General features: G+C 42.3%; 1 protein-coding gene across 1 annotated transcript; it reads left to right on the forward strand.

Annotated features, from left to right (window-relative positions):
• Positions 1–30,826: 30,826 nt before the first annotated feature.
• Positions 30,827–109,656, forward strand: PLPPR5 (phospholipid phosphatase related 5). Its single transcript, XM_044432249.1, has 5 exons — positions 30,827–31,054; positions 78,340–78,472; positions 80,972–81,222; positions 107,421–107,597; positions 109,501–109,656. The coding sequence occupies exons 1-5, from the start codon at positions 30,851–30,853 to the stop codon at positions 109,654–109,656; spliced, it is 921 nt and encodes a 306-aa protein (XP_044288184.1). The 5' UTR covers positions 30,827–30,850.
• Positions 109,657–144,179: the final 34,523 nt, after the last annotated feature.

The raw sequence follows: 144,179 nt of genomic DNA on the forward strand, positions 1-144,179 counted from the left end.
ACAGCAGACTAAGGCCAGACTAAAATTACAAGGGCCTTACTAAAAGCCTTCAATGATAGGACCTGATGGATCCCCACTGGAAACTTATTTCAGACATGTGAGGCCACTGAAGAAAAGGCCCCTTTTGTGTGGACACCCACCAAACTGCTCTTATGGGTGGGTAGATAAGAAGGACCTCTCTTAAACTGCAGGCAGACAGATATACAAAGCAAATACCTCTTCCAGTTGTTACATGTCATGCTATTATGATTGCCAGACAGAATGTGTTTCTGTGATTATCCTGGGAATCTATTTATTTATTCAAAGCAGCTTACATTGTTCTCCTCCTCCCACTCTCAATCTTATCCCCACAACAACCTTTGCGGTAGGTTGGGCTGAGAGTCTGTGACTGGCCCAAAATCACCCAGCTGACTCCATGGCTGAATGGGAACTAAAACCCAGATCGCCTGTATCTCTGGATGTCTTCTGTTCTCCCCTCTTTGCCAAAGGCCAAGCTAAACCATTGCTCTAGAAACCAAGAAATATTGCCACAAAGAAAGCTATAAAATTGTTCTTGAGCAAATTCCTCCTCCTGTTCCTCATGACTGACTGAGCCCCATCCAAACCAGCAGAATAAGTTAGGCACAATCATATCATTTCCTGTTGCTGAATTGTATGGATCCTTTGCCGTATCATGCCAGTATTATGGTATGATTTTGATCTAACATGCCAGAGCTTGATCCCACAGCAACAAGAAGAGCCCAAGCTTAGCAGAAGTACAACAAAAGCAAAAACAAAACCCTCTGGGTTTATTGACTTCAGTGGGTGTTTATTTAGTGAGATGAAAATTCTATAACTTTGCTGCCAGCAAGGAGTCAGGATCTATGCCTGAGGGAATTTACAATCTAGGCTAAGCTGGATCCCTCGTTGATTCACCCCAAATCTGAGCTCATTTCCACTCATTCCCCACCCCTTCTGCTGATTTATTATGGGCATCATCTCTTTGCCATTCCTAACTTCATCACTAACTTGGCTAACCTGGCACAAAGTAGAAATGCATCAACATAGGAAATAATTTAATAATCCAGGCCTTGTCCAACTGGCATAAATCAAGGCTAAAATTGCACTGTTAATTCTTCATGCTGAAAACTGTAGATTAAAGAAAACATTTCCTTTTTGTTATTAGAAAAGTGGAATTTTGGAAACTTGCAATAAATGTGTGTGCTTGTGTGCAAAATCTTATATCAACACACTTGTGATTTTCTGTCTAGTCTTGAATTGCATTCTCTCTTCTCCATGGCCAAACAGGAAGAGAAGGCTCAACCCATTTTTTTCTATCAGACATCATGAAATTCCAGCACCGTATCTTCCCCTGCCTCAGTCAAAGACAAGTGAAAATGGCTTTTCATTTCCAGTGCTGTCCAATTCCAGAAGAAAAATGATCCCGCAATGCCCACTTTGAAGAGCACAAAACTGCCTCTGATAATGTATCCCACAATTTGTCTTCCATGTAATTACCCTGAAGTTGGTTCTGGTGTGTTGTGTTGCACAGCCTGCTGATGTAGGAGTGGCTTTTGAGTTATTTATAAACTTACATTAGAATTTACTCATCCATTCCACATTTCAGTCTCTCAGAAATCTTCAGCACCTTCAGTTTCATACATCTATCAGCACAATCTTGAAATAAAAAATTTAAATGGTAGCCTATCAAGTTAATGGACATGATCTGGACCAATTTATATGTGCACAGTCAAGTCTTTGGAGCCTGGAGCAAAATATTTATGAATCATTCAGACATTTCCACATTCTGACCTATCACTTATTGCAAGATCTCTCCGAGGTAGCCTAGCCTCATAGTTTGCTTATGCGTGTGAGCAGAGGATGCTAAAGTTGTGAATGGTAATATAGGGGCAATATAAGGCGTTATTTTAATATTCCAGGGAAATGCATCAAAAAACTGAGCATTTGTCAGCTATTCACCTACATCGCTTGATGACTGAACATCAAGTGCTAACTTGCATGAGAGAGTAGGAGCAAATAAAAATTTTGTTTTGGCTCACAAAAAGGATAAGCCTGCTGTACTTAGAACCCCAAATGTGAGAATGTGTTCCCTGAAATGTTTGCAAATGACTGAACCCATCCTCATATTCTGTCTGAACTTTTCCTGTTCTGTTTTCACAGTTTTTCAAATATGAGCAAACTTCGACACCGTCTTGCTTTTGTATATGGGGAACATTTGTTCATCATTGAAAATGCGCACAAATCTGGGGATTTTTGCAAACTGTTTAAGGTCTTTTCCTGGGCAATTTGCACACTTTTTTTTTTCTATTTGCACAAAATAAGCTGTGACCGCAAATGCTGAACTAAATCTGGGGTAGCAGGAGGGGTGAGCCATTGTCTGGAGAAACTTGCTGGATTCAAACAGTCACCATCCACTTGGTAAGCGCCTATTCTGCCCTTCTCTACATACCCATGTAAAACTGAAATTCAGGCAGATACCTGTCCATGAACAATTGCGTGCTCAAAAGTGGAAATCACAAGGTTGTCTATTGGGTTCTCCTACACATTGCCCAGAAGACTGGCCACATGTTCCTTACCTTGATGCTCTAGGTATAGGCCACATTTTTGTCTGGACACACTTGTCTGGACAAGTGGGGATGGCAGAGTCAGATCAGGTGAACTGAGTAGATAAAGAGAACTTGCATGCAGCTGCTCCTAAGGTTGTCAGAGAAAGCCTTAATGGACTCAAATTGTTTGGATCTTCATGAGTTTGACCTGCAGAGGACTGGTTTTCCTGTGTAGCATGAATTCTGCAAAATGGTGGGTCTTTTTAAACTTTCCGTAATTTTATGCTAATGTTATCTTAGAAAAATACAAAATATTAAAATACTAATACTAATATACAGCAATGATATTAATAAAATACCTACTGACCAAAATGTGCCTCCGCCCCATAGACTAAATACCCACACACATGGGGCATTTATGCATGTTTGGGACTGCATATTTGGGCAAACCCATTTCAGCAAAATCCAATGCTGTCAGTGGACAACAGAATGAAAATCCTGAAATCCCAAAGCATCAGTGGAATACAGTTGATAACGTTAGTATAGCCTTACTTGCTACTTTCCATTCAGAGGGGAGACTGGGAGGGGCCCATAAACTCCAGTACTGAAGGATACGTTGGGCACTGGAGCTGGGCTAGGGCAGATCTGTTGGAACAGCTCTTCAAGTATTCTGTGATGCAACAGTGATTTTATTCATTTATTTATTAAAAAATTTCTATGCCGCCCCATTTGCCGAAGCCTTGGGGCGGCTTGCAAAACATCAGTTAAAATATAAAACACTAAAAATATAAAACACATTAACATTATAAAATAAGTCGCCCTGGCCGAAGAATTACATAATGTGATGTGACATAAACATATAAAGCTTCAGGTTGTCATCATGCAACACACAACCTGAGTCAAGAAAACTAATGAAACTACAATGCTATGTTCATGAAAAGGCATGAGATCTCCCAAAGGGTATAAGTTGCCAAGATGCAAGACCAATTGGAGTGATCTGTTGGACTGTTGTAGACAGGAAAGGCGCTTCCCATAAAAATTTCTAAAAAACTCATTTAGGAAAAAAAGTGAAGAAACTGTATAGAAAGGGAGTGGGTGCTGCATTTTAACTTCACCCTTCCAAAGACAATCTTTTTGGTGCACATGTTTGTATACTGTCATAGACATTTCATCCAAAGGAAGAGTAAACTGGACAGAAGGCCATTTGAGAGACCTACATCCCCAACCAGAAAACTTCTGTGAGGTTGCAGATTTTCATTGTCTGCCTGAGATTACCTGTGACTGCTAACAATAACAGGAGACCCCAGCACTGTTCCTTTAAACAGAGAAACCAGAATGCTGAAAGGATAGGAAGGTAAGGGAAAGGCTGAGAGAGCAGAATGTTCTAGACATACAGAAAATGGCAAATGAGCAGATAAACTGAGTGAGACAATCAGCCATGGTCCAGTACATTGAATTCATCCGTGCTCTTTCTATCTGTTGTGCAAGAGGTACACCAGTAGCCAGTGAGGTAGCTGCAGATAAAAATCACTGGTTGCTGCTACAAGGAATTCCAGCAGCAAAGAAAAGCCTGTTCTTATCAGTAATTATTCTGTAGTAGTAGAACAGGGGTTGTCAACTTGTGTTCCTGCAATGTTTGGCCAATGGTTCACATCATCTCTCAGCATTGACATTGCTGGCTGGGACTGATGGGGGTGGTAGGGTAGAATATCTGGAGGGCCACAAGTTCCCCTCCCCATCAGTAGGGAAGGGGATCTCAGCTGATTGGCTAACTGCTCCCAGAGGGGCATTGGCTGCTGATGTCTGGTGGTGCTCCCAGACAATTAGCAGCCAGCACTTGTTCCCTGCTGACTGAGTCTCTTGTATTTACACTGACACTGCAATGGCAGCTGCACCAGAACGAATGAATGAATGAATGAATGAATGAATATATATACACACACACACACACACACACACACACACACACACACACACACATACATACATATATGGGACCCAGAAGGTAGTTTGTAGCCCTGACGTTTGAGCGTGCTTCCCATTCCCTACATTTTTCATGCTTATGGTCCATAAAATAAAGTCAAATGCATATTACTTCATTTTAAAGCAATGCATCCATAAAATACGGTCTGACAGTTGGGAAGCCCTCCGGCAGCCTTTATGATGTATGTGCACCTGAACGTATAAATTCTTCTAAGTGACACGAGATTGAGAAGCTGAGCCTTCCAATGTCATTGCAGCAGGCTGCTCAGTCCAGTGCTCTCTGCCCATGTTCTGTATAAGCCTTTTTCACACCGAGATGTACCCAATGCATGGCCTGAAGCATTGCAGATGGGAGAAGCAAGGAGGCTGGGCCAGCACTTGCACAGGGCAGAAGCCATTAGGTCCAACCTGCTCTGTCTCCACCCTGCTTCTCATCCCATCAGTTTTTAGCTACCCAAGACCAATTTGTGACTTCAGAAGGGCAATTGTAACTTTCCTTGTTTAAAGTTTCTTGTTCAGACTTGAAACCACTTGATAATAAAGAAGCCATTCTTTATGTTTTCCTTCTTCTTTTGATTCTTGCCAAAGCTTGATTCATCCTTGTGGATCAATCAGGTCCCCAAATATTATAGGATCATTATTTTTCCTTAAGTATTTTGCATGGTATCCTTCTATTGGAGACATCAAAGAAGACACTGGAGGAGTGATTCTCCTTCTTATGGAATAACAATTTTTTAATTAAACCTTTTCTAAGTACTTGGCTATTGTTTGGTGTCAAAGTTTTTTTCAATTACAACAGTCTTTCTTTAAAATTAAAAATCCAATCTGTAATCCAAACCAAGCTGTCTGAACATTAATATAGCTTGAGGTTTGGAACTGTGAGACCACATCTCCCTTTTTTTCATCCTGTAGAACTTTAAATCCTATCTTGTTTTTTTTTTTTTCTGTTCCAAACAAAAACATTCAATTGCTGCTGCCAGTCTTGAAGAATTTTTCCCTGCATAGAAATTGGTAACATCTGGAATAAGAAATTCAATTTAGGTATTTTTTTTATAATTCAACTTAGGTAAACATTCTTATAATCATTTCTATAATGGAATTTTTTCCTAAGCATGACACATTTCACTTAGACCATTTTTTGTAAGTCATTTCATCCTGAATTTCAAGATCTTTCCAATCTTGTGTTTGGTTTACTTCAAACATTGAGATTTTTTTCAAGAATTCATATTCACATACATCCGTGTGCTTCATTTCTCATTTGTGTTCACTTTTGTATGTGATATTGTTGAATGTACATATTTCTGCAAGCAATTTTACTAAGATATTTACATAAAAATATTCAGTTTTCAGTGTGATTCTCCCCTAATGTATGGATTTTGTACACTTTTTAGATTTGAAGCACTCCCTTGCAAATTTGGAGTATGGAGAATTTGGTGGATAGTTGAATGCTTCAGTTGATGTACTGATTTCAGCTCAATCCATAAAACACTTCCACATTAAAAGATGAACATTAAAAGGCGAACTGAATGCATGTCTTTTCCATCTCTTCTAGAAAGAATTAGTAGCAAGTTTGAAAGAATAGCCTGGCTGTCTAATCTGTATTGCATCGCCATTTTTTATATGCGACATTTTGTCCAGGTAAATCTTGCTCTGCCAATCTCCATTGAACCTGTGCAAAAAGTGGTTCCGTAGACTGTTTAATGTCTAGAAACTACTGTATTCTTCTTTTCAATGTGTAGCAGTCTCCTGTAGGAATCCAAAGTGCAACCACTCTGTGCTTGCAATATGCCTACCAAATGTAGTAAGCAATTGCTGGATTGAGATATATTTTTGGTTAGTGTTCTTCAGGAAAAGCTGACAGGTCATCCATCTGCAAATTCACATACTTGCTGCAAAGTTTTTACAGCAACCATTTCCCATTGAATCTTGAAGTTTTCTCTCTCTCTCTGCCAAAAGCTAAATTAACTTGGACTACTTCAAGCTGATTCAACAGTATGAAGATAATGTAGTCCTTGCTTTAATTTTTAGGATTACTGGGTTTTCATTCTTGTGAAGTGTACTTGAAAATAATGTTCTACATTTACTTGGTTTCTGGTTCTGGCTTTCCTCAAGCCAGAACCAGACGTTGTAGGAGCTGCTGCTCTGTAACAGCAATTCCCTATCATCTCTTCCCTGCTATCAAAGTCTAACGTCTAGTCTAACGACAAAACCTCTTTCTTGGCTGTCACTTGCCTGTTCTATCTATTTGATCTAAACTCTTCCTTTCCACCAGAAAATAGTGTCCAAGGAAATTAAGAATAATAAAACATTAAAAAAGCTACACTGTAGATACTAATATTGATGATGATGATGATGATAGTAAATACATCAAAAACACACATATAAAAACACACCAAAAGTTATGAAAGAAAAACAGCAGCCAAACCAACAGGGCATTTTATGAAAACCTGCTTGAGTAAAAACACCTTTGCCTACCAGCAGAAATAATACACATTACTGAGGGAGGAAAGGACAAGAATAAAGTACATTGCTTGGCATTTGGCAGAAGCTAGATGGTCCTGGTACCATCTAATCTTGGCCCAAGATGGTTACAAGGGATGTGAAAATCAGCAATTCTCAATCTCTTTGAAGTTCTCTGAATTTTATCTTGGAGCTTGTTCCAACTTTAGTCTAGATCAAAATACAAAATTTGTTTTGTTTTCTTTTTGCACAAACATCCATGCATAATTATGGTGATTTTAATGCACACACACACACACACACACACACACACACAGATATGCAGATAATGTACACCTCTTTCTCCCATTGACTAAAGCTGGTGTGTGCACATTTTTTCAAAAGGGCCCATTTCTTCATTTTCAAATGTATACACGCTGTTGGACTCTTTCGATGTGTGTGCATGAATGAGAATCACACTGCGAGCTTGAAAATGACTAGATGATGTTTGAGTTGGTGTTTAGTGTAGTCGGCACAAACTTGGCAAATCCTGATCAAAAACCAGCTGAAACAAGTTCCTCTTACACTCCTTATGGATAATTGCATATTTAGATCACCTCCACTCTTAGGCTAAATGTGTGGAAAATCTGTGTGGGAATGGGACCCTTCTGATTGCTCTGCCTCAATGTTGCCTGCACAGCTGGTTGTGCTCCCTGATGTACAGATGTGCAGTGGAAATTCTGTAAAGGGGTACCAGGATGTATACAAGCACCTTATGTATTGAGGCGCTTAGGAACGCTACATGAACAAGAGTAAGGATTTCAGGGAGAAAAGTGGAGATGTGTGTGCAGAGATGCACATTTGTGGACGTCATGCCAAATGATGTATATTAAAGATGCAGGGTTAGTTGTATGGTTTTGCTCCCCCTTCTACCACAAATTTAGCCTCTCTGCAGAATGGAGTTGCTTTGCTGCTTTGCTATTCTACAACTTTAGGTCATGGTATAACCGCATTTTGAGCAGTATCCAATGGAATGCAGTACCAATGTTGTGAACTGCCCAGAGACCTTTATGGATAATGGGGTGGCAAACTAGTCCAAATGAATGAATGAATGAATGAAGCTAAGGGTGTTGCACTGGGATTAGTTTACGCTAGTGCAATGTCATTAGCAAAAGCACTGTGGCGTCATGGGATATCACCATATGTAGTTACGCAACAAGAAAGACAAAACCTGGTCAGAAGTGCCCCTTAAAAAACAATCTAAAAATATTGTATTGTGAACTGGTTTGGCTGTATAGATACATAAATAATTATAATAATGATGTACATCTTTTCAAGAAAGCAGGCACATTAATAAAATAACAATGATAGAACATTTAGAATTTTCGTTTTACTCATAATTTTAATAGCATTATTATAAAATCATTACAAGCATAAAACACATACAATCAATTTCCTACATGTATTAGATGCTAATCTTATAATAAGCCAAAAAGTAAACGCTTGTCTTCAATGGTGCAATTTTATGCATGTTTAGACAGGAAAACATCTTACAACTTCCAGCATTTGCCAGCCAGCCATGCTGGTTTGCGAATGTCCAGAGCTGTAGGACCTTTCTGTCTAAACGTGCATAGGATTGCACCCTAAATTTCCTTGGAGAGATATTTTATAATGCGGAATATAAGAAAATCCACACAGCAGTCCTAAAATCTGTGCAAGCAGAAGGGCTATATTACAGCTTGGTGGAAGCCCTACTATGCTGGTGGAATGTCAGACATGGCCACAGAGACAGTGTTCTTTGGAAAATTCCCCCATCAGTTTTTGGTCCTTCCTCTCAGGAACCTCTATCCACTGCCCCTTACAAGGGTTATAACAAGTGAGTAACTCTTTTGCATCTGTCCTGCCTATGGACAAATATCTCAGTTTTATGTTATGCATGGTCTGGGTAGCCCCTTTAAACTTGGGCGAGCTGGCCTTTGGAAGAGAAAAACAATGCTCTTTGAAGCAGATCCAGATCATCCTTTGGCTCTGGTGATGATTATGTGTATATGCCTAGTACTCCGAAGGAATCTGTTTTGATAAATTACATCCTTCCTTTCTCCTCAGCTTTTGTCAGGACCCCAGGCCTTTCCAGATCGCCATGTGCAGCTGATGTTGTGCTAATTAGCCCTAGTGGGCTGTGTCAGTTGAACTTATGGCTGGATGAATGCAAGGAAGGGAACATCTTCTGGATGAGTCATTTCTGACTTCACATTCATTTTGATACAGTTTACAGGCTAAAGTTATCTCCGGCAGCAGCTTTTCCTGTTCGGCACTGTTCGATGGAGCAAGACATCCTTAGAACATGAGAAGCTATACCTAATTGTGCCTGATATTGTAAGAGTGATGGCAAATTATTATTGCAGTGAACTACAACATTAAGCTTTGAAGCACATGGAATATGGCTATAAATATTTTAGAGGAATGTAGCAGTGGTGATAGTTTATTGAGAGTGGAGCAAGGAATGTTGGGGGTAGGGAAAGAGAGGGGAAACTCTGATAATAAGAATGAATTGACCTACCCTATCTTTCAAGGGTTTTCTGCTGACAAAGCCAGTAGTGAAAGATTCCTGTTATTTCAAAATGGAGAAAGAAAACAAGCTGCTCTCATCCCTGTGGTATCCCATAATCTGTCTCCTGCAAACTAGACTGAGCAAGATGGAGTCTGATAGTTGAGGGGAATACTTGAAAGTAATTAGCTGGCTAGGTGGCTCTAGAGAAGGCAGTCCTCTTTTTGAAGGGCAGTCAGAGCATAGCCCTATAGGTGGTACAAGGTGTCCTGTCACCCAGAGCAAGAGGATGTGACCAGCATTTTTCCCATTGGTACCACCACCTGTGCTCCCCTTTATTGTCCGCACCTGGATTGCTGACCCCACAAGCAAGAGATCAGGTGGCTAACCTCTCTGGAGCCTGGAACCTAAAGATCTGCCAGAGGAGCTCTCTGGAACGCCACAGTGGGTGACTGGGGCAGTTGGTGGCAGTGCCCCTGAGACCTCCAAGGAGGGGACAGAGTCCACTGACTCTCCTGATCCTCCACCTGATGGGAATGCTGGCCAGACAGTCACCTATTTGAAGAGCCACCCAGTCCAAGTCCAGTTTTAAGACCCAGCGTAGAAGGCTAAAGCCTTGATCTTGTCCTCCACCTGTTCATAACTGGTCAACAACTGATTGAGAAGGCACCCAAATCTTCTCCCTTTATGGTGAGAAGTAATGCATTTCTCCTTAAATTATATTTCTGTGTCCTCTTTCTTGGTGATGCATCTCCTCTTTTTCACTAATGTATATGCAGTTATCCTCATTGTCATCTGGCTCCGATGTAACTGGAAAATAAAGTGATGGACAGGACCTGATATAGTCACCAGCTAAGTACTAGCTGAGAATGAGAAGAAAGTGTTCTGTTTCACCTCTGATCAGAAAGAGCGAGTGTTGCTTAGGAACCAGCCAGTGCTTCTGCTTCCTGTATCACCCTTGTAGTATCTTCTTGAATTGTACATCCCAAATTAAATGATGAAGAATCAAATGATTAAATTATTATTGGCCCAAGGGTCAACCATGTTCAACGTTGTGTTCACACAGTGGCCAAGCATCGTCTAGAGAAAACCCACACTCAGGACATGGATGAAAGAGGACCCATGTTCTCCAGGACTGGGTGTGCGAGTACTTCAGCATACTGCTTCCAATACTGGAGGCAGTATGTAGTCCTCAGAACTAGTAGTCACTGATAGCCCCGCCCCCTTCCTTCTTTAGTTCTCATACTTACAAAGAAAGCTGACCCTGCAAAGAATACCAGGGTCTGTCTTCCAGGAAGGGGAGATCATCCTCAGAACAGTGACCGAGGCAAGCCAAGATAGGGCGCTGGAATTTCCTGCTGTCTGATGGCTGTGATTGCCATCTCCCCCTTTGCTGCAGCCCAGTCCGGTGGCTGTTGTCAGGACTGAGTGGCAAATATACCGCAATGGGGAGGGTGATGGTGTGGGGAGGGGCTCCATCGCTGTGGTGCGGACCCTGCCCATGGAGTCTGGTGGTGGCAAGCAGCCACTGAGGAGCAAGAGTGCTTCCACCTGTCTGGGCTCCGATTCTTAGTATTCCCAGAGGGTGACAATGGATCATTAAAAAGCCAAGTGGAATCTGCCTGTCTATCTGGATTCCTTGCTGAAGCTTTGATTGATTGGGGCAATATATATTAACTGCAAAATCAACTGAAAGCTATCTAAAATGCTTCTTTCTGCTGACAAAGAGGCCCTTTGTGTTAATGACAATCCATGTACGGAAAGGGCCAGTAAGTTCTGAGTGAATAGGATGTTAAATCATTTGGCAGGGAGCAGGGCTGAAGCGAAGTGCTCACTCTGTGGACTAGAGGTAAAACAAGGAAGGGCAAGATGTGTCCTCACAAAATCCACAGTAAGGCTGATGGCAGCTGCTGCTCTGGCTTCCTTATGCTCAGAGTTGCTGTGAGCTAAATAAAGCTAGAGAACTCCAAGACAAGGAAAGAAGGAGCACAAGGTAAATGTGACTTTATTGGAAGGGAGCACAGAAGATGACTGAATCTGTTCCATCCACAGGGCTGACTCTACCACTGGTCGGAAAGAGGTTGCCTCCTTGGAACAGAGTTGCACATATCATGTAGGTGCCCTCCAAACCAAAGATCTTGTGCCTCTCTCAGTCAAGGGTCCAGTTTCATTTCAGAGAAGCTCACTGAAACTCATTGCAATGGTGGGTGGAACCAAAGGCAAAAGGATAGGGCTAACATACCAACAGTAGCAGCATATTTTACTTTAAAGCTCTTGCTGCCAGAAACTAAGCATTGGAATGTCAGCCTTTTAGAATGACAGTGGCCAAGTGGGAGGAACCTGTGCAAAAGCTCCCCACAACCCCAACTAAATAATTGGTAGTTATAGAAATGTGGGTGCCAGTGAAGCTTATGTGGCCATCAAGGGAAACCTTGTAGGACAAGATTGGGACCCCAAGTGGGCCAAATGTGGCTTCTAGACGTGAGGTCCCCCAGCCCTGCTCTAAATGTGCATAGGAAAGTGTCCTTATTTTGATATTTAAGAAAGTAAGAAGAAGCTAGGAGAGGGACTGGCCAATGATGTAAATAGCCCTGGTGTTCTTGGGAAGAAAGCTTTACAATTCCTGGTGGAATGTTCCCTTCTTCCTTTCCTCCAAATGCATTTGCTGGACTTCCAGAAGAAACTTTAACATGGATGGTGGCCATTCGTTCCCCTGTACCTGGAATGCACTCCCCAGAGAGGTTTGCCTGGCTCCGACTTTATATTCTTTTCGGCGCCAGGTGAAAACCCTTTTATTTACCTGCTATATTAAGGATTAGGAATTTTAATTGGTTTTTAATAGTCGCAGTCACATTTTGTTTTTGTTGGTATTATGTTTTGTTGGTATTATGTACATTGTTAATTGTTGTTATTTGTTGCTTTATTAATTGTTGTGGTTCTTGTAAGCCGTCCTGGAACGATTTTCGTATAGGACGGGATACAAAAATTTTAAATAAATACATACCAGCTCTTATTCTCCACAGTTGTTATGGACTTCTACTTCCACTGTACTAATAGATACCATTGCATTTTATTTTAAATCTTAGGAAGGAGTGAGATAAAGAATTCTGACTAATGTTTCTGACTAATGTTTTTCCTATCAATGCCGTATATCATGAAGGCATTTTCTGTATGGTCTAGTGACATCTACACGGCTGAAAAGGATTTGGTAAGGATGTCAAGGCTAGCCTCTTCTACACTGATGTACATAAGAGTACAAATGGATAGCTTTGGCTTAGCATTTTAAAGAACTATTTAAATATCAACAGGCAGGCAAAGCAGTATTGGGCTTTTGGTGCTTGGATGTGCTTTCATTGTAGGCATCAAAGTGGCAAACCAAGAGATAGGTTGGTTTTGCATTTACCAGAGAAAATTCTAGCATTGTCAAGCAGCCTATATCTAAAAACATGAATCATGGCAGTGCTCAATTTGAAGAGCAGCAATAAATTAGATTGCAAATGTGTACAATTCATAGTCACCAAAGCTAACCATACAACTTTTATGCAAGTATATACATTTCTAAGAAATGCCATTCTGCACCATGTAGTATTCCAAAGAACTTGCTACATCAGTCGCTACAGTTTTGTCTCCAAGTGCTTTATTTACCTCTTTCTGCACAGTTACATTGGAAATGGGCCAAAACGGACTTCCTGTAGCATAGGCACATTTATTTATATATTTTGCTTTCAAATGTATAAGCTGCCCTATGAGAAGCGTTCTCTTTTATTTCTCTTAGAAATGCTGCTTTATTGGGTCTAATCTGTCTGAATGCCTCCTGTTTTCTGCTAAAGCAGTATGTAATGAATAGTGAAAATGAAGGGGCAGGTTTCAAGGCCCACGGTTGATGAGAAATGTCAACGTTAACATGATTGAAAAGTTTAAATGTACTCAGCAGAAATGAATATTGAAAATGGCCCATGCTTTAAGCAAAGTGGATGTGCTGCATAAGCAAAGTTAAACCAAACAGAGAAAGTGTGCCGAAAGTGTTCTAGGGGAAGATGACATCGCCTTGCCTCATGCACGGAAGTCTACGGGGCTTGAGATTACTTTGTCTCGTAACTTTCCTACGCTTTCCCAGCACTGCTTGGGCCTTTTGTTTTGCTCCAGACAATCCTTTAGGAAGAAAAGAGGCTGGAAGAGCCCTACAATATCTCTGGATTGTTAGCGCTATGAGCCCTTTTTTGAAAGCATGCTCCCTGGAAGCTTTGATCCAGGGCCTTCTTTGTCCCACAGAACAAAAACAAATGCACTTGCATGTGCTGATTGCATATACCCTGGTGTGTGTGTGTGTGCAGAGGCACACGTGTCTTTAAAGGATCTGTTTCTGCAGGACATTCCTATTTGTAAAAAAAAAAAAAGGACACCTGGACAAGGTTGAGGAGGAGAGGAGATTCAGAGGAGAGCAACAAGGCTGATCTGTAGACTGGAAACAAAGCCCTGTGAGGAGAGATTGAAAGAACTGAGCGTGTTTAGCCTTGAGAAGAGAAGAGGGGGGATATGATACTGCTCTTCAAGCACTTGAACGGTTGTCACAAAGAGGAAGGATCCCTTGTCGATCATCCCAGAGTGTAGGACACAGAATAATGGGCTCAAGTTACAGGAAGCCAGATTCTGGTGAGATATCAGGAAGAACCTCCTGACTGTTAGAGAAGTACAGCAATGTAAGATCTAGCTTTCCTCTTCCTCTCAATCTTAACCACACAACAGCAACCTTGTGAGGTAGCTTGAGAGTCCACGACCAGTCACTGGTCCATGACCAATCTAAGTCACACAGTTAGCTCCATGGTGGAACGGCCACTGGAACCCAGATTTCCTGAGTTCCAGTCCTACACTCTGAACCACTACTTTTCGTCCTCCATGTATTTGTGTAATCACTCTGCAGCCATCCAAGTTGGTGGCCAGAAGTTGGGAACCAGAAGCCCTGAGACCCTCAACTCAATTCCTGAACACTACCTGATTCACCTAGGAATCATATAAGATGTGGAAATATCATATAGATGATGTGCTGTGACACCAGCATTTCTTGAACAAAAGCCTATTATCGTGTCAAACATATTTTTCTAGTTATGATGGATAATATTTAGCATTTGAGTAAATCCAAACTTTTGGTTTTCTTCTAAAAAAGGAGATAAGACTACCAAGAGTCTAATAAAAGGGGTGGGAATTATTCTGAGTCTTGCAGTGCCTGCCTACCTTGGGAACAAAGAGTTCAAACACTACCAGTTGGAGTAAGAGAAGTCAATGGCTGAAGCAGTAGAGGAGACGGACTCATGTCATTAGGCAATAGAAGGTTTTCTATGAAGTGACAGAAGATGATTCTTGCACATCTTTCCAGAAATAATGAAACCAGTATCCTTAGTTACAGTTAGGTTGGACTCAGACATTTTTCTTCATTTTTTCTCATAATTGGTTAAGCCTTGCTATCAATTTGCAGGCCAAGGGCTGAAAGCCTCTGCAGAGGTGTCGGGGACTGAAATTTAATGTGTACCCATAGATGGCTAAATACCAAGAAAGAACATCAATCTTTACACATAAAGCTGACTGCTGGGACCACTTCTTTAGTTAGAAACTTCAGGGATTTTGAAGTTGATAAGGCACACTTTTCTGCAACCAGAACAGAAAGTCAGTTGCAGTCTTCATTAAACCCACAGAACTTAATTAAACTATGGGTTAAATTTATACCTGCTTCTGCATGGTTGCATTGGGTAAAACAAGTTTCTTTCAAAAAGGGCAACACATAGAAATAAGCCAATAACTACCAAATCCACCAAGCAACTTTGGTGATTTAAAAACTAACCCAGATCCATGATAGCCTTCAGAAATGCTGGCTGAGTTAGGATACAAAGGAGCATGTCCATACTTCTGAAAGCCCTGGGAACTACTGGTGCAGAGAAGGAGCATTCTAAAATGGAATTTTCATTCACTAAACAGCTAGGGTGTAGGTTCTGCCTACAAAAGAAGGACCTGCATTGTAAAAAGCAGATATTTGAAATAAAGCACCAAAGCACTGGCCAGACTTGCCCAAACCTCACTTATACCACCTTAGCTAGGAGCACATGGCAGCCACAAGTTCTCAGTCTGCCTGCCCGTCCCTCTTGGCCCAGGAAATGATTCAAGAACTGTTACTAAAGGCCACTGAAGTCAAGGTGTCAAGAGGAGAAAGGAGAGGCATTTCTCCAGGCACTAGCTATTTAACCCTAGGAAAGGGGAGGACAACCTGTGGCCTTCCAGATGTTCTACTCTCATCAGCCTCAGCCAACATGGTTAAGGGCGATGGGACTTGTAGTCCCATCAAACACAATGGTGGGGTATAACTTTCTCTAGCTTTTGGAATTATGTTCTGAGATGTTGCTTTCCTTATTAATTAATTTATTCATCTCCCAAGGTAATATAGTAGCTTTGAATCTGTTGAACTTCAACAACAATGCTCCAAATATATTTCATTAATTTCTCTGGGAATTTCTTTGGAATATCCTTCCAAAACATGGTGCCCTTCAGAGGGACTTCATCTCCTATCAGCCCCATATCTAATGGTCAAGGATTATGGGAGTCCACTATCATCCAGTGTAGTCCAATATACCTGGACGGCGCCAGCCTGGGGAAGGCTGCTCTAAACAGAACACGAGATGCCCATTTATTTATCAAGAGGCAATAGAACCTCGACTTAAGCAGATTGTCTTAACAGGTGAAGGGCAGAATCTTAACATAAGATTTCAAAGAAACGAGAGTATTGAATGAGCTGTACCGGAAGAATGGTGGAGAGGGTATTCAGGTTCAGCAGGTAATGCAGTGAATGTCCAGAAGCCAGTGTGGTTTTCTGGAGGCATGCCAAGGCTTTCTGTCCTTTAGGAAGAGCACCAGAGATAATTGCCTTGAAACTGCCTTTCTGAAATAAGCAGATAAGGGCTACTTTTGGCTGTGAGAACCAAAAGCATTCATATTCCCATCTCCCAGGAAGCAGGCGGTTTGAGTCTATGTGTCTTGACAGCCTATAAAACAATGGGAGAGAGGAACTTAATGCAGTCCATGGCAAGAGGTGCTGCCCTTTATTCTTGGCTTGGGGAAAGAATTTTGGAGGTCTACAGAGGACCCTTGGGCCTATTCCTGGAACCAACATGGCCAGAGATAAAGGGAGTACACTCCTTCTTTCATTTGTTCATATGCTATATCCGTATTTCATCATTACATTCAGTAACTGTATAGCATCTTTGACACATGCGGTTTCATTTCCTCAGACTTGAAGCGGGGTGCCTTGGCTGCACCAGTCTGCTGGGATTTATACAAGCAGTGAGATCACCAGCAGGGAGCTAGCAAGCAAAAGCTGCATTTGGTGGTTACTTTTTCATTCTTTTTTAATTACATCTGGCTGGTTTTGTCCTGTCTCTGTTACACTGTTGATGTTAACAAATAAGCAGAAATGGCTCTTTGAGCAGCAGATACAACCAATCTGTATGGAGTGGTCCTGTAGCGGAAGATAGGTTCAAATACCTTTACAGCTGGACATTTCGCGATTGAACAAGGGGAAAGTTCCACTTATGCCAACTTATTTCCAGCATGCTGCCTCATTGACCCAGGATAACAGTAACAATCACCAAGCTGTTTCTTATGTCCCCAGGGGAAATTATTGAAGTGAAATTACATCTACATTTATTTAAAGCCAATAAGACTGGGTCATTTCTTCTTAATTATACTGACTGCAAATATAATTTTTATCTTACCAGCAATGCAAAAAAGTGAGCCAGACATTGACAAATGCAATGCAATTTACAGTCTTATGTACAGTGCCAATTTATGAATGCAATTCTATATTGTAGTCACTCATTGTGGCAATTTAAATGGACAGTGGTTGTAATAATTTTCTAATTTATATGTCTTACATCTAGTGGAATATTGACGACATAAAGTTAGGATCGGCAGAAGACAGACTCCTAAAGATGGATGTTTTAGTGCAAGGGTACTGAAACATGGGCTTGTCTGCCTGGGATCTCAGTCTAGCCCTGTGAGATTTCTAAGATGATGAAACAAGAGGGGCTGAAAGATCAACCAATGGAAGGGAAATGAAAAGGAAGTCCGTTCCTTATTGCCCAGCACATTTGGGAAATACTAGCTTCCTTTGTCAAGAGTTGCTTATCCTCTTTTTGACGCAGCTCTTCATCGGCCTATGGGACTTGCTTTCCATTTCATTCCCATTGGTTCCTCAGATGGCCACACCCCCTTACCCTGGCTCCACCCCTTTGCATGACTGCAATGTTGTGTTCCAGCTGGAAAGATCTATGGGCTCAGAGTCTCTCCTGCCCTCCAACCTCATGTGTAGAAGATCTCCAGGCAGAGCTAGGAAAATGTTCCCCGGAAACATTGCAAAGCTGTGGTTGCTTAGTGATAAAACTATTGTGCTAGATGGAACAAGGGTCTGACTTGGTAGAAGGCTGCTCCCTATTTTTGTGAAGTCCCCCTCTAAGATTCTCCTCACGTCTTAGGACACTGCAGATTTCCATCTTATCAAATGACTGATCACACAGCATAGTAAGTCACCTTATAGTAAAGGGTCATTTGTATTCACGCTTACATACCAGAGCAGTGTGCAAGATTATCTCATTCCCCCAGGAAACAGTTAAATGCCTTTTATATTCTTTTTTAAAGGAGTAAAAGAGTGACAATCTCAACTCCCTGGATTGTTAGTTCTGCTCAAACAAATGAGCATGTTTTCCTGCTCTGCAGTTGCACATGAAGCTGCTCTTTGTGTCTCCATCCACATCAAAAGCATTAATTTGTTTAGTCATTTAATCAAGTGTTAAATGGCTGATGGGAAGTTGTTGTGCCTGCTACCTCATTCACCCTTCTTTTCTCATTCTCTCTTTCTCTTATTTGCTCTTCCTGAAGGTAGACTCAGACTGGATACAAGGCTTTGAAGATCTCAGGGGAAGGGGAAGGGGAAGGCTGGGGTTTCAGTGACAAGAACACTAGAGGTAGAAGCTGGTAATATTTTGCAGAAAAATTATGCTAACTAGGGCCCTGTGTCACCTCATCAGCAGCAGACAGGTACAGGTGTGGAAGGATCCCATGAGAAAGGCCTAGTTGGGTTTCTTCTAAGGACAGTAGGCACCACAAGAGGAGAAAGCCAAGAAGGCAAAGCCATCTTTACCAGATGAGGAAGCTTCCAGCCCTGTCCTTTGTCCAAGTCTTTCTTCCCTTGGCTCTGTGCCTTCTACAATAGGGATAGTGAACCTTTTTCATCCCTTGGGCTCAATGCCAATGTGGGAAGACTCTGAGTATGACATTCCAGCAATGGGTGCAGCTAAGGAAATGGGGCAGGTCAACAAACAGATGTTATTCTTACCAATCTGGACATTTGCCAGCAAAATGTCCAAAGCAGAGCTCAATTCTAAGCACGTATACTTCAAAGTGAGCCCAACCTCAATAGTTCTCATGCCTGCAAATTCATGCAGATTCAATTCCATGCATATCAGATCCAATGGACTTCAATGTCTTGCTTACCTCTGATCAGTAACTGGCAGCAAAAGCAGAAGCTGATAGGCTAGATAAGGAGTGTCTTACAGCCACATGCTGCCCATGGGCCAGAGCTTCCTCATCCCTGTTCTACAACGGTCTTTTATTCTTTTGGCTTCTTGCTTCTTCCACATCAGGGGTAGATTGGCCAACTCTTTCTAGTTAAAGGGAAGACCATTGGATCGATAGTGGATCATATCTGCTCTTTCAGCTTTTATGATCTGTGAAACAGATTGATCATAATTCATATGTATAAATTGGTAGAATAGGTGATGAAGGACACAACCTTGTATATGTTTAAGTATAAAACAGCTAGCTGGGGAATGCTGGGAATTGCGGGAATTTTTTATGCATCCTTTCTCTGCCTAAACATGCATTGTAGAATTGTGCCTTAAGCTATTTCTCTCTTTGCTGGTATGTGTGCTTGAAAGCCAACATTTTCACTACTAGACTTTTGTAAGTGTCACTTCATATCTCAATTAACTGATGATCAGCTTCAAACTTCCTAAGAACTGCCACTTCTTGTCACACTTTAAAAACTGCGGAAAGGCACTGCAGAAGCAGCACAACATGCCTGCCAGCCAGATGCTATTAAAAAGGGAAATAAATAAGTCCAGATCCTTGATTTTGGATGATTGGTAGCACTGCAACTGAAAATAGTTTGCTTTATAATTAGATCTTGAGAATATTAAAAGGCTTTGAATTTGTAGGTCCTTGGAAAGATGTGCCCAGAATAAAAGAGTAATGCACACTCAAGCTATACTGTTACTCTTAAATAAATGGAACATTATTTAATCATACTCATAATTCCACAGTTATAATATTGTATCAGAATTTACAGATACAAACGTATCTGCTTTGGGGAGCCCATTTCCAAAGAACTTTGATTTTATGTCTTCTGCATCCTAAATTTGGGTTAAAGTAGTAACTAAATCCTGTGTCATATGGAGCTCAGGGGTTGTGCATCAGGTACATGATAAACCAGGGATGTGGAGCTGCAGGCCTATGGCCATATTTGGCCTGTGGAGGCTCCACATCTGGCCTATGGAATCTCCTTGGTTTTTTCTAGAGGTGTGGCTTGGAGAAATCCTCCTTCTCTGACAGGAGAGATAAGATTCCCATAGTTATCTCCATAGTTATCGCCATAAGATTCCCATAGTTATCTCCAAGCTGGCACTGGAAGTAACAATGCATGTGGAGGTGTCAGGAAACTCAGCTGATCCTGGTGTAGAGCAGTGTTCTCAGTGATAGCTATGCCCTCTAATGTGGAGTCTCGCCCTTATGGGGATGGTGCCCACTGTGAGAATCCAGGAATTCCTCCAGCCCTGGGAGGAATAGGCTCTTTCTCTGTGCTGAAAGATATAGGGAAATACTTGCCTCTCCCATCATGGAGAAAGGCAAATTGGGCAGTGTGGCCAAGTCCACTGACTTCTTCTAGCCCATGACTGGAGGGAGGCAACTCAACCCCTCTTGAAAGACTGTTCTGAGCCTTCTGTTAAACACACAGGGGCTTGCTGGGTGCACTTCCGCCCATCCCACCTGCCTGCTTCTTGGGATAGTTTGCTGAAACTCACGTCTAGGTCCCCATTTGATGTAAGTGTGGTGCACTAACAAAGGAGAGGGCCTTCTTCATGGTAAGAGCCGTTGAAGAGGCCCATCTGGACTCTATAGTACAATTATTTTAGTGCCACATTCACCCACATGGGGATTTTTTGGGGATTCATCTTGTATAATGCATCCACCCAGCTTTCATGACTTCATGGCCTTCATGTGTATTGGACCAGGACATTCATCCAACAGCCATGCTGGCTGGGAGTTCTGGAGCTGCACTGTAACTCATCTTAGTGATATCAGGTTAAGAAAAGATGCTTTTGCCTGCTGTATATTTTAGCAGCTACCTCACGTTGATCTTAATGTATGAATTTGTGAGCCGCCCTGAGGCTTTGGCAAGGGGCGGCATAGAAATGTTTTAATAAAAAAATAAATAAATTTATTGTGCACTTTAATCTTATACTTGCTGCTCCCCAAGCTGGAATTCATTGGAAGAAGGATGGTATAATAAGGGTTTAACTCAGGGCTTTTTTGGTCATAGAACGGCGTTCCAGCACCGTTTTTTCCAATGGATTTTTTGAAGTGATTTTGAATCACCTGTCCAGCGTAGCAGATCAGTAGCAAACATCGTGCTCTGTTGCTCGGCTTGGGATTGGTGTGTGTGGTCGCGCGCTGAGTGCTTACTGCCGGCGGCGACATGAGTTCCGGCACCTTTTTTTTTTTTTACAAAAAAAGCACTGGTTTAGCTTATTATATTAACTTAACTTTAACTTATATCAAAACAATATATGTATACTGATACATTTGTGCCCCTTTTTGGGCCCATGAAGGATGCATGCAACCTGGAAAAAAAGACATAAACTAGTAAATATCAAAAATAAACATGACCGATTCAAAACTAAGCTACAGCAAAATATCCAACACTGACAACAATGTTATCAATTCTGGCAATCAGGCACATGTTTTGGCAGTCCCTGGGTTATGAACAAGTTCCATTCCTGAGAAAATGGAAATTTGTTTTTAAGTTGAATATGAATGCAAGTTGGATTGTATATAGTCAGCCCTCCACATTTGTGGGAGTTTGGGGTGCAGGAACATCATGGAAGTGGAAAAGCCATGAATCCCCCACAATCCCTAAGCGCCCCCCCCCCCAACCAAATTCACCAGTGCCTCCTCTTTGCAGCTAGGAAATGCCAGAGAGGTTTCCCTCTCTGGATGGGCAGGGCAGGAAGCCATGCTTTGGAGGCCTGCCTCTCTATTCTTTCACTTTCTCTCTCTCTGTGGTGATGCTTTGGAGGCCTGCCTCTCTATTCTTTCACTTTCTCTCTCTCTGTGGTGATGCTTTGGAGGCCTCCCTCTCTCCATTTTCACTTCCTCTCTCTGTATGGTAATGATTATATTCCAAAGTAATTTTTAAAAACGATAGACTTTATGGCAGTTCATTCATAAGTAAAGGTTGTTTGTAAGTCAGATGTTCATAACTTGGGGAATGGCTGTATGTTGGAAACCAGCCTACATTACATTTGAACTGTGTAAGTCAGCTTTCCCAAACTGGTGCTTTCCAAATGTTTGGTACTTCAACTCTCACCAGCTCCAGCCAGCATGGCTTGTGCTCAGGATACCAGGAGTTGTAAACCAAAACCTCTGTAGGGCTTCAAGTGTGAGAAGGCTTCAGTGACTAACATTTCATGACTATCATTCTCTTTATAGCTTGGTGGGTTATAGTTGGTGCATAGAAGGTGCAAGCATCATTTCATGAACTGAAAGTCTGAACCGCAATTTATTACTGCAGTGTGTGAGTGCGGAGTATGAACCATTCTAAGTCATTCTGAGCATGAAGAACTGAATATAAATAAGGTGTGATGATGGCATTTATGGACTCTAGAGGTATCAGGTTAGCATATATGCATGCTCATGCCCATATCATCAGTAGCAGCCTGGCCTGTAGATAGGAGTAAATGAGGAAGAGCCATGAATTGTCCTGCAAAACCACAATGTGAACTGCAGATTGCCTATTAAGAAAAGGGTCCTTTGCTATTGACATTGCCTCCCCAAGAAAGTTAACATTCCTGCTCCCCTACCGCCTGCCAACTTAACAGCTAATCAGTTCCAGGTGAGAAATGGTGGCCTCAGTGTCAAAGCAAAATAAATCTCTCAACGTTGAATGTGACTTCTTGTGTGTCTTCATCTTTGAAGGGATGGTTCAAAGGTTTTGCTGGCACACATACTAAGAGCCTTGGTGGATCAGGCCAATGGCCTAAAATGGTCCAATATTCTGTCCGCATTGCTGAACCAACTGTCCCTGGTAAGCTCACAAGTACAACAGCACTCTCTCACTCACGTTCCCCAGCAACTCATGAGTAGTACATGGGAATACTGCCTATGATACAGAAGCAGTGTACAGCCATCATGACAAGAATCACTGGCAGTCTTATCCTCCATGGATTTCTTTCATAGTTCCTTATAGCTATCCAAGCTGGTGGTCAATACTACATCTTATGTCAGTGAATCCCCATGAGCTGTGAGAAGAAATGCCTCTTTGTGGGTGTCCTGGATCTTCCACCAGTATGGAACATGCCCAAGAACCTTCTGCAACTTTTTTAGAGGAGTCTGTAGCACCCTTTCTGTCTACTGAGCTTACTACAAAGGAAGCTGTGCAGGAACCTAGATTCCCAGATGCTTCAGATAGGATTGTGTTGATCTACATATAGGTATTATGATTGATAATGATTATATTGCATGGATATTCCACCTTTTTCTGCTTGTGAAGAACCCAAGGCAGCTTACATAGACCTCCACTACTCCATTTTATCTTTCTAAAAATCCCATGAGAAAGCTTAGGCTGACAGTAAGTGAGCTCCATGGCCAAATGAAATACCTGTTCTTTGCTCTCATAGCCCAAACCAATGATATGAATCAGATTTTTCTCTGGGCCTAAGCAGTTGGTTAAGCTGCTGAGCCACCGGGCTACTGATCAGAAGGTTGGCCGTTTGAAACTGTGCCACGGGATGTCCCCCCACTGCCTAGTCCCCAGCTCCTGCCAACCTAGCAATCTGAACTCAGGTAATGTGAGTAGATGAATAGGGCCACTTTGGTGGGGAGGAAGCAGTGCCCAGTCGTCATGCTGACCACATGACCATGAGAATGTCTTCAGACAGTGCTGCCTCATGGCCATTGAAATGAAGATGAGCGCTGCCCCCTATAGCCATTTGGCTAGTGGAGTAAAAACTGCAGGGATCCCTTCCCTTCCCTTCCCTTCCCTTCCCTTCCCTTCCCTTCCCTTCCCTTCCCTTCCCTTCCCAAGGGCAAAGCAAATGACTTTCTTTGTACGAATATCGAAGTCAACTGAGGACAGATATGTGTTTGGAAATGTTTGCTGCACCTGTCTAGTTGCATTTTTCCCAATGAAAACTTTATTGCCTTTTCAGCATGCTGTCTTACTTAAGCAAGGTGCACAACAGCTGCTTGTCTGGTTCTTCTGCACTAAGCGCAACTCCATGTTCACTTCAGTGACCTGAATAGATTCAGGCTTGTCCTTTATGCTCTGAATCTGGGCTTGAAGGCTGCAAGGGAACACCTCTTGAACTGGAAAACATGGATTAAAGTGCAGAAAGGGGCAACTAAATTGATGGAGGGGTTGGAGCAACTCTCCCATGAGCAAAGGCTACAACAGCTGGGACTGTTTAGCTTAGGAAAAAGGCGAGTAAGGTGGGGACATCATCGAAGGATACAGAATTGGGTTTGGTTGGAGAAATTGAACAAGGAAGAAATTTTCTTCTTGTCTTGTAATACGAGTGTCCAGGGTTATCCCATGAAGTTGACTGGTGGGGGATTCAGAACAGATACAAGGAAGTGCATCATCATACAGCACATAGTTAAATTATGGGAATCACTTCCACAAGATGTTGTTATGAATAACAATTTAAAATGACTTTAAAAGGGGATTGGAAAAATTCATGGCGGGAAAGGCTGATATGCAACTTTGGGTATCAGGCTCAGTATGCTACTGTATACCACTTGCTGGGGAACTTGTGTGAAAGAAGATGTCGCACTCTTGTTCTGCTTGTGGAATCCCACGGACAGCTGGCAGGCCATGGCGTGAAGAGAATGCTGCATGAGATCGACCCTGGTCTGACGTTCTTAAGGATTGCCGCAACAGGAAAGCATTAGATAGTCAAGATGCTGCTGCTGCTGCTGCTGTGAACGTTTTACCTCAAAATGAAAGATTCATTCCTCCAGTGATGAATTCAGCTCATTAAGCTTACTAGCCTATGTAAGGTACAGAGCACCACTGCTTATCTGAATGGCTGGAGGAGAATACAAAATATGCCTCTTTAAATAAACAGCAGTGTTTCAAAAAGCACTGGGTACTCTCCATATAGGGACATACAGAAACATATTGAATAACTAGGCATTTCAGAAATTCAGGAGCTAGGCAATTTGGGGTTATTATTGGAATTCTGTAAATGATTTCTGCTCCCATGTTTTGGATTAGATCTTGGTTGATGCTGGATCAATTGCACTGATGTAACTTCTGTAAACACCTCTTCCTTTGGCAGCCCCTCCAGCTCCCTGAAAATGCTGTGACAGAGACCCTGCTGAGTGGCATGAGTTGTGTTGTGTGTGGCGGCAGAGGGGATCCCTCACAATTGAACAGAGTGACATTTTTTGTAAGGGAAGTTCCCTTTTCTTTTGCAGAAGGTCTTTTCTTGCTTTTGTTGGAGCCACTGAAATTGTTTCATCTGATATTGTTAGATCTGTTTAGACTTTCCTGTCAGGAAGAAAAAAGATCAAAGATACATTCTCTTTGGTTATTTTATTACTTCAGCAAGGAACAGACATTTTAAAAAGAGACAAGGAGTGACAATGTGACGTCAGACATTTATGGAGCGGCCCAGAGGAGGGGCAGCCCCAGATTCAGTCCCAGGTGCGTCCAGGACACAGTGTAAGGTGAGTGCTATCGAACCAGTTAAGAAGTCTCACCATGGAGCCATCAAATTTAATTTATATTTAAGTGGAAAATTACTAAGGAAGACTAACATGGTCACATTTGATCTCAAAAGAGGAAACTTCTAAAACTGAGAGGTTTGTAACAAGGAAGTTGAAAGGGAAAGCCAAGAAGGTCAAATCTCTCCAGAATACTTTTGAGGGTTATTCAGAACCACACCAGCAGAAGCTCAGTTAGAGCCCCTGCATATCAAGAAAATTAAATATAACTCATCCGTAGGCAACATTTTGGGACATTTGGAAATGTAAGTAGCTGGACACCACTACAAAATGGACACATTACAAATGAAAGCATTCACTGGAAGTCACCTCCATATGTGGCCAGAGGCATTCATGGAAAAAAGAAGTTGGGGGTAACCAGAGGCCCTCCCTTCGCCTGAAGCAATCCCAGCTGCCAGTAATATACTTAAAGTAGAGGGCAGCTTAGTGGACAGCAAGAAAGCTCTTCAAGTGCATGTGGTGCTCACAGCTGCAATGATGCTCTGAGCCCAAGACATCACCCACATCGTTAATGAACAGTGACATGGAATTTCTTAGGGAAAAGAAGGTTCCTTCAGAAAATGGAAGTCATGCACAAGTTGGGACATCAAGAAGGAACACAAAACATTTCTTCGCAAAAAAGAAATGCAGGCAGACAACAAGGGATCCAAAAAAGGACTTTGAGGTACACATCACTCACAACATTGAAGTTAAGAGAGAAATTGGGCAAACCAATCCTATTGTTGCTAGGTGGTATCTAGACAGTCAAAGATTTTTTTCAGATTCCCAACTCTGAAAATGATCAGAAAGTTGCTCCAGCCTTGTCACTGGGGATCCATGCTTGAAGGCCCTCTCCTCTTCAGAGCTGGTACAAAAACAGTCACGCCAGCTGCTTCTATGAGGCCATGAGGGAAACCTTGGAGAAGGTTTAGACGGTGTTCTGGGGGACAATGAGGGGAAAAGATTGGCACCACCAAGATACAATGAATCCTGGTGGTGCCTCAGCTTCCTTCCTTCCCACTCTGATGTGCCATTCTTAGATAACCAAATAAATGCTTTTCAGGGCAGGGGAGCAGGGGGGGCAATTCTGCCAAGGATGCCTGTAATCTCCAGGTTAAGAGGTTACAGGTATCCCCATTGGACTGCACCCTTATTAAAGGAGGATGGGGCTCTCCGGAGAAACTGGATGAACCTTTCCATCTGTATTTACTGTAGAGGATGCAGGGCAGATGCATATGCCTGGAATGACATTGAGGGCCTCAGGCAAATTGTGCAAAGAGATGTTCTAGACCAGGGGTCTCAAACTCGCGGCCCGCGGGCCAATTGCCAGGATAGGCAGGGCATGGGGGAGGGGCCCTGAGGCCTTCAAAGCACCGGTGGTGCCCAGGCCGGCCTCCGGGAGCCACGCGGGATGAGCGGCCCACCCCCACCGCGGTGGTGGAATACTTGATGCGGCCCAGCCACACCCAGACTGCCTAAGCTTAGGATGAGTAAAGGGGGACATGATAGAAACCAATAAAATATGCATGGGAAAGTGCATGGTGAAGAAAACATCTCCCCACCATGACTGGTGGGAGTGGTACCAAAGGGGGGGAAAAAAACTTTTTCACATAATACATAGTTAAACTATGGAATATGCTTCCACAAAGGTGTAGTGGTGACCTGGCCACCAACTTGGATGGGTATTAGGGAAATTCACGGGCCTTGTAAGGCTATCAATGGCTACTAGTCCTGATAATTAAACATATTGGGGAAAGTCCGCATGGTTCATAACTAGCTTGTCACTACTTTCCTTTAAACCTTCCAACGTGGGGGGGGGGGGGAATATGGGGTGTGCCAGTTCCTCAGCCTGTGCTTTCTCCACCTAAAATGACTTCCTCTCAGCTGCATCCCATAATTTTTCTGGGACCATAATGTTTGGGAAGAAACATTTCAAAGGGAAATGCAGCATTGGCAGAATTTCCCAACCTAGCAAGTTTGCACTTTCTAAATCAGTATGTGAACTGAAACTACCCTTATCCTGCAGTATTCCAATTTAGAATTTTGCATTAGGTCTCAGATGCAAAGATAGGTACAAACATGCACATTTTAGAGAAAAACATGTAGAAAAATATGCATTTTGGTGAAAAAATGCATATTTTTTCATGCATTTTGGTGAAAAAATGCATACAAAGCAGCATTATATTAAGGAAAGCTGCTTTAAAATGTGTACATTAGATAAAATCATACAAAATGAGCATATTAGAAAAATGCACTTTTTGTGTGGACTTTAAATTTTTTTGCAAAGCTGATGGTGAACCAAACAGGCACAAATTTAAATGGAAAAATGAGACACTGAACAAGAATGAAATTGACAGATGTGTTGATCAGTGACTGAGAAGACTCTTTCCTGAGGTCCTACCAATTTGCATTTGGCGTTAGTAGCACAGAGAGAAAACACTTTCCCAAAAAGCAGGTCTGGTCAAATGGGAGAATATGGTCTTACATTCAGGCAGTGTGGTCCCAGCTGTGGAAACTTCATACATCATAAGAGCCACGCTGGATCAGACCAAGAGTCCAGCCAGTCCAGCATTTTGTTCACACAGTGGCCAACCAGCTGCCCACAGGAAACCCACAAACAGGCTTTTTTGAGGCTGTGAATGCATCATCACCCTCAAAAGCACTTTGACTTGTGCTTGGAAATGAACTGGTAGGTGGTGAAGCTGTTGTTGACAAAGGAATCATCTGCTTCCTTTGACTGATCCAGATCAGTCATCCTTCTGTCGACTCAACAGGCTGGTTCTGAAGCATCCTTCAAAGAGGGCCACATAGTCCAAATGAGTTATAACTCAGACATGTCATGGTGATCAGAGCTGACCTCTGTAGGAAAAGATGTACCCAATGCACAGCCTCAACTGTGGAGAAGTGCTAATGTTTGGACTACTTCAAGAATTGTTTTAAGAAAACTTAGGTCAGGATTCTATTTTAGACTAGTAGAATAGAATGGTAGTAGAGCCGGAAGGGGCCTATAAGGCCGTTGAGTCCAACTCGCAACTCTTTCTTCCACACGTGGTCCCCATCCAGTAGCAGGTCTGCACCTCTCCAGCTTAGCAAAGGTGACTCAACATGCTAGCTTGATGTATAGCTATATATGTGACCATGCTATGACATGTCTATACTATGGCTTCTTCTTTGAACAGCTGGTTCCCATGCCATGTCTCAAACTATGTTTTAAAATCACTTGTTTCAAATATAGCTGAGGGGGTAATGATTACATCTTTAAAAAATAAGGTTTAAAATTCCTTTGGCCTCATGGAACTAGTTTTCTGTTCCAAATGATGAACAACGAATAACTTTGTTTTCAGTCTCAAAATTTGGGGAAATTCAGATGAAGATTTATACGTGATATTTAAATAAAAGGCCCTTGGCCAAAGTAAGGCCTACAACCTTATTCATTCCTACAGTTTGACACATTAGGGGCAATTCCAAGCCTCGTAAAAGCTGCAGGACAAGACCACCATTAATGTGCCTTCAAGGTGAGACTTCCGTAATAGTCAGTACTCTGGAAAAAGAACTATGGAACTAGTTCTTCAGAACCTATGGTGAAATGACTAGTGGGTGAAATTTTCTGCAAGTCACTTCTGCACAGAAAACGGGGAATCGCATGTTACATGCACTTCACTATTTCCTTGCAACGTTTGCGGCATTCCTGCATCCCTCCCCAGAGGGATAGCATCCTCGGGCTGCCGCTGTGACTGCAGCAGTCTCCACATACACCTTCGGGATATCTTCCAGCCTGATGCAGAGACACCCCCTCTTTTTTTGCAAGCAGATGAACAATCCTGAAACCTGTAGGATTGGTAGAAAAACTGCTACCAAGTAGCGGCGTTTCCTTCCGGGAGCGGATAACCCAGTTCTCGAGAAACATGCCTCTCATTCGCACCGGTCTGGGTGAATAAAACACGCTTATCAGCGCAGCTGGGTTCTGATAAGGGCTTTGCTGTGACTCGGGAACTAGTTCTAGTGCTGCGGCGTGGATCCAGCTGCAGCGCCAGCAAGCCGCGAGCTGTCGGAACTGGGAGGAGGAGGAGGAGAATTTTATATATATCTTCCACATGGAAAACTGATGCGCCGATTGACGAGCACGGGGGAGTTACTGCTTCCGCTGATTATGTTTTGGTTTTTTTTAAAGACAGAAACCAAAAACCCTCACGGGGGGGGAGAGGGAGAGAGAGAGAGAGAGGCAGGCAGGCAGGCAAGGGGGAAGTGGAAGCGAGAGATAGATACAGCGAGAAAGGAACGGATTTCAAACATCCACCCACCTTTCTCTCCACCCCTTCCAGCTCGCAGGCAGCCTTGGAAACGGCATTAGCGCTGCCTCCGCCACTGCGGGACTGGTTCCAGGCGAGGCGAGGAGATTAAGTGCGGCAAGAGCCGAGCCCGGCGGCCGGGGAGCTTCTGCGGGCGCGGAGCCGGGGCTGCGGCCACGCGCCGAGTGGCCCGCGCAGGGAGGAACTTTGACCGCGCCGCGGGCGAGCCGGATGGGGAAGCTGCACTCGCTCGCCTGACTTGCTCGCGCGGAGCGGAGCGGAGCGGAGCATCGCTGGATGCCAAAGCGGCGATCGAAGCAACGAGGGCGCTTTGCGCGGAGAAAAAGCGGGTCGCTTTTTGGCTCCGGGAAATGCGCAGCCACCGGGCGAGCCCCGGGAGCCCGCAAGGACGTGCGCGGACGCCCCTCACCTCCTGCGCGGGACGCTGACCGGGCGGAATCCGCGGAGCGGCTTTTCTCCCGCCCCTGAAGAGACAGGCTCGGATCCCGGCAGAGCCGCTTCCCCCAGGCCGGCGGCTTCGTGCCGTTCTCCGCGCGGGAGGCGCCGGCAGCCTTGCGCGCTGGGGCGCCTCCATCGGAAAGCCCCCGGAGCCCTCGCAGACGGGGCCAAACCCGCCCCCAGGCTGCGCAGGGGGTCTCCATTCGGGGGCCGCTGCCCGGCGGCGGCTCCCTCCCCCCTCGCCTCCCCGCCTCCTTCCTTCTCCACGTGCGCGACCCGGCGCCAGGGACCGAGCAGCCTCCGCCCCTGCCCATGGACTTGACGGTGCGCCCGGGCGCTCCTTCTCCTGGTGTCCCTTCTCTCGCCGCCGCTGCCCGGGACTAGCCGCCGCCTGCCTCGCCGGTGGATGCCGCCGGGGAGCGGGCGGAGCGTGCAGCCGCGGAGGGGGGCTGCCGCTGCTGGAGCACACGCCAGTGCCCTCTCCTCCTGCGCTCCTCACCAGAATGCTTTACTTCCAGATGGTGATCATGGCAGGGACCGTGATGCTGGCGTATTACTTCGAGTACACCGACACCTTCACGGTCAACGTGCAGGGCTTCTTCTGCTACGAGAGCGCCTACCGCAAGCCGTACCCGGGCCCGGAGGAGAGCAGCGCGGTGCCCCCCGTGCTCCTCTACTCGCTGGCGGCGGGGGTGCCCGTCCTGGTGGTAAGCACGCCGCGCCGCGGGCGGGATGGGCGGCCTGCCTTGCCCTCCCCGGTCCTTCCCTCTGGCACACCCGGGCAGCCCTTGGGCAGGGCGGGCTTTTCGCCTCCAAGTTGTCCCACTTGTTGACAAGGCGTCGGGGAGGGAGAGGGCGCAAGGCTGGCGCCGAGCGGTGCCTGGCCGCGGAGGAAGGAAGCGCTGCGGAGGCTTGTGGAGGCGGGCGGGCGGGCGGGCGAGATGATCCACGGTGGACCCTTTGGGCAAGAGATGCGCTTCGCATGCCCCCGTAGAGTCTTTTCTTTTGGCTCCCTTTCTTGGTGGCTGGCATATTATCGAGCATTTGCCATGACTCCCTCCTTCCCTCCCTCCCCGAGACCAGACCCATCGCTCCCTTTCCTTGCACTTGGATTTCCGATAGCTCCGGGGTTGTCCCATTTCTGGGTCACCGGTGCAGCCCTTAAACCATGTAGTGGGCTCGGGTGGTGGAAAGCCCTGTTCAGAGAACCATTTTGTCAAGATCGCGAATAGAGAGGGCGCTCAGCTTTTTCACGATTAGTATTTTTAAGCTCCACAGCACTGCTAATCTTGTCTGTGTGAGTGAAATGGAATGGTGACATTTTGTTTTTCTTTGGAAACAAAACCCTGACATGATAATCTCGTTGCATATAGATTGGTTCAAAGCTTGTGTTAGCCACTGATCAGTGGGCAGGATCCTGAAGGAGCCAATGGGTGATAATAGCCACACGCTAATCGTTCAAGCCAGAGAAAATGATGGGCTTGGGCATTTTGGACAGCAGATCGCATATTAAAATGGAGCAGTCATTGCCTGGTATTTTTGCTTAGGATGTTTCTCAAGACACTTGTCTAGAACTCCCACTTGATAAAAAATAAACCTGTTACTTTTATGGGGTTCCCCACATATCTATCTATTATCTGTATTAAAGGAAAAACCAGAAATCTGAATAGTACACACCAGAAAAGCAGTGGAACATCTGCCTTCAAACCACTGTGTAGAACTTGTAATGTCAGCTGACAAAAGCATTAGCATCATTTAATAATCCCTGACCATATTGAACAGATGAACAGAAAAGGGAGTGTGTGACCATTAGGGCTGGATTATATACAGACACAAAGACACAGGACACATAAACTCATACACAGAAATGCAAGACCCTGCATAGAATTTTCCTTCTAGTCAACCTGCTGTTCCCCCTTCCCCCAAAAGTCAATATGAAGGCAGCAGAGATGAAAAATAACAATTCAGAATTTGTGATTAGGCCAACCAAATCTCCTAGGAAATTTTGAATGAAAAATTAAATGCACGAAACACTTTCTGCCCTTCAGGAATCTCTTTATTCTGTTACACAGGCATTTGCAGCCCTGTGTGTGTCTTCACAGTGATTTAAAAGTGTGGAACCAACTTCTGCCCTAAAATAATCGAAACTGGTCTTCTCCCAACTTTTGAATGTTAAAATACAGTATGATTGATGACATGCTTTACTTGTTTCAGGCTTGAAATGAATTTTCATATACATACATGCACACAGACATGTGAGAATGGAAACATATACATACCAGTAAAGACTAGTTTTTACCTCTATTCTATGGAATAGAGTTTATTTATTTAGCAAATGACATTTTGTTGGCATTATGAGATGGCCCCCAAAGAAGTGTGTCTTTGACCATAAACATGTTTCCTGTTGATGCTTGTTAACTTAAGCAAAAGATGCTTAAAGCTGTAATCCTGTGCACACTTACTTGGAAATATGCCCTATTGAATGCCAAAGGATTTATGTCTGGGTTAACATGATTAGGACTGCAGTGTAAGTCACTTCTCTAAGTGTGTGAAGTACAGGTAAAACAAAAGAGAGATTGAGCCACTAATCACTGCAAAACATTTCATTATTTTTAAAACGTAGGTTTTAGATTGCATCCGACTTCATCAGATACATGGAATGGAATTTGTCACAGGCATGTAATAGGAGGTGGTAGACACCTTTTTTGACAGTGTCAGCAAAAAACTATAGACTTTCATACTGAAAACATCTTTTCTCTGATATTTGTGGGTTGTTATGGGAACCCTTTAGCAGGTCAGGATATTGGAAGTGTGCACTGCTATTTGCATAAAGATATATTTGATCCATCAGGAGTCCTCTATAGGCAATTTTGTTGGACTTAATGGCACCCATGTAAGTGAAGTACTACTAAACCAATGATAGATACGGATGGATGGATCGTGTGAATGTACCTCCTCTGTATTACTTTGTTAATTAGGCTTTGTGAAATAAGACATAGGTATGTGTATGTGCAAAGTCTCAGGAAGGAGATGACCTGAGGGTGATGCTGTCTTTGCTGTCTCACCAGAATCCATCCAAAGACTTCCATGCTTGATCATCACTACATGGTGTGTGTTTGCAACACTGCATGACTGCATTATCCCAATTTGATTTGAAATGGGAGGTTTGGAAAGAGCTATTTATATTTTGTTTTAGGAGGAAGTCAGAGATATCCTGTTCTGTTCCTCTTTGAATGCCAAGGTGGGATTATGCCTAGGCTGTGCTGAGATTTGGCTGAAACCTGACCTGAATCAGGCCCCTCCTCACTGGTTCTGGTGCTTCTCGTGGTGAAGCAGTTCCTTTCAAAGCAGCCAGGCCTTCCTGCCGGGTTCTTTCATGAAGACTTGTGCAAACCTTGGGATTCAGGAAGGGTGAGAGAGTGCTTCCAAAAACAGCACCTTCTTTTATTTAAAGCAGGGCAGGAAACCTCTCTTGGGTTTACAGGAGACATGACAAAGGACAAGCAACCTGCCCAAAAGATTGTGTACAAGATAGCAGTGTGTGTGTCTGTGTGTGTGTGTGTGTGTGTGTAAGAAAGAGAGAGAGGGAGGGAGGGAGAGAATATGCCAAATAATTCCATCAACTCCAAAGCTTTTGGCATCTGCAAAAAATGTTTCACAGCAATTCAGGCAAATGTGTTAACATCACAAATTAGGGCTGTAGGTCACGTGCGTGGGCGCCATTAAAGGTGCCCTTGGGAGCACCAGTGCTTATTGGCAGCAAGCTGCTTACACCTACTCTGAATGTTGATGGAGGATGGCTTGCTGTTGAACAACTGACAGGTCCACCTTCTAATCTTAGATCATGTTCTGTCAGAAGCTTGGGGATGGCAAGGATAGAATTGTGAAATGGCCATTCTTTCAATGCTGGCGGGCTTCAGTGTGAAAAGCAAACAAACAAACAAAAAACAGTTTTTATTTATCATAACTCTTCAGCCTCTGCATCTTTCCTTCTCACACTTTAAAAGTCTCTTGCCTGGAGACAACTCTGATGGGTGCCATCCCCCCTCCACAAATTCAGGTGAGATAAAGGGAAGTGAAGGACTCCCCGCTGCAAACTTGAGGATTCCCTTTCCATATAAACTGCTGTTCCTACCTTTCTGAAACCTTTCAGCCTGCTTACTTGGGCCCACATCTGTGCTGTCTGCTACATTCAGAATAATTACATCCTTTCTCAGATACCTGCATCTCTTTATCTGAAACATTTCAGCTTTGATCCCATCAGGAGGTGTAACTATTCCTGTAAATCTCATCTAATATTGCCAAGAAAAGAGGTATTGGCAGTTCCCTTCTAAAAGTAATTGTATCAATAAGTAAATAATCATAATATAAAGGCAAGCTGACACAGGAGGCCCCCATGTGGGGATTACAGCTGCCAAATTTCAGGAAACAGCCGCAATGTTTCTGTGGTCTCCAAACTGATCAAGAATAAGGCCATTTTCCAAAGCTGTCATCCAAGTGAAGGTCCAAGTCAAATCTTGCAGTTGGAGCACACCTCTAATTAACTCAACCCACACATCCTGATAGATAGCATCAAGTTGATCTAGTCATAATGGCTAGAATCCATTGATGGATTGAATACATAAAGGAAGCCACAAGGACAGGACCTTTGGAGGGCTTTCATTCATAAGGTTGCCGTAGGTCAGAGATGACTTGGTGGCCCATAACAACAACAACAACTACAGATTGGAGGAAGCATGCCTTGGTATGTCAATTGCTGGTACCCTGAGTAAAAGGGTGATACTGTTGTATTTGTGTCCTGCTTGTGGACTTCCCAGAGGCATTGGGTTGCCTGCTGTGTGAACAGAATGCTGGGATAGATGGGTCTCTGGTCTGAAAGTGATGGTGCTTCCTTTGCTCTTAATCTGTATCCACATGACATCTCCCTGGGGCAAGAATAAGATGGTTGGCCTGAAAGAAGGTCCTGAGTTCACCGTGATGGCAAAGCACTGCCTTAGGAGAGATGGTGCAGTGGTTGTTTCAACCACGGGGGTGTTATCCCATGTATTGGTACTTTGCATCTAAAGAGAGTTGACAGTACGAAAGAAGGAAGACATATAAGAAAAGACCTACTTTTAAATGTCACAAATGTTAGCTGGAAGGCTATTTCACAAGATACAAGATAAATATGTTTAAGGCAATTTGGGGTCAAGTTAAATTCTGGTAATCCATTTCTGTTTAGCAATATCTTTTTAAAAATTGCCATTGAAAACCTTTTCTTCTTTATTAACTCTCCAAGTGTTCTATTAGAAGTAGGAAGTTCCATTCTTAATTCCTAGTATATATTAAACAGAGTTCTGTCTGCAGCGTGAAGGCTATAAGAACTACAATGAGATAATTTTGGAAGCAATTCCATCATTAATCAGCAGCATCATGGAATTTGGGGACATAACTAATTACCTAATTTGGCATGTGTGTTTTCATTGTATTTCTTTTCATTGTTAGCTGAGTATTATATATTTACCAGCTAAAGTCCTGTGAAATTTGATGAAGGGAGGGAACGAGAATGCTTCCCCCACAAAATCAGCCATGACCAGCTCTACTTGCCACTCTCCTTTAAATTAGTCTAACCCTTCAGCCCACAAAGATGTTTTCTAAGAGAGCAATCCTGTTGCCCCCAGATGTCACTGGAAGAGGCAGAGAATATACTCACCTCTGAGGTCAGAGACAGGACTCCCACTTCGAAAGGGGATTGAAGATCTGCCTCTTTGCAACCAGCATGGAATGACCTAAACTGGCTGGCCCGCAAGGCTGCAAAATGGATATTGGAGAGGGAGGACAGGAGGGTGTTCCAGTGGTTGGAGAGGGAAGGAGAGCAGACAAGCCACTGGGTGAGCTATTCTGGGTCTTTTCCAGTGTCATTCCCTCCCTCTGCAAAGTGTCCTTGTTAGATAGGGACAGGGATAAAACCCATTTAGCAAAATGATTGGAGGACAGGGAGGATAAGATAACCCCCCCTCCTTCCAACCCACCAGCTTCAGTCCAGGTGGATACAGGATACGTGGAAGCTTCTAACCCATAGGATTGTGCCCTAAGGCTGTTAGAAAAGGCTGGCCAAATGCTTGTCATTATGAGGGGCAAGTGTGAGTGTACATTGAGATTCTGTACAGCACCGCTTCATACTATACAAAGCGGAGCCCCAAAAACCCAGGAATTTATTTTTAAAAAATTCTGTATTTTTGCATGTTCAAACTTCAGTCACCTTCAAAGTACTCTCTGATGCAATGCACCTATCAAGATGTTTTTTCCAGTGCTCAAAACAGGTTTTGAACTCATCGATTTTGGTGCCTTTTAGTATTTCTGCCATTTTTTGTTTCACCTCTTCCACATTGGCAAAATGTTTCCCTTTGAGGACTATGTTTCATCTGGGAAACAAACAAACAAACAAACAAAAATCTCACCGGGTGAGATTGGGTGACAAATGCCAGTTTTGGTCAGCAACTGCTGAATACTCCACTGAACAAAATTTCACCGCTGCATGTTGTTTGTGTAAATCAGCCATCATGAAATTGGCAAATATGCTGAAAGAGTCTCTTTAAAACCTCTTCACTGAACCCGAATGCAGCCTCTCACAACAACCCAGCTGGGTACACTGGTGCAGGTGGATTCCTACAACACTCACCTAACTGGGGAAGCCTGCACTACAAGGGGCCCACCCGCCCAAAGATAATTCCTTTTGGGGTAGGGGGTCCCTGCTTTTATATCAAAGGCCAGGTCAGTATTAATGGCCCGCTTGGCAAATTCCATGTCAGCAATGGAATAAGCAACACCCCTTTACTTACAGAGCAGGAGTAAAAGAACACACTGGGGCAGTATTTTTACTGCACACTTCAAGGGCTGCTGGCCTCTTTTTACCCCTCTCCTTTTCTCACTCTTTCACTATCTCTGTTTCTCTCTTTGCACTAACTGCTTTCTCCCATTAGGGGCACTTTAGCTCAGTCTTGTCTGCTTAGTGGTGGGCCAGAGGGGCTATCAGAGCAGCTGCAAGGTGGCATGGGGATTTAGTTTCACTGGAGTCAGAACAAGCCAAAGTTCCCCTAGGCTCTACCTAAACAGGAAACTGTGCCTAAGCCAGAACTGAACATTGGAAGCCCTTACTTTTCTCCTTTCACATGCAATGATGGAGTGAAGCACTCAAGCCTGGTGCTTGCTGTGAGTCACTCCCAGTCATCAAAGCCAAAAGTACACCTCCCATAAACCTGATGTTGTTCACCTTCGTTGAGAATTGAGAGAATTAAAGCCCAAATACATCTGGAGGTATTTCAGATGTATTTCCCTGATAAAAACTGTTGTTTCTTTTAATCATCCACTGAACTTGGTGTGTATATTTGTGCAATAAAGAAGGCCAGAGAAGAAGATGTGGTTGAATGCATATCCTGCTGTGACCTACAATTTAACAGGGCAAAGGCATATTTGAAAATAAAAACGTAACAGCTGAAAATGACTGACTAAGCTGCCTCCTTGATTGCACTTTGTATGTGGATGCTATCATCAAGACCGTACTCTCCACCAACTGTTGAGTTAGTGCCAGGATGTAAGAGAGAAATAAGTTTCTTAGACATGTGAAGTTGAAATGCTGCACTGCTTTTTCTGGAAGAAAATGTGTGCCCTGAGAGGTATGAAGAAGATGAACAGAAGTCCATTCCAACTGTGCAGAAGAAGTAGCTGAGAATTTTATTTTCTTTACTGATTGAAATACTTAATATCCAGAGGTCATAGTTATGTCAAGATATTTTTAGTATCCCTATTATGTCTTGAAATCTATTTTGGAGATAAGAGAAGTATATCCTTGTTCTACTCTTTCTTTCTCTCTCCTTTAAATGAGAACAGTGGGACAGGAATGGGATTCCCTATTATGACCTATTCACAACCTCCTATTTCTAGTAGCTCTAGTTCCTTTTTTAAATTCTTCCTTTTTTGACAGCTAAGGAATACATGTTACCCTAATCTATCCTTCCCCAACCTGTTATGTAGTCCAGTTATGTTAGACTCCCATGATTCCTGGCCAACACGGTCATTTCAGAGCTCTCTGTTTATTGAGTAGCAATTTCCTAGAGCTCCACCCTGAAAGGCAAATGTCTTAATCTGATGCAAAATAATGGTTTGAGTTCACTGTCATTGTGAAATATTTTGTTACTTGTATCAAACAAGTTAACTGTGTACTCTAGCAAGCTCAAACTAGGTAGCTTCCAACTGTAAAGGGGTCAGCAAACTTTTTCTTGTTCAAGTCTGCATTACCTCAGTTGAAACTTGCCATGGTCCACAGTCCAGCGATGAGCATAGTCCAAATCAAAAGCTTGAGTGACTGGAGCCAAAGGTGGACAGACTTATAGATGTGACTTCAATCATCGTTCAGTACTTGATGGGGGAAAGGACATCTGGATTCTGCTTTCCTAAGTTTTTCAAGGGCCTGCCCATAAGCTTTGTAGTTGGGTGTCAGAGTAGGAAAAGATCATATCTATAGTTTGGACCTTGGCTGGCAAAGAAGTGAGGCTTTGGGAAATGGAACATGATCTGCAACAAGTTTTCACTGAGAGGTCTGGAAGTCTCCAAGCATCCCACAGGGCAAAAGTTCTTCAACCCTACGTTCATGGCATCTGCAGCCATGGCTGATGTGCAAGGTGTCCCCCCGCCTGCATTTCTCCTGCTTATTATTATTATTTTTTGCTTCTGAAGCTACTTAGAGCCATGATGGGGAAAACCAGGCATATCCCAGTATCTTTTCCCTAATGGGAGAATAGTGCTTCAGTGGGGGCAATTTAGACTGGAAAAACGGCATGACGAACTGTTAAATCCACCTTTTCCTACCATGCTGCAGCCCCAAATCCCTCTCTTTTCCACAAAGTCCTTTGAAAAGAAATCAAAAGAAGTTTAAATAAATGGAAGATCTGATCGTGGATTTCAAATCATTTCCTCTATTCCTGATGTGCAGGCATGAGTACTGTCGCTTATTAGCTGAGAACAGCCTCAGGCATGCCCAAGAGAGAGTTATCAACAGGTTAAGGGGAATCACTAGTTTTGCAGAAGTGCTAAACTTGAAGAAAAGAAGCTCCTAAGATGACAGGGAGGGACTCTAACGAACCCCATGAAAATGGAGGGCAATGGCATAGAATATCTTGAAAGAAAACAGAAGAGTGGAACTCCACATGGAACCATTTTTTCTTTCAGACCCTATTTGTGTCTTAGCTAGTTCTGAGCTTTTAAAGGGAGCACTAAGAACTGCTGTATTGATATCTGTTGATAAAGATCAAGACGGAGGAATCATATTCTTAATAGCTAGTTGCAAGACTATCATTATTTCCCTATTTATTGCATGGATAACCCACTTTTATAGAGCAGAACTCCAGGCATTCACCTTCAGGCAGTGGAGAAACCCAACTTGCTTAGCTTAACCAAGGCGGCTGCATGATACCTTCACCCTGTTAAGACAAATTACATTAAAATTGCTTTAAAAACTCTCTTGATTATGTTTTCTTTTCTTCCCATCAAAGTAATCAACAGATGATTACAGTTGCAGTAAATAGCATCCACAGTTCTGTTTGCCTTGGAGGATTCCCTGCATGGAAAGGTTTCCTGTAAATCAAGTGGTGTTGTTAATTTACACCTTAGCACAATTCAGATGTTATGAACAACAAGAGAGCAACTGAGCCCAGTTTATTGTTTTGCTTTAAAATGGTAAAATCTTTTATGAATGTGAAGCACATTTGCTATAAGTCCCTGTGTTCATTTGCATTAATGTAGATCCCTTAAAATGTGAGGTCCGCATTCTTTTCAGGGACTTATAGCAAATCTCAAAGATACAAAGGGAGATTTGATGATGATGATGATGATGATGAGATTCCTGAAGAAAACATTTTGTTTGGGTTAATAGGTGCAAGTTTACAAGCTACCTAACTTGTTTTAGGTAGCAAACAAGTACCTGGATATGAAATCAGTAATAGAACTGAATTTCTTGCATGGTGGACAGGACTGGTCTGCTGACCACATTAAATGCAGTGAATGTCATACACACATGAGCATGCCTGTGGCAAATGGTGATAGGTTTTGCATAATAAGATTAATATTAAGATTATTCTTTCGGGCATAATTGTATGCATGGTTAGATATCAAAAAGTCCCACACATGCCAGCATTCTCTGGAAATTCTTGCATATGGTCTTGTGGTGAGTAAAATTTTCCTTGGCTTCATTTGGAACTGCCTGCTTGAACTTTTTTGGTCGAACATTTGGAAATAATTTTACCTGTTTCCTTAGTATTTTCTTTCAGCTTGTAATGTTGGTGCATGCATGTTCTTATTTTATTTTATTTATTTATTTAGAATATTTATATGCTGTCCTGTCGTGAAGGACTCAGGCTGGCTTACATAAATAAATAAAAAATTATATAAAACATAATACAAATGAATTTCAGATCCACCCTGGCTGCAGATTAAAACATATTAAACCAATATTAAAAGTTATTAAAATATTGTTGGAATAAAAAGGTCTTAACCTGGCGCCGAAAAACAAATAACGATGGCGCCAGGCAGACCTCTCTGGGGAGTGCATGCCATAGGTGCCCCAGGACAATGTAACTGGGCTTTAACTTCAGAAAGGGCTGCTTGGAAACTAAATCGCTCCCTCACCCCTATATCGATATTTCCAGGAAAAAATTAAGGTTTTGGAATGTGTGTCCATGTGTGCGTGTACATGTTTGCATGCATGTGCAATGGACAACACTGCATAAGGTATGATTTTGTTTAGCTGCTCTTCATTTTTTGTTTAAGATCTTTGCATTTTTGATGAGATTTGATGGGACCTTATTGTATTTTATTGAATTATTTTAATGAACTGTTGAAAATCATCACCATCATCCTCACCACCCACCACCATAATCTACTTATTTATTTCATTATTTATCAGCCACCTTTTTGGACCAAGTCTGTCCATGGCAAGAAATCAGATCTAAACATATTATGGTTCCTTTATTATATTTATATCACGTCTTTTTTCCTTACAAGGAACTCAAGGCAGTTGACCCAATATCTCCCCCTAGTCTTCTATTCTCGAGCCTTAGCACGCCCATTTCTTTCAATCTCTCTGGCTAGAGTGCTGTAGAAAGAGAATGCTGACTAGATAGAACTTTGGTCTCATCCAGCATCTTATGAGATCAACCAAGCTGTGACTGAAAAAAGTCAAACTATAGTTGGAAAACTGTCAAATTGGGTGGTTAAATCCATTTGGAGCCTCATATGTTTAGTTAACACCAACAATGTGTCTTTCGAAAAACATAAAGCACCCAGCAACATAAGCATCATAGAAGTAGTTGCATTGTCTGAAAAATTAATTCTGTTTTCGTCCACCCCCAAATATGAAGAAGTTTCCATACAGTTGCACTACCCACCATATTATATTTTCATATATTTGCAATTATTTGAAAGCCAGTGTGGTGCATTGGTTAAGTGTGTGGGTCTGGAACTCAGGCAACCTGGGTTCTAGTCCCCTCTCAGCCACGGAGCCAACTGGGTGACTTTGGGCTCATCACAGACTCCCAGCTCAGCCTACTTCTCAAGGTGGTTGTTGTGAGGATAAGACTGAGGGCAGAAAGACGTGTGAGCTGTTTTGAATTTTTAAAAAGAAAACAGATGGAATATAAATCTAATAAATAAATAAAAATAATTTAGACATTTAGATAAAAACAAAGAGGTTACTAAACATCACTGTCCCTCAGAAATGTGTTCTTTTCTTAACATGGGAAAAAGAGATTATATTTTTTGTTCTTAGGTTTCAGAATTCATACTATTCCTTTGTCGTAGTGATCATATGGGTAATGTATTATAAACATATATGTATTATAATCAAAGGGTGGAAGAAAGAACCAAAGAACTTTTCTGACATTTTAAAAAATGTCAGAAAAGTTCTTTGGTTAAAAGTTCTTTAAAAGTTTTTTTTTTAAATGTCAGAAAAGTTCTTTGGTTCTTTCTTCCACCCTTTGATTATAATACATATATGTTTATAACACATTACCCATCAATCCCTCAAAATATACTGAAACATTTTTCTCCGTGATTTGCTCCAATTTTTTCTTTGCAACTAAAATGCAGTGGTTTATGGGTAATTTGCAGGGGTGGGGAGCTGTGTTTATCTCTTGTGGCACCTGAAAAAGTTCAGGTTGGATCCAGACTTGACATGTGGAGGTCTCCTTATGGGATACTCTGCTAGAATTTTGCCAGTTCCTCCTTCCTCTGTAATCCCCACCCTTTCTGTAAAAAAAAGCTTATTTAGAGGTTGGGAGGCCCTCTGGAGCAGCATTGAAAATGGTGCTGGAACCTGCATGGAGAATTGGCAGCCAGTATCTTCCATATAATTCAAAAATACAGTTTTGCAAACAGGAGTCCTTCCAGGACATGCCTGGATCCTGCCATAATAAATTGATTATAGCCTAATCTTTCATGGACTGGAGTCCCCAGAAGCCTAAACTATCATCAATCCAATTGTCTTTTAAGGTGCATCAAAAGCTTATCGCTTCAAGGACGGTAACACAGACTTCAAAACTTGAGGGATCTGTCAACTTCTCACAACCTGAGACTTCCTTCCTAAGTGAGGGTAGCTGCCGATTGGCCCTGCCAGCTGTCACCCTGTCCTTGATGTCCTTTGAGATACTACACATTGCTGTGAACAGTTTTTCACCACACCGTTTGGATGGACAGAAAGAAAAGGAGGACACAATCCTCAGTGCTGAACAGTGCAAGGCTGTTTATAAGATCATAGCATAGATCTGTAAATGACCATGCTCAACATATTTAGCATGGAGGTGGGGATTTTAAGCCTACAGCTTGGGGTTAAGTTTAGACTTGCCTTTTGCTGCCCTCTCCAAAGAGGATTGAGCTGGTGGTTATCAAACCTGTAATGTCTGCTTCTGGGGGAAAGGACAACTTGTGGTCCTCCAGATGTTTTGGCTTATAACATCTGTCACTCTTTGCCATTGGCTATGCTGGCTAGGGCTGATGGGAGTGTTAGGCCAAAATATCTGGAGGGCCAGAAGTTGCCCATCCCTGTTGTAAACTATGTTTGTTTTGGAAATCACAAGCCCATGGCTGGGTTGGATGTAGAGATATGCAAATAAAGGAAAAGCTGCTCAATGGGTGGTATTTGGGTTTTGGGGTGACTATCGCACCACCATCTGCTGATCTGCAGCAAATTTGCAAAAATGCACAAATTGACCAGAAAATACACTGTCAGCCTAACCTATCTCACAGGGGTGTTGTGTGGGTATAATGGAGAAAAATAGTCTCATGTAAGCCATCTTTTAGCAAGAGCTAAAAGAGCAGGATAGAAATGTCATAGTAATAGCAGTAGGATTAATATGGTAATTTGTACATTGGACATTTCCTGTATAAGACATGGAATATTCATGAATTAAATCTACTTGAAATCAACAGATTTCAATTAGCAGTGCACCTGTTCTTACATGTCTACTCAGATAATACCACTGGGCTCAACTGAATCTACTCCCTTAGGATTGTAGCCTTACTTTCATGCAATTTATTCAATGCTTTTGTTGTTGTTGTTGTTAGTTTTGAAGTTGTGCCTGACCCATCGCAACACCATGGACAACATTCCGCCAGGCCTTCCTGTCCTCCAGCATCCCCTGGAGTCCACTTAAGCTCACACTGACTGCTTAGAGTCACATTGGGTCTGATTACAGCACACAGGTATTATATATATAAGTGAAAAAGTGATCATGGAGACAGATTTCGGAACTCCCCACACCTCTTTAACCACAACACTTTTCAGTGGGAGCAGTTGCTGCAAATTGAGGGAGGATCAAGAATGAGTTGATCAGTTTCCATGTTTGTGCGCAGTTCAGTGCTGTTTCTGTGTCATGTCAAGTTTTAGTTGGACTTACTATTTCACAGATGTGGTTAGGATCAGGATGCCAGTCATCAATATCTATGCCCAGTGGGCACCCTAGATGATGACAACAGTGATTGGGATGCAGGTTTTGTTAACAGCCCATTTCTGAGGCCCTTGGGGTCAGCCTGTAATTTGAGGGTGCAGTTAAGCGACAGACATTATATTGGCGTTGTGGGTGCCTAAGTCACAAGCGTGTGTGTGCAGACTCCTGGAAGAGGTGGCTCCTGTGTAACACCAATGTTAGAACCTCAAGCTTATGGGCCAAAGATGGCATGGGGTGTGAAGCAAACCCTCCAGCCTTCCTTAGATGGCAGCGTCCAATCCATTTTTTGCATGTTGGTGGCTCCCTGGCTTGTGCTTGTCCCCTTCCCCATTCTAGAAGTCTTAGCTACTGGTAATAGTTTCCTACTAAAATGTGCCAATATTCTGGTTCTGCCTCCTTTGCTTTTGGCCTTATCTACTGCTAGGATGCTGTCCCTGAGAGGTTATCTGAAACTGAATTTGGCCCTGAGGCTGAGATGCAGCATCTTTACACTAGAAGAGGAAAGTGTGTGACTTCCTTAGCATGCAATGAACTTAGTACTGTCTATAATGGATAACCAAGCTGGGGCCCCTGGGATATGTTGGCCTGCAGCTCATATAGTCCTTGTCCACTGGTTGTACTGACTGGAGCTGATGGAAGTTGTAATCTAAAAGCTCTCAAGAGCACTAGACTGCCTCTTCTGGAGTCTAACCTCATCCAGTTCAGTAATAGATAAAATAATCTTGCAAGCCAGGCATCAACAAGGGCTCTTGTTTATCTCTCTGCTAGACAAAAACTATTTTGCTGTCTCTTAAACAGAGGTAGGTCAGAAAACAGAATGTCAAAATCTTTCCTTCAGAGAAAATTATAAACTAGGTGCTACCAGCAGAGAGCAAAGGATGGTCGGGGATTCATAAGCATAGTATATTTCTTGGGCACAGGGTTTAGCAAATAACAAACAATCATTTAAAGCTAGATGGTTTTGATATGTGTACACAGCTTTTGTTTAATTTCTTCAGGTGTCTTATTTAAGGCTGCATTCCTACACACACTTACCTGGAAATAAGTCCCATTGAACTTGCGGGGTTCCTTTAGAGAATTGTATTTTAGAGCTCTTTTGCTAAGTTACTGCCTTTGCATCTGGCCATTGAGAATATACAAGATAGATCAGAAGTGCATCAGATCAGAAGTGTATCCAACATCCTGTTTGCACAGTGGCAAAACAGATGCTGTGGGAAATCTATAAGTAGGGCGTGAGTGCGCACTAGCAGCTGGTATACTGCCTCTGATACTGGAGATAATATATGCCCATTATCACAAATAGCCATGCATAGCCTTACCCTCCATGGATCTCCCTAATCCCCCTTTAAAGGCAAGACTCTTAACCACTACATCACACTGGCTTTCTCAGGACTACCATTGCCTTTTTTCTAAGCTAAAGAACCTAAAACGTTCCAACCTTTCCTCATAGCAGAGTTGTTCCAGCCCCTTGATCAGGTTTTGTTGTCTTTGCCTGCACATTCACCAGCTCTACAATAGCATGTTTGAGCCACGGAGACCAAAACTGTACAATATTCCAAGTATGGGTCACCTTGCTGAGGTTGGCAGCTTTATTTTTTATTCTCTTCTTAATGATCTCCAAAGTTTGTTTGTTTGTTTATTTATTTAATTTATTTATTTAAAACATTTCTATGCCGCCCCATTCGCCAAAGCCTCGGGGCGGCTCACAACATAACTTGTGTTTGCCTTTTTCACAACAGCTTTGCACTGTGCCAATGTCTTCATCAAACTATCCAGGATGGCTTCCAAGAGCCTTCTTCTGGTCAATTACCACCAGCCCAGGTCCCATCAGGCACATATATATATAACAAGAATGGGTTTTGTCCCAGTGTACATCACTTTACATTTGCTTACATTGAAGCACATTTATAATTTTATAATTTATAAGTATAATTTATCATTTTAATGTCCATTCCCCTGGAGAGAACCTTTATAGTTCCTTACTGTCCTGGTTCTCCCTGTTCCAGTTCCTTTGCAAACTGGGGTTATATTTGCCACTTTTCAGTCCTCTGGTACAGCAGCTGATTGTAAGGAAATTTTACATGTTTTGACTAGAAAAATTCACATTTGAGTTCTTTAAGAACTCTTAGATGGATACTCTCTGTACCTGGGGATTGCTTTGTTTTGTTTTCAATTCGACAGCAAGGTCTTGAACTCCATTTTTGTCACAAGTATTTGCCTCACTTTCTCAGATGCCCTTCCAGAAAATGTGCGTTCAAGAGTATCAGGACTTGAACTTCTCCAGTGAAAACAAACTGATAATTTCATTCAGCTTCTTTGTAATCTTTCTGCTTCTTCAGAATTCCTTATTTGTTTTGATATCAAGCAAACCATCTACCTGCCTAAGTTTTTTTCCTGGTGCTTACATATTTAAAGCACTTTGAAATTACCCTCTTCTCCAAACTCTTGCTTAACCACTGGCTGTTGGGATGGAGAGATGATTGTATTCTAATATAGTAGAAACAGAAACATAGAAACAGAGTGAGTCAGAAGGGGCCTCCCGGGCCATCTAGTATGAGCCCCGGCTCCAGCCGGCTCCACTCACGACATGCCCACCATGTGCATGTCCACCCTATCTTTGAACACCCTCACCGATGGGGCCTCAACGACCTCTCGTGGAAGCCCATTCCACACTCTCGGGGTCCTGACTGTCAGGAAGTGCCTCCTGGCATCCAAATGGAACCTTGGCTCCCTGAGCTTTGCTCCACTGGAGCGCGTCCTGCCTTCCTCTGCAGGGGAGAACAGGTCTCTACCCATCTCCGTGTGACATCTCCTCACATACCTATATGTTGCCAACATATCCCCTCTGAGTCTCCTCTTCTCCAGGCTGAAGAGACCCAGTTCCCTTTGTCTTGCCTCACATGGCATCCCTTGCAAACCGGTCACCAACCTTGTGACCCTACGCTGCACTGACTCTAACCTGGCTATACCTTTCTGTAATGAGGGGTCAAAACTGAGCACAATACTCCAGTTGCGGGCACACCAGAGTCATATAGAGTGGTAGTAATACCTCTCTCGATCTAGAAGCCACACTTCTGGCTATGCAACCAAGGGTGGCATTTGCCCTCTTGACCACCACATCACACTGCTGACTCATGTTTAGCCTGCAGTCAACCAGTACCCCGAGGTCCCTTTCACAAGTGCTGCTCTCCAGCCACTTGTCACCTAACCTGTACTTATGACACCTATTCCTACGCCCCAAGTGCAAGACCTTGCACTTATCCACATTGAACACCATCCTGTTGTCTCCTGCCCACTTCCATAGCCTGTCCAGATCCTTTTGGATCTGGAGCACCTGCTCCTCAGTTGTGGCCACTGCTCCAGTTTTAGTATCATCTGCGAATTTGAGCAGCAGACTGTTCACCCCTTCTTCCATGTCATTTATGAAAAGATTAAGCAGGATTGGCCCCAGGACAGAGCCCTGGGGGACCCCGCTTGTCACTGGCCGCCATCCCGATGATTCCCCACTAATGGTTACCCTCTGCTTTTGGTCAGTCAACTAGGTGATTGTCTGTATTCTGCCGAATATACCAACAACCTTGGTTGACTTTTCAGGCTTCTACTAGGAAATTGGGTGGTTCTTTATTTTGCTTTAGATATGAAGGAAAGGCTCTTCCATTCTGTTGGGTTCTGTGCAATGTTTTATATTGCTCTTCAGTTTTAATGTTAATGCCTCTCACACATTTTATTATATGGTATTTTTGCTCCTGTGCTTTTTGTTTGGTGATTTTAATTATATTTTTCTATTGTACATTGCTGCAGGCTCCTGGTAGACAGAGGATGCAATTCATAAATTTAATGAATGAATGAATGAATAAATACATACATACATAAAATAAACTAGTCTGTTTGTAAAATAATTGGTGGCAACAAAAAATGTTTGGCTTGGTTCATATTACTAAGAGCTTCACATGCTACACTGAACTGTATGCACAGAATACTGCATATGCTAAAAAACTGATTGGTTGTGGTTTCTCAGCACATGTCCTTGATGACTTGTGGGAGATGCACCACCAAAGGTCAGCATTCCTCCAGGCTATGGAGACCAGCTGATGTACTGGTTTGCACTTCCAGAAAATGTGTTGGCGTCAAAATGCAATTTGCATTAAAATGGCAAATGTGGTTCAGAATAAGAAACTCTAAAGTGATGCACACTGGAGGAAAACATTGCAGCTAAGTAAAAGGTGATGGGATCTGGGCTAGTGGGGACCAACCACCCAAAAGATCTTGGGGTTACAATAGACAGCTCAGTGAAAATATCAATCCAGTGTGGGGCTGATGTGAAAAAGGCCGACTTCTTGTTCGGTATAATTAGGAAAGGAATTGATAATGAAACTGCCGAAATTGCCTTACCCTGGTGCACACCTGTGTAACCACACTTAGAATATTTTGCACAGTTCTGGTCAGCACATCTAGGAAAGAATTGGAAAAGGCAGCTAAAATAGTCATGGGACAAGAGTAGCTCCCTATGGCAGGAAGTTGCTTCTGTGATTGCTTAGTTTAGAAAAAAAGGCAGGTCAGGGAGACATGATAGAGGTGTACATAATTATGATAGGGAGGCATCTCTCTCTCTCTCTCTCTCTCTCTCTCTCTCTCTCTCTCTCAGAACACCCAAGCATGGGGTCATCCCATGAAGATTTCAGACAGATAAAGGAAGTGGCACTTCATGCATGCATAGCTGAATGATGGAGCTTATTTCCATCATTCATGTAGAGGGGTAGAGATGGCTGCCAATTTTGACAGCTTTAAAGGGGGCTTAGACAAATTTATGGAAGAAAAGGATAACAGTGGCTCTTAGTCCTCACGGCTATATGCTGCCTACAGTATCAGAGGCGGTATGTCTACGTGCACCAGTTGCAGGGGAACATGGGCAGGAATGCATGGTTGCAGTGATGCCCTACTTGTATACATCCTGTGGGTACCTGGTAGGCACCTGTGTGTGAACTAGCCTGGGTGGACCCTTGGCCTGATCCAGCAGGGCGCATATGTATTCAAGAGTGACCTTCCTTCCAAATTTATCTGATTTAAAAGTGTTCTCTACTTCATAGTTAACAATCTACAGCAGTGATTTAGTGATTTAATGTCCCAGGAATGTTTGGATTCCTCAGAAGTTTATAGGGAGTCTTTAATGGGCAGATGAGCAACAGGGGGCAACAAAGGTTAGCCTGCCATTATGACTGAGCTTCCTTGGCAATGTCTGGCCATGGGGGAATGTTTCCTGCAATCTCTGATTGTTCAGAGTGACAGAGGCCAGCGTTTCTTTTGAACTGAGTGCATGATCTTAGGTGTATCCCAGAATCCTCTGGCATGTGCAGGGGCTCTACAGCAGACTTACAGGAGCTTCCCAGTAGACTTGCTGGTGTGGAAAGGGTTTTCTTACAATTGAAAATCTGTATGCTACTAACTGATGGTTTCCATCATGATTGTATAGACCAAATGTCTGGCACTTAATCCCGCAAAGTGCAGATCAAGGTTTGAACAACCAACCATGTGAAATGGAAAAGGATTCCCTCTTTGCAAAAGCTGAATGTTACTCTTATCCTTCAAATGCTGTGTTTCTGGTTAAGAGAGATGGTTAATCCAGCTAAACTGATGCATAAATCCCCAAATCCCACGGTACATTGTTTTTAATCTGCAATCAAGCGAAAATGATTTGTAACACCAAGTGCTTTTATTTGTTGCACTTCATATGTGACTGAGGATTTGGGTACCAGCATTCATATGTAAACAGTTTGCCTCTGAAGCTGGGTTGTTTTTTAGCTGTGAGATGTTGGGATTTACAAATGGATGTGATTTCTGTAGATGGGAAACTGATAAAGCGGTATGTTGTCATGATGCACAAACAGTTAAAGAGCAGTTGCACTGGTAAAAGTCTTCTAGCACCTTAGAGAACACGAACTATTTCATGCCTTTCAAAGACATAGTGAACCATGACACATGCACTCTTCTGCTTGTTCATTAGGGAGACTTGTGTCTACATAAAGTTTGCCACTGCAAGGTGGGCAGGGTGCATTCTGATGGAGCGAAGCTCAGGGAACCAAGGTTCAATTTGGATGCCAGGAGGCACTTCCTGACAGTTAGGACTCCAAGGGTGTGGAATGGGCTTCCATGGGAGGTGGCTGCCCCATTGGTGAGGGTGTTCAAGGATAGGCTAGACATGCACATGGTAGGCATGTCATGAGCGGAGCTGGCTGGAGCTGGGGGTCAGACTAGATGGCCCAAGTAGCCCTTTCTGACTCGCTCTGTTTCTGTGTCTCTAGTACACCTTCCATCCTCACATCAGAGCACACACATCCTCTTTCACTGAAATCCTGTATTGTTAGGAAGGACCATCAACTGCTTTCTCAGTCCAAGAATCCAGTGTAAAGCATCCCTGATACATGGGCTTTGCTTGAATACCTCCAGCAATGCAAGCCCATTACCTCCTTGGAGAATTGGCAATTGCCTGACTGCTCTGACCATGGGAAAGTTTATTCTTGATGTTCAGCTGAAATCTGCCTTCGTGGAACTGAAGCCCATTCCTTGATGCCCTATAGCAGGGGTGGCCAAGCTGAGACTCAGGAGCCGCGTGCAGTTCTTTGAGTTTATATTGTTGCTGGTCATGCTGCTTGCTGCCTGCTGTTCCTGGCCATGGGCACCTGCCTGCAGCTCTCAAATGTCTGACATTGACCCTACGTGGCTCTTCCATGGAGCAAGTCTGCCCATCCCTGTCCTATAGCCTTGCAGTACAGAGAACAGATTGCAGCCTTACTCTTAGTGAAAACGCTTTAGGTATTTCAAAAATACTATCATATATTGACAGCCTGTGTAGTATAGTGTTTGACTGGGATGTAGGAGAGTTGGGATCTGGTCCCCACTGAGTCACAGAACTCGCTGGGTGACTTTGAGCCAGTCACTGACTCTTGTTTGAAACTACTTCACAGAGTTGTTGTGAGGATAAGATTGAGAAAAAGAGGATTGTGTAAACTGCTTTGAGTTCCCTGAAGGAAAACAGGTGGAATATAAATAAATATCTATCCTCAGTCTTCTGTTTTCAAGGCTAAATCTGCCCAGTTCCTTCAGTCTTTCATAGGACTTAGTCCCCTGGTCTTTTTGCCCTTCTTTGTGGGAAGGAAGTGTTAGTGAGTTGCAATTCTTCTTTTCTTTATTTGTTTTATTTCCAGAGTACAGGGGAAAGTATTTTTACAGTACTTCTAGAGTACAGCTGTCTGGGCTGTTCACAAAACAAAATGCAAAACCATAATGTACAATAACATAGTAACAAAGCATATGGAAACCTTACATTTAAAACAATCTCATGAAAGAGGAACCAAGATAAAATCTAGCTGTGGTACAAAGATATAAAAATGTAGTATCACAGATTTTAAAACTGAAGAACTAGGAAACTGGGGCAGTGGTGGTGGGGAGTCTCCATGTCGCACCAGAAAGATAACAGTGTGGGCAGTAGGTAATCTCTGAGGAGGTCATTCCTTCACTGAGGTACAACCACTAAACAGTCTCTGTCCTTAGTAGCCACCTTCTTCCCTCCTTCGGTGGGGCAACCAGAGCAGGGCCTCTGAGAATGATCTTGAGGTCTGGGTTGGTATATATAGAAGGAGATGATCTTGGTCCCAGGCCATTTGTATCTGCACTTTGAATTTGGCCTGGCAATGGCCCGACAGAAGCAGTGCTGCGCTTAGAACATGTGAAGTAGCTTCAGAATCAAGAACTAGAGACCCAGTTTCGCATAACAACCCAGCTACTCTCTCCCCACTCCCACATACCAGGAGACAAGTATTCTTCTTCACCTGCAGAGGCTCTTGCACAGCTAATTGTGCACATCATTCTGAGTGTGGGCTTCTGGAACTGCATGGCCATTATATTTTCTCCCACTCATGGCTCTCTGAGTCCTCACGTAAATGATGTATTGTAGCATGGGGTTTTCTAGGCAACAGCATATGAAAGTTTATGCTGCAATAAACCAGCTAGTCTCTATGGTGCTACAGCACTTTAACACTTACTGTAAATAGAAATGATGCTGAATTCTGAATATTACAGGCAAATCCTTTTGAATTCTGCCAGGCACTTAGTTACACGTCTATCATTTAAGTTATAAGGATGCTCATTGTATGAGTCGTGTCTGATTTGGCTCCAGTGTAACACAGCCTTAAATACTTTTCAGGTTGAGGGCTGACTAAATAGATTGAACTTGTACTCACATGAACAGTAGTCCAATAGGCCATCTTGTCCTCACAGAAAAGAATGTATCCAGTAGGCCAAATGCAACTCTTCACAGGGGCAAATAAAGACTGTTTCCATGGTCTTGTCTAAGTCTGTTGGCGAGGGAAAAGTATGGAGAGAACTGCCCTCAACATTCTTCCCTTCTTCCTCTGGGTAGTTTCACACTGACCCCTTGTTTCTTAAGTAAATAGCGAGATGAACACATTGCTTGGACAACAGGAATAAAGCAAACAATGATGGGCCTGTTGCTAGGGAGCTGAGGGCACCAGAGATCAAACGCTAGAGGCAGTCACATGTATGGCCATTCTTGCTAGGGGCCTCTATGATGTTTCCATACCTACAATGCTAAAATGGCAATCCAGGGTTCAGAGGACCAGAGAAGCTGCAGTGAAGCATGGAGATCTTAGAACAGACTGGTGATTCTCTCTGTGGGTTCAGAAAAACTAATCCTATCATGTAGGAACTCAGACCAGATGACACAACAGACTCACAATGATGAGCTTTCACCATGGGTTCTTGTGTCATGACAACGTGGCCATTGTGGGTTCATTAACCTGCAAATGGTAGGGATATGTATAAACTGCTTCTGTTTCTATTAACAGTCCTTGAGCAACTCATTCTAGGGTTGCTTCTGTTGCTTCTAGGAGCACTCAGGGTTATTTGTGGGTATATAAACAAGCCATTGGTTCATTTAACCTGTGGTTGTTTAGCCCATGATCAACCTGAGATGTTTAGATGTCCTGGAAACAACCCTTAAATGTGGCCAGTGTGGTGTAGTGGTTAAGAGCGTGGGACTGGAACTCAGAGGATCTGGGTTCTAGTCCCCGCTCAGCCATGGAGCCAGCTGGGTGACTTTGGGCCAGTCACAGACTCTCAGCCCAACCTACCTCACAGGGTTGTTGCTGTGGCGATAAGATGGAGGAGGAGAATGATGTAAGCTGCTTTGAGCCCCTTGTAGGAAAAAGGCAGGATATAAATCAAAAAATAAAATAAAGTAAAAATAAAAATAAATGTGGTATCTGAGTTCTTAGCAGAAACAAGAAGTGGCTTTGGTGTGGCACATGTCTCTGCAGTTAGTGGATTAAGTGACCCATGATTTACCACCAGATGCCAGTAATTTCTTTGAAAAGGGGCAATCTCTGAAATTCTAGGACTTGAAGAGAATCCGTCAGTCAGTGCATATTATGTGCCTATAATCTGATATTTATTTCACTATGAACCCCTAAATATAAGGACTTCATTGGCGTCCAAAGGAACAACAAAAGTATTGGTTTCTTGATGTCCAGGCAAACTTGCAGTACTTAAAATCAGTCTTCTAAAGGCTCCTTTCTAAGCAGTTAGTTGGAATCATGCCAACACAAGTAAGAAGTGACTCATGCTATTCTATTGTTGCTTGGTGGTTCAGAACAAAGTTTTGTGTATTTTAGTACATTTCCTTCAGGAAAGCAACACTTTATCTTATCTAAGTCAAGAATTCAGCACTGGGATCTAGAAGTAACACTCAAGTGCCATACAGGCCAGGTTTGTCTTATGTAATACAGATTCATAGCACTTAATCGTAAAGTGGGCAATTTTTACAGTTTATGGTGAAGGGTGTTTCTAGTTGCTATGTGTACCCATGTCAGGGACCAATATTCATTGCTTGGAAAATGCGAAAGTGTGTTGATGTTTGCAGCTCAGATCCCATGCCGAGCTTGTATTCATCTTGTGACCCTGAACAGAACACTTGCTGTTCCTTCTGTAAAATGGCTATTGAAGCAGGGACGAGAAGTCAAAGAAGTTTGTGTGTGACTCAAATCTCATCTCTAATTTGAGTTGTTTGCAAGTAGTTTTTGTTTTTTAGCTTTGCTGTACATTCCTTCACTTGCACAGGTGTTGTCTACTGAAAAGGATGGGGCAGATCGACTTAAATACCAAAAAAAAAAAAAATCACTCTGGTCCATATTTAACTCACAAACTCTCACCCTAACCTACCTCACATTGTTGCTTTGTGAGGCTAAAACAGAGTGGAGGAGAACTACATAAACCACCTCTATTCCTTGCAAGAGAGAAAAAGGCAGGATATAAAAATAAAGGATATGAATAAAGTGCAATATAATTAAGTATTTTGTCAAACCTTCTCATATACACTGTCAGTGCAGCTGTTTCTTCTGTGATTTCCCAAAAGACCAGTTAATAGAGAGGAGCTGCCCAATAACCTCCTGTAAATAGACGATTGTACAATTAGGACCAAACTGCAAATGTGTAAATTTGCACCCATGTAAAATATTTTTAAAATACAAATTGTATCAGCTGGAGGGTTGCAGTGCACAGAGTGAGATAATATAATCCTTTCATTTTCATCTGCAGACCAGAAGAAAGTTCTTCCTCTAAATCCAGTAGGTTCCTTGTGGGAAATCCTCCATTGGTTGTGCTGATTATCGGCCTTCCCGCTAGGCATTGCCTTATTTAAACAATTTCATGTTAAATTTAAAGGCATGTGCACCTCACATCCAGTTTGGTCCTTAGACAAGTAGTTAATATGGATCTTTCTGCTAATTCAGTTCACCTGTACAGTAAATTGGAATTCATATTTAACTTGGTGATTGTGGGTGCTTAATTAGAGAGGGCAGAAATTTTAGTAAATGAATGTAGAAATGCAGTAAATAAATGTAATCTTATATGAGTGATGAGCAGAATTGACCAGCCAAGCATGTAATACTTTGCCTGATACATGTTAAGAATTGGTCCAGTCACAGCCTTGCCATTTCCATGATAACAAGGCACAGACATAGTTTAATCTCACGGGGTTTCAGAGGACATGAAAGAGGGCATAAATAAAGGATGCTACAGTCTATCCTGAGTGCTTGACATAGGCTAAGTGCACAATCCTATAAGCCACTTGGGAAAGACTAGTAAAGTTTTGTTGCCTTGAGGCTGAAGGCTTCCCAGCATGTTAAACTTAGGAAACGCCCGTAGCACTTGGGCCTGGGCACGCAGTATTAAAGGTTCAGGCAGTGCATGGGGCAGAAGGCTGCATGATCTGTGACTGCCAGTGGTGTCACATTTGCTTTCAGAATACTTCATTTTGGAAATATTTTTGATTTAAAAGCATGTGATAAATCGCCTCAACCAACAAAGACCCAGAATTATGTGACATAATTGCAACAGAGCGAATGAAACCAAGGGCTGTTAAATGGAAGAATAACAAAGATTCATTATAATATCACAATGAAGGATGGACATTCAGGTTTAAATTTTATGCATTCACTGGGAAAGAGATAAGACAACAAAGGTAATGCATCTTGCTTAGAGACTGTTTACATTCAAACTAGAGTCCAAACCAGAAATTGTCATTGAAGCAATAATATGAACCACTTTGCAGGAAGCATTTAAATAACCCTGTTTTAATATTAGCAATAATATAGCAAAGGATATTTTTGCCTCCATCATCTGGATTTAAGCAGTTGTACAATCAATGCTGAACAGTGGACTGAACGTGAACATGAGTGCTTTCTTAGGTTCAAGCCTTCATCATGTTGACATAACAAATAAATATGTGAACATTAAGGGATCCTAAATTCCATTTCTCCATGTTTAAATACCAAAGCTTTAGAGTGACTGATTGCCTCTCTAAGCAATCAGAGGAATATTCACAAGTGATTGCGTCGTCTTGGAAGGAAAACAGCATAGGCTGTAAGGCAAAGCCTTGCACTGGAAATTCAGAGCTTTTGGGATTCTGGCATTTTTGCTGTATGAGTTGTCTTCATTTTATTCTCTACTTCTATCCAATGGTTGAATTTTTTTCATGGGCCATTTCATCTATCCAATCAAATATCTTTTTATAGGTGAAATATAAAGGGCTATGTTCCCTGAAAATGGAGTACCACATGTGTATTATTTTTATGAAGTGGAATGATGGGTAAGCAAATGCCAAGGGAAAAGAAAAGTAATGAGCTTCCATCTGTTCTCTTTGGCATATAGCTTTGCAGAATTTAATGATAATTTTGCCTGTTTAAGGGGAGCTGATGGATGTTCCAATCTGTTCACAGTGACACACAAACTATAGATACTTCTTTTCTCCTAGGCTCTGCCCAAGCAATGAAAGGCTTATTAAAAACTTCAGCTTTTCTTACAATGAATGTGATTCCATTCACTATTATCTGCACTAACCTAGTATAAGACCTGGTTCTCATGGAACAGGGTGTTTTAAAACCCTGAACAAGCCAACATGCTAATTCATCAGCTGACTCTTTCTATCAGCAGTTGTGGCAGAACAAGCCAGTAAGCTCCATCCTTGGTTTGGTCAGTGGTGCATCAGAATCTGGAACTTTGGCTTGTCTCATCCCCAAGAAGCAAGAGTTGGAGCACAAAATTTGTCCTTGAGTTCAGTGCTTTTGCTAAGTTTGTTTCTTCAGGTCTTAAGACATTAATGGAGAAAGCAGTTAACATCACCAAGAAATCATACCAAAAGCAACCAACCAACCCCTCCCCACCTTTGCAACTCCAACAGGTAATGGTGGTAATGATGGCACACTCTGGGTTGGATCCAGATTCAGTCTTGATCAGGTAGTTGCACAGGCAGAAGTGGACTTCTCTAGCCATACTTCCCATGGCAGCCAAATAATAATTTAAAGTCCTTTCCTTTGGATTAGTTGAAAGCTGATGGCTTCCTTTTTTAAACTTTATTCTCTTTCCCTCATTTTCTCTTCTGGCAAAAACTTTTGGTTGGATTCAGATTTAGGCACATGCAGCTGAGTTGGACAAGGTAGACTTGTCATCCTGAATATCACAGCATGTCTAAGAATGGAAATTGGGTGGAGGCACCTTCTGAGAGCAGAGCCCTACTTTTAAAGGGAAGGCAGATCCTGAATCGAGCCCAATATATTTTTGATATTTCAAGGTGGAACAGCTTGTGCATGCGCTCTCTCTCTCTCTCTCTCTCTCTCTCTCTCATCATCATCATCATCGAAGCATAGCAAATAATCTTAGGTGTATTTTATAATTAATGTTTGAAAAATATGAGGGCATTTATATTTTTTACATTTGATAAATACATAAAATGGCACAACTTTATGTGCTACATTTAAAAATTCCTATGATCTTAAAGTAGTTAAGCATGTTAAAAAACTGGCGAGAAAATAAGTAGTGCATATAATTCAATTTTGCCCCAAATGAATTCCATTTATTTTCAGATGTGTGGTGGTCTTTCCCTCCACCAAGCCATGATTTCAAACTTGCTAGAAATTTTACATTTACCGAAGAGCTACGTAGATCTGCAGCGTTGTGTTCGAGTGAAAGCTTCATGGAGAGGGGCAGGCAGATAACTCTCTTTCTAGTCTCTTCCATCACACATGTGCTCATTCATAAGTCCAGTCTGTTCTGCCACATTTGTGTTAGAAATGTGTGTATGTTAAAATCCGTATGAATTCTCATATTTAAATGCATGTTAAGCATATTTACTTCTCAAATTCCGATTTATGAATGCATTTCAAAATCTATTGGTGCCTTCCAGGAACTCTGTTGGGCACACACAGCCAAGGGAGAGGCTGGGGTCTGGAAGGACATTTGACCCAATGGATTCATGACTCCTTCTCCTCTGCCTACACCACGCCTCTGTCCCTCGACTGCCTTCCTTTCACTGAGAGTGCAGGAGCTGGGAATGTCTTGTGGTGGTGGTGGTGCGGGGGGGTGGGGGAGGGGAGAAACCCACATTTAGCTCTTTCCTCCTCAGTCAGAGCTGTGAATCTGGCCATACTGGAGGGGATCTTCACCATTGCATGGCACTGAAAACATGTTCTGGGGTCAACATGATGACTCTTGAAGTGCATTCCATCCTGAAATATATATGTATTTATTATATCCTGCCTTTTTTCCTACCAAGGAACTCAATGTGGCTTACCTAATTCACGTATTTCTTATAAAAGGCATTTGGTATGCTGTTTGAGCTGAAAACTGATTTGTGGAATTTAAGTGCAAAATCCAAAGGATAATTATACTCCTATCCTTTGGAATAGTATGGATCGGGTCAGTTCATATCAAGAGCAGATTATTCAGGTGCCTGGTTGGTTTTCTGCAGACAGAAAACCAACATGAGTAGACATGAGTAGACATGAGATTTTCTCTGTTTTATTTAATCTTGTCTTTCAGATGTCATTTGAGTTTGTATATCTTCCCCTTGACATTTTGAAATTCAGAAGGATATTTAATGAAAATAATTCATAGAGATATACAAGGCGAAAACCAGTGGCAGATATTTTCAGTATTTGTCCATCTCATAATCAACCTTTATTATTCTCTTGGAATTAATTCTTAATCTTCCCCTGTCCACTTAATGAAACTTTTCTTATGATCTGGAACTCTGATGAAATTGTAGCCTCCCTTAGCACTGAAAATATTTGACAGTGATTAAATAAAAACATAAGCAAATGCATGAGAGATTTTAAATTTACACTATAGCCTTGAACTGCATACAAAGAGAAAGTCATGCTTTGAAAATGTTTATAATTAGAAGGTTGCTGAATGTGAACTCTTAAAGAAAGCAATTACATTGTTCTAAAGCTAACAAACAAGTATTACAAAGTGCTGACAATATAATTAAACACTTTCATGATTGAAATACTAATTTACAAGGGAAAACAGGAACAAAGAGTCACTGTCCATTTGTACTTTACTGACGAATTTGTCTAGCAGTTTCTTTGTATGATCAAGTAGCGCTAAAATGAAGTCATTATTGAACTAAACAATAATGATGTTTTGTCTTCATTTGTTAAATATTTATCTCTATAGAAAATAAGTAAATCAAGGCAGCTTTATTAAGAATACCGCATTGGTATTACTTCCAAGCAATTGTGGATACAGTTTTTAGAGGCACGACTGCTAATTTGCTATGTGCATAATGCTATTTCTTTGGCACTGGTCACAAAAACAGTTTTAAGTAGTACTGATTTCTACTGTCATGACTGATTTTTTAAACTATTCCATTTTTTTAAATTGCTAACTTGAGGCCTGGGATGGTGATGCAAACTGAAATTCCAAACACAGCTTGCTGATAATAGTATTAATTATTTTAATTTGTACACTGCACAACACATTTTTTTACCATTCAAACCATTACGTTATCAATAAAATAAAGCCAGAATCTATTTTTTAAAAGGATCAATACAAAAAAAGACCAGCATTCAAGCATTCTAAACACCTCCATTATTACCTGTTTTCCCTTTTATGTTGTGTGCTATAAATGTGGAAAACCAAAGCTTTGATCTATTACACGATCTTTAATGCTGTGCATTCCCAATCCAGTATTTATTTCCTTACACTTGATTAGGGTTGCAATCCTATATAAACTTGTCTGAGAGATTTTCCATCAAGCTCAATGAGATTGGCTTTTAGACATGTATAGGACTGCACAGCAAGAAATATATTATGTGCTCTGCCTATAAAAGGCAGCTGAATTAAGGCAGTGTAATCATGAAGGAAATATCATCCAAAGTCTTTACAGAAAGCAGAAATGAGAACTCTTGCAGTCCCACCAACTTGCTTAGGACACAAGTACCAGATGATGGCAAGTGCCGAAGGGTATCCCATAAACTATGAATACAGTGAAGCGGTGCTGCTGCTTTGTGTGTAGGATGACATCTACAGAGCTTGTTTAAAATGAACTAGTTTATTATTCATCTTTTAACATTTTCAGTATAGTTCTTTCTTGTCAATCAAGCATCCATTTCATACATTCTTACATATGTGTTCGGTGGGAACATGCTAAAAATAAGATGAATTTGGAAGAAAAAAGTCTCTTTAAAAAGCACATTTGGAAGGCTGATGCTGGCGGGACGAAATGGAGTTATTTTAATGAATGCGACAAAAGCTGTTTTACAGGCATATTAGGCAAATGTACAGCAGTGATGTTTGGCTACGACTATTTGTGAGGTTAGTTTACACAGAAAGCAATCTAACCAACACAGCCTTCCTTAAGTTGATGCTCTCAAGATGTTTTAGGCTACAAATCTCAGCATTCCTGACACTTGGCCATGCTGGCTGAAATGAGTTGATGTCCAAACCATTTGTGGGGTACCAGGTTGGGGAAGGCTGAGATAGAAGGATATGGGGAGATGCTGACAACAGAGGGCATTGTGACTGAAGGCAAAAGAGGACATTCATTCATGGGGCCACTATAAGGCAGAGATAACTTGACGGCATGTAGCAACAAAAAGTTGCATCTTATGGCTGGTATCCCAAACTAGCATGGCGGGTACTAGTAGAATAAAGCCAGAAATGAGTGGAAACACTTCTTCTTGGAGCAGGCACACCAACTGGGTTCCTTTTTGGGATTAAACACTTCCATTCACTTCCATGTTTATTTAACGAACCACTAGTTCCTGTATCATTGACACAACAGAACTCATAGAGGTGTAGCAGTAGAAGATACTACTCTGTGTAAAACAAGTGGAACCCGTAACAACATGCTGCAGTATTATTTTCACCTCTCCAGTTCAGAGCTCCAGCCAACCAGCAATCTTTCAGGAGGCCATTCCAACCTCTATCTTCCAGTTCTCCATGTTTCTTTTCTAGGTGACTGTTAATATTTCTTGGTTCACAAGCATGGTTAGTCTTCACTGGGCTTGGTTTCCTCCCTACCACCTTTTGTTCTGTTTTTAGAAATTCTCCTTCCCTGAGCCATAGAATCATAGAACATTAGCATTGGAAGAGGCCTAGAAAGTCACTGGATTCAGCCCTCTGATTAATGTAGGACTCTGAGTTAAAGCATCCATAACAGATGGCTATCCAGCTGCATCCTGAATGCCTTCCCTGTTGGAGAATTGGTTAACCCTTAAATATAATCCTACCTCCTCCTTGTTGCTCAGTGGTCCTGGTTCTAATCCTGGCTGTAATCCGGTGAGCACTGACCATTTGTGAGAAGAAATGACTGAACATTTGTATCATGTTTCACTTCAGAGGTTGCGATCCTTACAACAGCTGTAAAACTCAACATTCAATTTAAAAGTTAATCAACACACCATTTGTGCCTTTCTGTGGTATCTATTGGTGTAATGGCTGCAGTGAAGTAACCAGTTTACAATTCGTTGTTGTTTGGTTTTGTAAGGCAAAGAAAGTTGATATTGAATGCCCAGCTAGAATACATCTGTACCATCTATCATTGGGTGTGTTTGCATATCACAGAATCAATGCCGCAATGTTTCTGCAGTGTACAGGTTTTTGTCTTGATCTACTCATCAAACATGAACATGGTTCCCACAGCAATAAAGTTTCCATGCTCCGCACTCCATCTTCCTTCTCTTGCCACATATCCTAGCAGCCCCCGCCAGCAAAATTTCTTCTGTACTGCATTGTTTCCTATAAACCTCAGCAGCCTTTTCTTGATTGGTTTGCTGAGGTTTTGAGGCATGTTCTCCCTCTGACCCTTTTGGATTATACCTTTATCTCTTCAATGCTTTCAAGCCAATTCAACCTCCAAAAGGGTTTTTATTAAAATATATAAACACTTTTGGCATGATGCCCCCCTGCTCTCTCTTTGCATTCATCTGCTTTTTCCCTGTTTCAGCAAGTAAATGGGATAATGGGCATATCACTTAGCCAAGAGGAACAAAGGGAGTTATGATGTTTGTGTTGCTAGGGAGATGTGAGTAGTAGAGATTGGATGCCTAGAGTGACTTCTTCTGTTTGTTTATTTATCATTTATTTAAAACATCTCTATGCTGCCCCCATTGCAACAAAGCCTCGGGGCGGCTCACAACCAAAACAAACAAAATCATATAAAAATGTATACACTAAAAATATTAAAACCTGGTGCATCTCGTTTTAATTTTTTTAAATAATCCTCCATAATAAATTAACACTTAAAATAAGTTTTAAATAAAAAGGTCTAGCCTGGCGCCGAAAAACAAATAACGACGGTGCCAGGCGGACCTCTCTGGGGAGCGCATTCCACAGATGGGGCGCCACCGCAGAGAAAGCCCTCCTCCGGTTACTCACCCTCCTAATATCCTTCACGGAGGGTTCCCGGAGAAGGGCCTCTGCCGCTGATCTCAGGGGGCAGGAGGGCATATATGGACACAAGCGTTCCTGTTGCCATTCTTTACACGGGACTCTATGGTGTTTCCTCACATCGAAGAGTAAAAACAGAGTTCCTCAGTCTGGACATCATGAGAAGCTGTGGTGCAGTGTAGGAACCATAGAACAAATTGATGAATCCCTCAGGGGTTTCAGGAAACCAAATGTACCATGCAGTTAGGCTCCAGCAACACAACAGACCGAAATTGGCAAAAATTCACCATGGCTTCTCATGATGTATGAACCCAGCCATTCTATGAACAGCTGACCATGGGCAGGAAACAGGTGCTTTGGATTACAATGGCCATAATACCTGATCATTTGTTATCTTGACTGGAGTTGGTAAGTATTGTCCAAAACATCTGGAGGCCCCAGATTGTTGACTGCTGTCATGGACTGTCTGGCTTACAAAAATGTCCATTTGATAGTTTTGACACAATGGTCAAAGGATACTCAATGCTGTAACTTGTGGAGGTCTACAGTGATGCTTCAGCGTTATAGGCTTAAGTAGGTGAATAACATAGAGAAATACCATGAATGTTGGATGTGATAAAACTCAGGTTATGTCTTCATGCGTGGGTTGCCTGAGGAACTTAATGGACTCTACTAATGCTTGTTTGCACAGGAAGCAGAGGTACAGGAAAGAAGGGCCTGAGGCTGCTACTTCGTTCATACCTTCTGTACTTTTTGGCCAATTAATTAGTGAATATATTCCTGTATATTCTCAGTAGAGAGGCGGCAATCTATTTATTCATGAACTCCCTCTACAGAAGAAGATTATTCTGTTTTTCCTTGCCTGGGCAGCAATAGAGCCAGATATAAACTTTAAGTACTGCTACTGCTTTAAAAGGTCAGTGGCTCTTCAAGGGAGTGAGAATGGGAGAGACAAATACCTGCTTTAATGTGTGTACATTAAAGTGGCATTATGCTACATTTCAGGGATGGAAAGTGAAAGAATTTTTGATTTAGTTTGTTCTCTACAGCTGAGGTAGGTTCATGGACTTTTGTTGCAATTACAGTATCTCATGGCAGTAGGGCAAGAACAGAAAGGCTGAATGGAACAGGGAGGAGGTGATCACTCGCAAATTATTACCTCTAAGGTGGAATGTTTGTCATATGAAGAACTAGTTTACTAGCTGCCTAATCACTGCTCATAAAGGGAATGTTATGGTTGTTTTATAATGCCAGTGACAATTTTATCACAACAAATGCTGCTGATGTGCAACCCATTTTTGACCTTTTGAAAAACAGCTGCATTGTGCCGGTTTATATACATCCAATGCCAAAATTTACCAGAATGCTGGGGTAAATTTTAGTAATTTTATTTATTTTGGTAAATAAATGCCAGGGGGGAGCCTCATAGCTAGATAAGGCTATGGCAAGATAAGGAAATGCAGATCTGTGGCCATGCTCCTTGTGCAAAGCTGTGCAGTAGCTTTCTAATTTCCTTTGGGTGACATCCACTGCAGTGCGAACTGATGTGCCTTCCCATTCCTTCTTCCTTGTAGCTGCACATACTTTCCCTCAGACTTGCTTTGGGGGCCTCCCCAATTCTTGAGAGAAGTTTGGAGGTGGGGTAAGGAAAGGTGAATGGACGCTACTGAAAACAATGATTTGTGTATTCCAGGGGTTTTTTTTTTATGTTGCCTTTCAGAGCAATAGCCCTATCACAGCAGTTTGCAATCAGTATCATAAAATTCAAAAGTACAACACAACATATGACATTTTAAACTAAGCAGCAGCCTAAGCCCACCCTAGTCCAGCTCAGCAGCCCAGGTGAACAGGACGAAACAATTTAACCTGATTTAACCTAGGAAAACAGGATTCAAGGCCATAACAACAGAAGCAGTGCTTAATTTACATGAGATATCAATTTGTCCCTATATATTCAGTTCCACTTTAATCCCATTATTTATTCTAATCAGCAGAATAACCAACTGAATTCACACACAAATTGTTTTACTTTTCCCTCAAAAGGGTAGGTTATTTTTCCCAGTAGGGGGGGGAACTGCTTATGAGGGAATTACGCAGGGCAGACTGTGTCTGATCAAACAAGCAAGGAGCAATAAGAACAGGGAAATACAACAAAAATGCCCTCCAGGGAAGGCTCAGCATAATGAACTAGAAATTGCTACTGCTAGTTGTTTTGTTATTGCTCTTCCTGTCAGGGATTTCACCTCACGAGTCCATTTTCCTTTACAGAAAATTGTGGTTTTCATGTACAAAATCACAAAGGGCCATGGTTTACATGGGAGCATTTTTCTTTAAGTCATGAGTTGGAAAGTGTTGTGGGGTTGGTTGAAACAGCGATAGTTGCCAAAGTAACACAAACCTCTTCCCTTACTGCCTTTAATCAGCCTGGGAAAAAGATCTTCCATATACTGTTACCTGCTCTGAATCTGTGCAATGCCAAAAACTTGTGTTGGCTGAGCTAGCAAACAGATTTCTGACATAAAATAAGTCCTTGGAACATAGTGCTGTACTTCCTCCACTTTTTTGTTATTTATTATTTGGTGAAATGTGTTTGGAGATTTTTAATAGCAAAACCCTTTCATTTCCCATGAATGCTGATATGATCATTACTCCTGAAGAGGGTGGATGCATCTTAGTCTCGTGTTTCCACTTTGACCAGTCCACCTTGGGTGATCTTGCCGGGAGACTGCGTCTGAGAGTCCGGTCTCTTGGTGGCATTACTTTTGGTTTCTCTGGCATTCTCAAATCACTTCATCACATTAAGGTATGCAGCCAAGAGGGAGTTTCCATGAATTACAGGGGCCGAATTAAATGTGGTACTAGATAGGATTGTTATCTCTATTCTTCTGGTTCTTGTTTTGATTGTAACTATGTGCTTTGGAATAAGAAGGTTTAAGCTTTCTCCCACACCCCCTCCTGCAAAATAAACATAGAAACAGAGTGAGTCAGAAGGGCCCCCCCCAGGGCCATCTAGTAAATAAATAAATAAATAAATAAATAATCATCACAGGTAGTTAAAAAAGATGAAATCAATTGAATCCACTGAAACCAACAGAGGTATTCTCCTCTGTATAAAGAGGAGGAGAGGGGGTGAGAAAGAGAGATGGAAGAGAGGAAAGAAAGTTGGTGACTGCACCATCCTACTGGTGTTGTTCTTCATGGAAAATCAAGGAAGAGGCAGCTTTAGCCAGCACCCCTCTCCTGACACAGTCACACCCAGGCTTCTTTTCTCCCCCAGCTACCCAAGGGCTGTCTTTACACCCTCTCTGAGGTCACTTTCCCTAGCTCAGAAAGCAGCTAGGGCAGTTCTTTCCAAGTGGGAAAAGAGCTTCCCTGCTCTAAGGCTGGAATGCCTTAGGGCCCATCGGGTCCTTTCCTTAGTTTGTCTGTAATGCATTAAGCTCTGTTTTACTTATTAAGCCACTACTGAGTTGCAAACCCTGAAGTCTTGAACCCTCTTTTGTGGGGGGGGGGCAACAGCTGATCAAAGCTGGGGAACATATGATTTGGGGTGGCTTGTCCTTGCTGAATGGGTAAATGTTTCAGGTCTTCAGAGTAGAGATTGAGCTCAGTGATGAGAATACGGACAAATGGCATCCGCTTAAAGTGAGCACAGATTCACCAGAAAATTGCCACCCCCCAAAAAAAAGAGGGGAGTTAAAGGTAAGTTGAAAGGGAGAGTCAGGAAGGTCTAAATCTGCATGACTGCATGGGTAGTTGAAACAACTATAAGAGAATCTTGGCTACAATATGCAGTGCAGATTAGTAAATTAAAAGCATTCAAGAAGATGCCAGCATGGCTTAAGAAGCAAGGTCAATACAGCTATAAAAAAGCAGGAAGGTTTCTTTTAAGTAGTCCAAGAACACAAAAAAGCACAAATTACAGCAATCATCTAAGATAAAAATATGAGGAGCATATGAAAATACAAGAGAGCCCAAATGTGGACTAATGTAGCAGCACTTGAATTGAAATAAATAAATTAAATAAATATATTTACAAGCATAGAACTAATCTCTTTAAAGGTAGGAAGCAGCCATGGAAGTGCTTAGACTATTATACAACAGCTGTATAGAAGGATTATTGAAGATTTCTGCAGCAGATATACATTCCTAAATAACTTTTTTTCAGGAAATGCATTTCAGAAACTAAGAGTCAATGGGGGATGAAGTTCTAAGATTGACTAATTAATTAACAAGACAATGATCTGCATTGCATTTATCTGAGATTTCCTGAAGTGTGAAATTGTTGATCCTGGAAGAAAAATATGCGATCTGTAAGGCTGGATTTTTTTTTTCTTTAAGGGAGGGATGGGTCCTGGCAAAATAGAGCCCTTCAGCTTAGGTTCTGACAGGTAAATGGTTTGAAACAACCCTATTATTATTATTATTATTATTATTATTATTATTATTATTATTATTATTAAAACATGGATCAGATCAGGGATGGGAACCACATGGCCCACTGGCTGGATGCACTGCTCCTGGTCTTTTGGAGATTCCCAGTGCCCTCTGCTGCCGCCCACCCCCGCTGCCCTTTGCATGGAAGAATGTTTCATAGATCCTTATGGTGCTGAGATGCTCTTCTCTTTTCTCTACTGCTTTTTAATATACCATTTGGTTTCCCATCAAGGTTTTATTTGCTTTATTCCTGTGCCATTAAGAGCAGTCTGACTTGTATATATTATTTGAGTGAATCTTTTCATCATATTAAAATTAAATTCATAGGAAAAGCTCCCCCTGCTTAATTTTTGTGTGTTGAAGCCTAAGTAGATTTTAGGCAGGATGTGTGGAATTGCTGTATCTTCCCCCATAATGAAAAAGAGTAACATTTCATATATTTCTTTGCTCCAGTTTTAGATCATTGGCAGTTGCTGGCTGAGGGAGCCAATATGCTGGATACAGGGACTTAGATGTGGAAGCTGCCTAATATGGAATCAGAGTCATGTGCTCTGATGGCAGAAAAGCCCCCTGAGGCCTTGATTGATTGATTTAAACCACTTATATGCTGTCCTTTATGACAATGTCTCAGGACGGCTTACAAGATTAAAACCAAGAACAATAAAAACAGTCGAGAAACAATAACAATAATAGTTAGCAAAAATACAATCAGATATAATTAAATAAGAGAGAATGTGACGGTTAACCTCTCAAATCACCAATTCTAAAATGGCGTTTGAATAAAAAGGTTTTCACCTGGTGCCAAAAAGAATATAAGCTCGGCGCCAGGTGAAACTAGGGAGCGCATTGCACAGTCTGGGCACCACCTTTCAGAGGCCCTTCTTGTTACCGGGTATCTTTTAATTGGAAATTCTGGGAATTGAATCCAGGATGTTTTATATTCAAAATATGGGCTTAGCTGTGGAGCAAGAATATCGCATTACCATACTGGGTTTTGCAAAACAGTGTGACATGGCAAAACCCACCCACCCCAGGTCTCTCCTGCAGGTGCATTAGAACAAGCAACCAAGCAAGCAAACTGGGCAAATCTTCAAATTTGGAGGTCCTGAGGAAGGTTTGGCACTTGGAACAGCAAAATGGTTTTGTTTTAATGCAAGAGGTGTCTTAGCTGTAGGGCAGATGCAGGCAATTCTTGGCCCATGATCCACATGCAGCCCTTGGAGGCCTACTTTGCAGCTTACTACAGCTGCTTCCACCAAATCCTTCCCTCCATTTCATTAACCGCTCTTGCTGTGATTGCTTTCAAGTACACAAGAATCTGGGGCAGCACACACCTGACCCAATGCTTCAGTACCTCTCAGAATTTTTCTAGTGGAAAACAATAAAAAGATGAACGATCACAACTTAGTTTCCAGTGTACAATTTGTTTTACAACTGAATGTGCTACAAAAGAGTCTGCATGAAGCGAATCCGTCTTCCCCAACACAATCACCCGCCCAGCAGGCCATGAAATAGCTGCTTGCTGGTTTGTCACAAAAGCAATTTAATCGGGGAAGACAGTCCATGAGAATCCTCCCCATGTGCAGCCTTCTTCAGTTAAATCTTGCACCACCTCTCTGATGGGCAGGTGCAGAGGTGCACTTTACACTGAGATGGGGTTGCATTTCAAGATTGTGTATGTATGCATGAGTGTATATACATGACAGTCCATGCAAAGGGTGGCCTCAGCCCAGCTCCCATCACCTCAAGTACTCCTGGAGCAGACAGGTTGCTACTGAAGTATAATAACCTTCAGTGACAGATAGCCTAGGTACAAAATGTCTCCAAAGAATTTTGAGATGCAACACAATTTTTTTTCCCAGCGATGTGAGATCAGTACTTAGAACAGACTTCTAAGATCTTCAAATAAAGATAAATTGCCTTTCTAAAAACAAACTTTGTACTAAATGTAAAATAAAGGAGAGCCACTGTGTGGAGCTATATATGTTCCGCACGTATCATCTGTTCAGCTGCACATGCCAATTATTGGAGGCAATTCTGAATCAGAACCCTGTCAGATGCGGTGCCCCTTTCAGACCTCAGAATTTATTGCAAGGATACTAGACCTATTCCTGGGTATTTAACAAGAGCATCGTTGGAGCACTGAAGCCACATGATATTTCACCTTGATCCTGTCATTTCCATAGATTTTAAATTCTGTATTGCAGCCTCTTTCCCGTGCTTCGAATCATCAGCATTTCTGCTGGACAGGGTAAGTGCAGTTGTCCACAGGGCAGCCTGAGAAGTGGCAGGACAGCTCACAGACAAGACAGGGTTGCAGGGCTGGATGCAAGAAAAGGGGATGTGAGTCATAGTTCTAGGCAAGATATGGTGGTGGGGAGGAAGAAAAGAGAATGTCGAATGCCCAAGGAAGATCTATTTTTAGATCCAGGACATTTCAGAAACCTTCCTCGGGGACTTGCTTTCAGCCATGCTTTACCAAAGCAAAAGACACTTCAGGGTCTCTGCTGGAGCGTCCCTTTCATTGGTGGATCATGGTTGAAATGTGCTTCTTCTCATGTCCACACTGAAAGACTTCTGCTTGGAAGTGTTGGGTGATCAGGAGCTTCCTTCCACCAATGGTGGCCAGGATCATCTGCCAGTAACATTTCTGAAACTTGTTCAGACTACATAGATTTTGGCAGCTGGAGTTCGTTCTCTCTCTCTCTCTCTCTCTCTCTCTCTCTCTCTCACTCACTCCATTTTTTGTTATTGGTTTTTCCAAGATAGGATCAAATATTGAATAAGGGTGGAATCAAGAGTAGAAAAGATGTAGGCCATTAGCATTTTGGTTTGGTTTGTTTGTTGGAAATAGAATGAAGGAAAGACTAGACCTTGGTCTGTTTGAACAATGGAATGATTGTGCTTTTATACTTTGTATTATTTTTGTTTCAAGATAAAAACTGCCTCTAAATGTATACTTGACAGCAAAATGAATAATTCTCAACACATAAAATTTCAGTTTGTTATCACACAGCAGTATATTTTTCCTGTATGTAGGAATCCAATATATTTTGAGTGTAGTGTAGAGCCTCCGTAGTGTAGTGGCTAGAGTGTTGGACTGGGATCTGAAAGAACTGGGTTCAAATCCCTGTTCAGCCACACAAGTTTGCTGAGTGACTTTGTGCCAGTCACTGACCCTCGGTTGTTGTGAGGGTAAGACTGAGAGGAGAAAGGGGATTATGTAAGCCACCTTGAGTTCCTTGAATGTGTACATTCTTTTTGCTTTCTGTGTACTACCAGCAAATGTTGAATTCCCTGTAACTCAGCATACACATGATTTCGCCTCTGATGCAGACATCTGACACAGGTCATTGGCTTCAAATCCAACAGGAATGATCTTTTAACACTTTAGATACACATTCCTTGACATAATATCTGGACCAGATGATTGCAAGAGCATTACAAGTCTGCTATTTAGAACTAAGTTCAACTGTGTTCATGTAGTAGTAAAAATTGCATCTACAGACTTTTCACTATTTCCATCCCTCCCTCCCTCCTTCCCTAATGTTAATATTTGTTCAAAATTATTATTTAAGCATTCTTCAAAAGGTTGTTAGCCACCTGGGACTCAGACAGACTGAACCATCAGGCCAGAAACATGGTGAGCTTTGCCTCCTTGCCCTCTCAACACTGACTTTTTTCTCTAGACAGACTGTTCAGCCCCTTCAGAACACCGCCTAGCAAGGGAGTTTTGGAGTGGGTGGAGGAGGCTCTGGCTAAGTGGCATCCTGGCCTCTCCTGTCTCATCTCACCCACTTGGAGTTCCATTCTTGGAGAGGCAGCTGGCTGTAATCGGGTATGGGAGGGTGCGGGAATCTCCAACTCCCCCTTCTGAGCTCAGGGGTCTCTCTCTGGACTATCTTGGACTCCAGAATCTGAGCTCTCTTAAGAAGTTTTTGGCCAAAGTAGGGTAGAAAAATATTACTAAATAATTTTGAAAAGCTTGTATCAGATTAGTTCTAACCCTATCAGCATGAACACTGACACAACTGAAGGAAGATTTTATAACTTTTCAGCTGTGCTTCATTCTGTTGTTGACCAAAATATTTTGATGTGAACACTGAAATTTACTGTACATTTCATAATAAATCAGAAGACTAATGAGAAATAATATATCTGAAATGTGGATCATTAAGTGCATGTATCAGCTGGTGCTTCAAAATCTGAGACAAGAAGGATGGGGAGTCTAAGCATTAGTCAAACTAACTGGAACTCTTTTGAGTTAAATCTATAAGGCAAAGAAATAAAAACAGCAAGGCCGCTTCTAATGGGCAGTAAAGAAGATTTCAGAATAAAACAATAAACATTGTGTGACCTTACCTGCGGGTGAAATGGTAATAAAATCAAGATACCAGCTACTGCTGGAGTACAATTCAAAGCTGGGTTATCTGTGTTATCTAGCTGGGTTATTGAATACAGAGTATACCAAATAGCAAGGCACTACCAAAACCTAGTTTTCTGCATCCAGTCCACATCAAAGGATGGCCCAAGCTCAATTCAGAAAGGAAAAACCAGCAATGGTTCGAGACAATAGGTATCAAATTGTTCAAGACAAGGAAGAGTTCAGGGAACAGAGGCATTTTAAATGCTTCATCACACTTTGAATTGGTAGGAAAACCTAAGTAGTGCCTCATAACCTATATATAGTGAACAAAGCAAACAGTTTATGAAGAGGGGAAAGATCAGTGCTATAGACCAACTTTCCCCAACATGGTGTCCTCAGATGATTTTAACTATAACTTCCATCAGGCCAGCTATCATGGGCCAATGGCCAGGAATGCTGGGGGATGTTGTCCAAAATATCTGGAGGGCACCAGGATGAAGGAATTTGTGTGTATCGGTTTCATAGACGCATATGGAATGTGAGTGTACACACACACACACACACACATGTGCACACCTCTGAAGACAGACTTATCAGAAGAGAAATCAGTTATACACAAACTTCAACAGAGGCAGACCAATTATCCATATATTTATCCATTTGCAGATGGTATCTACCTCCCATTCAAGTGCTGAAAGTGTTGTTAGGCCCTCGGTCCACTGCATGATAGAGGATGGATATTTGTCCTTCCAGTAGTGTAATATAATTCCTTTCATTGTCATGAGTACATGGAAAATTCATTATATCAACTTTACATTAACTTCCAAGAAATGTACATAATTTAAAAATATGTACACTATTGAATATTAAGAATGTTTCAATACAAAATGTATCCATATTATAACCTCCTCCCAAAAGGGGGCAATTACTGGCCATTACTGGTTATTGCCAAAACATATTTTCAAATTTAGGGCCAACCTTCCATTTTGACCTTCATTATGTCCTCTTTCCCTTTCCTTTCTTTCCCCTTTTTTTCTGGTTCTTTGTATTCATTTGATCCATTTCTTGCTCTTAATTCTCTCTTTGCCCTTTAAAACAGCTTTAAAAAGCAAACATAGAAAACAGTGATGCTGCCAAAGACCTCAATCTTAGTTTTGGGAATTACTCAGCTGAGGTCGAAACACATGAGCTGAAAAACAATGTTAACCTACCCATTAATGGCAAACTCATTCTTAGTATGTGGGTTCTTAGGTAGCCTAAGCAGCACTATCAGTGCAGAAGGCAGAGGTATCCTAAGATTTCTAGACATACAAAAACGCTTTAGGGAAAAAATTGGAGGAAAAACATTATGAAACAACCCAATGAGACCTGAACATGTTCAGTGGCCCTAGAATGCAGACTGACAGCTGAGTAAGGGTTGGGAGAGGAAATAGAGTATTTCACAAAAGTGTGTGGCTGGCTGGCTGGAATCTTTAACAAGGGCCCTCCACACTAAAGCATGTTATTGGCTCCTCTTGTAAACTAGTGCTTTCCAGATTGGAGAACTTTTTCGTTCTTTGAAGTCTATCAGGTGCTCACCACTGAGGAAATTAGTACTGGATGACCAACCTCTGTGAAAGACAGGTCAGCCGCCAGTCTTCAATTTGTGGGGTTCCATGTGGTATTTTCACTTACAACACATCACAACACTAAGGCCCAGTAAGCCTGGCCTGGGTGCTGTGTGCATTGGGTCTGTGCCTGAATGAATGGCCCTCCAGATCTTGTTGGACCCTAGGTACCATCATTCTGAGCCACCATTTCCAGTGGACAGATACGATGGGAAACTGAAGCCAACAACATCTGAGAGGCTATCTGCTTCCCTCTGTGCTGCTCCTCTTCCGAGGGCTTTGGAATTATCTGTAGTGATTGGATGTGATGTTATGGAAAGATTCCAGTGTTGGAGTTAATCAGGTTATAGAATGCCATACTCTAGTCTGATGATTATAACCTACAGTTGTGCTCATCGCAGGTGGTTCCCTTTTTGCCTCTTACCCAGACCAGCAAATTAGGAATGCCTTTGCATGAAGCATCTTGGAAGAAGCAAATAATGTCCTCTTTATTTTTCCTCTTTATTAAAGATAGCAAGTGAAAGCCAGTGGGCTCATCTTTCTAAAATAAGAAAGTGCAGCTTAATTAGTAAACACAAGTTCTCTGATTTGGAAAAGTCACTGGTGGGTTTTCCAGTATTAGTCTTACTATATTTTTCACATGACATGGTTGGATCTAAATTGGGAATTCATGGTTCTTTGGTTCAAATTAGCAAACATCTGCATTGGTTGGAATTTGCTGGACATATCCTTAGTCAAGAAGCACAGTCTAGACAGAAAAAAACAACTTTTTCCTGCTACATGCTGTAGGCCTAGCGGCTCTATTTCTTTTTTACTTTTTCACTTCAGATTAGGCCTTGTGGTCCAAATGTGGAACTTAAAAGCTCTGCTACCCCATGCTATTGTGCTACGCCAGATCAGGTTTCTTGCACCTACGTGCTAGGTACATTCAAGGGCACCTTCAATGGTTGAAGGGGTTCCCAACATGGTATGTGCAGGCAGCAGAGTCTTTTATTTATTTATTATTTATTTTTTGATTTATATCCTGCCTTTTTCCTACAAAGGGCTCAAGGCAGCTTACATCATCTCTCCTCCTTCAACTTATCCCCACAACAACAGCCCTGTGAAATAAGTCAGGCTGAGAGTCTGTGACTGGCCCAAAGTCACCCAGTTGGCTCCATGGCTGAGCGGGGACTAGAACCCAGGTCGTCTGAGTCCCAGTCCCATGCTCTTAACCACTACACCACACTGGCTCTCTTTTCCACATTTGTTGTAATACACATACATCAATTTGTAGGAAATGCATGCTCACCTCTAGCAAATATACATAGGCCTCAGTAAAAGTGGATGAAACAACTAGATAAGTAGCAATTTAAAGATGACATCTTCAAATGGCATAACATGGTGTCCTGCAACAGCAGGGAGTTGGACTCGATGGCCTTCATGACCCCTTCCAACTCTTCTATGATTTGATGAACTTCAGAATACTGCAGAATTATTCATCCCCACCCCTTTGATGGTCCCACATTTTGTTAACAATCTGGAGCTGAAATGGATTTCACTGGCATTGCTGCCGCTTGAGGTACACAAGACATTCAACACTGAGATGAAGCAAAATATGTTTGTTGTTGCACTAAAGTAAACAAAGCAAACTGGCACTTATTGGTTGCATAAGTATCCCCCTCCCCTGCCACATCCATCCCTGATAGGCACACTTTTGGCAGCAATTGCAGCTGTGAATCTTCTTGAGTGCGTTTTAAACATTTGGTTTCTGCAAGGTTTGTCCATTCTTCCTGGCAAAATGGCTCCAGCCCTGTCAGGTTGGATGGTGATTCTTGATCAACAGCTGTTTTCAAGTTTTGTCTTAGATTCTCAATATCTGGAAGTCTGTGCTTTGACCAAGCCATTCTAAGACAGTTAGAGTGTCTTTAAACTACTCGTGTTCCTTTAGCTGTGTATTTCAGTCATCATCCTGCTGGAAGGTGGCTCTCCTCTCAGTCCCAGCTATCTTGCACAACATGATTTGGCCCCATGCATCTAACCTTCAATGCTGACCAGTTTCCCAGTTTCTTCCAAGGAAAAACGTCCCCACAACGGGATGCTGCCACCACCATGCTTCATTGTGAGGTGATATTCTCAGGGCAATGCGTACTGTTGGCTTTGCACAACACATAGCATTTGTAACAAGGCCAAACATTAAGTTCTGGTCTCCTCGGAACAGAGCACTTCTTTCCATTTGTTTACTGTGTCTCACACATGCCTTTCTGCAAACTCCAAATGGGCTTCAATATAGATTTGTTTCATCAATGGCTTTCCTCCACCCCTTTTCCATAAAACTGAACTCTGAGGAGCAATGGGGGAGTAGTTGTCCCATGGACAATTTCTCCTATCTTGCAACTCTTCCCAAATTCTTCACAGTTACCACTGACCTTTTGGTTGCTTCTCTGACTTATGCCCTCCTTACTTGGTCACGGTTTTGGTGGATGGCTGTATTGTCTCGTCTCGTCTTCTTTCCATTGGTAAAAATAAATTCAATGTTCCTCAGATGATTGTTCATAGTATAGGTTATTTTTAGAACCCAACCCTGACTGGCGCTCTTGCAAAACTTTATCCTGGAGTTGTTTGGATAGCTTCTTGATCTTCATGATGTTTCTTGCTTAGATAGGCTCTTCCACTCTGGGGCTTGCCAGCAACAGGTATATTTCATTGGAGATCATGTAGCAATAGGACTCCATTCACTACTTACAGTATGCTAGAGGCACTGGGTTGTACCATGCATGCCACAGCAAAGGAGTAAATATTTATGCAACCAACAAATGCCAGGTTTTTTGTTTGTTTGTTTGCTTAACTTTTGTACCATGATAGACCTTCAGTGTTGAGTACCTTGCATACATCAAGTGGTAATAATTCCAGCTTGTAATGCAACAAAATGTGGAAAAATCAAATTGGGTGAGTGTGTAAGTATTTCAACAAGGCATTCTATATGTCTCCATTCATATATTGAAGCATTGTAAGGTACTAAATTCATTGCATTATAGGAAGTGGGTGTTTAGCCTTCCAATTTTGTACTATCAGCCTTCTAGCTGTTAAAAGTGTACAGATAATCCATTTCCCCTTCAATTTCTCAATTTCATAGATCTAGTATAGAATGTAATACATTACAGCATTTATCCATGGAATAACCTCCTCCCACAAATCGGCAACTGCTGGGCATTGCCAAAATATATATTTTAAAAAAGCATTTATTGTATTGCACTGCAGCAATTAGCTGCATTAGATGACTCCTCATTAAAGTGACATTTTGGTGTCTAACAAGTCTCAAACAGAGATTTTTGATGAATAAAACACAGCCCAAGGTCCTTAGATATGACAGGCGGACGCCAAAGCGGTGATTCACTGATTAGGTTTTTTGCTATGGTGCCCACAGCAGTTCTTAAATCCTGGATGTGCTCATGGGTCCAAAAAGGACGCCCTCTGTCCTACCTGGTTTTGTGCAGGAACAGTTTATCAATGAGTGGCCTCCATGTCACTGGGAGAAAGATTAAATGACCAATGACATGGCTCTGGGGTAGGAGACCTCCAGTTCCATTGGAATGATCCATGCCTTTACTTTTCATAAACAGACTCACACCTTCCCTGTGGTTGTGTTAATTAAGTGGGTAAGTTCATAGGTAAGCTAATGTGGTTGGGAGAACAATTAGTGAACACATGTTTCTCATTAAGAAATTATTAAAATTTGAGCATTGGGGAAGATGTGATCCTAGGAGGGAATGGCAGTAATCTCCAAAGACAAAAACTGCAACCTACATATAGTTCAAAAATGAAAAAGAGAAGGTCAAACACAAGCATCCAGAAATGGACTTGGATAAAAATGCAAGATGTAAACAATTTGATTGCAATAATATACTAAAAATATGCAGCAACCTACAATCTTCTGTCCTAAGAGTAATTTCCTTTATAAATCTCCATAGGCTATTGGTTTTTAAAGCGCGTTCACTTTTTAGATATAGTGTAGCACATATTTTATTTCTCTTAATAGCCAACCTGTTTCACAGTGTCCAGATTTATTGCAGTGTTCTTCGATTTTAATCATGTTCAGTGTTGCATTATTCCCATTATGCTGATGTGCTATAAAACTCCTTAACCAATGTTCTCAAATTGTTCTGCAAATATCTGAGGGGTGCATGTGTGTGTGTGTGTGTGTGTGTTTGTACATGCCACATATTCACAAACAAGAACTGTGGGTGGGTTATTGCCTTTGGGTCACCCACTGAGCAAACATTGTCCAACTGTGCACCAAATTGAGCCTTGGTCTTTGCTTGTGTTCCCACTCCCCTGGACCACAGCTCTCTTCCCTGTTGATGCTCTTTTAAATCTCATGAATGCACATGTAAGAGAAGCATATTTCTCTAATGTTTTGCTGTTATTTAGTCACAGAAAAGTTTTGGATGCTCAGCAAGCTGGGGGAAAAGGAAGGCTTTATTGAGGCTTTCCCATTGGGTTGTCAACTCCTTCTGTATCTCTTGTCTTTGCCTGTGTGAAGATACTTCAACCAGCTGTGGATGACAGGGCCTCTCTCTGATCCTCTAACAACATTCTCCCTGAGTGATCTTTGTGCAGTAGTTCATAAATCTGAGGTGCCTTGATCCCAAATAGCCTCCAAGGAGAAGTCTAATATCACAGCTGCATACTTTGTGATGCTTTGCAGCAGTTGTGTATTTTAAATTTGCTTTTAAGAAAACAAAATCCTTCCAGGCAACAATCCATTTCTAAACAATCCATTTTTCTGCTAGAATAGTGCCATTTTAGTTTCAGCAGGATGAACAGAATTGCCAGCATTGGCAAATCAAAGTTGCTCATGATGCAAGTTGCTGGCATTTCTGTTACTCCACATACTTGCAGGATTACTTATTTCCTCCTTTTTCTAAAATGGCTTAGGGCCTTGGCTGTACAGCTTTGGGCATATATTATATTTTATCTCCTTGCTGCTGCACCATACGTTAATAGTTGTATTTACCTCTAGTTAATGCAAGACTGACTCTGAAAAAAAAGCTTTAAGTAATTCTCAAGTGTAGCCACATAATAAAGGGACAGATGGCAATTGTAGTCTAATTTTTTCAACATCAGTACACTAAGCACCACACCGGGTTATATACTGGCCTCTTTATGGACCATATGCACGCTCTTTTTGAGGATATGTGAGACTTTGTTCTTGCTTGCAAGTTTCTCCTGGAAAATGTTATGCAAGTGAATATCATTTTATTTAAATAGAGTCATTTTGTGTCTCTCCTTCACAATGAGACATACATGTCTTGACATTTCGGGCTTTCTTGTGCTTATCAAAATCTAATGTACCCATTTCTTTTTCATTTTCTCCCTTCAAGATCATTGTTGGAGAGACAGCAGTGTTTTGCTTGCAGATGGCCACTCGGGATTTTGAAAACCAAGAAAAGACAATATTAACTGGTGACTGTTGCTATATAAACCCACTGGTGCGCAGGACTGTCAGATTCCTTGGTAAGAATATGGCATGTTACTCCCAAATTGTCCTGCATTGCAGAGTTTGATTCAGTTGTCCGACTTTTCTGTTCAATTGAATAGATTGTGTGTTTTTGTGGATCCCATACACTTGAAGAGCAATCTCTCATCATAGTGAACTCAGCCGATAAGCCCCGGCAGGAGTGCAGATGAGACGGGCCTTGAAAGCACTCTTAGCAGAACCTCAGATTTGCAGAAATAAAAAGGAGAAAAACATAAAGTTTAGGAACCTCCCACGAACACCCTACAGTAAGGTCAAAGAAAATTCACGCTTTGCTGCAAGTTACGCATTCAATATGTTGTCCACTTTTGCTCCCATTTGTACACAAGAGGTACCTGGACTCCAGTCCCTTCCTCCTCTTGGCTTGTCACTAATCTTGCCACCATTTCTCAGAGATCCTAAGGGATCCTAACATATTCTTAGGCTTGCAGGATCCAGTCCTATTGCTAAATCCCTACTGAACTATTTAAATATTGTTTGCTCTGTGGGTTCGAGTTCATCCCATTTTCAGATGATTATTTGTGAGGCTCAAGTGCAACCACACACTGATTTCCTTACTTCTGGAATGAAGACAAAGCCAGGGCCATTCTTTATCCCTAAATGTATAACTTCCATAGGAGTACTTTCCACCTCTCATTATCCTGAGAACCACTGGGAGCAATAGAATAAGATAAAATGCAAATTGGATGCCATACAAGATAGCTCCAGCAATCCCAAATAAAAAGATGGCATTAGTGAAAATGACTGTCTGTATCATGTGGCTTTTAAGCATCTAAGAAAACATTTGCTAGTTCTTAAAACTCTTTGCAAAATGTCTTGAAAGGAGAAGCACTGACTTTCAATTGAAACAGAAGCTTGGTATTCCCAGAAAGATTTCTAAAGAACTTGTTCACATTCCTCTCAGAAGAATTTGTAGATGATAGCACATCTGCTTTTTCTTTTCAATAATCTGAAGAATACATCTGTACTTAACAAACAATGAATACCCAAGGACCTAATACATGCAACTTTGATAATAAATCCTGTGAGATAAATAGCAAGTTGTGTTGCTGTTTTGTTGAATATGCAATGCAGGATGGTGTAATCTGTGGGAGTCCAATTATGGCAGTTGGAGTCTAAAAATAAGACATATTCAGCACTTCAGCTAAGTAACTTAGGCTGGAAGAGGAAGAGAAGAACATTAGGTGAAGATGGTGCTGAAGATAACCAGTTGCTTCATGCTGGCCAAACTTAGGTGGACTTGCGAATCTCCAAGGTGTTGTTGCCTGCTAAGTTTATATACATATACCTACAATTCCTGGCATCCTCACCACAATTAATGCAGTAAGAACTAGGCTGTCATCTTCATAAAGACTGTTAAGTCTGAATGTTCTGATTAAAAATCTTGGCTGACTTTAACGCATCATGATAAACCAGGATTCCAGGCTTATCCTAGGATGATAAACTAGAATTTCTGGTTTATCCTACATTACAGCAAAACAAGTCAGGATTGTAAACTGGATTTTTTTTTCCCGAAGATCCCTGGGAAGTATTGGAAAAACTGAAGAAGCAGAGGATGTTACTCCTCTTGCTTGTGCTGCTGGTCCTCATCAGCCATCCCCAAACATACTTTCCCTTACCCTACCTTGCCAGCAGGAGCAACAGCATAGGAGGAGAAAGAAGAACCATCCCCACCCCGCTACCCCACTTGTGAACCCTTGCATTCTACTCATCACATTATTATTTAGGGATCCATTGTCTGCTCAGAATTTAACTGGGTCTTCAAATGTTGGTTTTGGCCCCTCTTTGGAGAGCATCACTAGCATCTCTGTTCAGAGTCTCATTGATTTTGACAGGATGCATTTACTAACAAATGTGGGCTTGGGATTGCTTCCACCTCTCTCTCTCGTAAACACACTCTCTCTCTATCTCTCTCTTACACACACACACACACACACACGCACACTCTCTCTCTCTCTCTCTCTCTCTCACAGGCACCATCTTTCCAAAAAGATCTTTTGCAGTGGTGGACTTTTGTCCCTGACCCCAGTTTTTTGCAAAAAAGCAGCCTCATAGGCCTATCACCAGAAAGCAAATTGGCTGGTTTGAAGGTTCTGCCCTTCAATATTTCTTGAAACTTTCTCTTGGGAAGCAAAAGCCTACCCAGATATAATCCAAAAAGTCTGGGAACCAACAGTCATATTTTTCTAATCCTACTACATGGCATGTGTCACCTCTCCAAGCAGAAAGAAAGCAGAATTTATGTGAAGCAGACTTTCTGAGAAAACAGTATGTTGTTCTCTGATCACTATGCTAGCTGGGACTGTGCAATTATTCAGCACTTCTGGGAATTCCAAGACTCTATATTGGTTTTATTAATGCTTACTTGACTGGGAAAATATGCTTTATAGGTCATGCATGGAGAAATTGACATTGCTCTTGGGTATAACGTTGAGTCAACAATGCAGCAGACTAACCTTTCCTTTCCTTTTCTCTAGGCATTTATGCATTTGGACTTTTTGCAACAGATATCTTTGTAAATGCTGGACAAGTAGTAACTGGGAATCTTGCGCCACACTTCCTAGCACTTTGCAAGCCAAACTACACTGCTCTTGGATGCCAGCAGTTTACACAGTTCATAAGTGGTGCCGAGGCTTGCTCTGGCAACCCGGATCTTATCATGAAAGCCAGAAAAACATTTCCATCCAAAGAAGCAGCTCTGAGTGTATATGCAGCAACATACCTGGCCGTAAGTAAATCAGATAATCTCTATTCATGAGGTTATGAGCATCAACTGATTTTTCTTCCCAATTAGTTTAGCGCATTGTATCATCACACATAGGATGGTTCTGATGGTTTGGTTAACGCAGTGCCCAGGCAACCTGAGGACCTTTCCTTCCATCCTTGCAGCTACAGAGAGGGTGATTGCTGAGATCCTGGCCATCCACCACTTTTGAGAAGGAGGCAAATGAGCACCTGTCAGGTGGCCACAGTGGTTGGTGGGTTGCATTTGACTCGTTGCAGGGCAGGGGCAGGCGCACCATCTGTGCAGCATGCTCGGGATGCTTTACTGACACCTTCTTTCAGAGGTTGGGGTGGTAGGTCTTGGTTAGGGCCCTGGGCATGGTTTGAATGCCCCTTGCCACTGCCAAGAATTTCTGATCTGGTCACTGTTTAGCTGTGAGACCACTGGGGACTCCTATGTACACAACATCATGGAGAGTATCTGAATCTTCTTCTACGTCTCTGGTTGATTTCCAGTTGATTGGCAAAGATTGTTGCTCCCACTTTTTAAAAAGTGATAAAGATGAAATTCTCAACCTTATTTTTAAAATTATTTTTAATAGATAAAAGGAAAAAAGCAAAGAAAAAGAAAGAAAAGGATACTAAGGGACCTTACACAAAAATTGCATTATAGCACTAAAGTGCAAGAAATTACACAAAAAGTCAATAATTATTATTACTTCTATCAATTTAACAACTACAATTTTGACTCAACAATACATGGTTATTACAGAAGAAGCTTTAATATGGATAATTTATTTTCCCAATCTTCACTAGTTAGGCATTTTTTGCTTTTTATTTTGTTGCAGTTATAACTCTAGTTGTTGTTATCATATATTTAAATAATTTTTCTATATTTCTTGGAAGAGTTTCTGGAACAATATTCAATAGCATATTCTTAGCATTCATAGGAAAGTTAATTTTCCAAATTCTCTGCATTTCAGCACATATTTCTGAGTTTTTGGCCTTACTGTACCTCCACCATATACGATAAAAAGTCCCATCCACTTGATTGCATTTCCAGCACTTTCCATCATCATTTTTGTGTATTTTCTCAATATCTTTTGGAGTGATACACTAATGAAAGGACACATATCAATTTTCTCGTAATGCTTGACTAGGTGTAAATTTTATCTTTTGTCCATAAGCTTTTCCACTGATGGAAATCTATTTCTTCCTCAAAGTTCGGCATCCCATCTTCTCATAAATATTTTAACTTGTTCAGTTTCAGTATCATATTGCAGTAATTACTTGTAAATTCATCCCAATAAGTGATCTTTTTGCTGCAAAATCAACTTTTCAAACTCTGTTGGGTTTCTTGTGGGAGGAGTTAAGTCTTGGCAGAAACTAAAAGATGATGGCAAAAAGATAGAATGGCCTTTCTATTTTCAACTGGTTTCAAGACTTAAAAGGGAAACTCAAACAGGAACAGAAATTCTCAACCTTATTGATAAACTCAAAGTCAGCAAATTACCTGGTTCATATGGTATTCATCCTAAAATTCTCAAAGAAATCAAACATGAAATTGCTGACCTTCTATCAAAATATTTAGGGCCTTGTATCGGGGATTGGACAATGACCAATATAATACCAATGTTTTTAAAGGGATCTTTGGAGATCCAGAAAATTACAGGCCAGTTAGATTTATATCTGTTTTGGGTAAAATGCTTGAAAGCATTATTATAGAATCACTAATACACAGAAGGACAAGCCTGCTTTAAAAAATCGGCATGGTTTCTGCAAGGGGAAGTCTTATCTCACTAACCTGTGGGAGTTCTTTGAGAGTGTCAGTAAGCACAGGAACAGGGGCAATATGGTAGATGTTGCTTACTTGGACTTCCAAGAGGCTTTTGACAAAGTCCCTTACCAAAGGCTCCTAAGCAGTCATGGGATAAAAAGAGTGGGTCTTCTAATAGATCACTAAAGAACAAAGAACAGAGAGTGGGAATAAATGGCAGTTTCTCCCAGTGGAGAGATGTCACCAAGGGAATTATACAGGTTCTGTATTAGAACCGATGCTTTTCAACCTGTTCATTAATGATCAGAATTAGGAGTAAGTAGTGAAGTGGCCAAGTTTGCTGATGACTGTAATGGTCTGGGGCATGAGCTCCAGGACCCAGGCAACAAGGCAAGGCAGTACAGTGGTACCTTGGCTCATGAACTTAATCCGTTTCAGGACTTGGTTGTGACCCAAGTCAAATTTCCCCATAAGGTTCAATGTAAATAAGGTTAATCATTCTGTAACCATTTTTTAAATCACAAAAATTTGAAACAAAGTGACAAAGATCAACAAAGTAACAAAGTACAGTACAGTAGAGAACACTAACCTGGTGGTGGGGGGGAAGGTTATTGTTTGGAGAGAGAGTCCAAACAATAATCATGCAATAGTGATTGTGCTGGGGGGGGGGTGTTGGGGGAGATGGCCACGATCATGCTTGTGCAGGGAAGACTGGGACGACCGCGGCCATCCCCCCCCACCCAGCACAATCGTGCAGGAATGATGGGCGCGATTGCTCTCGTACTCTTGCAGGGAAGATGGGCGCGATCGTGATCGTCACCCAATGCAGAGTTTGCGGCCTGAGGCAAAATTTTGCCAAAATTTCTGTCCACAACCTGATTTGGTCATAAACTGAGGCATTCATGAGCCAAGGTGCTACTGTACAAGGCCAGAGTCCAGTCACCACTCCAAATCACAACTCCAAATCACAACTCCAAGTTACAGTATCAAACAGTTCAGGATCAAAAACCAGGGTCAGTCATAGTGCAGTCCAGTAAACAAGAGCATGGTCAAACATGAGTTGGAGGTCAGGAGCCATGAAGACAGCCCAAAAGAATGGGGACTTTGGAGCAGGAACATTAAGAGGGCCCAGGAGTAGGCACGTTCCAGCCCACAGAGAAGAGCTTCAGAAACTGGAGACTGCTATTGCTAAGGCAGATTCTGGAGGGAAGAGCCTGTTCTTAAATAACTCTTCCCTCAGGGCTCCCAGGTGGTGCTCAGGAAGTCCTGGCAGCTGTGGTAGAGCCTGGGAATAATCCTGCATCTACCACAGCTGTCCTTCTGGTGCTTGGCCAGCTGGAGGAGCCCTGAAGCTGCCCAGATCCTGACGATGACACTAAACTATTTAGGAGGCACTCCAAAGGAATCTCTCTGAGCTGAGAGAGTGGGCATCAAAATGGCAGGTGCAGTTCACTGTAAGCAAGTGTGAAGTGATTCATGTTGGGGCAACAAATCTCAGATCCAAGTATGAGCTGATGGGATCTAAGCTAGCAGTGATGGAGCAAGAAAGGGATCTTGGGGTCGTGGCGGACTGCCTGATGAAAATGTCAGCCCAGTGCTCAGCTGCTGTGAAAAAGTCAAATTCCACGCTAGGCATAATTAGGAACAGAATAGAAAATAGAACTGCCAAAATCTTACTCTCCTTGTACAGATCTTCTGTACAACTGCACTTAGAATATTGTGCTCAGTTCTGGTCACCATACCTGAAAAAGGACATTCTTGATTTGAACCAAGTGCAGACAAGGGCAACAAAAAGCATTAGGGGGCTGGAGCCATTTCCCTATGAGGAGCAGCTACAACTACTGGGTCTGTTTAACGTAGAAAAAAGATGAGTAAGGGGAGACATGGCAGAGGTGTTTAAAATAATGCATGGTGTGGAGAGGGAGACATTTTTCTCTTTCTCCCATAACTTTTGAACCCAGGGTCATCCCATGAAGCTGACTAGTAGAAGGTTTGGTACAGATTTCTTCACACCATGTATAAATTATGGAATTTGCAGCCATGAGAAGTATCGATGGCTCCCAACCCAGATGGTTTTAAAAAAGGATTGGACATCTTCATGAGGGAGGAGGCTATCAGTGGCTACTAGCCTTGCTGGCTGTGTGCCACCCCCTTCACCAGAGGTGGCCTGCCTGCATACAGCAATGGCTGAGGAGCTTAAGCAGGAAGAGGCCTTGCACCCATCCTGCTTGAGGAATCTTGGTGGGCAGCTGGTTTGCCTTCACGCATACAGAGAGCTGGACTAGATGGACCTTTGGTCTGATCCTGCATGGCTATTACAGTAGAAGTAATACAGTGACGCCCCCCGCCATGCCGCCCCCGTATACTGCACAGATGAAGAAAGCTTGGGGGATAATGAGGAGTGAAAGATCATAATAAATACCCGAGAGCAGCATTTTCCAGTCTGATGCCCTCCACATGCTAAAGAACAGTTCTTGACCATGCTGGATGAGGATGGTGAGAGTTATAGTCTGACTGTGACCAGTTGCTGGAGAAGTATAATTCATTTGTCCCATTTCTCCCCAGAATGTATATGTATGGGCCACTACCAGTGCAAGCTGCCCCCAAAACTCCCAGTCAGTCTCTGGAAAGGAAAAAGTAAAAGTGGGAAGAGAAATCTTCAGTGAGTGAAAAATGTCTTGTAATTGCAGTGTGGGAGCAACCCGGTCAGTCCTGCTGGGGAGCCCATTGAGATACCTGGGGGAGAGGGGACCGAAGGGGAGAGGGCGAATGGCCCACACTGAGCCCAGTCGTTTGTTGGGTGCACAACCAATCCACTGTGCTGGGGTGGATTTGTGTGACATACAAATGCTCCCTTTTTCAATGCTGCTTTTTTTCCTAGCATTGCTTGCAGGGAGAAAGAAATACTTTGAAAGCTCTCTGTCTTTATAGAGTTCCCTTGCATCAGGGTGCCTAGTTGGGGAAGGCTGATCTTAAGCTATGTCTATAATTATACCCATAATTATCTACACACTTTGTCAATTTTCTGTTGAGATTATAATCAAATTTAATTTAAAGTCTGCCCCACCAGGTTTGTGGCAGGAAGCTAAATTAAAGCAGCATCTAATGCTCCATTAAAGTCAGTGGAAATTAAATGTAATAGCTAGCAACATAATAAAGGAGAAATTTCCCAGCTCTTAGAATTGACTTTTTAGATCTGAAAAAGGCAACTCGAATTATTTTAGATAGTTAAAGATGGAAGCTTAGTTAAAATGTTAACAGCCATTCCAAGTGAACCTGCAAAATGGACAGTGTTATGTTTGCCTGCTCACATTACAAGACAGCTGGGAGGATACATCTTCAGTTGCAATGTCCCATGCTGATTGGCTAGCTTATAGTCCCATTCATATTTTGATGCAGCTGGGAAATCTCTCAGGCCATCGTTTTACCCAAGTGCTATAGCATTCAGCTGAATTACATGGAAGCCAAATTTCCAGATGATTCCTTTCTTCCTGTATCACACTGTATTTTTTTTCTTTGCGCATGAAAATTCATGCATATATTTGTGGTGTTTTTCCAAATATGTGCATCAGTTGTGAGCACCTTTGAAATAGATGCCTTCTTTTCTCATAGATTAAAGTACATTGGTATACATTTTTTTTGCATATTCCTGAAATATATGGCCACTGTCAAACACTTTCTGGGTGTACAGACTGTATTGCAAGCTCAGAAATATAGGGATGTTGTATGTACATTTCATTTGAGTTCAAACTCTGTTTGTAAAGTGCATATTGAGTAAATCCAGATTAAGAACAAACTGAAACAAAACTTATCATAGGTCCCTAATGATAAGCTTGGTGATACTAGAGAATATCCAGTATAACATTCTTAAGATAGCCGTATGTGTTTGTACATCTATTTTTCTTCCTTGGAGTGCTTCCAGATGGATGGATGGATGGCCCTACGAGGCAAAAGACAGCTCCACAAGACAAAAGAAGAGCTGTGCTGCGCCATTTTAAAGGCCTTATCTAGTTCAGCAGCCTGTTCCCACAGGGCCATATGCCTATGGGAATCCCCCATGCAGGAGACGAATGCAAGAGTCGGTCATGTTTTCCAGGGACGACTGCTTATGGCTAGCCTTTGCCTAATCCCTTTTTAAAGCTCTCCCAAGCTGGGCTCTCATATGAGAGAGGAAGAGAAAACACCCCTTACTCACCACATCCTGTGCAGCACTGAAAGGTGTGCATCTCTGATAAATTGGTTGCCTGTCTCTCCTGAATAAGTTCTTGTGGGAAGAAAAGAGATGGAAGCAGCAGTGAGAAAACACGGGAGGGAATAGCACGCTACAGCACTCTGTAAAAATCTGTAGATGAGGTAGTGTGATTGCACAACAAAGACCTCATCTGAACAAACCTCTCTTCTTTGTTGTTTTAGCATCCTTCACCCAAATCAAGTTCTGTTAGGCTTCATGATAGCTCTTGTGTGACACAGAATATAGCACTCTGCTGCATTAGAACTGTCAAATGCCCACGATTTCCTACCTGACTGTGTAGGGTTCAAAATGTCATGTCACACACCTCTAGGCAATAAAGAGCACACACCATGAAAATGCACAGTTATGCTGTATGCACATGAAGTAGAACTGTACAGCTCCCAAACTCTGCTTACTTCACATGGACAACCATGATTCCAGTGTAGTGATCAGCCAGTCAATATAATTTTGAATCTTGTTTTTGTCTTCTGTGTAGTTAATTACCCCTCGCCTTTCGTTATGTGCGAGATTTCCTCCCTTCACACATTCAAAGCCACAGACTTTTTTTTTTTTAGCAAAGAGTTCTTCATTGACCAAAGAATTTTCCAGGAGCACCATCACTCAGAATGAATTTTAGTGAGCATGCAGAGTGGTTCATTGAACCTAAGCTAGCATTTACTTCTAGGAACTCTCCTTATGTTTGGGTCCCACCTTCAGGAGGGGCCTTTTGGAAATGAGCATGCTTCCTCTTTGCAACCCGGTCCTCTAATTGGGTAGCCCTCCTGGGGTTGAGAGCTATTCATGCTTTGTCTGTCTCTGAGAAACTCCCCTGTTCCACCCCTTCTCCCAGCATACATTTTGGTTTTTCCCAAAGGCTGATGGAGCCCCTGGGGAGTCTGGCCTTGAGATAAACACCTCTGCTTGTCTCATCTCAACATCTGGAATTGGCCCACCTTCTGAGCTCCCCGCTTCTCCTCCTCCTCCAAGCCCAGAGCAGTGTGCCCTGGAATGCACACCAAGAGCAACTGCCACTCTTAGTCCCAACACTGCTATGTTGACAGATTTGATATGCATCCCCTTTAGTCTGTAGTGCAAACTATGTATAAAAATGGAGCACCTCGGACACAACATTGTGCAGTCCCCTTCCTTGCAGGCTGAAGAAGAACCATGAAAGAGAATGTGTTGGGTATGGTTGTTCACTTACCTGTGAATCCCCTGGCAGTATCAGCCAACCCACATTGCCAGCCTGGTCTTGTCAATATGGAAGACTTTTCTAAATGAAATCAAGATGCGGCTATGGTGTCTCCATGATCTACTAGACCAACATCTCTATCAAAAAAGGAGATAAGTTTGGTTTGCCATGACTTATTCTAGATAATCATATGCTGGATATGAAGCTGGCAATTTCTGGTACAGATATTGTATCCTAAGCTACTATTGCAAACAAATCATGTTTTGTTAACCAGCTACAAACCAGAAATAAAAGCTATAGTTTATTGTTGGCTTACAAAGTCTGGCTTGTTTGAACTATGGTTGTCATAATTTCTAAAACCAGAACTGTGGCTTATCTTTGGCTTCTTTGTACAACTGTCCATTTTGAAATGGAGGTACCAAGCAAGAACAGGCTAACACTGAAACTGGAAGCTGGCAAAAATTGATAGGGAAGAAACAAATCAGAAACAGGGAAAGCAAGCTGTGGGTTGTTTATTCATCAGAAAGACAGCTCATGGTGAAGGCAACAAAGCATGGTTAGCATCAACCATGGATTAGTGTTATATGTGAACACAGCCAGTGGAAAGTATATATAAGCTACCATAGCAGCTTCAAAGATACCCCATTCCTTTTGCTTAAGTGTCAAACACTGTAGTCATGATTAAGCTGTTTTTATTCTTCTCTGGCCTAGTCCCCGGAACACAGCACTGCTAATCTAACTGTGCTACAACTGCTTTTATCTTGTCAAACCATTTTCCTCACAGCGAACAGCATTTTGCTGCTACTTATTTAAGGAAGAATTCTACAGCGGAAACATTTTCTTTCCCCTGCGATTAAATACAAATTAGAATTAAAAGTGAGTCAGATCTAACAAAGCAGGCTTTGTCGTGTATTCTTTTGTGGCCAAAACCTTTTCACAAATTCTCAGATGTATGCCAACTGGAAGTATTAAGATGGGGAGAGAGTAGAAACTCTGTTCAGGTTTCCCCATAATGTGTCCTCTGATTTTTAAGATTAAAAACATATTGAAAAGTAACCTTAGAGGGTTTTGTGGTTTCAGAACTGTCTTAGCACCCATTTGTAATAAAGTGACACTTCTACTTTATGCCATTGCTATTGTTACATACTAATCATGCAACCTCCCCACAAAAAAAAACCCCAATATCTGCAGCATCTAAAGTCTTGTTCAGAGAGCCTTTATGGCTTATCATCAGCCCAGCTAAGTAGCCCATTAGGGGCTTGATGGACTTACTGTTTTTGTTTCTTACCTCCAGCCCCCCCCCGAAAAAGAAAATATGGGTGATCAAACATGTAACAAGCTACACAATATGGCGGATGGTCACCTTTGACTTAACGGCTCAGCAGGCTACATTTCTTGTAGCCTTGCATTCCAAAACATATGGAGGGCCACAGCTCCCATAATCCCTCACTCCTGGCTATGTTGACTGGGGATGATGGGAGTGGTGGCCCTCAAGATGTTTTAGCCTGCAACCTGCCCACTTTTGCTTTATAAGTTTAGAACAAGCAAGTGGGTGGATTGACTGATAGATTTGTGGAAAGGGAGGAAATCCATTGGTCATCAATTAGCCAAAGCCATTGCACCAGCCCAGAAGACACAGTTGGAGGTGAACTGGAGAAATGAGGAACTCGAAGACCAATAGAACTTGCAGTCTCTTGCAGGCATTAACTGTGGACAGTGCATCTGATCTCCTACATAAGCACAATGTAGGCGTAGCTTCTGGGACTGGTGGAATCTGGTCCTGAACAAAATGGAATAGAATACTTGATAGCCAGTATAGTGGGCTTCGGCTTAAGAAATCTTAGCTCAGTTTCTCACTCAGTCATGACATCGCTAGGCTTTGATCCACAAGCTTTCACTCTAATTCACCACATGGTAGTTTCAAGGTAACTCACATGAAGCTTCTTAGAAGATACTGTAGATGGCATAGGATTATAAATCAGGTGGGCTCCAAGTAGGTCTGAATGTTCTTGTTGATCTCTGGGTGAGCTATTAACTTGTCATTGTACAAAACAGCACCAGGGAAAGAACCCTTCCCCAACACACACACACCTCTAAAGTAAATCTGCCGAAATGATGGAAGTTTGAAGTAACTAAGCAGAGAAGTGTGAGGCATCCTATGGGGAGATGACAATCTGCCACCTGGTTTCTAGATTGCCAGCCTTGCACAAGTGCAGAGTTGTTGCAGTGAGAGTCTAGCCAGTTGTAGACTTCCAAGACAGACTGTGGTTTGCATATTTTTTTAAAAGCCTGCTGCAGTAATTTGTGCAAATCATTTTGGAAATTATAAATCAAAAACAACATCATTCCAGTCCAATTTGCACAAAATGTGTCATTTCTGCACATTTCTTTTGTATAATGTGTAAATCGTGGTCCAACATAGAGGTGGAAGTCTGTGAAAAGTGCTTGACTGGACTCATTCATCAAGCCCAAACAAGCCAAATTTCCCAGCACAGTTCTATGGAGTGGAAGTTTATACAACAGAGCTGTGAGCTTCATTCAGTTCTGGTACTGAAAGCAAGTCTCTGAACTCAGAATTCTTGAATTCTGTGACATGTCTTTTACATTATTTTCACTCTGTTCTAATAAAAACTCCATAGATTCTGCAGGTTTGACATCTGTCTAGCTCTGATGTAAATAAATACTTGATTGTTTTCCCCCTACATTGTGCAGTCTAAATTGGGAGGGGTAACCCAATTGTGTTTCATGCAGTTTGTCTGTTAATTGTCTCCAGGGTCTTTTCTAGCTTTTGAAATTTAGCATATTGTTTTATTAACAATAGGATCCCTTTTGCCACTTTTCAGTGTGGGTGCCTGCTGCTATGGTAACTTGACTCTCTCTTGTGCTGGATATTCAGCCTTGTGCCAACAGCATTCACGTTCCCTATTTGTAAACACTTCATGGTTAGTTTGCCCTGTCGCTTTTTTTGTCAAGCATTTCTCAGGTAAGATGGAAGTGCTGAAGGATTCAGGAGATCATCCTGCCCCACATACAAAACTGTCTCTCCTTTCCTGGAGCTGGCACACTAACAACCTTAAATCAGCAGTACTACCCCCAAATCTGAATGTGAGCAATTTCTGATTCTTTCCCACCTTTAAACCACAGCTGTGTGTGACTTGAAGATCTTTATCCCTTCTCATTTGGCATGTTTTAATGGGGATTATCTGATGTATTCAGTTAGGGAAGCTGGATTTGAATGCTCTTTTCTCTCTGCGCAAGGTTTTGGAGTAGAATACCCAGATGCGCATTTACAAAACACTGTTTCTGTAATACTGTGTTTTATAGGCTCAGGGTCTCGGCTTATGTGGGTGCCCCGGTTGGTGCCATGGGGTGGGTACTGTAGCTGGAAAGGGGACTGCTGGTACAGCAAGGAGGCTGCCTGGGGGCACTAAGCATGGGTGCTAGGCTCAGGCAGGAATGCATGGCTCCCGGCAACACATCCTCCAGCCAAATCCGTGGTGCTGTTCAGGCTTGTAGCGGCAGGGCCTCTGGGGCAGGCTGGCAGGGAAGACTTTCCTCCAGTTGAAGTTGTGACTGCGTATATGAAGCTGCAGCCCAGCCTCCTCTTCCCTGCATGCTTGCCCTTGCCCACCCTTCCCATCGGTCATGTTGCTTATTGGTGTAGGCATCACTGGTGGATGGGGCTGGGAAGACGTTTCCCTGGAAAGTCTGATTGACCATCTCACAGGGTTTTTGTCTTTCTCACAACAATACCAGTAGCTAGCAATGTTATTTGCTGAGCAGCAGCACTGGGGGTGGGAATCTGTTGGATTCCCTGGACTCAGCTCCCCAGATGCCAGCTGGGTTTCCGATGGCTACAAGCCCGATTGCTTGGTGAGAGCACTGAGAGTTCATGCAGGCACCCTCCGGGAAGCGAGCCCATGCAGACACTGCACGAGCCATGTCCTTCCTCCACACATGTGATCTGCAGCCTTTGTGCCGTATGTGCTGTGGAAGAAGGCCACTGGTTGTGCAACTGGAGTGCCACGAGCTTTTGCAACTTCTTCCCAGCTTGGCGTGCTTCCTTAGTAATGGCTAAGCACAAAAAGTCCAATGAACAGCAGAGGACCAGATTCTGGGAAGGATCATTGCAAAACTTCACAACTTCCAAGTGAAAGGAATTCAGCTGGATCTGGGTCAAAGGGAAAGGGGCACATTACTCCTGGTAGGAATGGAGGACCTTTTGGGCTGCAGCTTCGTTCAGGGACAGGTGTTCCAGCACCACTTCCACAGGAGCGGACAAATATGCAACAGCATGTGCCATGGCATGATCAACCCCTGATCCTTTGGGGGAACTCAGCATGTGGGGTGAGGTATGCATGGGCCAACAGGTAGGTGGGCCAGTTAGAGTATCCACTCCCACAACATAACAAATATTAAGCTGTGACCGTTCACACTGTGGCCATCTTATAATGCCGCACCAGCTCGTGTAACTATTGGCTGACTTTCCTGAATGGCAGCCCAATGCGGTCATAAGACTTCACTGTGGCTAGTGCTAATCATGGTTGAGCCTTAATCTTGTCTAAGAGCCCAAACGTAAATTAAACCATGGTTTAACTTGCTGGGTTAGGTTTTGCTTCGGAAGGGTGTGAATAGTGATGCATTAGCAAGAATTGCTTATTTAATTTGCAAGCTAAGTTTTGGGGAAAGTGTCTTAACCATAGTTTGTTGGATTGTATAGGTAACCTTTAAACATAATTTACATAAACCATGGCTTGCTTACTCACTTTAAATCATCCTTCCATGCTGATTGGTGATGATTTACACAAACATTTACATAGGACCAAGATGGTTACCTCCTGATCAACCTGTGATACAATTCAGGTGAGAGCTGTTTGACCATGTATTGAAATTTTCTAGCCATCTTTCACTTAGCAAGCAAGCAAGGGAAAAAATCAAGTGTGTGGTTGTAAAGAAGGAGAAAGGATGGGAGAACTTTCCACAGTAGGACTGATGGTAGCGGTATGATCGTCACGTGAATCTCTCTTTGATTCTAATGTAAGTCTCTCCTAGCAGGTTAATGCTTGAAGTGGACAAAATTAAACTAAAGTTTAGAATCTTGCCACTGAAGGCACTGAAATAGTACATTCATTCAGCTTCTGCAATTTGTGATGTTCCTAGACAATTGCTGCTCATCAGGTATATCTTTTTGGCCCAGCAAGTCAAACTCCCCTTGTAAGCAATGCAGCAGCTTTCTAGAGACTGCTAGGCAAGTGTCGAAGGGTTGGTGGAATGTGTTGTGTTCAGTGGGCCGGAGGTTCAGTTGATACATTGCCTGCAAATATGGCTGCAAGCTACCCTCTTGGGAACCAGAGTGCCCCCTTTAAAGCAGATGGACCACATATGGCCCTTGGCTTCCTTGCATGCAGGTGGGGGCAGCCCAGAGGGAGAGAAGTGGAGTGGAGACAGAAGTAATGGAGAGGAAAGGCAAAACAGAAGGAGTGATGGAAGTGCCAGGGAGAAAGCCTTCTGCAAGCCGTCAAGGAGGGGATAGAAATGTGTTGGGGTTGAGGGGCCAAGTGGAAGGAAGCCCATTGTGAGTGATTGATCAAGGTAAGCCCCTGGGCAAGACCAATCTCTCCCTTTCCCAGCAGCCAGCTTTCCCAGCCAGTCACCCCTTGATGTCCCAGCTGCTTGCTTGGGAGAGGGAGAGGGAGAGAGAAGGGGGTAGGTGAGAAGGAGAGAAGGAAGGTGAGCCCCACTCACTTTTGGCTGTGCTCCCTCCCACCAGGGGCATGCAGTCCTCACGAGATGGCACCCAAGGGAATGTGGCCCTTGGAGAAAGAAAAGGATCAGCTCTGCTTTAGAAGTTCTTAAGAAGTGAGAGGAGATTCCACCACTGCACTTCTGCAGGGATACTTTGCTCCTCTTCTTCCCTGCCTGTTTCATGGTGGTAGGACTAGCTCAGCGGCGCCATGGAGGCAGCACCCTCTCCTTCTGCTTAGGAGCATTCTGAGGGGGAGGCCAGGAAGTCCTGCTGGGCCAGCGCTGAATTTCCTGCTTGCAATCTGCCGGGGCTTTAATAAAAGAAGAGAAAGGGAATGGTGCACACAGAGCACCACCCGTTCTCTCCTTCGCTGCCAGTTTTGTTTATTGCTCCAACTCCTTGGCCAAAGAGCAGGCCTCGACCTCTCAGCTGACTCTCTGACTACGACATATTGCCACGGCCATGATTCTAGACGAGAGCAGAAGGTACCGTGCTAATTGGCCAACACCGCTGAGCAATTGCTCATTTGCCCTTTGAGCACGGTTGTATGAAGGCCTTCTGCATCCTCCCCCTTGTCATGCGCATGCGGCGACACCCTGGGGCAATCTGGGCCGCAGTTTAATCAACCTGATGGTGATGCTGTCTTCTTCCTCCGGTCCAGATGGCGCAGCCGTTCATTCGGTGCCCTCCCTCCCAGCTACTGAGCAGCTGGATGACAGATAGCTGCTGTCCGAGTCTCATTACAAAGATGACGGAAGTGGTCCTGCAGAAAGCAGCTAGGAAAAACGATCATGGGTGCCACTTTTAACAAGGATGGTGCATTTAAGTAAGATATGTCTTAGATTGTTAGTTGTTCATTGGTGTTTTTTAAGTCCATGGCTGTTTCCATTTAAAGCAGGGAGCAGGCAAAATGTACATGGCTTTCTTGATCAGTGCACAAGGATGTAAGCATTTCCCCCCAAGAGCTTTGAGAGAGGCCCCTGCCACAGATAACCCCTGTTTCCGGGAAGCCCCTGTCAGGATCGTGCTGGCACCTGAATGGCCCATTCCAGAGACATGCATGTCTCAAGGCCCATCCAGATCTGTGCATCTGCTCCTTTATGCCGGGGCACCAGAGTTTGTCAGCTGGACATAACACCTGGGAAAGAGAGATTTGTACCTCTAGCAGAACCTTGTACTGCTGGAGGGTCTCATTTCCTCAGGGGGGATTTGGTGGGAAGCTGCATACTGGGCATACTGGGCCATGGCCAAAGCTAAAAGTAGGCAGGGACATTCCCTTTTTCTATATATCAGGGATGAGGAACCTGTGATACTTCAGTTTTTGCTGGGTTTCAGCTTCCATTAACCCTGACCATAGTGGTAGCCCAGAGATTTCTGGGGCACTGTGCATTCCTGAGTGAGAGGCAAGCAGGCAGTGACAGCAAGAGAAACTGAAAGGGGCTATTTCAATGTGTGACTGGCCAGAGATGCCCCAGGGAAGAAGGTCCAGCTCGGAGGAAAAGGAGAAAGGCAGCAGCAAGCAAGGGCATCCAGGTCACAACCCCCCATCACCACCTTCCTTGGCCTCCTTCTGTTAGATGCAAAGTGGCAACTGCCCTCCCTTCTTGCTTCCCCCAATTTCTTGGCTTTACTACAGTGGCAGCGTATGTGTGCTCCAGTGGTTCTCATTCTGCTTGCTTTCATCCTCCTGCTCCTCTCCCACTGTCCATAAAAGAGTCTCCCTTTGCAGTCTGGCAAAGAAACCAAGTGAGCCGGTGGAGAAGGGACAGAGTGACCCACCCCTCTTTTGCCAGCCTGGGCTTAATAGTGTGAAGGAGGATGGCTGGGCAATTTTCCTTAGGATTCTGGGCAGGAATTGAACCTCCTTTCCTTCGCAGTCCCCTCACATTTGTTCCTCCTGCTGAAAGCACCTGAGCGGCAGGGGGGGAAGGGCCTGCAGTGTCCCAGAGCTTGAAGTTGGTTTGTTCTCTAAACCAAAGTTAAAAGTGTGTCTTGGTTCAGGTCAGGGATGGACAAATGAATGATGTTCAAGCTTTTCAGGATTCTCTGAGCATCAGTTTGATGCTCACCTCTCCTCAATTTGCAGTCGTGGTTTCCTTGCTGTTTGCTTTGTGCAGCTAGGGAGACTGCAAAATTACCTGCTACTGAAAATTTTGCAGACATTTCCTAAATTACATGGCTATCCCCCGTAGATAAAAGTGTGGGTGGTTTAAAATGTGCATTTTGGGAAAGTTGTGTGTTTTGCAAGTACACAGTTTGCAAATGTGCAATTAAGTTTGGGAATGTGCAAATATTTTCAATAGAAATGTACTTGCCTTCCCATTCTGGATTGAGAACAGGGCATTTCTGAGTCATGTTGATTACTGATATGAAATTCTCATACTTTCTTTATTTAGACAAAATGTGTAACCATGGTAAACTGAAAAGAGGAGAGCAGTTAGGAAGCACATGCGCCTGAGATCTGCTGCAAGTCATGCTCTTAGCCCTAAACTAGTCTTGCCCATGAACACATCAATTCCTGGTTATTATTTGACTTACAGTAGTGTGGCTTGTACAGTAGCCACAGAAAAGATTTGGCTTTACACATTTCACGATTACATTATTAACTGAAAGACTAAATCAGTAATGAATAATTTTAAGTAAATACTGAGACTTAAAGTGTGGCCATGTTAATTCATCACTAGCATCTTTCACTTACCTTGGTGCAGATTGTATTTTGCATAGGAAAGTACACCTCATTCTGTATGAAAAAACAAAACAAAACCTAAAACCTCAAATACAAGTGGGCTTGGTCAGTTTCATTTAGAGGCATTGTTTACATTCTAATAGATCTTTTTTAGAATAGAACTGAAACATTCTAAATCTGTATGAAGAAATTAGGGCTGCATATTTGGGGACCAATGTAGATGCACAGTGGAAATTTGGGCCTGGAACTTGGGTGTCTGAAGGGGAAATGCAATTTGAAGGGGGTGTTATGCCCTGTACGGCTTCTTCAGAACGTCGTCTCTCTTAACTCCTTTTCCCCATCTGTCCTTTTCCTCTGCAAGGCTTGTTCTCAGCTTTCTGCATCATACCTCATTGGCTGTTCTGCACCTTTTCTGTAGCTGCCTAGTTTCTTGGCTCCCTGCCTCTTTGCTTTCCGGCCTGCTGGGATCTCTTTCCAAACTTAGCCATGTCTGTTCCATCCCCATAGTCTTGCAAAGTGATAATCTCAGCCCAGAACCAACTTCTTGATTGTTCAGTTCTGTTGCTTGAGCAGCTGAGAAGTTGGAAACCTGCTGTTCATCACATCAACTCAGCCAGCTGGTTTTAGAGGCTTCACTGCTGCAAGCACAATCTAATATCAGCCAGAAACCTGCAGTTTAATAATTGGATTGTTAGTTCAAATCAATATATGAAATCTATCTCTGTCCTGATTCCTGCCCACCACCACCCTGTCACTTTGGCTACTGCTTCTTGGCTTTTATTGGACCCTTTAGGGCTGCCAGGTCATTTTGCAATGACAGTAGACATAGCATATAACTTTTTAAATCTTAAGCGCTGTCAGATTTCCTCAGAGGCTCTGCTCTCAATAACCCTTTTGTGTCTCATCTCCTTATGCCCCTGCTCATTTTCCCAGCCTGCTCCTCCTTCACCTCCCCTCCCAGCAGGTTTATTTTGCTTGGTCCATTGTATCTTTCCTTCCTCAGCTGGGCCTCTGAGGTTCATTGCCTCCTATCTTCCTTTTCCCAGTCTCCCAGCCTGCTCCACAAAGTCACACCCAGTTCCAGGACCTGGGAGAGACTTTAATTCCAGCCATCCTGGCAACCTCCTCTTTCCTCAGAAGGCAAGAGATTTGGTGCTGTTCTAGACATTGGAATATGTATGAGTTCAGCCAGTTAATGCCAGAGCCTTCTTCTCTACATGCACAAGTAGTTTGGGCAACCGTGAGGGTGAAGATTCAAATGTCTCTCTGTGCACGTGATCACTGGTTGCTTATGTTTCGTAGCAGCAATCCCTAATACCTAATGGTTTGCCAATCATGCGAGGTGCCCATATTTCAGAAACCTTATTTCAGAGGTTATGGTGCCTTTCCACTCAAAGGCGGAGGTTGCACAAAGGTGACCATGTTGTGTACTGTGGATCCTAGCCACAGTATTTTGGGTCACTTTAATAAAACGTTTATGTCAAATTAACAACAAAATGTTGGAACACTATTTCAGTGTCTTCCCTGCAGTCTTTTTTTATATAACTTCCAAAGTCTTTGTGATTTCAAATTTTCAGCTAGAGAACTTTTCCGTGTGCAAGCATGTATGAGATGGAAATGCAGGTAAAGAATCATCCACACGTGAAAATATAGTCAGCAGGGGTACAAAGTTAAGAAACGAGCTTATTTATATTTATCAAATATTAACTATAGTGTAAGGGCATTATTTTAAGTTAAAATGGGTAAAGATAGGCACAGAAATGTCTGGGATTAATGGAAATACTTTTTATTTTGTAATGGACTTAAAATTTCTCCATGATGTTAATTTTTTAAAAGAATCTATAAAGTACTATACTGCCAGTGTAGTACCATAAAAACTGGCAAAAGATATCTAGTATTAGTAATGCTTATACAAAATGTGGGGAATAGATTTCCTATAACTTCTTTACATGTGTTGGGCCTGTGAACATGAATAAAAATCAGAAGTTTCTGATGAAGGGTTATAGCCTATTTGAAAAGGCTGCTTGGATTTGACACATTATGAACCTTGTTTGGATATCTTACAGTACAAGCCTATGCATGTCCACTTGGAAGTAAATCCCTTTATGGTCTATGGACTTACTCCCAAGTAAGCATGTTTAGGATTGCAGCCTTGCAAGAAATGAGCGCATGAAATTGGTAGGAAATCTTTTAGCAGCTGTCAAATTAGTCACGGCTGCCTGGTGGAAATGAGCCGACAATCTTCGGGAGGAGTGCAATGCTAAAGCATGGGGCATGGTCTCAGGCTTAAATGAACAGAATTTGTTTGTCAGTGCAAGAAGTGTAGAATCTCATTTTGCCTGAAGGATCAATGCCATTTCAAAGGTGCTCTCACAGGACATCTTGCAGGGCCAAAAGCAAAAGGTCCAGGCTGGTTGGTTTGGTTTGCATATTTTAGGTTAAAGCTCTTGCTTCCAGTGGCCATACCTTAAGAGAGTCATTTCAACCTTTTTTGGGAGTGTGGGCTGCATAAATGCAGGAAACCATCCAGTGATCAGCTGGGGGAGAGGAGGCACTGGAAGAAGGCCTGCCCTTCTTGAGAACCCTGGTGGGCTGGGCTGGAACCCAAGGAAGGCACAGGCTTAGAGTTGAGGGCCAGTGTAGTTTAGTGGCTAAGACTGTTGGGCTGGGACTCGGGGGATCTGGGTTCTGGTCCCCTCTTAGACAAGGAGCTCATTGGTGACTTTGGACCAGTCAGAGACCCTCAGCACCATCTACCTCACAGGCTTGTTCTAGTGAGGATCAGACAGAGAGGAAGAGGAGACTGATGTAAGCTACCTTGCCTTTCTTGGAAGGAAAAGAGGCAGGATAGAAACATAATTAATACTTAAATGTCCAGTGTAACCCTCCTTCAGCATAACCTTTAAAGATGTGTAACTTTTAATGTTCAGGGGTGGCTTACAGTATACTGTATGCACAATTGCTGTCTTTTTGGTTTATTAATAACATGTACTTCTGTATTAAAAATTGGAAAACAATAATGATTATTTTTAAAGAGCAGATGGTTTTTAAAATGTGAAACAGATTGTTACTTTTATTTTAAATTAAGAGATTGTAAGGGCACAATCCAGTGCATGCTTAGACAGAAAAAGGTCCTAGAACTGCCAGAATTTCCTAGCCAGACATACTTTGTTAAAATCTGAGTGCTAGTATGTTATACAAGCATATTAATCTCTTAAATCAAATCACTTTCCCTCCATCAAGCACATTTAGATAATAACTGCTTTCCTGTGTAAGTAAAGAAACACAGGAAGCATACTTTGGAAAGCAAGATTTATAAATATGGCACAATAGGTTGTAGACTATATTTTTGCTACATGCCTGGTACTGCAGAACGCCGAATGGCTCCAGGAGATGTCATTGTACATTATTGCTAGAAGGATCATTCTCTCCACCTCAGTGAATCTTGTCTACGTCTATTTTTATCAGAGTATTAGATCAGAGTATAACCCAGAGATCTTGTATGATTCTGTTTTTATGCCACATGACCTCTTACATTTGGTCAGTTTTCAACTATGGGTATTTACTTTCTATAAACAAAGACTTTTCCTTTGCATCATTTGAAAGTTCTACCCAGAAATACCAGCCCTTCCTTCTGACAAGGATAATGAGCAAAGATGTGGTCCATGAAAAAAGCAATGGCATTTTCTAAAATTAATACAAAATAGCGAGTGATATAAATGATTCGTGATACACCTTCCTAGGGATGCAGGTGCGCACTAGATGATGCTAAAGCCGGGGTGGAGGACCTCTTCAGTCCAAGGGCCAGATTTCATTTAGAAGAAGCTCTCAAAGCCACATTCTAGTGTTGGGAGGGGCAGAGGAGAAAGGGATGGTGCCTAAAATACAAACATATGTTATCTTAAAGCTCTTATGGTTACTAATTAAGTTAGGAGAGGTGTTTTTACCTTTTAGAAGGGGAAAAACTGTGCCAAAGCTGGGAAGCCACCAAATGCTTGGTGGTCAGGGTAAAGTGGGTTGGGCCAAAGAAAGGAAATCCAGACGAAATCCAGAACGCTACATTTGGCTCCTAGAGTGCCAGATGTGCCTCCCAGGGCCCCCTGTGTCAAAGCTCTATTTAGTTAGTGGTTAGATTGTTTTTAGTTTTAGTGGTTAGTTTTTAGTGATTAGATTGACAAAAGTATAAGCACCATTGCTTCACTTATTTATTCACATGTATTTTTCTCTGAGATTCTGGGAACGATGGATGGCAAAAGGAGCAGGGGTCGGCAGAGGACGAGGTGGCTAGAAGGAGTCACTGGGGCAGTGGGTGTGGGCTTGGGTGGACTTCAAGGGATGGTGGAGGACAGGAAGGTCTGGAGGAATGTTGTCCATGGGGTCGCGATGGGTCGGGCATGACTTCTCAACTAACAACAGCCGCAATTTTTCTCTGAAGAAATCAAGGCTGCATACACGGTTCTTTCTGTCTCCCTGTCATCCCCACAGTCACTCTGTGAGCTGGTTTAGGCAGAGAGAGAATTCCTCACTGTCTTGGCCAAATACAGCTTTGAACCTGGTTCTTTCACTCCTACTGCAACAGTCCTCTATATAGAAAGTACAAGTGGGAAACATGATTTAGTTGAACAAGTTATTTTAGCCCAGTGTCTTTTTTTTCTTGCTTATTATATTTTTTCTTGTTGATTTAAGTTGCCTTGATTTTAAAACCAAAGTTTTAATTTTACTTTTCTGATGTTATTTATATAAAACATTTTAGCTGATTTTTTCCCTGCTTTCTTTCAATATTCTAATGTATATAACAGTGCAGAAGATTTTTCTGACCTCTAGTGGTATTTACTAAAATTACCATATTATTAAGACAGCTATTTATTGTTTGGCTAACTTTACTATAAGGGTGTTAGCATGTTTGGAAGGAAATAGTGCATTAATCTATTCTGGATGAAAGAAAGAATCACTTTGTGTGTATTTATACTCATAATGCATCAAATATGCTACAGTAGAATATAGGGTTTCCCTCCCATTTAATAACTGCTAAATTGGAATGCTGGTCCCATAATACACAATATTTTGGCTTGTTTCCCTGATTTAAGAATCTTTACATTATTTTAAGAATTAATTATACAATTTCTATTTTTTTTTAAATCTCATTTTATTTTCTATATTTTTATTAAAAATTTCAGAACAATTTCACAACATGCTTAGCAAAAACAAAGGTATTATTATTATTATTATTATTATTATTATTATTATTATTATTATTTGCCCTATTACCTTCTTCCATCTCTTCCTCTTCCTTCCCTTTGCCTCTGGCAACCATCCAAATATGCAAAAGACAGCTAGGTAAACTCCCTGAAAGTGGAAGTAAAGGGTTTGGATGGAAAGATAAACAAAGGTTACCTGCTCCTTTTCTCAGTTAACAAACAGCTCTGACATTGCAATTATGTGTGTCCAATCAGAAGTAAGCCTTGCTGAGTTCATTGGCACTGACTTCCAGGTACAGTTGCATATGAATGCAGTATCAGTAAGTATTCCACACTTCTGTAAATTTAGCACAGTTCTTCCAATTCATCCATGTAGTCTCCTCATATGCTGCTCACATCACTATGTTTTAGTGCAGGCAGTTTAACTTCCACTTTTTTAACATGAGCACCATAGCACCAAGGTGGTTTTGTTTAGTTACATGGTATGTGAATTACTTAATCTTTCTTGTTTATGTGTAGGAAGGGCTTTAAAATGGACGTACTTCAGTTTGCCTTTTCATGGAATAAGTGGCAGCTGAAATAGAAAAAAAAGGAGTGCAAAGGAGTCCTTTGTGATGCAGTATGTATAGGTCAGAGATACGCTCCATTCCCACCCCATTGCTTCAAATGCATGATCTTGCAGTTAAGTTTCATGCCTTAGTTTCCCTTTCTTTGCAATGGATTACTGCTGTAGCAGACAAATGAGATGAAAAGAATGCTTTTGAGTTGCTGCTGCTGTTTGGGTCATCACCCAGTCCAACCTTTCCTTTTCCCTCTTAATCTTCAAGATAACTTGCTTGTTTTGCCTTTTCTTTGGAACAGAGAAATGTGGGTTCCACAGACTGCTTTTCTGTACGAGTCAGTACGAGTTAGTGACATCTCTCCAGCCTCTGTATGGATAGGGAACCCCTACAAAACCTCCGGTTTGCACTCATGATCTTCTAGTGAACTTTTTGTGCTATGTCTTGCTGGTGGAACAGAGGAAAGACCAAGTTCTACTGGTTCTGCCTAGTCTGTCTACCATTAGTGGCACCGTCCTCAACCACAATGGACACCAAGTTTGCACGATCAGCAAGCAAGTGGTATATATTGTTTGTACATTTGCATTGCTATGAGTGGATTGCAGCTTGTAAACGTCTTTTATGGAAGCAGGAGTGCAGAAGCAGTGAGCGTTAGGTTTAACCAGGCTGGAAAGCAGTTGACATGGTGGGGATGGTGCGGAAGACGGCATGTTAAGCAAGACAGCCACGTCTGCGATAGCTCAGGCTGGGAGAAATAGGACTGTTAAGCATAATTTGGCAAAATAATGCTTGCATGTAGTGCCTACGGAGGAATAGAAATGGCTTTGTCAATTTCTTCTAGGTCACTGCATCACTGTATCAATGGCAACCTCACGAGTCTATTGAATTGGAGCTTGAAGACCAGATTGATTCTTTTCCGTAGTAGTTAGGTGTCCTGCTCTGCACCATGTATTTGATGTAATAGTAATGGTTTCCCACCACACACACAATGTCTTAGATATTTCTGCTGAGTTTGAAGGATATATTTACTAGGTGACTTGAATCTGAATTCCATGGTTAAAACTACTTGCCTTTTTCCAAATGCTCTGTTAATGTTACACCCTTATAAATGTGAAACATCTCAGTGTTGTTTCTTTCCTTGCTAGCAACTCAAACCTCTGTAGCCTTGCATGATCCGAATGAATAAAATATTTAAAATAGCAACAAGGCTGGAAGGAACAATTTAACCAGAATATGGTCCTGTAGGACAGTGTTTAGTTTCTACTGGTTTGAATCCGGTTTTCTCCCCATTGCACCCCTACCCCATAGCTCTGTGATTGTAGAAATGGTGATAACTTATTTATTTAAAATATTTATACCCTGCTCTATACACAAAAGCATTTCAGGGCGGCTTACAAAAGACTTACAGACTTAGACCTGCACTGGAGGTAAAGTCCGTGCTTTATACCACAAGTGTGTTTGCCAAGGGGGCACATCATAAGGCAGACTTTGCCAACCTTGTGCTTTCCTGACACGTTTGGTCTGCAATACCCAGAATTCCTAGTCAATGGCCCTGCTGGTTGGGCATTTGGGAAGTTGCGGTCCAAATGCCTCTGAAGGCTGCCAGGCTGGGGAAGGCTGCCATAAGGTATGAATAACTGTCAGAATTTCCAGGCAAGAACCGACATCTTATGTCACACTTCAGGGTTTGCTGCAGGGGGCATCAAATCTCAGCATGGTGGCTGCAAAACACACGTGTTGCAGTGCAGGCCTGGGGAAGTCCATCTCAAAAGCCCGGAGCATTTCTAGTTATCTGAATGTGTGGAAGGGCACATCAAGTAGAACCAGGACTGTTTCTCAGCTCGTCAGTTTTCCATCCTAATGTGGCAACATGTGCTACAGAAAAGAGGGTTTGTGGCTTGCAGATAAAAGGAGAGCTGTGAAGTAAAAATCACGTAACCTCCCAGATGAGGGGAAGAAGACAGGAGATGCAGGCTTTTATTTAGCACTGATTTATTCTGTCTTTGGTGGAATTATTTTTGGTTGCTTGCCATTCATAAAGCAGATGATGAGCTTTAGCATTTTGCTGCAAGATAAACCTAATTTTCCTGCTACTTTTTCCTCTCTCTTATGGAAATGTATGTTAAGCAAAATGATTAAATTTCATATTTTGTAAGGACTGGAATTTAGTATGAACTAAAGGGATTTCAGCATGTATTATGCATACATGCATGCGCACATGTACATATTTTAGTTTAAAACAGCCTTGGAAATTAGGTGTTATGAGGACTAGCCTCTTCTTAAGCTCCCTTCAAGACCATGGCACTGGGAAAAAGCAGGTGTGTGGGAAGGGAGTACTATTACACCACATAGATCTGTGCTTTGTGTAGTCCGCATGGAGCTAACAATGGCAAGCACTACATTTTGAATAGCATTGATCATGGATCTGGGAGACATGGATTCAAATTCTACTGTAGGTGTTGGACGTATTTTGAGTAAGATTCTTTTGGATTTGAGACAGATTAAAAGAGGTAGATCAGGTATACTAGGGACATTGTTGTACATCCACATTGTATACCAGAGACATTGTTGTGCATCCACATTGTATACCAGGGACATTGTTGTGCATCCACATTGTATACGAGGGACATTGTTGTGCATCCACATTGCATACCAGGGACATTGTTGTGCATCCACATTGTATACCAGGGACATTGTTGTGCATCCGCATTGCATACCAGGGACATTGTTGTGCATCCATATTGTATAGTAGGGACATTGTTGTGCATCCACATTGATTTTGTCCCACTGTTATGTCTGTTCAAGCAGGTTTTACACTTTCAAACACCACAAAAATTATGAAAACTTTTTAGCAGAAGAGAGCTGTCCTCAAGACTCAAAGAAAGCCCTTGTTTGTCCCCAGTCTTGGTGTTAGGTCCTCATGTATAAAACTGGATTGTTGAATCATAGGTGTATTATTAGGAGAAATAAGACAATTGACCCTTAATTCTAAAAACCTGTATCTATATATCTATATCATATGCAAGAATAGATTGTGAACACTATCACAAAGAGTTTCTTAGCACATTCCATGAGGTGACAGTGGAGAGTCACCAGGGATAAATTTGTGGGTTTTCACTGTTTCATTTTAATTCTTCCATCCACTGAATACATTTGATTAGACCGTGAAGAAAGGCGTAAGTCACGGTTTGATACAGAACAATGTGCAGCCAGTTTCACTCAAAAGTGTGCCAGTGTTGGATGGCAGCCATAGCCTGCGACACAATTGCTTGGTAGGGCTGTGAGATACAGGAAATGTAAACATCAGACGTAAAAAAAATCACTGCAGAAAAGCATCAGCTGCTATTCTCTGTACACAATCAGGTTGATTTGCATTAATTGCCCTCTGTCTGTGTATGTGAAAACGAGGGTAGTAGAGGTGCTTTCATTAGCTGTTCTTCCAATATTGCTGAAATGTGGCGATGCGAGTTCGAACTGCAAGTGCTGGAATATCTTTTCCCTCTTCTTATCAAGACCCTTTGTTGGGTTTTTCAACCAGACATTGCAAAATGCTTTGGCTGTGTGAATGTTCCCCTTATGGCTCTGTAAATAAATGAGAGAAACAAAGAGGAGGACAAGCCTGGGCACCTGTTTCAGTGGGTGGGGAAGGGCAGGTCCCCCTCCCCAGCCCATCTACCACCAAGTGCCCTCGAGGAAGGAGAGGAGGACTGAGAGGAACAGGCGGAGAACACCAGTGGTCTGCAGCTGTTCTGGCGAGCCTCTCCCCAGTCTCCACCACAGGGCTAGCTACACCCACTGTCTGTGGAAAGCATTCCAGGAGAGAGGGGAAAGCAGCCATCTGTAGGGATATCTGTCCACGCATCTGTCCACCTCATTCTTGGTGAGTGCCCAGTTTTTGAGGTCAGGCTTGTGCTCATGCTTTGGTGGTTTTTCTATGAGAACATAAAGAGAGCCAGCAGGGTTTGGACCAAGGCCCTGCCTAGTGCAGTGTGCTGGTTGCACAGGGGCCAAATGACTGCTTGTGGGAAGCCCACATACAGGACGCGACGGCAGTGGTACCTCCCACTCCCCTTCTTATGAAAATTGTACACACAGGCATAATGCCCACAATCCTAGAGGGAGCATAAAAGCTGTTAGAGGTACTGGGAATAGCCTTTATCCTCAGATAAAGATTTATTCAGAAATGTATACTTTCGTGCTATTTTTCCCAATGCACAAATTTTGTCAATGTGCATATTATTTCAAGATTTTCAATTGCTATCATGTAGTTTTGTGCACAGTTTCTGTAATATGTACTTTTTTGTGCACTGCGGGCAAACTCAGGCAAGTGCACACTTGGGTCTTAGCTCTGGCTCAGCTTGTGTGTTGCTTCAGGAGGTGCGGATTTGCGAAACTCACATTGAAAAAGCATAATGTAACAAATTTCCTGCCCATCCCATCACATCTGCAATTGCTGTGGCTGAGGTCTTCCCTCCTCTAGCATGCATCCTTTTATCACCCACTTCCCACTGGGAAGGAACAGGAAAAAGAGAAGTGAAGGTAACACCAGATATCAACTTCTTTTAACTGGACTATTTTGTTTCGTCTCAAGTGCATGGTTTGTGATGTTGCTATTGCAAATTATAAATGGTTAATGCATAAATTACTACTTCAACCCTGGCTTAAAGGTGTGCTTTCCACATTTGATTTTTTTCCTCCTCCTTTTAAAAAAAAGGAAATGCTGCATGTTTCAATCTGCATACTAATGCTTTTCTTATAAACTGGATGAACACTGATACTGCTGTAAAAATTCTTCCTGATCTTTTCCCCTAGATGTACATCACCAACACGATAAAAGCCAGGGGAACGAGGCTGGCGAAACCAGTCCTTTGCTTGAGCTTAATGTGCATGGCATTCCTTACTGGTATTAACAGAGTAGCAGAATATCGAAATCATTGGTCAGACGTGATAGCAGGATTTCTAGTTGGTGTATCTATAGCCGTGTTTTTGGTAAGTGCAGCTAAACATGAACGTTTGTGCTATGTGTGGAATTGGCTACAAAGGAGTCCTCGTTTTATTAATGAATCAGCATTTGGCTGAATGGCAGCCATTCATAAATGGAAACCAATGCACAGCTCTGCTGAAGCAGAGCCCACATAGAGCATCTTCATATGAGAGATCTCCTGATTACTTTGTTGTGTGGAGTCGTTCCACACATGTTGTCCCCTCCATTGAACCGGACAGTGGAGAGCCAGTGTGGTGTAGTGGTTAAGAGTGTGGGACTGGGACTTGGGAGATCTGGGTTCTAGTCCCTGCTCAGCCATGGAGCCAACTGGGTGATCTTGGGCCAGTCACAGACTCTCAGCCCAACCTGCCTCACAGGGTTGTTGTTGTGGGGATAAGATGGAGGAGGAGAATGATGTAAGCTGCCTTGAGCCCTTTGTAGGAAAAAGGCAGGATATAAATCGAAAAATAAATAAACAAACAAACTTCTGTTCAGGGGGTTTTGAGGCAATAACCAGTGGGGAAGTAGCTGTGATGTGCTTGTGGTAGCAATCACCCTGGGAATGAGCGGAAATGGTTGGGCAAATGATCAGGAGTATCCTTTTGAGCAGCCACAGTGGCCATGTTGGCCAAAACAGTAGCTGTTCTGAAATGTATAGTTTCCAAACAAATTGGGCTTTATTTTATTTATTTATTTAATCAAATTTGTATGCTGTCCATTATTTCCATCTCTGGATGGCTTACAACATTATTTCAGAATAAAATAAGTTAACTATTCCATGCTGGCTGAACATCATATAAAATATAAATAAATCATCTCACACTTAAAATATATTAAATATTGATTGAATAAAAAGGTCTTGACCTGGTGCCAAAAAGCATATAATGACGGCACCAGGAGGACCTCTCTGGGAAGCACATTCCACAGTTGGGGCGCCACCACAGAGAAGGCCCTCCTCCGGGTACGCTGTCTCCTATCTTCTTTCACAGATGGTTCCCAGAGGAGGGCCTCTGCTGCCGGTCTCAGGGGGCAGGAGGGCAAATAGGAAAAAGGCATTCCTTAAGGTATCCTGGTCCCAAGCCATTTAGGGCTTTATAGGTAATGACCAGCACCTTGAATTGAATCTGGACTTCGATGGGAAGTCAATGGAGCTGACAGAGGACTGGGGTGATATGAGAATAATGCCCAGTCCCCGACAGCATACTGGCAGCTCTATTTTGTACCATCTGAAGTATCCGGACTGTCTTCAAGGGCAGCCCCACATAGAGTGCGTTACAGTAATCCAACCGGGAAGTAACCAATGTGTGTGTCACTGTTGCTTCCAAGCCCAATTGCAGTTCTGCTTGTAAACAAGGTTGGCACAACCGCTGTGCCTTGCTTCTGTGCAAAACTGCTGTGAGTTTGGTTGTTAGTGCTGCGTTCTCTCTGTACTGCAGTCACTGCTGCAGCGGGGGGAGAGCATGGGGGTCACAAAAGCAGCCATGGGGAAGCCACAGGCTGCCCATGGCACCACTGCTCTCCTGTTGGAAGGCGAAGAAGGTGAATCAGTGATAGGGCCACAGATAGTCTCTCCATCTCCCCGACCATGCCCTACATGAATAGGCCTACGTTGGAAATGAGGTTGAAAATGTCCCTAAGGCACTTTAAAGCATTGCTTTAATGGAACAGCAACTGCATGGAACAGCAACCTACCTATGTAGTTCTAAAACTATCCTGAGCTTATAATTAAAAACTGCATTAAGTTGCAACATTGTATAGGTGGAAATATTTTTTATTTGTCATTCAGTTAGGAATAGCATCGTAGTAATTAGTTTTTATAGCTGTAGGCTTTGAACCAAGAATATAGACACTGAAGATCCAATTTGTGCAATTCATTTGTAATATTTTATGTTTTCCTTCTCTTTATAGGTTGTTTGTGTGGTAAATAATTTTAGAGGTAGACAACCAGAAAATGAACACTCACACATGGACAATCTGGCTCAAATGCCTATGATCAGCATCCCTCGGGTAGAAAGCCCTTTAGAAAAGGTAACATCTGTCTGGCATGGAGTGTTTTCTTGTTGAATCTGCAATGTAATGAATGCCTTGCTTAATTCTAGTGACATGACACGTGTGTTTTCTAAATCATAATCACACAATACCATAAGTTGAATGGTAGGTCCCCTCTACATTTTTAGACTGTGGAATTCTGTGAAGAAAATGTGAACTGCAGCCTTGGAAGACTGAGGGGGATTTTGCACAGAACAATAGACCATTGTTTGCACTGAATGGGCAATGAGCCTTCGGTTCACACACTTCCTTTTTCTTCCTTGGTGCGGCTGTGAGGGAAAAAAATGCTTCCACTTTTAAGCTACCTAGAATTCCTTGTTAGGTCTGAACTTGAGGAAACTTACTTTTTAATAGTCACTTGTTTGTTTGAGTACACCTGGACAAAATTGTGGTATGTATGATCCTGTTAATAAACAGTAGGTCAAACTAACTAGAGTCCCCTTGGGTTTGGACCGATTTATTTATTTATATATTTATTTATAACATTTTTATGCCGCACCCATCGCCGAAACCTCAGGGCAGCTTACAAAGAAAATAAATAAACAAAAAATAGAATAACATTAAAAATTTGGAGTTTCTCGGCCATAATTTAAAACAGCAAATAAAACAACCGATTGACAATAAAAATGTCATTTAAATAAAAAGGTCTTGGCCTGGTGCCGAAAAACAAATAATGACGGTGCCAGGAGGACTTCTCTGGGGAGCGCATTACATAGGTGGGGAGCCACTGCAGAGAAGGCCCTCCTCCGGGTGCTCACGCTCCTAATATCTTTCACAGAGGGTTCCTGGAGAAGGGCCTCTGCTGCTGATCTCAAGGGGTGGGAGGGCATATATGGACGCAAATGCTCCTTTAGATATCCAGGTCCCAAGCCGTTGAGGGCTTTATAGGTCATAACCAACACCTTGAATTGGGCCCGGACTTCAGTAGGGAGCCAGTGAAGCTGACGGAGATCTGGGGTTATATGAGAACAACGCCCAGTCCCTGTCAGCAACCTGGCAGCTCTATTTTGCACCAATTGAAGTATCCAGACCATCTTCAAGGGCAGCCCCTCGTAGAGCGCATTACAGAAATCTAATCGGGAAGTTACCGATGCATGTGTCACAGTCGCCAGGCAGTCGTTCTCCAGGTAGGGACACAGCTGATGGATCAGCCGAAGCTGAAGGAAGGTGCTCCTTGCTACCACTGTTACTTGAGCTTCTAGTGTCAGCTCTGGGTCGAGGAGCTCTGGGTCCCTAAGAGGGAGTGCAGCCCCATTCAGGACAAGGTCCAGGTCCCCCATCCTGAAGCCCGACCCACCTACCAACAGGACCTCCGTCTTGTCTGGACTGAGCTTCAGTTTATTGGCCCTCATCCAGCCCATTACCTCGGCCAGGCACCGGTTCAGCACAGCCACCGCCTCACCTGGATTAGTTGAGAACAAGAGGTAGAGCTGGGTATCATCAGCGTACTGATGATTCTGCAGCCCACACCCCCTAATGACCTCTTCCAGCGGTTTCATGTAGATGTTGAATAGCAAGGGGGACAAAATGGACCCCTGTGGAACTCCATGGCATAGCTGCCATGGTGCAGAGCCACAGTCTCCCAGCACCACCTTCTGGAATCGGCCATTGAGATAGGAGCAGAACCACTGCAAAGCACTCCCAATCCCGCAAGCCTATCCAGAAGGATGCCATGGTCGATGGTATCGAAAGCCGCTGAGAGGTCCAGGAGAACCAATAGGGACGCACTCCCCCTGTCTCTGTCCCTGCACAGGTCATCATACAGGGCGACAGGCAGATTCAGTACCATACCCAGGTCTGAAGCCAGACTGAAATGGGTCCAGATAATCAGTTTCATCCAAGAGTGCTTGCATTTGTCCCACCACCACCCGCTCTAACACCTTGCCCAAGAATGGGACGTTGGCCACCAGTCTATAATTGGCGGCCACCTGTGGATCCAGGGATGCCTTCTTTAGGACTGGCTGGACTACTACCTCCTTTAAGGGAGCAGGTACCCGGCCATCCCTCAGAGAGGCATTGACGACCTCCAGAATCCAGGTCCCAATCCCGTCCTTGGCTGTCTTGAGTAGCCAAGATGGGCAAGGGTCGAGTAAGCAGGTGGTAGGACCTACCTGTCCAAGCATCTTGTCCACCTCATCAGGCCGCAACAACTGAAACTCATCCATCAATTGTGGACCAGACGGTAGCATTGGCACCTCCCCAGTAGGATCTGATTCAATAGTAGAGTCCAGCTTGTGACGAATCTGAGCGATTTTCTCCCGGAAATGCTTGGCGAAGTCGTCACAGTGGGCCTTCAAGGGTGGCATGAGATCTTTCTTTGGGTCCGGATGTACCAGCCCTGTACCACCTGAAGGAGCTCCGCCGGACAGCATTGTGAGAAGGCAATGGAAGCGGAGAAGAATTTCTTCTTCGCCACCCTCACCGCCACAGCATAGGCCCAATAATGGGCTCTCAAGTGTGTTCGGTTGGATTCATCCCGTGATTTCCTCCACCTACGCTCTAGACATATCCCAACCCGCTTCATCGCCTGTAATTCTGGTATATACCAAGGGGACGAACGGGCTCTGCCAGGTGGGAGAAGATGCTTAGGAGTGATCATGTCAATAGCCCTGGTCATTTCCCAATTCCATAGTTCAACCAGAGCTTCGACAGGAGCACCAGCCTTATCAACCGCAAAATTCCCCAGGGCCTTCAGGAATCCATCCGGATCCATCCGGCTCTGGAGGCGGACCAGCACAATCGGGTCTGCACCCTTACAGAGGGAAAGGCCGCTCTCAAGCTCAATCCTCATGAGGAAGTGATCTGACCATGACAGGTGAGTCAGACACAAGTTCCTCACCCTCAGATCACCCTCTTCCTGCCCTGTTGAGAAAACCAGGTCCAGAGTGTGTCCACGTTCATGGGTTGGGCCAATGACGTGTTGAGACAGCCCCATGGCTGCCATGGAGACCATGAAGTCCTGAGCCGCCCCGGTCAGAACTGTCTCTGCATGGAGATTGAAGTCCCCCAAGACCAACATCCTGGGGGTCTTCAACACCAGGTCCGAGATGATCTTCATCAGCTCAGGGATGGAGTCTGATGGACAGAAGGGTGCACGGTACACCAGTAGAATCCCCAATCTGTCTCGGTCGCCCAATACCAAGTAGAGGCACTCTAGACCCGGCCTCGAGAGGACAGGAAGCCCTGTGAGGAAAATAGAGGCTTGATAAACCAAAGCAACCCCCCTCCCCTCCCCTCCCCTCCAGGCGTGGATGGTGCTGGACCAGATTATAACCTCTAGTTAGTTTAAAAGCAGACACACAAAACAGGATGCTGCCACATCCGTACCCTTTCACACCCATGGGCCTCAGAGGAGTGATGGGAATGGGCATCAGGAAGTCCTGTTGTGAGCTGGGTTCAAACTCAAGACAATCGTTTGAAGTGCATTTCTTTTACAGAAGAAGCGTAACAGATTACATAATAGTTTGACCTCCAAATAGCCTTCTACCAAAGCTGAGAGAGAAGCATATGCCCATGTAGAGAGTTGAATTCAAACTGAAAACTTCCCCTCTGTCCCTCCGTTTCAGTAAAGCTTCTGCCTCCATCCTTGGGGTGGCTCTTGCTGCTTGGACGCAAGCAGCAGCCTCTAACCGGGCAGCTTAGTTCTCCCTTCACCTCCGTTCTTGGCCAAGGGCTAAATCTTACATCTTCTCTCCTTCCCATCCTGAATGCTCTTCTGCCCCTCCAAAGCGAGTTGATTCTCATGCTCTGCCTGCAAAATTTCCCTAGGCAACCTTGATGCTTCAGAATCCTCACCTGCCACCTGTTCTCTGTCTCCTCCTCTCACTAGCTGCACAGTCTGCAATTAGCAAAAGAGAGGCCCACTCTTTACAGTGCATCTGCATGGTTATTACAAATGGAGGGCTATTTGCATAAGTGAAAGTTGCAGGATCCAACAGTAATGCATGAAGCCATTCAAAGAGAGATGTTTTTATTTGTTTTCTTGGGGATAAACACTGCGATCTAACAAAAACTGGTAGGAGTTACACAGCTAATCAACTTTTATGCGTGACATTCAGTTCCATTTGAGAATAATCAGAATAATCAAGGCCAAGATGTCTAAGGAAGCCTTTCTGACCCTTTTTCAAAAGAGGGTCACCACCTCATTTGCTGAGAAGGCATTTGGTTGGTGAATGTGTATCTTCAGTATATTCCATCTTCTTATTTTTTGTGAGATATCAGAATAAAGCAAGATATCAGCTGCTTTAGGAAAGGGGCTTTCAGAAGGGAGCTAAACTCTTCCCTGCCTACTTTGTCAGTCTCCACCATGTTGAGCCAAGCTCACTTCCAGATTGGAGCAGACTGGGAGAAAAGTGCTAGAAGGCACGGGAACATGGGAACCAAGAAAGGAAGTCTGGGGTTTTCTTTCAGTGCTAAAAGAGCAGTACCCCACTCCTGTTGGGGAATTCATCGTGATGTAACATCTTACATGCTGCTTATTCCTTCTCAAGTGGAAAGGAAGCTACACATTGCTAGGAATATGGGCAAGATATCAGTCAGTGTAGCACATTGAATAACATGAATCCCCTCACACATTAAGTGAATGAATGAGGAGGGTTGTATTTACCTCCCAGCTCTTCTCAACTTTTCCAGTGGTGGGAGCTAGAAGATAGGGATGGATGAACAAATGATACTTGCCTTCACTCATATCCTGTGAACAGCACAACTGTATTTATTTATTTACTTTAATGTTTATATACCGCTCCATTCCCATAGGGTCTGAAAGGTGTGCAAGAGATTTTTTTAAAAATATTAATCTGTCTTCAGTTTCCACAAGCATTTTGTGTGCACAAGAAAACTGAAGAACAAACTTGCTTGAAAGGGCAAGTTAAGCTCAAAAACTTCATAATGTTCAGAGTTGTGGATCTTTCTCCCATAGACGAAAGCATCACATTGCACATTTAAAACCATTCAATAAAAATGTATTTTGTGAATGAGAACATATGTATGAGATTTTGCAGATATTTTAGAAAGACCATTTTTCTGATCACATCCGTGTTTTGAGGGAGCACACAGGATACGATTAAGTATTCTGCAGACACAGTGTTCTGGTGCATTCTGCTGAAAGGCTGCCGTCAGGGGTCAGAAAGGAGGAAGGGATGGTGGAGAGAAGGTCCCATGTGGGCTGGCAAACCCATAAGGGAGCCAGTCAGCCAGGCAAAGATGGAGCTCCTTCCCTCCACACTGACATCTCTTTTGAAAGCGCTTCTTTTGTCCCACTGAGGGTGAGACAAAAAGCAGAGCGGAAGACCCACAGTAGCCAGAGTGCGAAGGGGATGTGCTTACCCCCCACATCTGTGTGGTAGAGGGAGCTACGCCAGCTTGAAGGGCTTTGGCCAAAAGGATTAGAGTTCATCTTCCTCAGGTTATGGCCACTACATGGATGCTCCCCAAGGATCAACAAGGGGATTAGATTCAGGGAGGTAGGAAAATAGGGAACTGGATAAGGAATGGCATTGAGAATCGCCTCTTAAACTGCATGCTTGGTTTAAACCACTGTTGCCATGCTCTGTCTACTTGCTTCTCTGTCTGGACATTGGGAAATCAGGGACTGGGAGGCCTGGTATAAAAGTTTGATGTTTGGCCAATGGCTTTTGCCTGCTCCCTGCAATGTAAATTCCACTTTTTTACATTGTAAGGTTCAGTTTCTCCAGCTCCCAGCCCAGTCACTGACCTTAAGGATCCAGAGATAGAAGGAGGTCTTGACTGGACACTCAGAAGTTTGCCTGATAGTAAGGCTGAAAATTGTTGTGACGTATAAAATGACTTTGCTTAACTAGATCCATGGGTATATTCAAAATATAGAAAGGTCAAAACATTATTGCTATGCATCATTATCTTCTCTGGTTGACTGTACACTCAGTGCAAATAGCTGAGCCTATTTTCCTGCTCATTAAAAAATTCTGACAGCTGAAATTAGTATTTGCAAGTGCAATATGCAGAGGAAGGGCCCAGATGTTAAGAATAATGCCGTAACATCTGGAGGCCACTGGACTGGGGAAAACTGATTTAAATGAATATCTTTAAATAAATAGGCTGAAAACGTTCAGCCAAAGACTTTTTAAATAGCCAGGGTTTACTGAAATGCGTGAAAGACTATTTATTTATTTATTTATAAAATTTGTACGCCATCCAATTACTAACGTCTCTGGATGGCTAACAGCATAAATAAATTGATGACCCACTCTGACTGCAATTAATAAAATACAATAATAACATTCAATATTAAAACTTATTAAAATATTGATTAAATAAAAAGGTCTTAACCTGGTGCCAAAAAGCATATAATGACGGTGCCAGGCAGACCTCTCTGGGGAGCACATTCCATAGATGGGGCGCCACCGTAGAGAAGGCCCTCCTCCGGGTACTCTGTCTCCTATCTTCTTTCACAGATGGTTCCCAGAGGAGGGCCTCTGCTGCCGATCTCAGGGGGCAGGAGGGCAAATAGGGAAAAAGGTGTTCCTTAAGGTATCCTGGTCCCAAGCCATTTAGGGCTTTATAGGTAATAACCAGCACCTTGAATTGAGCCCGGACTTTGATGGGAAGCCAATGGAGCTGATAGAGGACTGGGGTTATATGAGAATAACTCCCAGTCCCCAGCAGCATTCTGGCAACAATATTTTGCACCATCTGAAGTATCCGGACTGTCTTCAAGGGCAGCCCCACGTAAAGTGCGTTACAGAAATCCAACCAGGAAGTAACCAATGCGTGTGTTACTGTTGCTAGGCAATCTTCCTCCAGGTAGGGACACAGCTGATGGATTAGCCAAAGCTGAAGGAAAGCGCTCCTCGCCACCGCTGTCACTTGGGCTTCCAAGGACAGCTCCGGGTCGAGCAGCACTCCCAAGCTGCAGACCCTGCTTTAGAGCAGGGGTCTCAAATTGGCCCCCGTAGGCCAATTGCCGGGATGGGCAGGGCATGGGGAAGGGGCCCTGTGGCCTTCAAAGCGCCAGCGGTGCCCAGGCCGGCCTCCGGGAGCGACGCGGGATGAGCGGCCCACCCCCACTGCGGTGGTGGAATACTTGATGCGGCCCAGCCTCACCCAGACTCTACTTCTAGTGGCCCCCAGGTCAGTTGAGTTTGAGACCCCTGCTTTAGAGGAAGTGCAACCCCGTCCAGAGCAAGGCCCAAGTCACCTACCCAGGAGCTCAAATCATCGACCAACAGAACCTTCATCTTATCTGGATTGAGCTTCAGTTTATTGGCCCTCATCCAGCCCATTACCTTGGCCAGGCACCAGTTCAGTACAGCCACTGCCACAACTGGTTCAGATGAAAAAGAGAGGTAGAGCTGGGTGTCATCAACATACTGATGACTCCACAGCCCACACCTCCTGATGACCTCTCCCAGCGGTTTCATGTAGATATTGAATAGCAAGGGGGACAAAATGAAACCCTGCGGTACTCCATGGCAAAGTTGCCATGGCGCAGAGCCAAAGTCGCCCAGCACCACCTTCTGGAATCGGCTGTCAAGGTAGGAGCAGAACCACTGCCAAGCAGTGCCTCCTACTCCCAATCCAACCAGCCTATCCAGGAGGATACCATGGTCGATGGTATCGAAAGCTGCTGAGAGGACCAGGAGAACCAATAGGGACGCACTCTCCCTGTCTCTCTCCCTGCACAGGTTGTCATACAGGGCAACCAAGGCAGATTCAGTACTGTACCCGGGTCTGAAGCCAGACTGACATGGGTCCAGGTAATCAGTTTCATCCAAGACTACTTGGAGTTGTCCTGCCACCACCCGTTCTAACACCTTGCCCAAAAACTGGATGTTGGCCACCAGTCTATAATTGGTGGCTATCTTTGGATCCAGTGATGCCTTCTTTAGGACAGGCCTGATTACCGCCTCCTTTAAAGGCCGTCCCTCAGAGAGGTGTTAATAACCTCCAGGATCCAGGAACCAATCCCGTGTTTGGCTTTGGTCAGCAGCCACAAAGGGCAAGGGTTGAGTAAGCAGGTGGTAGGACATACTTGTCCAAGCACCTTGTCCACATCGTCGGGCTGCATTAACTGAAATTCATCCATTAATACCTGACCAGACGGAGTCATTGGTGTCTCCCCTAAGGGATCTGACTCACTAGTGGAGTCCAGCTCATGACGAATCTGAGCGATTTTCTCCTTGAAGTGCTGGGCAAAGTCGTCACAGAGGGCCATTGATGGTGGTACAGGATCTTTCTTAGGGCCGGGGTATATCAGCCCATGTACCACTGAAAAAGCTCCGCTGGATGGCACTGTGAGGAGGCAATGGAAATGGAGAAGAATTTCTTCTTTGCCGCCCTCACCGCCACAGCATAGGCTTGATAATGAGCACGTAAGTGTGTTCAGTCAGAACACTGTCAGACTGCAGTGTCAGGACATGAGGGATCTCGCTTGAAAGGGCATTCATTATACTCATGGAATAGTAGAGTTGGAAGAGGCCATGAAGACCAAGGGGTGCAACCCGCTGCTGGTGCAGAACACCAAAATACACCCTCCCAGTTTCTTTTTGAATGTCTCTAGCATGAGGAAGCCCACAGAGTAGGTGCCACTGCCAAAAATATGTTACTTCTAATGGCACCTGCCTTGCCACGATCCTGTAACAGAGCTTCAGATGTTGGCCACAGCAGGAGCGGAGGACCATTCAGAAGGAGGCACTCTTTAAAGTATCCAGGCACCACACTGTTGAGGGCTTTACATATTAAAACCGGCACCTTGAATCGAGCCTGCAAATGCTCCTTCAAGTAATGTGGCTCACCCAGAAGAGATACAATGTATTGAAAGCATCCATAGCTGTCACCTGGCTATTCAGGTTTGCAGCGCTTGAAATTTCTAGATACTTTTCAAGGGCAATCTGGTGCAGAGGGTGTTACAGTAATTTGATTTGGTGGTCACTGGGACATGAATAATTGTGCCAAGGTCCATCATGGTCAGACAACTAGATGAAGCTTGGGTGGCAGCAGGGCAGGGGGAGCGGGGAACTTTGCTGATTTCAGCTTGGCATCCAACAGAAGTGTCAAGTCAGTGATCGCTCCCAACTAGGAACCTGTTTTTTTAGGGGTAGTGCTACCCCATCAAAGACAGATCATGCACCCAGCCTGATCTCAGACGATCAGCCACCCCACCCCCCAGCACCACTTCCAGCAGGTTTAAAGTTCAGCTTTTTACTCTCATTCAGATCTTTATAGTGAATGGACAGAAACTCAGAGATCCTCTTCCTTTCTAGCATCAAACCAAAATGAGAGCTAAAATTGGTATCTGCATATTGATGATTCCAGAAGCCAACATGGGCTCTTTTCATGGTTAACAACCCATGGTTTGTTACTGCAGCTAGGTTCAGACAACATGATATCTCATATTTCAGGAAGAATTGCGCTGTGTTGTGTGCACACAGTCTCTGTGAAATATTTTTTGGGGCCTGGAGGGGCTCATATGAGAAGAAGAAGGAAGAGAAGTCCACTTCTATCAGCACAGTTGATCTAGCTTAAATCTGGATTCAGCTCTTAATTTTTGAAGCAGTTTATTTATTTGTTCCTGCAATATATTGGTATGGAACTGACAACAACTAGAATGTTACAAGAAAATAAACGGCACAGTTTCAATATGTCATTGTTCACACAAAATATTTGAACCTCTTTTCCCATCACATCTTTCCCTCATTTTCACTATTCACCTTCAAGAATAGTGAAAGCCTATATCGGTTTTATTTCAGTTAAAAAGCAGATTTCCTTTAAGTTACGTGTCTTACCTGCCATATTGGTTACCTGTAAAAGTTGTGGAAAAATATGCCCAACAGGATTTGGTGAATATAAATATTGTGCATATTGCAGAATCAAGAAATCAGTCATGGTCAAGAAGAACTGCTGCAACAAAATTCATTTAAAGCACGCCTCTTTAGGGTTTTCTCCTGGATAACAGGAACGGACCAGTTTGAGCCTCTTCATACAAGGCAATAAACGTATGTGCGCAAAAAAAGCGCACTGGTGTGTTTAAGTGTGGCTTTTCAAGGCATGCGGGTTATCCTTTGGTGCAGGCAAGGGCATTCTGAGAAATGGACTTTGTGAAGCTGCTTTTGGATTCTTTGCTGAGTTTACTTAATTTAAACTTTGGTATGGACATGGTTGATATGCAAGTATTGGAGCATATCATGTTCTGAAGTGAGAATTATGAGTCCATATTTATATTTTTAAGTAATTTGTAAACATTTAATATGGATTCCTTACATATTTTTCTCAAAATGCTCTTTATATGATGATAGTCCTTAAAATATTATTTAAAATATTACCATGATACACATTTAGCTTAATGCTAAATATGCAGATTTTTACAAACCAGAAACCTGCATTTAAGGTTCAGCCAAAGCTTTCGGCTTTTCTTGTGGGGTGTTTCCATACCTGTTTTTACTGATTTGACCCTGGCTTGGCTTTCATTTTGTGTTACTGGCTCATTACCAATGAGACATTGGTTGGAAATAATCATTTCCTTGCATGCTGCTTTCTGTTGCTGTTCCCAGAAACTGTCTCAGACTATTAGAACAACACAAATTCATATGTTTCTCTGTAGAAAATCAAACAGAAAGCTAATGTGAATTAATTGCAAACACGGAGGGGGACAAACATTCATTTTGGACTTTGAGAATACATGCTGTTTCCTTCATGGTGTTTCAAGTTGTCCGATGTGTATATGCGAATGCATCTCAAGGAGTTGCTGAGGATTTCATGGGCTGAAAATCCCAGAAGAATTTTGTCAATGAGGGATTGTAATTAGGGATTGTAACTCAGTGAAGAAAGCGGACAGGAAGAGAAATTATGTGTGTAAAAGACGGTGCTGGAGGAGGTCTTGGCCAATACCCTGGACCAACAGAAAGATGAACAAGTGGTCCCAGATCAAATCAAACTTTCCCTGGAAACAAAAGTAACAAAACAGGCTGTCATAGTTCAGGTACGTCATGAGAAGGCAGGACTCACTGGAGAAGACAATCATGCTAAGGAAAGTTGAAGGCAGAAGAAGAGGAGGAAGACAAATATGGGATGAATTGAGTCCATAGGCCATAAGCCATGGCCTTAGATTTACAAGTGCTGAGCAGGGCTGTCAAGAACAAGACATTCTGAAGGGCATTCATTCATAAGGTCGCCATAAGTCAGAGACAACCCGACAGTACATAACAGCAGCAGCAGCAGCAGCAACAACACAACTCAGGGTAGATATATGCACGTTTACATTTCTTTGGTGCAACAGAAGCGAGTCAGCCGTGGCTTTTTCTGCTCGGCTCCTTCCATGGGCCTGTTGCTTATCCACCTCTGTTAGCTGCGTTGTCTACCTCTGCTAATTTCAGTGTACCTGGAGGTCTGCTCGACACAGTAGTTGATAATGGCAATTACTTTTTTTAAATGACTCCCCACCAATGAAAAAATATGCATGTTAGGATTTGCATATTTGTTCTGCATATTGCCATAACTCTTCTGTCATTTGCTTATTGACCAAATTGGATTTTTTTAACCAGACTTTGCAAATTAGGACACTCCCCATGGAAAACATGGTTGGCAATCCATGGAATCCACAAGACTTGTAAAAGTCTGTTGTAGAATCGGCAGATCAGATTCATACAAATCTGAACACATTTAGAATCTATTGCATGTTTCTTTAACATCTCAATCTGTATCCAGTGCACAGGTTGCAAGGTGACAACTCTATTCACCAGAGAAACAAGTTAAACCAGTTAGTACAGAAGAAATTCGTATTAAGTAGCTTTGTACCATATTAACAAAGCTCAGGAGTATTTTGAACCTTTATGTGAATAACATAAGTCGTCTCATTTTAAGTGAAGGGAATCATAAGTAACACCATATTAGGTCCGCTCTCCTTGTAATCCAAGTGTTTTAGCATACTCCCAGACCGGAGGTTCTGATGAGACCTTCCTGAATTTGTTGTCCAAAGCTGTCTCTAGCAAGCTGAAGTTTTCTTCAGGAAGGGGACTGAGATCAAAGGTCTGTTCTTGAATCAGAGTTTCTATTTCAAAAAAAAGAAAAGAAAAAAAGCAGTTTAAAAAGCATATTTATACCTCACAGAAACTAGAGATGCAGGCATTCCTGAGGAATAACCATGTTAGTGATGCCTTCAAATACCTTTCCAAAATCTGAAGGACTGTTCCACCAAATATGGCAAAGACTTATTTTCTGCTGTTGAGGACGGCAAGGCTAAATCAAAGGCTTAAGTCACAGGCTGGTAGAAATGGGTTCTGTCTGAATATGGTAATATTAAGAGTAGCTCTATAAAGGAACTTAGAGACTGGAGTTAATGGGGGATAAACGAGCCACAACTAACCCAGAGAGCAATGCTATGGACCATTGGTTGGATCAGAGGACCCATTCTAAGGTTGGAGAAAGTGCTCTTATCTTGGAAGGAAGAGATCAAATCTTCTGGCCCCTCAAAGCTGTAGCAGAAAGAACCATGCAAGATGTATCTCAAGGCGAGGGATGCATTTTGGTAGAAGAAGAGGGGAAGGCTGGAGGGGTCAGGATATGATTTATCATGGGCCTTCTCAAGCACCCTTCCTCCCTCTCCAAAACATCCTAGCTGGACAGGCTGAAAAGTCCATCCATTGAAAAATACAGGAGATGAGAGATAGGTTGGCAAAGATCACTTCTTCTGCTTCTCCTACCCTGCCTTGCTCAGATCAGGAAACTGTAGGAATCTCCAAAGCCACTCCAAAGCTCCAAAGCCATTTGGGGGCTTCTGCCAGCAAGGATGCAGTCTGCACCATGAAGTGTTTAGTTTGTTCTTGTCAATGGCCCCATAGCACCTCAAGTATACATAGCCAATATTCCACTAGATCCTTCTTTTTGCCATCAGCCTTTTCTTGATAAAAAACAAAATTGCATAGTTAGTTTGAGCATTAGGATTGCCACTGAGTACTGGGTTGTTAGAACAACAGCATCGCACTGGAGGCCTCTGCTAAGTTGACAGCTAGAGTCATGCTTCTACAAATGTGCTTAAAGAGCAGAGATGTATAAGCGTCCTGTTGCAAGAATTAGAGGAAAGAATAGACCAAATAAAGATGTGTCACTGATTAAATAATAAAAGGTGTTTTTAATATGTACCATCAACTAACAAATGTCATTTTCATTTAGCACTTTGCTACTTCATTTCCTGTCATATGGTTCCCTGGAAGTAATTAATCTTCTTTTTAAAAAGATAAAAGGACAAAATGCAGAATTTGAAAGATATTGCAATGAAATGCAACATGATCAGCTATCAGTGCTGTTTGCTTGCTGGAATTTATTATTATATTACTTATTTCATTTCTATACTGCCCAATACCCAAGGATATTTGTGTAGTTCACAACAATTACCAAGCATAGGTACAAGAAAATCAGACATCATATAAAAATATAATTTACAAAATGTAAACCAGTTTCAATGGCTGAATCAATTTAAAAAAAGATATTAGACCTAATCAAGAGAGCTGGCATAAAAGCATCATCTTATGCCGTGTAATGTATGTGATTGGAGGGCAGTCTTAACATGGTGCAAAAAGGGGTTTTGCCATGCAGGGCTCAGTAGAAAGATTGTGGCATAGTCGGGAGCCACCACTGTGAAGGCTCTTCCTTTTCTTGGAGGAATGCTTCAGATGTTGATCATAGTTTCTGGATAAGTTCCTGACAGGGGGGTACAAAATCAGGTATTGCAGTCCAGAGCTGTGTAGGAGCCTTATAAGTTAAAACTGGCACCTTGGATTGGGCTCAGAATCATACAAGCAACTGGTACAAGTGGGGAGAAAAGATTTAATATGTTCAGATCCGGCCCCGGTTATTAGTCCAGTTGTCACATATTGACAAGCTGGAGCTTCTGACCAGTCTGTAAAGGTAGCTCCATGAAAAGTCCATTGCAGTAATCTAATTTGGAGGTTACCAGAACATAGATTACTGAAGGTAGAGTATCCCTGATCTTATTAATGGCATGGTTATGGCACACCGATGCGAGTCATTAGCAGTGTTTTATAATGGTATTTATATGAACAGTGCAGTAGTCCCACTGGTTTCAATAGAACTTACTCTAAGGACACAAGGACATGTGAAGGGCACAATAATGTAGGGTTGAGAGTGAACCTAAATGTTTCCATGGAAGAATAGGTAATGCTTAATTCCTCTTCCTCCTTCCTGTTTTGTTGTTGGCTATTACTTTTTTTTTTTACTTCATTTCAATTAGATGGAAAACCACCACCTTAAAATGGAGTTGAAAGGGAGAACTGGTGAATTTCAGCCTTAGCATGCTACCTTTGCCCCATGTATTCACATTGCCCCAGCAAATGTATTTCTACCCTAAAATCTGTACAGTAGTTTTCGAGACTTCTCGATTTCCTACTGGAGTGCGCCATGATAATACAATAACTTTTCAGATGTGTTGAGGACATCCCAAAAGTGGCAGGCTAGGAAGACCGCCCGCACACACAAACACCCACCCACACAGAGAGGATTATTTTCACAGATACAGACTTCTGACTGTTTTCTTTTCTTTTTAAATCCTTGTAGAACCACATCACGGCCTTTGCAGAAGTCACATGATGTTGAGACTGATGTTTATTCGTTACATTGGACGTCATCTATTTTCACAGTTCACTCATAATAACTGAAACATTTTGAATACAAAAAAATGAAACTTTATCTGGTTTTATGAGCTGATTTAACAGCATTAAAATGTACATCAGCCTATGAAGAATATGCCTAAAATGTCAAAAGTTAAGAGAATTGTCCAACAAAAGCTTCACATATTTTAGGGACTGGGGGTGGGGGAAGACACTGGGAAAGAGTGAAACTGAGCACATTGCATAGATTTGCCATTTCCCCTCTCTGCAATTTTTTGTTTTGCTATGATTTTCTTATTCATGTGGAAGAAACTAACGGCATTCAGTCTGACCAAGCTGGACTTCTCTTTATTTTTTTAATCTCAGCATGACACTTGTTTCCATTCAAATGGAGTTCAGTGCATACACTTTTCTTCTTCAGTTTTTAAAGAATTACACTCTGTATTATGATGTATTTCACATATCACATTTCTATCTTAAGACTGGTGCTTCTGCTTTTGAAGAAAAATGCCAATTTATACTGTAATAAGTATTGTATCATAATTTTAAAACAAATTATTTATTTGGACATTTTCCTGACTTCATGTGGTTGAATAGTTGATTTTGTAGCTCTTGAATGTCTTCGGTGTACCCTGTAGTTTGGATTAGAAAGGAGAACGTTTAGGCATTGGGATATCCTATTATTTTAGGAATTAATGATTTCTTACTGAAGGTTAATGGCTTCTTTCTTAGGCTCGGCATAGTCATACCCTCCCTCTCCGCCCCAGTCATAACATAAAAGTAAAATGATTGCTGTTCATAGATAGTACTTGAAGGTTAATGGGATGTAGCCAAAGACCCATTTCCAAAAGTGATCTCACTTTGATTCCATTCTCTGTTATGCAAAGGGAGCAACACACAGAAGATCGTAGGCTCCCCGTAGAAAGGGGAACTCGCATCCTTCTGCACCACCACCCCAGCTCACGGCTATCCCTTGCACTGAAGCAACAAGTCACTGAGATTCTTCCTTTATCACTAGAGACAAAAGCTCTATAAGCTTGGCTAGCCTCTCATGGGATGCGGTGATGGTTTCTGCTCAGCGACAGCTGCATAGGATCAAGAATACGTCACTGATCACTTAAGGGGAAATACAGCCCTGCTGACTTAACAGTACAACATCCATGTGTGGTGTCTGAGGATTCAGCAGTGCTTGCAGTAAGCAAAAAAACCATGTTCTGGTTGACAATATCTCCAATACTTGTGCTCCCCGTTCCCTCAGTCTGTTTTCCTTCCATCTCTTTGTTCCTCCTTTTATTTCAGAGCATAGAGTTTCCACTGCCATGATTCACCTTAAAGTCTGTGGTCTCTAGACTATAATACAGACCATAGTACAGTAGTCAAGGACTCTTTCTTACAGAGAGGACTCAGCAGGTGTGGATTTTTGTCAGGTCAGGTCCACCTCTTTGTCCTAAAGCCATCCTCTCCATGGATCCACGGAACAGCCTAGATCCCTGACCCCAAGGTAGCTCTGCCACTGGCTTCAGGCCACAGTCTGAGTACATTGAACCAGCCCACTTAAACTGTTCTCGAACATGGAATTTAGGTTATATTCTCTTCCAAACTCTACAGCAGGCAAAGTTAAACCGGACCACAATATGGCCTGGCACGATATGACGAAGAGGCTCTGTGTTTTAATTTCTTTAGTTTGGGATGCTAACAGATAGTGGTGGTAGCGAGTATTTTTTTAAAGGACTCTTGAAAAGTGGTATTGAAATGATAACAAGTTTAACCAAAGTACTGTCCTTCAAATTATTTATTGTATATCTCAGGAACTTTTTTGAATATGCCAGGAAAGTATGTGAAGTAAATAAGAGGATATACAAGAAAAGGTGGAGAATAAGTCTAATGAACAAAATTGTATTTATTCCTGGTTTTTTTTTTTTTAGTCAGAAGGAATATAAAATCCAAGATACATTCACACTGCCAGAGGAGGAAAAACCCAAGCCAAAAGCAGGAGAGAAATATGTTTGCATGATACCTTTCCCCCCAGTGTGTAAGACTAGACTAAGCCTTTCTACAATGTATCTTGGGCACAATCTAGGTAAACCTCAGCACTTTCAAATCCCCTATATCTCAGTAAGAGATGTGTGCACTTGGTTTTCTCCCACTGAAATCAATAGGACCTAAAATACTGAGCTGGGTAGGCTCTTGTCACTTCCAGTCAATTTTTTTGAGCAAACATGCCAAACTATCCCAATACAAAGAAAACCCAGATTTTCTCTAGTACTGTAGTTAAATTTGTACAGGTGTACATGGTAAAAGGCCAAGAAAGATTTCCACCTATTCAATACAAGATTATCCACATTTTACACATATAGTCTATGATTCACCCTGTTGGCCAATAGGAGATAAAACTGAAACAAACTCTGTGTAACTCTTGTACATTAGTCATTTTTTAAAAAGAGTTAATGAGGTGTTTTGATTAATCCACCAAGATTCCAATGAGACTTTTGTTATCTTTCAGCATGACACAATTCACACAGTATGGAAACCTGGAGTGTGCGTTGATGTTGAATCCTCTGTTGCGTTGTGTGAACTGGACTGTGCTAATGCATCTTGATTTGTTAACCACGATCAGCTTGCAAAGAGAAGCAGTGTTGATGCGTTGTGAGCTCTGGGTTGTTTGTGATCAGTCTTGATGTGTTAGCATAGCTGGATTCATGCAACGCAACAACACATGAGGCAACAACAACCTATACTCAGGCCATAGTTTGGGCTATCTAAGCTGTGTGATCAGTTAAGTGCTGCACTGACCAATACAGCTCACAAGCTGCACATTCAGCTGAAGTGCCTGGTGCGGTTCTTCGGAATTTTTAGGACCTTAGAACACGCATTGGTGCTGATGGGTGGTCATTTGACCTCCCTCTTTCAGAAATTCCTTCTCATGGCAAATGCATCTGTCGCAAAGAAGAGTGGTCAATGTGCTCGTTGTGATTTTTAAAAAAAAGGTCTCCCACTTGCACTCTAAAGCGATAGAAATCCAGCAAAATGCGCACCATGTCAATTCTGCTGAGCTGCAGCTTGGCTCGCAGTGCACCTCTGCATGGTATTTCTTTCAGGGATGGAACACACTCTTGACTCAGCCCGCATACCCTTGCTGCTAAAATGCCCCGTTTTCCAAAGTTGCAACAGGAGCATCCTGGCGGTAAGTACACCTCTTCTCTAGGGACGACACACCTCCTGCCCTTCGAGGCGTGTGCTACTGTGTCCTGCAGGGAGCAGAAGCAGCTGACATACGAATGCTTCCCAAAGACTATGTGATAAGTGTGAATCATTTAAAGGTGAGGGGGAAGTACGTTTCCTGATGGGCTCATGAAAACAACAGAAATGAGCCTTTAAAATGTGCTGGTGCGATATGTTTTATAGGCACCATTTGTTAGGTTTGATAAATCATAGCATATCCCATATGCTCACCATACTTGGTATGTTTATGTTTCATGGTCTCAGCTGTTTAGGACCCACCATCCGTAAAACGATTCACAATGAGGATTTCAGGGAAATCCTTGGTTGGTCCTTGCAATACAGCAATCGTGCAGGTTTTATATCTGATTCATAAGTTCAGGAAGAGACTCTTTTATGTTAAAAGAAAGACTATTCTTTTTCAGCATATTGTCTTACATAAATCAGCATGTAACTGAGTCTGTCTCTCAGGATTTATAAGAGCCTAGTATTTGGGTTAAAACAATCATGTTATCTTTGTGAATCAGCAGTTACAGAGTGGGGAAGACACACGCTGCTGTGTACTGTATTTTTAAAGTAAATAAAATAATTTTTCTCAAGCTTATGTTACAAGTATTTTTCTTCAAGAGGAACCATTGACGCAACTCAGTGAATTCTCAGGTGTGTTTATAAGATGTGATGAAAAGCACATCTCTGTGGCATTTATCATAGGGACGCAACGCCATGCTTTATTATGGCAAGAAAAAGGGGGTTTATCCGTCACATTATAGAATGCTATATAGTAGGGATGTGCATTGGATGCAGCCAAAGCCCAAGCCAAACTGGGGCCTTTCAGAAATATCTCTGTCACTTTTCTAGGTGAGCCAGCCAAAACTGGACGTAGATTCCTCAGAAAGTCTCCCTCACCATTTGGGGTATGGAAGTGTTTCCAAAAATCATGTCTCCTTGTTTTGTTTCTCTGTAAAGGCTGATTGTGAGGGAGCGTGCTTGACTGACTGATGTGTCCACCTTCCAAGCAATGTGATTTGTGTGAGAGAGCGTGGATTCACCTTTTGTTTGTAGCAGGCACCCCCTGCTTTCCCTCTACTGCTGACAAAAAGCAGGGGGCAGTTCATCTGCATACATGGCTCCTCTGGGAGTGTGAGAATGGCCCCATTGGCTGTGCTCTTCTCTTCCAGCCGTCTCCGCCATGTCCTGCTCCCCGTCAGCAGTCAACCGATGGGCTGTCGGTATGCAGCCGAATTCTCTCACTGAAGGAATTGGGACTTGAAGATTTAGCTGGACACGATAGAGTAGGACACAATAGAGGTGCCCTTCCCCTCCAAGCATGGGAGTCACCTGCTCTTTCATAATTTACAACATAAGAGAGAGAGAAATGACTTTTGATTACACTGATATTCCAATTTTAATAGCATTGTTTAAATTGCATTTACTGTTCTGGTGCTTTTATATTTTTATGCAGTGTGGTCAGGTGTGTGTGGGGGGGTTGCAAATTTTAATATATTCATTAGGAATTTAATACAAGGCATTAAGGAGAGTTATCATGGCAAGTAAGTAAGAGCATCTAGGACAGCAAGTTCCAGTGAAGCATTTTTAAAAATACTGGAAAATGGAGTTTTCTGTAACTAACATGAGGAAGTATAAAAAAAGCAATTTGTGAGTTTAGTGGGGCCTTTCACAGTTAAAAAGTGTCCAAGGAAGGAAAGGAAAAGAAAGGATGAAAGTGTTCAATAAAATGAAAAGTTCAAATTGGACAGGAGAAACTCACAAGAAGAGTGTGAAAACTCTGTATCATGGTCACATTCCTAGGTGCCATCTAACCCAAACTGAACATAGAGCTTCAGTCATACATAGTAGAGGTGTGCACCAACCACAGAGTCCAGGTTTGGCCTTGGCAGTGTTCTACACAAACAGGGTGCAAGGCTGCTTTCAAAGTGTTGGTGCTGTCATATAAAACTCTGCAAATGCTTGAGACTTTCTTCTAACACGTACGCTACATTGGCCATCTGAGGTGCTCCCAGTTCAGTTCAACAGCTGAACCTAGGTGGCTTGTCATGGTACCCCACTTTTAGTTGTGTGACCCAAATGACAGAAGATGCCCTGCTTCAGGGACTCGCCTAGCTCAAACTGGATATCAGGTACCGGGCAAAGATGCTATTATTAGCCTAGACATTTGACTAGGGAGTATTCCTTTTCCCATCTGTTTTGCTTTATTCATATGCCAAATGCTGTTCTGATAGCTCTGCTCTGTAGTTTGTTTATATGTGATTTTAGATTTCATGCTGGTATTTTATTATCTTTGTTGTATGCCACTCAGATACCTTTCTGAAGGCTCACTTTAAAATATTGGAAATGAAATAGAATTGACTCAAGTAATGGTGCATGAACAGAATACAGGGAACTTCCTTCCCTGCTCCTGGTCAGTTTATATAGAATGCTTGAGAAGGTCCTAAGAACAGCCTACTGTTTTCTAAAATGCTCAGAAGTCAGCCTTGATGCTCTGCTCCAATTGTTGCCTTGGAAATACAAAATTGTGACAAGGCATATGGTTGCATCTCCATACAGATGTCCTTATATGTACATTCTGGCATATTTGCAATTATGAGGTGCATAAGGCATACAGAGGCAGCAGCTGGGTTTGCATCTCTTCAGCTTTTACGAATATTCGTTTTAGCAACATCTTTTAAAGGGTGTGGGTAATGTCACTATTTTTCAAGTGCAAATTGCATGGCTATTTTCGGTTTCTTTTTCATTCTAATGTGCTTTACAGAGAATGTTTAAGGTGCTTTTTCTATAATTTTTCACATTTCTACCAGCAGGATGCTTTGTAGATTATTTTGTGCGTGTACACACACACACACACACTCAAAAATGTATTATATAGTATTCTGAATATAGGTGTGATAGTACATGTTCCCTGACTTAGCAAAACCCATTTGGTGAACTAGAATAAAAGACAAACATCTATCATGGAGAAAGGGATGAAGCAAGGAAGAAAAGGGAGATAAAGATCAGAGCCACTTAGTAAAGATGCAGAAATGTCAATTAATCGATCCAAGGAGCAAATATTTACAGCACTGTGGCTTCAGCAGGTCTACAAATTGATATAGTAAATGTTGCTTCCGTCTTCTCCTTTTCTCGCCATTTATGTATCTTTTCCAAATATTATGCAGCACAGCTTACAGCAAGTTCTGAATACAAATGATGTAAATACTAAATATTTAACAAGCAATAAGATTCATCTTAATAAAACCTCTTAGAAGTCCCTCAGCAGGGCCGCTGGTCCCTATTGAACTCCAGGATGGTCGGGCATGTCAGTTCTGGCACAGGCTTGGAAATGATGTACCAGCAGGGGCTGCATCTTCTTTGTATGGATAGCATTTTTCTCATGCCCAGGATAATGGAAGGGGCCATACTTTGCTGAGAACTTCTCCTATTGGTGATAACTGAGGGGACATCTTGCTTCCTGGCCAGGACCACCTGGCAGACATTCCCACTTGGCTCTCCGCCCTCAAATATACCTTGATTCAACTCCTTTTAGAAGCAGCAACCACATTGCTGGATATACTCAGGTTGTGAGAATAGAGGTAGTTTTTGTTTTGTTTTAGACATTTTATTTGCTTGCCTGTTCATTTGCTTCATTTATATCCCACCTGTCTAGCAAGGAGCTCAAGGTAATATCCAAAGTTCCACATGAAAAGACTCTAGTCTACATTTATTTGGAGAGAAAGGTGTTAGAATTTCCACGGGAATGGATGGTGTTTCTGCTTTGAGATGTACTTGTTTTGCCTTCTAAAAGCCAAATGTTCTTTCCACAAATCCCAGTAATATCTGACACCATACTGGTTTCAGATTCAGAGGTTTTAAAAATAGGCCTTATAGAATAAAGAATAGTAAAACAAAGCAAGCCATGCATTCTCATTGAGACCAAAAACTTAATTTTAATTTGCCCAGAAAATATTGATTTTCCTTCTGTCTTTTGATTCCCTTTGATGCTGCATGTAGGAAGAAAAGAATCTTACTGGAGAACTTTGATGACAATCTGGGTATTTAGTGTATTTAGGTTGCTTCTAGATCAATTGAATGCCACTAGATGAGAAACCTTCTGTACAGAACAGATGGAATCTTCAGAAAGAAGATAGTTACAGAACAAACTATCAAATCTAAATTCTTAATGGCAAAAGATGATTGCTACAAGCTCGTTGAAGTAGATCTTTATGGCACTTGTTTAGCCTGCCAGTATCCTTTGTATTTGCTCTTATTTATTGCGGAGACAGTAGCAAGAGGCACTGAGATGCAATGGCTTGAATTTCGAAACCCTTCTCAGCCATGAAGCACACCGGGCAAATGTCAGCCTGACCTAACTCACACAGTCTTGTGATGGTAAAGTTGTCTGCATATATGTGGCAGAGGCAGAGTGGGGAACTATGTACTCAAAGATGCAATAGGAATTTAATCCATTGATAGCATACAAAGATCTGCAAGCATTTGGTTTAAATTTGTTATTGAATAAGTGGCATCTCTTGCATTGATTCTTTGTAAAGTGCTGTACTACTTCTGTGCTTCTGCTAAAGTCGGTCGAGCTTTGCTTGGTTGCTTGAGGAAGTGGAAGACTTGTATTTTCCAAGGACTGAGTACTTCTTTTAGGAAAGCCATTAGGAACCTTGGGTGCAGAAGGAGGCGGCCCGAGAGATAATGAGGACGGACACAAAGAGGCCAGATTTCACATGAAGAAATTCAGAGAGACCCTTGGCTAAATAAAGGCAAGGTTGCCAGCAGTGCTTTCTTAAGCAGCCAAACCATAGTCGCATACACCCAGCTGCCCCCCTCTACCCCTCCCAAAGCCAGTCAAGTACACCACTGTGTATGGCTGCATAGACACAGGTGTTAGCTCAACAGTGTTAAGAAAAATAGTTAAGAAGACATTTTTTCTGAAAGGACATAAAGAGACTTGGAAGCATGGTAAAACATGAAACGCTCTGTGGACATTCGCTTTTTTCAAAGCTCTGGCTCTCCTTCCAGAGCTCCGGAATTGACATCAGGAGGGCTAGTTTTGTGCTGCATTTGAGCAGTGAATATCATTGTCAAGGAAAGTGATATTACAGCACCTGGAAGCCAAGGGTAGTATCAAGCATGTCATTCCACAAACACAAAGGCTGTTGTACTAGTGCAGGGGTCAGCAACCTTAAATGCTCAAAGAGCCATTTGGACCCGTTTCCCACAGAAAAGAAAACACCGAGAGCCGCAAAACCCCTTTGACATCTAAAATGGCGATAACACTGCATATATCGTTTTTTACCTTTATGCTATGTATAAAAAACTATAGTGTGTTGCATTTATGAAATCAACGAACTGCTACAGAGAAAACAAATTTTTATTTCTGCATGCAGCAAAAACATATTAAGCATACTGGTAAACCAGTCTCGTCAGCAGTGAAAGCAAACGAATCAGCCCATGTACCACTAAACATTCTGTTTTCTTCTGAAACTTTTCTTGGATGTATCCATGGTTGGCCTACCAGGGGTCAAAAAGAGTGCCGGCGGGTGTCGCGCCTTGGCGGTTATGACATGTTGAGCAACACGGAGCTGCAGCAGAGGGAAGAAAGAGCCACATGCAGCTCCGGAGCTGCGGGTTGCTGACCCCTGTACTAGTGTAAGGGTTCCTCTTATCCCATGGCAATAGTGTAGCTGCACCGTGGGATTCTCTGGAAAACCTGTAATGCAAACTAATGTTACTGACATTGTGCTAGAGGACACTGTCAATGGTATTTGCATGATATCACTGGATAACACCTCTAATATAGTGTGTATCTATCAGTGAGGTTCTTGTACTGGTGTTATTTCCATCTTTCCGAAGTATTACTTGAGCCACCCTGGGAACTTTTTTGTTACAGGATGGCATAGAAATGTAATAAGTGCATAAATAAATGAAAGCTATATTAATATTTATACTTCATTATAAATTTATTATAAATTATTTCCATTTGCACTTGGTAACAGATTTTTTGTTGTTTATAGAACTATTCCTTATTCTTTATTCATTTTTGATAGCCAGGAAAGCACTCAAGATAAATGTATCTGGCATATGGTGCCAAAATATTTTTGAGTGATAAGCTATAAAAATATAAATTTGAGTGGTTTTTGTGGGTATCTATCTTCCATCCTCAATCATCCATCAATCTATAACACTCACCTTTATTGTTTTACATGCATTTTTTTACCATTGCGTATTGTTTTACAACTATTTATTGTTTTACAATTCAGAAAAGAAGCAACAATAGATCTTACTGTGGAGCAGGGGGACTTCAGGCCCTTCTAGATGGCCATTTCCCTTTTTGGCACTGCCGATCATTTGCTGGTTTCCTTGCTCCACCCCACAAGTGTTCTGAAGGCACAAAAGCCCCCCCCACCCCCCACCCCCCACCCCCCATCATGTAGAAGATATGCAGGGTCAGGGCTGGGAGGGAGATCACCTGGGAACTGCATGAAGTTTCACAATGGAGGAAAGGGGAGAAATAGATAGATAGATAGATAGATAGATAGATAGATAGATAGATAGAGGCTAATAAAATAGCCTGGAATTGCTGTGCATAATTGCCTTTCACTCAGCTCTTCACTGGAACGACACCCCTGGACGCTTCTCCAAAAGTGAACTGAACCCTTGAGCTAAAAGAGGTTCCTCACACGTGCCTTACAGAGCTGCTACACGTCTTTCTCTCTTAATCAATTGTATTTGTCCCCCTTCCCTCCTGGAAGCTGGCATGAGCTCTAGAAATACACTCCAAATAGAGTAGGCATCTGGAACTGAATCAGAACTCAATTGAGTCCTCATCTGGAATCTGTACACCTGCAAGTAGTGAGAAATAACAATGGACAAATCAGTTTCCATTTCGCTCTAGCTCATTCTTTTTCAATCTTAAATTTCAGTCAACTGAGATTTTAATGTTTTAGCTGTTATAAAAAGTTCACATGAAACTTGTATGCATTTTGTACACTTTTCTCCTAAAGCACATTTTTGTATAAAATTTTGTCTAATAAACACATTTTGCATGCAATTTTCCTACTCTGGAGCTTGTCTAAATGTGATTTCCTAATACCTGCATTTTTGTGTGCATTTTCCCTTAATATCTATATTCTTGTATATATATTTGTTTTATGCAAGGCCTCCACTGGAAAATTTGTAGAAACATGAATTATGAAGTGCAACTATTAGTTTAAAAGTTCAAACTGAAGGAATGTCTTCCCATCCGTAATACAGAAAGGAAAAGTATGATGGTTGAAAAGTCAATAATGCTCCCTAAAGAAGGTATCTTGTAGGAGATAAAATACAAAATACCTTTAACAGAGCACAAGTTATTCAATAAAATGGGCTATCAAATAAGATGAAGCAAATATGGATTGTAGCCACAATATTAAAATCTATAGTTTTTCTTTTTAAGTCACCATATTGATCTCAGAAGGCTATGGTTATTTCACTTATTTTCATCTTATCTAAATATCTTCTTGAGGCATTTAATTCACTCACACACACATGGGAGAGGGGGGGAATCCACATTAGAGCGCATTCAGCTTATCAGGAAACATTGCTAACTTTTTATGCGAAACACATTTACCACTGTTGGAACACATGCTAATGAATACAGTGTAGTTTCCACTGTGTTAATAAGGTGAGCTTGCATCATATGCAAATCCAATTGCTGGAGAAAAAGGAGGAGTTCAAACAGTGCTATGTGCAAGGAAATGGGCCTTTAAAAAAACAGCTGTGCTTTGTAAAAATTCACCATGGGCCCATTTGCTGGTGCAGAGATGGAAAATCAAATTAATTCACAGTTCCTTCATTTAAGCCAAAACAAACTACCCTCACTCCCATGGTGATCTTTGCAGGAGTACGTGCCATTGAAGGCGACATGTTTACTAGTGAGTAGACATGGCTAGAGGGATATTTTCAGCTAGTTATCTGCCAATTTTTAATGTGTAAGTGCCACTGAAGGCAACTTGATTGACTTCTGAATAGACATGCCTATTGGGGAAGTTTCAAATATTTGTTCTTCACCCAGCACTTGATAGCATGTGAGGGGTTTCTGCTACTTTCCGATGCACAGGTGCACATCAGCAATCATGGCTCTTATTGCTCTTTTAAAGCGAAATAGGGCTTGCAGTATAACTCTCCCAGTGCAGCTCGCCATTAAGCCATTCCTTCTCCTGACAGAACTGTACCTCTCGTTTAGCGGATGATGAAATATACACCCCTGTAAAAACGCAGCACATAAAAAGTGTGTTGTGTATTGTGATGTAACTGGTCTGAAGAAAGTTGGGGTATAATGGCAGAAATGGTGCAAGGGGATTGGTTTGAGATGTGCATCATGTGACATGCCAGTAAGACCATCCTTACACTGTTTGCAAATTCCCTAAAAAGCTGTCTAGGGACATTTTAAGTATCTGGAAATATAAATAAATGAAGTAGATCACCCCCTACCATCACCTGCCAAGAGAGATGGATATATACACACACAAACCAAAATGCCTTTTATTGTGATGTGAGTTTTTTGCGACAGGAATGAAAAATCCGCATCAAACTATACAGATATGTATAGGTTATACAGTGTAGTAAAAAAAAAATGTTGGTACCATACTTTTTCCTGCCTCTTCCTTTCTAGACAAATACTAATAATAGTCTTTTTTATTAATGGACAAGATATAAAATGCTTTCAATTCTGGCTAAAAAAAGCTAGACCAGCATGTTTTTGATTAAATGGAGTAGACTAAATGCTGATTGCAAGAGGGCTTTTTGATTAGCTGTGTCTGCAATAAAAAATTCTATGGGTTGTATTGCTGTTATTCTTTTGTGATGAGATTTTATCTTACAGCATAATATATGCAGGATCTTTAGACAAGGAATAAAAAACCTCTTCCTGCTGCTCATCGTTAAGTATCACAACAGCATGCTTTTATAGATACAGAATCCTTTGCTCCTAAAACCGATCAGAATACAAGGAGTATTTTCATGCAAATTGACTTAGAAATACTACTAAGGATCAGTCACCCTATCAAAAAGTAAGTTAAGTCACTGAATTCAATGCATCTAGCCTCAGGTAAGTGTGTGCAGGATTGCAACCTTATAGAGCCGATTTTCATTCCTCCTGCAGCCTCTGCTCTCAGCCATTCAGGCAGCTGGACAATCCTTTAGCGTGTGAAGTTTCTCTGGGGAAGGGGAATCAGTTAGAAGTCGCCTCTGCGTTCTTCCTTAACTGGGAGCCTCCTCTGGATTTCAGTCTACAGTTGACAAGTCCCCATTCCAAAACTAGAGGAAATGCATCCTTCCAAAAAAGACGAACCATGGATACATATTGGAATGCGTAGATGTTATACACATGCATGCACACTCATTTTATGTATGTAAACAGGTATGTTACACACACACACACACACAATGTACATACATTGTATGTAAGTATATATGTATGTTATACAAACACACTTATAATGTACATATATATGTTACACTCTCCCTCTCTATATAGGTGTGCATGTATGTATAATATTTCTATGTGCCAATTTATGCAGAGAAGCAAACCTGGAATTAATAATTATTTTAACTGGAGATACTTCTCAACATAATGGAGAGGACTGACAAGGGGACATGCGTATCCTGTCCGGCTTCTCACCATGGACTCCAAGCCCCTGCTGAGCTTTCTGTTTCTGGGTCTTTACCTATAAGCCAGTCTTGGACTGGAAAGACTTTCAGATGGAAAATGGCCCTTCTGGCAGCCCTTCAAATAGAGGATTGTCCTGCATAAAGTTCTTTTAAAAAATTGCAACATGCAGCTCAACAAGCAAAAAATGGAGGTAAAATGGGAAAAAGCAGGAAAGGATTTAGCACTTCCACTTCATGTGTTTGTGTCTATGTGGCACACATAAATATAAGCAATATATAGCCATAATCTAAATAAGCATCCATATGAAATTGATGCCTGTGGGAAATACTTCCAAATGGAGCAGGAGCAGTAAAATCTTCTGGATGATAGATTGTGGGTGTTTTTTTTTTCCTTCTAAGCCTGAAATATAAATCTCTTTGCAACTATAAGGTCTCTCCGTATCCACTTTTGCTCTCCATCTGTTAATCCTCACATCACAGGGATGTAATTTAAAAATGCATGAACATCTGCCATTATCAGAGACCTCTGCTATTATCAGTGATTATCACACAAGAACTCTGAATTCAACCTTTGATGTATCGCTTGTGGTATAAGTTTCATTGAGGTTGTTGAGTTTTGCTTTTAAAAATCTTATTTGTATATTTTTTTCTCTATTATTATTATTATTAGTATTATTAGTATTATTATTGCATATAATCATTATGCTGCTTTTTCTCATAAGTGTGGTCCAAGAAATAGAATATGGAAGTAGCTGTTTTTATCATCCTTCATTCAATAGCCTGCCCAATTCAGAGTTAATATATTATCCTGCAAAGCAAAAAAGAAAAAAAAGCAAAATCTAGAAATAGATTAAAAGAATGCAGGAGTGGGGAGAAAGTGGAAGGGGAAAGGGGAAGGGAAAAAGTCAGCCTGTACAATAGGCAAAATCATGCAACCAAAATTAATGAAGGGGAATGTTAATAATTGAGATCAACATGAGAGAAGGAACGGCCTCAATTATTGCTTGGCATTGTCAAAAGGCACAAAGAGGTCCCCAGTGAAAGGTCCTCGGATGGCAAACACCATGAATAATTCAGCTTTTTACTTGTACTTCTGGGGGCCTTGGAATTCCACCTTCTGCGACTTCATTGCCATTGGTGCTGCTTTTCATTTTGCCAGTGTATTCGGTATTTTTAATAAGGGATAGAAAATTAATTACCTGGACAGAGAGCGAGAGAGGGGCGAGGCCTGGAACTGGAGAAAGAGGTTGTACCGAATAGTCAAAGTCATAGCTTAAAGGGTGCCTTGCACCCCACCGCCGCTACTGTTCCACACTCCCAGGTGTGCAAGAGGCATTCATATGGTGCAGATGCTGTATTAGTTTCAGTGGCAGCACGTCTACAAAGGTATAGGTTTTCAAGGTACAAGATTCTGCCCCATACAGGATTGCTGTTGTTGGTGTGGAAATAGGGCCTTTGAGCACACTGTGTGGCACTGAATATGCTGAGAATAATTTTATTTATTTTAAATTAAAACTTTTTTAGATCGTCCCTTACTGTAGTCTCAGGATGGTTTGACAATAAGACAAAATAAAATAAAACTCAGCATCCTAATCAAATTCTTAACCAATCAACAATAAAAACCCATATTAAAAGCAGTCATATCTTAAAACTTTGAGAAAATAAAACGGTTTTAGACTGGCGCCGAAAAGAACAAAGTGACAGCACCAGGTGAACCTCTTTGGGAAGAGTATTCCACAATTGGGGCACCACCACAGAGAAGGCCCTTCTCTGGGTAGTCACCCTCCTAATCTCCTTCAAGGAAGGCTCCTGGAGCAGGGCCTCTGCCCCAGATCTTAAGGGGTGGGTAGGCACATATGGAAGGAGACGCTCCTTCAGGTAACCTTGCCTCTACTAACAAACGCTAGCTCCCCAATTCCCACAACTTCTTATACGTGCATGCAAGCATTAAAAACCAGAATCGTTTAAAAAATGGTTGCAATGGATCCCCTGGTGGCAATTTATTCTAGGGGTGTGGGGCCAGTGCAAAGAAGGCCTTTTACCTAAAGTCATTCACCTGACTTCTCACAAGTGGGCAAATCAGAAAGCTCTCTGAAAAGCTGGTCAGGATGGATAATGTGGATGAACTTCTCAGTGTGAATCACAACTCTTTGCTGTTGGGGAATGCTTGTTTAGTAAACTGAAAGTTGTCTCTTATTTTCTTCATTATGCCAGACAAGGCATCTATATTGGAATGCTTAATCAATGAAAGGAAAACTATTAATCATCTAAAAACGCTTAGCTTGATTGTCTTGTTATTAATGCCTAGTGTGCTCATTTTATTGTCTCATTGGAAATCAGATCAATTCACAGGTTTGTATAGATATCCCCTGAGTTTCAGCTTAATGGGGTGGAAAGTGGTAAATTCCCAGGTGCAGCTTGGAAAGATTCAGCTGCCAGCCAGGATAGACCAGAATTTCTCTGGAGCCTTCCTGAGGCTGGCACCTTGCAGAAATGGTTGAATTTCCACTCCCATCAGGGCCAGCCAGGCTGGGAATGATGGGACTTGAAGTCCAACACATCTAGAGGGAACCAGCTGAGGATCTAAACAGATGACTGGAATAAGGACATTTTCTGTGATGACTTTCACACTTCCGGCCAGGAGAGAAGCTGATTAATTTTCCTTATTTGGAAAGCAGCTCTGTCATAATTCTTGGAATTTCACTGATTGGATTGTTTTTGAAAATAGTTCTACACAGAAATGCTGGAGAAGATGTGCTCCAAAAGTGACAACTCCTCTGAATTTGGAGCAGCACTGTTGTCAACGGCGCTTCTAAAGGACGAGCAATCTTGGTAGATACTACTGCCTCTGCAGAGCTTATTAAACTTTCTAATGATTGATGCCACTGAAGCTCATCATAAAGTTTCAGACTAGAATCCTTGATGGAATTGGGGAGTCTTTTGATCTTTGAGTTCAAAACTCAGCCCACAGTTGTCATTTATGATCCTACGTATCTCGGAGAAGGCCTTTTGGGTTTTACCCTTTCTCCTAGGATTTACATTTCAGTACTTAGTCTATTGCAGCAAGCTGAATACATTGTTCCAATTCCCAAAAGTTCTTGTTTTCATGCTTATTATACTACACGGCCAAGATTTTACCATTTCATTTGCCTTGGAGATCTCTAATAACTGTTGGATCTGACTTCTATTCCCATCTTCTGAATTTCTTAATTGCTAGGCGGAACAGGGCTACTTCAACCAGTATGCTGTTGTATAAGCTACACAAAAGCATAATGTAAGTATATATAGCATAAAGTCACCGTTGCCCAAACAGGCAAAGTTTTTTAGCAAGTCACAAGCCAGGAACTAGGAGGCGGGACCCAACAGCAATCCAGGTAAGAGGGCAAACCAGGAGGCAGGTGGGTTAAGCTATGTTTGTCACCTGGAGAAAGCAACCAATGAATCTGATGAAGACAATCTAAGTTCAAGACAGACAGACAGACAGACAGACACACACACACACACACACACACACACACGTGTTCCTTTGCAGGTAAAATTGGGAGTGTTGCCTTATGAACCAAAGCATTCTGAAGTGGAGACTTGCTCAGTATCTATTCTGAAGACTCCTATCATCCTTAGTGATAAGATAATATTGTCATTCCTCTTTTAGCTATTATATGTCTGGAGTGTTATCTTGTTTTTTGACAAGTGTGGTTTCCTTAACAAATGAGTCAATTTTTAAAAGATTGCTTTCATTAAGATGCCTACATTTTTACTTCAAGTGATAGGTGATTGGAATGTTTCTCCTTGGAAATAAATACACCCTCCTAGAGCAAAATGTGGGGTAAAGAACTGAGAGAAACCAAGATAATGTATTAGCACTGTGGAAATCCTTATGGCAATCTTGTTTATTAATAGTACAAATAAACTCTTTGCATTGAGAAGATAAAACGAAGTTCTGTATCAGCAATAATGCAATTGAGTAACATTTTAATAGAGGGCCTAATTTGAGATGAATAATTTATTGACTGTGCTTACATTTTATGTATTTGTGGGTTTTTTTCTTGAATTTACCCTTTACTCTCCTAATTGTTTTATAAATTAGGAGCTTGGATAGATATGTGTGTAAGGGACTCTGGGAATAGTTTGGCTTATGGCAGAGAAAGATGCTGAAGAAAGACATGATTGCAGGAAGACAAAGTTGCTTATTATATTCCATTGGGAGGAAAAGGATTAGAAGAAACAAACAGTTTCTTTGTTAGAGGAACAGAGGAAAAACAAGGCCTTCTAACCTTGCCTTCTAACCACGTGAATGCATCTTGTGCTTACACACGCCTTCCTTTCCATGCTTCTCTGTGTGCACTTTGATTTAGGCCTGCTGTTGTATTGGATCAAGCAAGCAGCGGTTTGTGTAAATCAGAGTTAGTCTGCAAACACCAATTGGAAACCTAATTCAGACTATGGTTTGCAGTTATGATTTGCGGCCAAATGTTCCCAGTCTGAATGCAAAAGCAAGCTATGGGTTCTTGCTAAACCAGAAGTGAGAGAAGACACCAGAGAAGAAAAGCAGAGAAGGCACACGTGAGCCCTGGGCATATCCACATGAATATTACAGAAAGCATCCCGAAACGTTCCAAATGTTCCTGGCTGCTGTGTCACAAAATAAACCATGCTGCCAAATCTCATTGTTCTCTCAGTGCTCGAACTTTTCAAAACCAAAACCAAAGGATTGTAAACAATCTGGAAGATTGAAAGAAAAAATAAGGTGAGTGCTATATAAATGTGGAGAATGGCAAACATAAAACGACTCAAGCGTGAGGTTTTTCTGCTCAAGAGCTTTGTGGGCTCGCCTCACCTGGCTCTCAGAAGTCACACGTGGACTTGCAAGAACAATGTTTTGGTGGTGATAGGAGTGGTTGTTGAGTTTGTCCCTCATTTTGAGGAAGAAGCTCCTCACAACTACCCCTTGAAACAAGGGAATGAGCCACAGACAATCCAGGACTTGCCCAGGACTTGCCTTGCCCAGGACTAAGCCCAGGACTTGCCTTTGTAGACCACATTAGCATCCTTTCATGTCCTCCCCATTCGCCATGCAGCCCATGAAACCTGTGACCCAGGTCATCCAGGCTGACGCTTAGAGCACAAGAGCCCAACTGGAGCAGTTCCTCCCTAGAATGTACTAAAATCCTCAAAGTTACAGGTATTATGGGCTTATTGTGTTATAGCTGGTGTAAGTTTCTTTAGCCTTTTTTTTCTGATACTTTGATCTCAGTGCCACATTAGGTTCAACATAGGCTTTCATATTCAGGTTCTGTTCTGATTCAGCCAGAAAGAGAGCTTCAGCTATTGGGAAATAAAGAAATGAAATCATAAATAATTGAAAAAAACAAAACAACACCACTATGGTTTCAGTATGGTGTTCAGTGCAGACCAGCCTTCCAAAAAGCAGTGTCTTCCTGACATATTGAGGTACAGCACCCATCATCCCCAACCAACACAATGCACATCTAGGAGGTACCAGGGTGCGGAAGGCTGCCTTTTGATGGATCCCCTGCTTATTTCTGATTTCAGGCATTCCATTCCATTCCATTGTTTTCAGAAGGATCTTTCAGCCTTCATGGAATCCATCACTTGTCTGCTTGCCTTACCTGTCACAAAAGGCTTTACAAATTGAGCTGCTCAGAAGAAGGCGTTTTCAATAATTAGATTTTTTAAAAAAGAGATTCCTAACTCTGCCATATTTCCTTCAACCACAGAACATGTAAGACAGGATTCTTGCCTTACGGCTGATCACTGAGGCCTATTTCATGTGATTCGCTACTTTGGATCTTACTTAGAGTTCAAAGTAAATGCATGAAAGTACGTAAGAGCAGGAACAGGTATGTCAGCCTGGCATACAATGTCCCCATCTTCAGGAGTTGCTTCCAAATTTTGTGTGTTCATGTAGCCCACCTGAAATTTTGTGTGTTCATTTATCACAGCCTCATCTATCCCACAGGGTTGTTGTGAGAATAAAAAGGCTGTTTTATGGGGGGGGGGGGAACTATTAAAATGTTGATTTTGTTATTTGTCTGTGCTTTGTTTCCCCTGCTGTATTGTTTTATCAGCTGATGTTTGTATAATTCTGCTGTGACGTATTGGTTTTTCGCCTTGTTTTGGAATTATTTTAAAATGAAAAGAAGGCAATTTTTAAGATGAATAAAGTCCATTACCCAGCAAATTAAGCAACTGATGAGGCTCTAGGGTGCATTACAGCTGTAGTGCCTTCCACATGAAAATCCGCCTGCTTTCTGGGCTGGCCAAAACCCAGCCAAGTGTGCCATCACCCTCATGTTCTTGGGGTCCGCCATGGGACTTTTTCAGCATCTCATTTCAGCTACAGGCCTGGCAGACATGAGTGATCTATCAGTTCTCGGAGCGAACACCAGCACATGCATTCAACACATTCAGAACGTCAATGTGCATGGCTTTGATGGCAATTTGCAATGTGTTTACCAACCGTTTGCTGCTTGAGAAATGGCTCCGATGATGCCTGTAGATGTTTGGAAGTGACTAATTAAACCGATACACTTTCATCTTACAATTCTAATGACTATAGCATCACATCAGGCCGCACTTTGTGGCCAAGCTGACAGAGTTTGCAGATAATCTTTTCTATTAAGTTAATTACAGCTTAGACCATCCATGATTAGTGCTGGGGAATGAAATTTGGTAATGCAATCTCTTCCTGCCTGAAATGGTTAGAAACGAATGTGATTGCATTGCAACCAATGCCCCAATTATCTTGTGCATCACAGAACCAACTTCGATGCTTGACTTCCATTCCAGCTGTCTTTACTACATGGACTCTGACAGCTATTTTCTCATTAATGTCAACTGAATTGCAGCAATTATATATGTAGTTTTTCTAAGGTTTAATCTTGTCTGCATTTCTGTATGTTTCAATTAAGTCCCTTTATGTTCCAAATGTTGCTGGTTTGCAGAATCACTGATTCCTGGAGAATTTGTTGAAATTAAAGGTTAAGTGTAGTGCCATCTAAGAAATAAATGCTGAGGTTTCTGTGCTCCGTGCGAACATTTATTAAT

This window comes from Varanus komodoensis, unplaced genomic scaffold (genome assembly GCF_004798865.1).
Source record: "Varanus komodoensis strain SLA01 unplaced genomic scaffold, ASM479886v1 scaffold24, whole genome shotgun sequence".
NCBI lineage: Eukaryota > Metazoa > Chordata > Lepidosauria > Squamata > Varanidae > Varanus > Varanus komodoensis.

What these genes read in the sequence shown, in the direction of transcription:
- PLPPR5 (XM_044432249.1), top strand. Translation starts at nt 30,851, where the DNA reads ATGCTTTACTTCCAGATGGTGATCATGGCAGGGACCGTGATGCTGGCG. An exon ending in CGGGGGTGCCCGTCCTGGTG is followed by an intron (nt 31,055 to 78,339) that starts GTAAGCACGCCG and finishes TCTCCCTTCAAG; the next exon opens with ATCATTGTTGGAGAGACAGC. An exon ending in CAGGACTGTCAGATTCCTTG is followed by an intron (nt 78,473 to 80,971) that starts GTAAGAATATGG and finishes CCTTTTCTCTAG; the next exon opens with GCATTTATGCATTTGGACTT.